The sequence below is a fragment of the Phaenicophaeus curvirostris genome, chromosome 2 (assembly GCF_032191515.1).
Source record: "Phaenicophaeus curvirostris isolate KB17595 chromosome 2, BPBGC_Pcur_1.0, whole genome shotgun sequence".
Taxonomy (NCBI): Eukaryota; Metazoa; Chordata; class Aves; order Cuculiformes; family Cuculidae; genus Phaenicophaeus; species Phaenicophaeus curvirostris.
Genome location: NC_091393.1, coordinates 102,933,176 through 103,077,354, shown reverse-complemented (window position 1 = coordinate 103,077,354; position 144,179 = coordinate 102,933,176). Strand labels below are relative to the sequence as shown.

General features: G+C 38.8%; 2 protein-coding genes across 7 annotated transcripts; one reads left to right on the top strand and one right to left on the bottom strand.

Annotated features, from left to right (window-relative positions):
• The first annotated feature begins 48,035 nt into the window (after positions 1-48,035).
• On the top strand, positions 48,036-92,608 carry VRK2 (VRK serine/threonine kinase 2). Of its 3 annotated transcripts, XM_069850210.1 has the most exons (14): positions 48,036-48,279; positions 48,394-48,534; positions 59,310-59,365; positions 59,987-60,056; positions 60,892-60,979; positions 61,118-61,226; positions 62,650-62,742; positions 71,261-71,393; positions 81,392-81,512; positions 83,910-83,965; positions 85,748-85,929; positions 89,930-90,103; positions 90,404-90,568; positions 92,058-92,608. In XM_069850210.1, exons 2-14 carry the CDS (start codon positions 48,399-48,401, stop codon positions 92,298-92,300), a joined length of 1,626 nt encoding a protein of 541 aa, XP_069706311.1. In that variant the 5' UTR covers positions 48,036-48,279; positions 48,394-48,398; the 3' UTR covers positions 92,301-92,608. The 3 variants fall into 3 exon arrangements, with proteins under 3 accessions (XP_069706311.1, XP_069706312.1, XP_069706310.1); XM_069850211.1 differs by lacking the exons at positions 48,036-48,279; positions 48,394-48,534 and adding an exon at positions 48,321-48,393; XM_069850209.1 differs by lacking the exon at positions 48,036-48,279 and having other exon boundaries at positions 48,358-48,534.
• FANCL (FA complementation group L) lies at positions 92,191-122,241 on the bottom strand. Of its 4 annotated transcripts, none has more exons than XM_069850212.1 (14): positions 122,119-122,241; positions 118,266-118,324; positions 117,244-117,304; positions 116,646-116,702; positions 114,810-114,907; positions 109,902-109,998; positions 104,962-105,030; positions 97,642-97,792; positions 95,813-95,896; positions 95,162-95,207; positions 94,991-95,072; positions 93,269-93,385; positions 92,869-92,940; positions 92,191-92,396 (listed from the first exon to the last, which is right to left on the bottom strand). In XM_069850212.1, the coding sequence occupies exons 1-14, from the start codon at positions 122,209-122,211 to the stop codon at positions 92,361-92,363; spliced, it is 1,122 nt and encodes a 373-aa protein (XP_069706313.1). In that variant the 5' UTR covers positions 122,212-122,241; the 3' UTR covers positions 92,191-92,360. The 4 variants fall into 4 exon arrangements, with proteins under 4 accessions (XP_069706313.1, XP_069706315.1, XP_069706316.1 ...); XM_069850214.1 differs by having other exon boundaries at positions 117,244-117,299; positions 122,119-122,206; XM_069850215.1 differs by having other exon boundaries at positions 117,244-117,299; positions 118,266-118,319; positions 122,119-122,192.
• Between the last annotated feature and the right edge of the window lie 21,938 nt (positions 122,242-144,179).

Sequence of the window (144,179 nt, the reverse complement as noted above, 5' to 3'; positions counted from 1 at the left end):
TCAGACCTTCAGCAAGGTCAGTGCCCTACTGCACTCATATAGTATCTGGGATATAATGGACACACATGTCATATCATTATGCACTTAAAAGTGTATTATACTTTTGCAGGTGTTCCTACGGGTCCAAGGAGTCCAAAGACAATCTGAAATAGACCAATGTAAATAGACACCTAGCCTCATTCCTCACCTTTAAAACATCCTTTTGTATACAGGTTTTTTAGTGGAGTGGCTCTATTTTACCTCATTGGAATTATTCTTGATTTACATCAGGTCAGAATTAGTCCTCACAACTGGAGAAATCTATTTTACCAGGATGGTGATGGAGGCATTGATCCTAAACAGACAAAATTACCTTCTCCTTCAATTACTTTGGGCTTCACTAATTAAAATAATTTTGCTAATGAAAGCTGCAAAAATATTCACACACTTCTCATGCAGTCAGTCTGACCTTCTGCTGATGTTTCTGATGACGGCAAATACTTTACTCACCAGAAAATATACAAGCTGTAGAGACTCTTCTCCAATGTAAGAAACCAGAAAACCTGAAAATAATTGTTCATTAGATACCTCAGTATCAGTGGCAAATAATGGGTTCTCTGCCTACAAGCCTGATGACATAAAGGTGCTAACACTTCTTCTGATATCATGGCTTCATTATTTCATATCGACCTATTGACCAAGTCCATTTGTATGATTTACAAACTACACCTGCGGATCCTCTGGAAATACCAGTTATTTCGGTTCAAATAGTGTTCCTAGGGACAAAACTATTGACTCAGGCAGTCAAAACTTAGGCAGAATTTCTTTTGAAACTGAGTATTGAGTGAAGACTATAAGAGCCGGGCCAAATAATTTTTGAGAGATACTTTAATATAAGTATCTGCAAAGTACGGCCAAATGCCAGAATAAGATGCCTGTCACATGCTTATTAGCTTGTACAGTGGTAAAATGTAGGAGTTTTCATGCATGGTTAAGAGTCACTTTTGTTAAGATTTTTTATCAGCTCTAGCACAGATTGCTATGATGTTCTATACAAAAGGAAACATTTTATTTGGGTGGACTTGGGTCTACAGATGCCCTGCTAATGAGCAAGAGAAGCAAGCATACTGATTGTTACTAAATTCTCATATTATCCATTTCAAACTCCGTTTTGCACAGGTATTTAATTCCAAGTTCTAAAATTACTGTCATACTAAAGAAATTGTGTTAATTACCAGCTTCTTCGAATGGTGGGACTCGATGATCCGGTGGGTCTCTTCCAACCTGGTTATTCTATGATTCTATGATTCTTCTGATACACAGTTCCCATCTTGACTTTTTCAGTGTTTTGACACGTTGAGATACCATTTTTAATTGTGGTACAGTCTGAGGTCCACAGCTTATCCTTAGAGGTCTCCCAAGACAAATCCAACTAAACACTAGCTTAGCCACGCACATGGTAGTTGTTCCTAGAAGTAAAAGTAAGAAAGTAGATCATGGAGGGGAATGAAGGTGAGGAAGTCTTTGCCAAAACAGAAAAATGCTCATCCCCATAACATTGAATGTTGTTTCCTGTGTTACAAGGTTACACATATAGAAAGTGTTGCAAAAATACAGATGGAGTTAAGGAAAGGATTGCACCAGGGATCAGAATTTACTCCAAAATAGCCTATCAGCTGCCTGCAGCTTTAGTTATGTTTCACATTAATCTATATGTTCCAAACCTTTAGGATGACACAGCACCACTTACCTTGCAATCAGGAATAAGGATCATAGCCCTAAAAAGTGCCAGGATTTATTAAAGAATGTATATAATTGTTCCTTCTCATTTCACCACAGTGAAGAAAAAGAATTTAAAAAATATTTATATATGACTGGGCAGGCCATGGGACTGGTGTGCTTAGTATCTAGTAATGTTATTGACAAAGGTTGTTACCAATTGCTGCAGGAAAACAAGCAGTCAAACATCGCCCATAATGAGCATGCATGGTTACTCCCTAGCTGACATCACCTAATGTCTGGCATACGCTCTGAAGCAGGGTGGTTTGCTTCCTTACAAAAATTTTTCCTCCTTTCTTTAAATATTTGCCAGTAAAAATCTGCATAGTCTTGTTATATTTATATAAATGTCACTCCACAGGCCTCACTGATACCTCCTGGCAATTAATTATTTATTCTAAGAGTGGACTGTATACTCATTTTTAATGTACAACCTTTCAAATTCACTGTAAGTTCATTTGCTTATATTATAAACACTGCATGGTTGAAAATCAGAAGGGAGGAATCTCAGAAACCCAGGTCCTAATAGATGCGTAATAAACTAGACATCCCTTAACAAGCATTTGGTTCCATACAGCGGTGTGTGTATTTCTTCCTTATCTATTATTCGTATGGCTGCAGCATGCACAGAACCATGCCACTGTGAATCAGGACTACATTATTCTAGATTGTCATTGATTGTCACCATCCTAAAGAACTTACACATAGTAAAGAACAACATAAAATACAGAAGGCTTGCAGAGAGCACCCAGATCTTCTGCCATTTACAGTTCCCGAATTCCAATGTCCTTATGCTCCCATTGCTGTGTGAATTTACATTTATAGTCTCACATCCCATAATTGAGTAGCAGAACTGGCTTGTTGCAGTATGGCAGCACATGGCAGCATGGCAGTATGGAAAGAGCAGTAATTCAGCTCATTCTGGTGTATAAGGGAGCCTGAAGGCAGTGCAATGCAGGATCAGCAGCTACCAAGGCTCCTTTGGTTCTTCCACCTTTCACAGAAGCCCACTGAAAGCACAAAGGCTGCTCCACCTGCCAGGCTGAGATTCCCATATGAATATAGCTCTGTTGCTTTTTGCAGCTTGAAGAGCTGCATCTCCCATTTTCCACAGGCAGGGCTCTCATCCACTTGCAGTTAGGTGTGGGTGCTGAGAAGAAAAAAGAGGGTTGTGTTTGTGATACCTTTTCATGTTTCATATTAGCAACTCATATGATTTGCTACCTTCCTCAAACCAGTCTTGCATAACTTTACGGTTTTCTGGCTTCCTGGCATTTACACAGGATTGTGCAAGGCTACATCCTTCCTAAGCAAAGACTTAATCTGTTTTCAGTCAGTTAGGTATTTTTCTCGCAGCAGATATAAGGCCACACAGTCAAATAATGAACTTGTCTTTCATTTAGATATAGTTTATTAATGACAAAAACGCTAATCCATTAATCAATTTAAAACAAGTTGGTAAATGAAAAAAATTCTCAGTCTCCTTTAGTAACAGGATCACATGCATCTTAAAAGGGGGCCATTATCTCCATGGGTTTCTCAGCTGAAGTTAAAAATCTAAAAATGATTTTCATTCATTTCTCATTAATATGCAAAATTATTCAAATTAGATAGTAATTAACCATCTACTCAGTATAAAACCTTTTCATGATAATTTATGATAAACTCAGTAGCAGCTTTGATTGAGATTGATTTTTGGTGTTGAGAAGCTATCATGAATACAAAAAAGCACCTGAAAAAATATTTTTAAACACCTAACTTACTGCTCAGCTAATTATACGGTAACCGTGTTCACAGATTATTTCAAAGGGAGGCCTATAGGCAAGATACTAATGCTGAATGAAACAGGCAAAACATCCTTTTGAGTTTGTCCTACATTTCATCTTAAAGCTCAGCTTTCTTCACATCTCCCAGCCTAATTCATTTAGACTGTTAAATGTTTAGCGCTGTTTAATTCAGCAAATGGATACATTGGAACTGGGGCTTTGCTTGATAAGGCTTACAGGATTGCTTTCAAGATAAAACTGTTTTGAAAAATCAAAATACATTCAAGACGAACTGGTTTTTTACAATGCAGTGTTCCTGGGAATATCACTATGATTTGTAAACAGACTCCAGATCTATTTTTGCAGATGGCAAACAGAGCTCAGCAGGTTATGGGGTTAATATCATGGGCATATTGCACTATGGAGAATACGGTTTTGTTCTTAGTAGCAAAGATGAGCTTCAGGACTGGGAGACATCATAGCTTTAAACACTAGGGATTGCTGTTCAAAAATGTTACTCTCTTGAGGTGGGAAAACCAGAGGGAAAGAAGCATTGACCTTGTGCTGCTGCAGTAGCACTGAGGGGAGAAAAAACCCCATTCAATACCTATTGCTGCTAGTGGGAATTGCTGTGAGCACCCATGCCAAAGAGGCAGGACTGTGGAGGAAAGAAAAAACTGATATTCTTAAAGGCTTTTCCTCTGAACTTGGTAACAGAACTAATGCAACCAACAACTGACAATCTCATGATAAATAAGATACATACTGCACATTCTGGGGATGTTGTGGTTTAAATAATTACCAACAGTAACAGGAGAAAAAGGAACCTTAAACCCAAACTTCTTGAACTGAGTCATCGGTGGGAAGGAGAGAAGAGGAGGAGGGGAAAGGAACAGAATTGGGTTATGACCTCTGTGTCTATCCCTAAGGTTTAACTCCAGCTCAGACCCAGAGCTGAAAGACCTCCTCTCCAGGGTGAAATCAAGACTATGCATAAGATGCATGACACTACAGGTAAATCTTGTTCAGTCCTTAAATGACAACTCCAAGTTCAGTAAACATGTGTATGTCTAATAAACATGTGACCAGCTGCAAAAGCATAGAGTATGGTAGTTTTGAACAAATCTCCATTCCTTTAAGCACAAGGGCATTGGCGTTCATATACATTAGCTCTTGGCTGAGTTTTATTTACTGCCCCACTGCAACCTGCAAAATCCTTTTCCTCATCAGCATGCTATATAAACGTCCTGGTTAGTAAATAATCCCCAACTGTACTCCTTGGCCACTTTTCAATTTTACATTAAAACATATTTGCCATCTATTGACCTAATACCTACACAAGCCAAAGCCTGTTGAATCTGACTGCATTGTTCCTCATTATTTAGCCTGCCTCCAATTGCTTCCAGATGGTACCACGTTACAATGACTTCATTCATTACTCCCTAGAAGGCCCAGAGGGTGGCAATGGACAACCTTCCCAAGAGCCTTCCTCCTTTCTGCAGGCACAGAAGTGGCCACATTCATCCTGATTGCATTTCTCCACAGTCATGACATGAGAATGTTTTTAAAGGGTAATAAAAACCTCTGTCAAGAAGTTACTGATGATACCCAAGTTAGCATTTCTCCTTCCAGGGACATGGTGACAACCATCTTGGACATGGTACAATACTTGCAGGATATTGAAACTGAAATTCCTGCTCAGGTGACATGTCACATCTGGCCCTCAAAAAGAAAGGCTGTTTGGGGGAAGAAAACATCATCTCTCAGCTGACACATTTGACTACTGGATCAAAAACAGGGGAGTGACACAGGGGCAGATGATAGAGAAGAATTTCAGAGGGACTAATGAACTTAATAGTGTTTTCTGAGACAGCAGAGACTAAAAGGAACAAGAAATTTGTTCTGAACTTCCACATCCATTACCTTTCAATTATCTATTTTTCCTGCTTTTTGAGATTGAAATAAATTGAAGGTACCCATGCCTTTGACAAAAGCAGAAATAATAACAATCCTCTAAGTACTTAAAACCTTTTCTTTTATTCCTTCCATTGGAATATCTCAGAGGAGTTCTTAAGTACAAACTCCTCCAGCAGTGAAGTACTATTCTACTGTTTTTACTGGTGGGTAAACTGCAGCAAAGGACAGGTTTGGTTACATGTCCAATAGGTCACATCGAAAGTTTTTGTCAGAAGTAGAAATGATTATTTAACATTAACCTGATGCCCTTAGCATTAGTCACTGGATTTTCTTGATGGGTTGGGAGAATAGATGCCAATGAGGAGTTTGGCTGAGTGAGTCCAGAATTACACAAGCTCTGATAAGCGCACGCTGTTCAGGCAGCTGATAGGTTACGGTGAACCACAAGAGCAAATAACATCACACTTAAACGTGGTGCACTTTTTAATCTGACAGACAAAAGCTTAACAATGTCCAATGGCTGGCAGTCGACTCCTGAAGAAGTCCAACTGGAAATCAAGTGGCATCTCTCTGACCACTTTACACCACTTGAACGAGAACAAAGCAGCTGGAAAGCTACCTAAGCCAGCAAGTTAAAGCCATCACAGCTCTTTTGTTGCAAAAAGAATCCAGCTCAGAAAGGTTTTGCCTCCTCGGGAGTGCTGGAGCAACCCTTTTCAACAAAATGCTACACAGATTCTGGTGCTAAGTTTGCAACTTCAAAGAGGATTCAAAAGGAGGTGGGATAATGTCTGGCCCAGCTGTAAAGTCGGACAGCAGGGAGACCACAGTAGCTATACTGGGCAAAATTCCCCTTGAGTCATCCTATTTACTCATCTTTAGTGGAGTGAAATTGTAGCTTTGCCCTTGAGTTGGTTTTTTTTTTTCTTTTAATTTCTTTTGGCTGCTTGTGGAAATGTGAAACAGTTAACAACCTTGCTTCAATAAAATATAATTCTGAGGGAGGAAAAATTGGGGACCTAAAGAACCTGGCTTTTTTCCCCCTTTCTTATTATAAAGTCATTTTTCAAATCACCTTTCTGACACATCTGTCCATATTGATTAGCTGCTTTTAGAATGACATTGTCTGACCTGTCTAAATACATCAATTGCTCTCCTGCTGATGTTTAATTCCCAGGCTACTTTAGCTTCTAATGGTATGGTATGAATATTATTCATAAAGTCTTTTCACTGAAAAGATCAATAATCACATACATCTTAAGTTTGCATTCTGGGTGTTGTTCAAGTAGCCCTTTAACTGGCCACACTCTTCTATTTTCCATTTATCACTGTAGACTGTAAATGTTTCATTAGTAGCATTTAGAGAGCACATACTTGATACTATATCCCCAGGAGTTTCAAGTGAGTTACTAGGAACTTGTTCAGCATTAGGATTAATGCATATTCCCAGTAGTTTTCATTGCATTTCCATTCTGTGTGCCACAAACTCTACTGTTAAACATGTTTTGTCCACTTAGAAAATGTTTGGTAGGGAAGGCATGCTTTAATTGTTCCCAAGACGTCGGGTAATGCTCTGCTGATGGGCCTAAGGTTGAACTAATAGGCAAGTAAGATGCAGTTTAGCTTCAGCAGGTTTTAAAGTACTAATGAGACACAATATACTGAAGTTAAGAACTTGTCAAGAGAGTCAGTTCATATAAAAAGTTGAAACAACCTTTACAATTTATTTTCTTTAGAAAAATATGAGCAATGGATTACCCTAATGCTGAAAGCATATATTGAAGTTAAATATTTTCTAGATTAATTGACAGGTATTTGCCTTACAAAACCTGAAGAATTCAAGCATTACCTGCATTTTACTAAAAGTATGTTACGAGAAGAATTTTTAGGAAATACTTTTCAAAACTAAATCTCCAAGTTAAGCAAAGGGCAAAATGTATCCACCTGAATACCAGTAGGTTAATATGCCTGTAAAATATAGAGTTTTCAGTTCGCAAAATGGGCAAGTTGGGTATCCTGTGTTTGAATCTGCTGTTTATGCAACCACTTGCCTATATTCAGCAGCCTTTGCAAGCTGGGAAGTTTTAGAGCCTTAAAAGTACAAATACTGACTATTTACCATTTCAACTTTACGATGTTTTCCTGGAAGCTCTTTCAGAACAAAAATGCAAGATTCTAGGTATTTTAGTAACTACAGGATTGATTGGAACTTCATTGGATCTTAACTACTGCATGCCAGACTGTTGCGTTCAGTGACATAAAATATTTCATTTTCATTTTATGACATAAAAATCTAAGTGTCCTGCTGCTGAGATGTATCAATCAAATCAGAGGTTCATATGGAATATTATCTTGATGCTGGTATGAGAGTGAAAATGATGCTTTAGTTCACAGTCAATCGGTACCAAATGTCTTTGCAGTCAATAACAGACTTCTGCATATACTTTTGCGGAGCCATTACTTCAGGGTTCATAAAGTGGAACACAGCACTTCTGACAATGCTGTGGGATTTTATTTTTTTTTTTAGAACATAAAAATGTTGCTTACATTGAAAAGGAAAAATCAAACTTGTTTTCAGAAGGATCATTTTAAGACAAGCATTTCAAACAATTAGAGTCCAAATGTTTTGTGAATAGTGATATTTCACAAATGTTTGAAAAATAGTTATAATCTGTTCAAATCCATTTTTTATACAAAGACCACTGGAGATCTGCAACAGTGGGTAGGAGCACTGTACACTACATAACAGGATTGATTTTTTTTTTTTAACATGACTACTTCTCTGGGCATGGAGCACACAATTATTGAGGATAAGTGGAATGAAGTTTTCTCTACACTTGAAAAGTTGAAATTGTTTTAATGGTGTTGGATGAACAAAAACATTTAATCAGTTGATAAGTATCTTGGCTTAAATTATGCTTACACCTTAAGCTGGCTTTTCCTTGCACAGCTAACGTGGCTCACTACACATGCTTAGCAGCTGGACTTCTAGTTGCATGCTTTACAAATGTAATGCAAACCTATACCTAGCGGACAGCATGTGGCCTAAGTACCACTTCTAGTGACTCACTGGAACTGTGGAGTATGAGTCATTTTCTTCCATGAGGGATATTCAGTGCCACATTAAATTTACTTAGTCTGGCAATCTGTTTAAATATTCAAATGAAAGTTGCTGCTATAATACAAGAAAAACAAAAGCTTTGCTTTGGTTGATTTCCTCTGTGTCTTTCTTGTAGTAAAAGAATAAGAAGATGACTGAACTGCTTAAACTTAAGAAAAAGGAAGTATGACCTGCAGGTAGAAAACAAATACGAGGAAAACAAAAAAGTCCAAAAGATGTAGTGCTCAGCCTCCAGGCTAGACTGCATGCTGATTCCCAGTGACTTGGCATGGAAATGAACTCAAACCAAAAGGTCTCAATCCATCAGCCAACCAAAATCTGACTTTTTGCATCTTTCAGTACCAGAATCCTTCAAATGCCATGCTGTAGCCTAAGTAAAAATTCGGTTTCATAGGAATGCAGGATCTTCTTGAGTTTGTGACTCTCCCAATAGAGGAGAAAAGGAATCAGCCTCAGCAGTCTGCGTTCCTGAATAAAAACAGTCTGCTTTACTCAAGGTATCAGAGCACAGTGGGACACAGGTAGCCTTTTGTACCTGGAAGCCAAAGAAAGCATTTCTGCATATGCTTCCCCTGGCACACTGTCATTCTTTTCTCTCCCTGCATTCACCTAGGCCATGTAATAGTGGCTAAGTTTTCATGAACCAGACAGGTGAGATTGATCTGCAGCAAGGGATCATGGATAAAACCTAATAAGTGAAAATCTCCACAATTTTGGTGCTATGAAGTGCTTCTTTGTTTTACTTAACAAGTTCCCCTTCTCTAAGGGAGACTTGAATTAGAAATCTGAAAAGGTGCATATGAACTTCTAGGATTGGATGCTGAATGTGATTCTTAAGACAACAACATTTGGTCTTTTACATGTGTCATCAACACATCAAACATTTCCCTCTCACACACAGATACACCTTGTTACTTTGCTTTTGCTGACCCTTCACCATATGACTTCCTTTGCAGCTTCTCACACTCATAAGTCAGTTTGAAAGTGCTGCTCCACTGAGCTTAACCCTGACCTGAAGGACAAAAAATCACTACACTGCAAGGAATACTGCAGCATTTGTGGTGGTTAACACTTATTCCTTACTGTTAACGTTGTTTTTTCTGTCCACTACCTAATGAGTTTTTTCTAGACACAATTTGAATTAACAGAGAAGAAAAATAAAAGAAGGGAATTGTTCTGAAGCCTTGTTGCAATATAATTTATGATGCTTCCTTAGAAAATGACTGTGTAGGACTTCATTTAATACTATTGTAGAGATTTTCACAGTAATATCCTTTTTCTTCCAAGTAAGGTAAATAATATTGACAATATTGCCAAGTAATTACATCAGCAAAGCAAATGTATGGCATTGCACCCCTACAATTCCTCTTCTGGCTGCCCAGCACGCAGCTCAGCAAGCAAGGATACAGGCCACTGGCAGTAGAAGAAATGGTTTTATTTATTAATCATGAAGCTCCAGGTTACAGAAATGCCACTCAGACTTGCTATGCTTCCCATATAAATAATTGATCATTTTATAGCTCAGCATGGTTATTACAAGAGCATGTAATGCACAAGGAATCAGGCATTTGTTGATACTTAGTGCAGTATGTAGGTAATCCAGCAGAAGCCAGAGAAAGTTTATTCATGTGGTTCCTTCCTTCACCCATCATTTGATAAGACCATAGGCAGAATGCATTTGTGTGAGCTGCTACTTCAAACAAAAAACACCTCACTTTTCGTGAGATCATCTTGCTCGGTCACTTGCCAGCAGATTTCTTGGAAATCTCTGGAAGACTGAGTGTCTCTTCAAATGGTAAGCACTTTGTCTCATCATCTGGAGATTAATCAGGCACATTTGCAAATCTTAGCCTCCCAGGTTCTATGCAATGTCACTTGGTCAATTCAGCCCATGAACTTCCAGCACAGTCCATACTTTTCACTGAGGGTTCTAGGAGTCAGGGAAACCAGCAGAAGCACAAATAGTAGAGACACTGCCATAATCCTTCCTGCCATGGATGGCTCTGCTGCTGTGAATATGCCTGACAGCCTTAGCCTGATTATATTTAATGTAAGAATAATGTTCCTCAGCATAAGACACACCTGGATCTCTTTTTCAATATGCTCCACCTCAACCAGGAATATGTCTGTCAAACATGCAAACAATCCTCTTTGCATACCTATTAAATATCGATGCATGACCCAGAAGCAACAAAAAAGAATGACCACAAGCTGACCTCCACATGCTAAGGAGAGCTTCAGAGGCTACAAGCATCATCAGCGAAATAGCCATCTTCCCTGACAACAGTAAATTTTACTGTTGCAACTCCTGTGGTGGATTTCACTCCTAATGTTGTTTCATGTCCTGTTGTATCATAGCACATCCAGTCCAAGAGGTAAGACAAGTTCCCAAAGCTGATGAAAAGGAGCTGACAAAAACACTTATGAGCTTACATTTTCTCCTAAATTGGTTCCTATGATTTAGTGACACATAGAGTAACAATAAAAACAAACTCTGGAAGCAAGTAAAAAAAGCCATTTCCTGCATATGTTTGTGCTTCAGAGAAAGGCTTGGCAAGTCCAAATTTCACGTCCTTACAAGTAGATGAACATGAAATCCTTTTTTCTTACACATAAGTACTGACTCAGGATTTTTTCAGTTGTGAATCTAAGTGCTCTCAATTTTCTAACATAAATTGCATGGTAATTTACTCTGGTAAAAAAATGGTAAGAATTTTTTATCCTTTAGTCTGGTAAAAATGTTACTGTCCCAGCGGATGAACTTTTTTTTTTCTTTTCTCTCCTACATTTGAAAATTACCCACTTGATAGCATGGAATTTTGCATCCCCTACCAGACACACCTGTATAGTAAATGAAACAGCAAGTTTTATCTCCCTAACTGCTGTACTGCGGTGTTTCAAGCCTCCTTTGGAAGGACAATCACAAAGAACTAGAATATAAATCCTTTCTAATGTCCACTTAATCCTTGGTCCATCTGCTATCACCATTAAAGAGTGTCAATTAGTGTCAGTTGTAATGGTGGTTTCTGTACTATGAACATTCTTCAACTGGGAATTGGACTAGAGGACCATCATCTCATTTCACACTGAAAACCAAAACAGTCATCGCACAGTAATAACTTTTGGTCACTGCTAACCCAGACCTCATCAAACCAGTGACCTTGAAATGAAAAGGTCTGCATCCCACTCCCTTTCCTTCCATTTCTCAAGCAGAATGGCAATGGCAGGAGTTCTTAGGATTGGAAGGAATCCAAATGTAATGGATATATCATTGAACCATGAGCCCTAAACTGGAAGACAGTAAGAACTATTCCCTATCACTCGTCTAAGCAAAGATTAAAAACCCAAACACCCCACTTTCTAACAAAGCAAGGATTCCATTTTCAGCAACAGGCTACGAGCTGTGCAATACCAATGAAACCCATAATGGCTGACTCCAGGACTTCTTTCACCACCAGCTGATAACTATCCAAAATTTTCCTATTGCAACCATCTTTGCTATAGTCTGGTTTCTATGCAGAACATTGCATGTTTTGGACTCAGTCCACTGTAACTGACTACTTGAATTACCAGGTTCTAATTTATTTGAGTTATCAGTTCAGATTAATTGAAGAGGTTTGTTACTGAACCAGTGCTGTTCTGTTACCCCTGTACAACTTCAGCCAAATAGTAAGATTGTTTAGAATAAAGGAGATAAAGATTTAGTTCACTGTGTTTTATTTTTTACTCTTTTTATGGGCTGTTTTTGGGCACAGCAGTTGTTGCCTTTTCACTTTCAGAAAATCAAGACCCAGAATTTAATGTAAGATCTGTGCGTATATATATACATACATGTATATATGTGCTATAAAAATTACAGTTCAAAAATCTACATATGCTGTCAGTTTTAAACAAATTAATCTAAGGATCTGGAAATACTCAATATGTGAACATTCTACTTTTAGGTCCATGATATTTAAAATTACTAAGGCTGGATTTTGCATCGCATATGAGACTTTTTTCTGTTAAAAAAATAACTGAAAATCTGTTTTCTTATGCCCAAGTAGTCCTTTATGAGACATGTAAGGAAATGCAGTGTGGACTGTCATGAACAGAGCAATAATCATAAAATTAGAAACAAAAGAATCAGGCAGAACAAAGCTTTTTTTTTCTTTTTTAAAGATTCTAAATCACACACAAAACATTTGTTCTGCTCCAGCTCTTTGTGAACTAATTGGCTCTCCTGAAGGGACAGGTAATTGTACTTGACTACACAAGCTGTCCTGAAGCTCCCTTGGAAAGCTCCAGTAAGCTTCCAGTGTTAGCAGCCATCAAGGATTTCACAGGTCAGGCATCGGATCGATACAGCTAAAAGCAGCAGGGACTGTAATGTCGACAGCAGGTTTCAGAAAACACTGCAAGTGCCAGTTTGTTCCCCTTCATGCAGAAGCTCAAGACAGCTTAATTAACCCTTGGAAAATACAATTTATCCAGAGGCTCTGTGGGTCTGTACTAGGCCTTATTGGTGAACTGATTGCAGAGATACTGTTGCTGGCAGCTCTGAATTCCCATTTCCCCCTTTAATGCTCTTCCAGTTAGGATGCAAACAAAACATGATTTTAGGTGGATATGTCTGCCTTGTCCTGAAGAGCATGCTACAGGAGGCCACAAAGGCAGCTGTTTCGTTAGAATTCACTTGTGATTTCAGCAGGAGCCTGGCCCAGCAGGTGCATTGATCACTCACATCTTGGGTTGTATGTGTGTGTCTGAGTGTGTGTGAGAGAGAGAGAAAAAGAGAGAGGGGGAAAAAGTCATCTCCCACAGGTCTAAATGCTTCTTTGCCCTCTTGTAAAGATGTTCCCTTGTTAGTTGTCTATTTTTACTGTCTTTTAATACCACATGGTCATGAAAAGTACAGACAAGGTAATTTTCCACATCCCAAAACACCCACATTTTAGAAGACAAAGAATTTGCCAGAGGTGACAGACCAGGAAGAAGCTAAGTTGTCTGATGTGATATTCAAATTTGCATCTCCAATGTCAGGCCAACAGGCTGAAGCACTTTCCTTCCTCATCAATTTTCAAGCTAAGGAAATCTTCTAAGAAGACATACATAAAGCTAAGAAAGAAAAAAAAATAACCGTGTTACTGATAGTTAGAAATTTTAACATACAAAATCTCCCTGTGAATTCTTCTTTCCCCTCATTTGTTACCATTTCTTATGGTAAAGGACAATGTGAATTAGTAGGATGAAAAAGAAAAAAAGTCAGTCTAGAAAGAGATTTTGTATGTGTGTGGGCACATATCATATACAGTCACACATATATGTGAAGACTTGCGGCATTGTCTATGCGACTTTGAATCCAATTTTTCATCCTCAATAACCATTATAGGCATAGGAATTTATGAAGAAAACCAAACATGCTGAACAATAAGCAACCAGGATCCTAGAAAAGCAAAACCAGATTATATCCATGATTCTTGTATTAGCACACTCACAAAAAACCCGTACATAAAAAGCACTTGATGGAATTATTTAATATGTCTATGTCACAGTCCCCTTATCCAAATAACTAGATATCAGTTTTTCACAATAGCTTTTAGGAGACAGTCTGCCCATGGTAGTGAAAGATGCTGCTTGAAGGTCTGCAAGCAAAGGGTAATGGTAGATACTTGACACGTTTCATCCTGGAATATTGCTATCTACTGAGGAGCCAGAAGGTTCAGAGATAGGCCCGTGTTTGTTTGACATTTGTATTAATGACAAGCAATCAAAATTAAAACAGTGCTTGAACAACAAATGCAGAAGTGAGAAAGGGTTGGACCATGCCCACCATAGGTGTACAAATACATAAGATACATTGCCAATGAAGAGCCTGGACTTACTCACATAAAGGCAAGTTTCACATGAGCAAAGCCATCTTAAATACAAGTACATTGTACGCTCCATGAGGAGAGTTTTTTTCAGATGAATTGGCAACAAAACAGACATAAGTAAATGATAGAAAAGAAGTTTTATGGCTGCTTACACCATCTGTAAGTCTGTCTCCGGAATTTGATAAAACAGTAGGATGTTTTGAAGTCTTCACTTACAGTCTGGACTACAACCAGAACATGCTTGAAAAGACTATGGCATCCAGTTGGTTATCCAAGATTTGTAAGATCAAGAAGGATAAAAGAAGCATTGCTAAACATGTTATCCTAGTTCTTTGTAAAGCTTGAAGCTAGACTGAAGAATGTTCAAGATATAAGACAGTGTTAAAGGCAAGATTTATGATTAATGCTAGAGTATCAGTTAAACAAATGATCATTTTTTTTATTGCAGAATACGTGTGCATGCCCATGGAAAGAGTGAGATACTTGGATATGAAAGAAAATAAAAGAAAAGAAAAGGAAGGAGACAGAGATGGAGGGAAGGGAAGGGAAGGGAAGGGAAGGGAAGGGAAGGGAAGGGAAGGGAAGGGAAGGGAAGGGAAGGGAAGGGAAGGGAAGGGAAGGGAAGGGAAGGGAAGGGAAGGGAAGGGAAGGGAAGGGAAGGGAAGGGAAGGGAAGGGAAGGGAAGGGAAGGGAAGGGAAGGGAAGGGAAGGGAAGGGAAGGGAAGGGAAGGGAAGGGAAGGGAAGGGAAGGGAAGGGAAGGGAAGGGAAGGGAAGGGAAGGGAAGGGAAGGGAAGGGAAGGGAAGGGAAGGGAAGGGAAGGGAAGGGAAGGGAAGGGAAGGGAAGGGAAGGGAAGGGAAGGGAAGGGAAGGGAAGGGAAGGGAAGGGAAGGGAAGGGAAGGGAAGGGAAGGGAAGGGAAGGGAAGGGAAGGGAAGGGGCTGAATTCTCTTTCCACCTCTACCCCCAATCTCTTTGCTCTTTCTTTTTTTCCCTTGTCACTATATCGTGTTATTTTTATCTACACTTTTGTTTTGTTTTACTGTTTGGGGGTATTGGGTTGTTTTTGTTTCTTTTTTTTTTTTCCCCAATGTTTACCACTGTAAGGACCTAACCTTTACTGGAACTGCTTGGTGCTACCACAACACAGAGCAACATCTGACCAGCTGGTGTGTGTGTGAGAGAGCAATCACAAAATTTGTTGTTAATGCCACAATATGCTCGTGTGCTTTAACAAATTGAGTATTGCAACATGTCACATCCTAGAGTTGCTGAGACACATGCTAGTGACTATGCTGGTTAGACTACCTGCCTCCATCTTCCACTGCTTTCGACTGACTTTAAAAAAAATAAAAAAAATTAAAGAAAAAGGTGTGAGCATTTTCTTCCAGAAATACAAATGGAATCTGAGGACACACAATAAAGTGCATTTTAGCATTTCAAAAGTTCCAAAATATAGCAGGTAAAGATGCTCAAGGAGAGCTCTACTCTAAGCTCTGTTATTCATCAGAATCTAAAAGCAAAATCTAGGTCTGTCATAGCTCAAAAATTCCATTTTAATATCAACAAAAAGCTGTTACATTCCCTCAATACAGTTTAAAAACTAAACCCTTCTGTTAATTATGAGGCAGTGCAGGCTCCCCAAGGTTGAGTACCTATTTCTGTTTAAAGTTTGACACTTTAAGTGCTCTAAAATCCAGGTACTTATTCAAATTGCCTTGAAATTTGGTGTGCCTCATAGGGATCCAAAGTAAGTTTAGAGTCATAAGCGTAGGGTCATGTTTGTCTGTGCTTTTAAAGATACAGCCTGAAAAACCAGCTTTTCTTAAGTGATAAAATTCTGATAAACTGTTTTTTTTCTATTCTGCATATCCTTAGTGGATCAAACCATAGCTTTCCACAGTGCTCCAAATGTTCTTAACATCCAATACTTGTCACCCTGAATAGATGCCTACATTCTTGATCCTCAGAGACTAGAGAACATACTAGGATTCTGAAATCAAGAATGGCTTCCATCTAACTGACCAACTGTTAAATAAGCTGTGTGGTACCAGAGGATGTATAATATTAACGTGCCTACTTTATACCTAGTGGCAGTTTACATTTGAAGCCCAAAAGCAATTCTGAATACCAGCTGAATGAGTATTATTAGCAATGTGAAAACCTTTGACAAAGACTATTTTTGACTTAAGGTAAATAAATAACAATATTTTTGAAAAAGAAAGCAAGTTATATGTATGAAACCTTGCTTGGAGAAAAGAGGAACTAACAAACAATAAAGAGATCAAAGAAAGAAGAGCATTTTAAGGGCAGTGGGAAGTGACACAGGTAGGTCAAAAGACTTTGAGCAGAATTTGGAGATCAAGGAGGAAAGGGGGGAGCTATTCTCACCCTCTTTTTAACCCTCTTAAGTGTGTTTCAGGAGTTTGATGCTCATCTGCTTTAGTGTCTGGTCCGGGGGAAACCCTGTTTCTCTGGGAAGACAGTATGGGTGTCCAAAAGCATGTCCTGTCCACACTCAAGCAATACAATTTAAAATCAGTGAAAACCAGGACATTCAAAATAAGATGTTTACCACCTTTTTGTAGGGGTGGGGTGATGGAATGGGCCAGCCTTCACAGCTGACTTGAACAAAGGCACAGGGAACAAGGCCACTGAGGCTTGCTAATGAGAAGTCATCAGGAAACAAAAAAAGGAATTTTATGACCTTATTTCTAAAGGGAAATTGGCTTAATGAGACAAGAGAAAGGGACTAGAAATGGTGACTAGGGGGGCTCTATGTTTATAAGAAAATTAGATAAGACAGATTTACTAATTTTGTAATACATATTTAAAATTCTTGTAGTCATCCGATAATAAAAAAAAGTCCAAATGTTCGGCAATGTGTCATATTTGTGATTTCTCTGTTAGTAAGCAGGAATTTCTGATCACATAAAGCATCTGCTTGCTGATGGCGTTGTGAGGAAAATATGGCATGAGTTGATGACCATACGCTTAGTTATTTCCCTGCCACAATTTGTTGAGAGGGCTGTCTCAGCTCAGGGCATGTGCAGTCAGACTTATCAGAAGAAAGTAATGTTAAGATTCAGCGCCATTAAAGCTCAAAATGTCTTAAACTCATACATGCTCTTACGTATATAGAGATGCAGGCTTCATTTATACCCCAGCCTGATCTGTTTGCCTTTTAGGAGAGCTTTGATATTGACAGTTTGAGAGTCATATACAGTCCAGTACCACTGGGTCCTCCTTTTCCATATGATCTCCTTTTCCAGGGAGGCGGTTGAGTCACCTTCCCTGGAGGAGTTTAAGGCACGGGTGGACGAGGTGCTGAGGGACATGGTTTAGTGTTTGATAGGAACGGTTGGACTCGATGATCCGGTGGGTCTCTTCCAACCTGGTTATTCTGTGATTCTGTGAACAAGCTTTTCAAAGTTCCTGGGGGTAATACTACCACAAAAAAAACCAAAACACAAATGCAGAGTTTGTAGAATCTTGTATATGTTGAACTGGATATCTGTGCCTGGACAGGCGCACACTCTCCTGGGTGGAAAACTGGTTGGATGGCCGAGCCCAGAGAGTGGTGGTAAATGGTGCGAAATCCAGCTGGAGGCCAGTGACGAGTGGGGTTCCCCAGGGCTCGGTGCTGGGTCCAGCCCTGTTCAATGTCTTTATCAATAACCTGGATGAAGGCATTGAGTGCACCCTTAGCAAGTTTGCAGACGACATTAAGCTGGGTGGAAGCGTCGATCTGCTGGAGGGTAGGGAGGCTCTGCAAAGGGATCTGAACAGGCTGGACTGCTGGGCAGAGTCCAATGGCATGAGGTTTAACAAGGCCAAATGCCGGGTCCTGCAGTTGGGGCACAACAACCCTATACAGTGCTACAGACTAGGAGAAGTCTGTCTAGAAAGCTGCCTGGAGGAGAGGGACCTGGGGGTGTTGGTTGACAGCCGACTGAACACGAGCCAGCAGTGTGCCCAGAAGGCCAATGGCATCTTGGCTTGTATCAGAAACGGTGTGACCAGCAGGTCCAGGGAGGTTATCCTCCCTCTGTACTCGGCACTGGTGAGACCGCTCCTCGAATACTGTGTTCTGGGCCCCTCACCACAAGAAGGATGTTGAGGCTCTGGAGCGAGTCCAGAGAAGAGCAACAAAGCTGGTGAAGGGGCTGGAGAGCAGGCCTTATGAGGAACGGCTGAGAGAGCTGGGGTTGTTTAGCCTGGAGAAGAGGAGGCTGAGGGGAGAACTCATTGCTCTCTACAACTACCTGAAAGGCGGTTGTAGAGAGGAGGGTGCTGGCCTCTTCTCCCAAGTGACAGGGGACAGGACAAGAGGGAATGGCCTCAAGCTCTGCCGGGGAGATTTAGGCTGGACATTAGGAAAAAGATTTTCACGGAAAAGGTCATTGGGCACTGGAACAGGTTGCCCAGGGAGGTGGTTGAGTCACCTTCCCTGGAGGTGTTTAACGCACGGGTGGACGAGGTGCTGAGGAGCATGGTTTAGTGTTTGATAGGAATGGTTGGACTCGATGATCCGGTGGGTCTCTTCCAACCTGGTTATGCTATGATTAATGATTCTATGATTCTATGTTCTACTGTTATGTATTAATTAGTAAAATGTTTTGAATAGTAATTCTCTTAATATTACAGGTAGTTTAAAAACTTCCCCAAACTGCTATTGTAGTCAGGCTGAATTATCTTAGAAGTTCGAACTGAAAAGAGTACTTAAAGAGAAAATACTCCAGTAGGAAATTTCCAAGAGGAAATTTGGCTAGCACTAAAAACGGGTAATTTAATTTTGTGTTTGTACAAAATTTAGTCTAAGAAACTCTAGAGAGTGATATAACTTTTTCCAAGTATGACTTTTTCTGTCATTGTTTTCCAGTGAAAACAATGCCATCTCGTGCCACAATTTTCCAAATCAGTATGTAACCTTTTTGATTTGACCTAATTAAATATTAATATTTCATTAATCGATTTCATTCGATGGAATAGGTAAAAATAATGCAAAATACAAGTTTATCAAGCCATATATTCATTACTTTTAAGTTTCATTTTTAAGTTCAGCAACTTAACTCTTCTGACTTTTCATCACTGTCAACCATATAAGGCCAAATGATTCTGGAAAGCCAAAAGGCATCAGGTAAGTCTCACAAAAACTATGCTGTGAAGGAGGGATAGAACTACCTCAACAAGAGATAGGAAGAGCCTTTTGTAAGGAAAGGGTGCATTCCAAGAAACTTTAAGTCTCCTGTGAGAATGCTACAGCAGAACTTGCTTGTTTGTCTGTTGCCAAAACACGTACACCTCCTGGCACCATATCTAACAGTGTCAGATTCACAAAGGTGAGAGATTAGGGTTTCCTGGTGGCAGCCAGCCAGGACATGGAACCTTTTCAGCCAAGATGTAAGCCTTGAGAAGTAAAAGAGGAAATAGAGTTACAGAATATCAAAGTTGCTTAAAAATAGCCCAGTCGCTTGCCTCCCTTCAAAATGTTCACGGTGTTTCCCAAAACACGTATTGCCTCCTTGTGATCACATTACAAGGAAGTTGCTTGCTGTTCGGTTTTTTTTAGAGAGTTTCATTGTAGTTTGACTTAGCTATGCCTGCTACAGCATTCAGGCATTTGAGTCAGCAGGTAAGTATTAATGCTATCCATTACACACAAGAAGGATGCTTACAGAAGCCAGGGAAACTGCGCTGGAGAAGCCTGTCTTGCAAATATGAGCACAAATCATGTCCCTGTACTAGCAGACAGCTGGAATTGCACAATTCCAGAGTATATCGAAGAGCATGCTGGGGTCAGAACTGCTGCTCCAGGTTGGTGCAGAGTGAGTGAGAAGTGGAAGAAGGTGGCAGACAGAAGGTACTTGCACTACTGGGTGAGCAGCATGCTGCCTATCACAAAGGAAATCTTTGCTTCTTACAATTAAACACAATGAATAGACTTGTGAACCAACAGCTGTATTTTCTCCAAGCCCTAACAGATCATGATCAAATCAGATTAAACAAGATGGTCAAAAGACTGGGGAAAAATTGGTACATTAAGTATAATCGGAACAGATGACCAAAGCCATGGAAACTGACAGCCATTGCTGTACCTCACAATGGGGAAACATAGAAGACTGGCACAGAATCTGGACAGCACAATCATCCTACTGCTCCTATTGATGTCAGAATGATGGAGAAGAAAACTTTGCTGCTTTGGAAAGGAACAACTACTTTTTGCAACAGTTTAAGATGCCTGGCCTAAACATTCCAGAACTAACTTGCTTTTAAAATTTAGCCAAGATATACCAATGTCCAGCTACATTCCTGAAAATGAATTGGTTAGTGAATTTACAGATAGAAGAGAGATTTTTCCATAAGAAATAACGTAAAAGAAGAGGGATGGATTTATGCAGGGACTTTAATTCACACCATTTAAATGTGCAGCGTTAGTATGGTGAAGTAGAAGACCTTTCCAGTTATCCTAGCAACACTGCTCATAAAACCAAGGTTTAACTGCTGAAAATGCAGAAACAGCATGTTACTGCATAGCCACACCAGTGATAGTCCATGCATTTCTATCAGCATTGATGTGATACGTAAATATTACTTAACTATTAACAATCATAGAATCATAGAATAACCAGGTTGGAAGAGACCCACCGGATCATCGAGTCCAGCCATTCCTATCAAAACAATGCTGAAGAATATTGTATGTCTTACTTTAACACAAAGAAGTTCTTTTCAGGCATCCCTTCAGTGCAACTGGGTTACTCAGAGCAGTCTGTAAGAAGGGTAAAAAGGAGGGAAGAATTACGATAGTGGGATAATGGTGAACCCCTAACATGGCAGCTAGAGAAGTCACAGATACCAACACATGACTGTATAGACACAACGGCTCACAAAATCAGAAGTCTGTGCTAACCACAGAAACTTGTCCCTCTAGCTATCTACCTGCAGTCCCAGTTTTGTCTTTAGAGGTGGTGCGGCTCCATTCTCTGAGATTCTTAAGTGCCACCCGTCTGAAAACATTCCTGGTAAACAAGCGTATGTGAGAGGGTTTTTGCCTTAATAGAAAGAACATAATGACCACATGGTTAGAAGGGGATAGGCTTCAATTTCTTTGTCAGCATGAGGACTGTGCACGGTACAGTACAGAATAAAGCTTCTGAAAACTTTGGGAGAAATTTCTTAGTGTAAGCTATTAACTCCGTAATTTTCTACATGTGCTGGGCAAGTATCCTGTGCTATTACATGAACTATAAAGCAACTCTCAACAACTGTTTAGACAGAAACATGTTTTAAATCCTGAAAACCTGGAATCACTTTATTTAGTCAGCAGTGGGGCAAAAAAAAGATTTAGAAATAACTTCCTGGTGAGTCTGGAAATACAGCTGTAGTTCATCATATAATGGAACAAACATGGTATAGTTCAAATGCAGGAACTGGTTACATAGATGATGTTTTCATTATAGGTACAAATTAGGAAGCTTCTTTGGGAAGGGTGGCCTATTCTGAAGATCACTGTCAGGTCAGATTTATTCCAAACCAGCTTCTTTTTACAGAACGAGGAACTAACATACTTCTCATGCTCAGCTTTTGTTCAGATGAGTTTTTATTTGTGTTTTGATTTTTAATTTCAGAGATGCTCCATGCTTCGGCATACTCATTGCTGTCTTAACAACATTTAAACCCTTCATGCTGCAGCATAATATCTGGCAAGAGCTGACACTTGTCACTGCTGTCGCTCCATTTCTGCTGCTGATGTGAAGCTCCTAAGCCAAAGCTGCATGCACTGAGCCCTATTTCCCCTGCAGCTCTGCTTCAGCAATGGGAGACTAAACTTTGCATTTCTGAGCAAAGAAGAAGCAGCAAAGCTGTCCCTCATCCTTCTCACCCCAGTTGGATCTCACATCACAATAAAGCAGCATTAGGACTGCACAGAAGAACTAATGCTCAGCATGAGAAAGATCTGAGAAGTTTTCTGTGAAGAAGTGAGAGGGAAAGGAGTGTGGAGTGGTCCAGAAAAGAAGAACTAAGGGGTAAGGTGGAGATTTTGCAAGAAGAAGGGAGTGCAATGGGAAGGGGAAAGCAAGGGAAAAAAGCAAAGGGATTAATAGGAAGATCAGGGTGTAAATGCTAGCAGAAAGACACATAAGGAAGGAAAGGTCTTGCAGCTATACACCTATGTATATACATACTCATCTATCCTGTTTGATAATAATTTCCTGTGGGACCTTACGAGGCACGTTTTTTTCATGTGCATACGTAAAACAAAGATAGAGACACTTCCTCCTCAAAGAAAGTGGCAGCAATTTCAGGTGCTTGGAAAGAAATACTACTGCTTATATAGGCTATATCTATACCAGAACAAATACTAATGTTCTTGAGTTACAGCTGGGTAGTGAAAGTAAGCAATGCAAAAGCTTAAATAGTTTATTGTGACAAGCCAGGCTGAGGAAAAATACACAAAATCCTATCTTTTCTTCTCTGAGCAGTCAGCCAAAAACTGAAGAGTTTTAGAGTTTATTCTAGTTAGAAGGCAGAACTGGCACCAGAGCTGTGTATCCCCTCCAAGCAATTCTGTTCATCTGTGAAGATCATATGAAGCTCCATTTCCCTGAAGACAGCAGGACTCCAAAAAGAAGCAATTTTTTTTGCTCAAATTCCAGGACTCCTTCCCAGTCAGTGTCTAGCCTGTAGCTCTCCTCACAGGGATTTTTCTGCCACAAACACTTAGCTTTGTTTTTCTTCTCTCTCCTAGACTCAGAAACACAGAGGCACACATTCAATAAATTCCACTGGTTAAGGTGGGAGATGTATCAGTCCCTAGAAATGCATCTTAGTGCTATTTGACCTCACCTCTGTTTACTTTTGACAGACTGAGATATGGTGTGCCAGATTTGGATCCAAACTTAAAAAAAAGTAAGAAAAAAATATCCCCTTCTAAAGTCTTGGAGGTAGGACAATTCCTAGATTTACCACCGGTAGCTGTTTGTTCATGGTATTAGCCTCTCTCTTAAAAAGGAACAAATTATGTAATATTAATTTTGTATCTAATTTTTATATTTTATTGCACTGAGGATCTCTTTTATTCTTTCACTGTTGTCCTCTGATACTTGAGGTATCTCATAAAGGCCTAGCTTTCATGGGGTATTGAGAGTCAATAAAAATTTAAGCTCTTATTCTACAAGATTGTAAACCTTGCTGTTAAAAAGTTGCAAAACATGAAAACATAGAAACCGAGGACATAAATAAAAAACTGACAAACATTTACTTAATCACTTCAAGTCAACCCTAAAACTTCTCAGAGGCAGATATATAACTTCTGAATGCTTGAGACTGACAATTCTGCAGATATAAAAAATGAATTTTCAAGTTACAGAGAATTTACATGACAGATGAGAGACTTAAAGCGACTTCTAAGCAGAAGCAAATCCACATATATAGGAGCTGTGTCTATGACTGTCAAAAAGCATAAATAATTTTTAACTCTACCTAGCTGAAACAGAAATGTCATCACTTTACCATAAGTCTGTGATATAGGTAATAAGCCTTATGACACAGTACTTACAGAAGATTTTCTTTAGATTAGAAAATATAAGAAGATACTTGAATATAGCCAGAAGCTGCAGATACTTTGAGCCCACACTTCTGTCAGAACTGGGATTAGAATTTGAAAATTCTAGTTTTCAAACCTGCAGTTGTAGGTGACTGCCTATCATGCAAAATATTAGCAAGTACTAAAGGGTAAATCATTGTTTCTGGAAAGTAAAGAAAAAGGCAAACCGTAAACCAACAACATCAAAAATGCAAATAAAAGTTTTCACAAACAATCTTCCAAATAAAAGTAAAGAAGATGCTCTAAGCACTTGCAGAAATTTGGAAATTCTATAGATTTCTGAATAGGAAGATATTTACATTTTTATTAGATCACAAATATCTTCTTAACTTTTTAGGTCAAATTAAGAGGGTTAATAATAAGTTCTTCTATCTCAGCACTAAGAGAAAGATTCTGCCAAGTACTTTCAATGAAATCAGTCAAATCAATGGCTCACTCTGCAGATGCAGACTCCGCTGGTTTGGGGTTTACAATTCTGTGTAGGAATGAATAGCAGAAATATGGCCTGCAATCACCTGCTATAACCAGCTGAAAAAAGAAATTTGGATGTGATATTTAGTTGCTATCAGACAACAGAACTACCGTCATCACAGCAGTTTCCAAGAATGAAAGTCCTGCAGTCTTACAGATTCTCAAAGAAAAACTGAATCAGACTGAAAATATACCTACCCCAGGGAAGACAAACCTGTTCAAAAAAATTGTGTCAGGCACTCAGATAAGGTTGCTTCTGAACTCATCTGAAGAGCCAAATGCTATAAGGAGAAAAGATATAGACCATATTTTGTGATGTTTATGTACAACAATAAAGGTCTTGTTGACAGAGTTGCTTGGAAGAATCTCCTGAAAGACTAGGATGTCAAATCAACAAAAATTAACTTTGGAGGCCATATTTATAGGAGATGACTGGAGAACAGAGCAGAGACTGGAAAGTACAAGGCAATCTGAGTTTGGCAATGCAATCCATTAGGAAAACATGCCAGAGCATAAGGAGCAAATGTTCCCCACAATGTGTTTGAATGCTAAAGACAACCATACATACTTTAAGCAACATGGCTTCCAAGAAGACTTCTCAAGTTCTGAATATGATGGGTTTTGCATAAAAGCTTATGAAAGCTTTCCAAATATTTACCTTGATATCTGAAGAATTCTAAACCTTTGTAAAATGAAGACGTGTAACAAACTAGACTGGTTTCTTATTACTTTGTCTCAATCAGGTTCACAAAGAACTCGGTCCATATATTAGCATGATAGAAAAAGTATCTTTGGGAAAGTTACCCTATTCACTATAATGATGAGTCACCAACACAACTAATTTAATCTTTCCTTACTGTGCTGACCTCCAAGCAATAACAGATTGAAGTCCATCTGACCTATTAAAAAATGCCACCTTCAAACCTGTTTTCCATTCTCATACAGAGACAATAACATGATGAGGAAAGAGGAAGTAGAGGCGACCAAATATTCTTCTCTAAGCTTTGTTTCCATGGAACATGAAATGTTTTCCATTGACTTTACTGAGCTGGGACTTTACTTCAAGTAGGTGGGGAGAAGTAAAAAGGAAGAGAAAATAACACAGTAGTTAAGCCTGTATTATAACTTGTGGTTACACAATTTGAAAAGATTCAAAGGAACTAAAGTAAGTAATTTATCTAATAGATATAATTCTAAGACTTTTCAGACTTTTGAAAACCTTCTGCAAGTAGAAGTCATGCAAAAGACAGTTACCTTCCCTTTATTCAATAAACTAAGTTTTCATACCACTAGATCAAACCTTTACAAAATTCAAATTATTCTAGATATCCTGTTCTATATGCACAATTTACTCAGTGGATTTGGTGAGAATTATGGAAAAATAACAAATCATTAATAATAATATTCCTTAAATGACAATTTTAACAAGAGTTAAAAACCAGAGGAGGAAGCAAAGTACTTGAAAGAATTTTCACTTGATTGAAAAAAAAATAGATAAAATCTATCAAATGGAACTGTATCTAACTGTGACAAGCTATTTTTGTAGTGGGTTAGAATATTATATCAGTAGCACACAAGATACACTTTCATTAATTAAAAATATAAAATTATATCATACAAATACATTTTAAACACATTCTTTGTATTCTGGAAGCTGTCTGGTATGTCACTGCCTTCTACCTTCCTGGACGTCCAACAGTACTGTAGTCTACTTAAAAAACACTAAGCAAATGCACTTTACTACAGGCTTACTAATTTGCTGCTTTCCTTGGAAGTCAATTGTTTAACTAAAAAAAAATAATAAAAGAAAAAAAAAACCACAAAAAACCCAAAATCACACAGATACAGATGTTATCTAAAAAAAAAAAATCCAAATTCTTACGAATGCTTGTTACACACCTTGGACAGGTACCAACAAAACAGATGCAAGTTTCATGAAAATCAAATACTGACAAAGATGAGTTAGTTTGCTTCCTTTCATTACCTCACACTTCTGCCAAGCATCCTTTAAATTATGTAATTGGACTAATAGTCTGTTGTATCTCACTGAAGCAGAGATCCAAGATGTGTTTGTGTTCCATTTAAACACTAGGAGCAATTTCAGTGCTGTGATCTCATGAGTGAAAGCATGCGTTTGTATGCTACTTTCAACTATTTCCCATTTCAAAGCAGTAAAAGTTTTTTAGCAGGGCCCTGCTCTTCCTCCCTGCTGCCTCTTATGACAGACCATAGTCCCAAGCTTGGTACAGACAAGGGGCTGGCACTTGTAAGTTAGTAGTTTGATGCAAAATCTACAAAGCTTATTTTATTTCAAAATTGCAAAATCCTTAGATGACCTCATATGTGAGCATCAAATGTCACCAGGGACAGTCCATAACACACAAACTCACAGCACATTATAAGATTAAAGCTTTTTAAAAAAAAATGAAAGCACATTGCATGCCTTAACAGAAAGTGGCAAAACAGAATAATAACTGACTGAACTCCTGGACTTCTCAACACTGTCAACATTTCTGTTTCATCTGCTTGTGTTTCATGACTCATTCAAATGTCAGCATGGAAATCACACTTATAAACACAACCTTCTAAGTATTTATAGCTTTTACTGTGAATTTTGAACAAGCTTTTTGATATTTTCATCTTATAACCAATTAATGAAAAACCACTCTGAGCAATAAAGAGAAAATAATGTTATATTCTGACAGATGTTTTGCATGTGTGCTGCATTTATGACAATGTTTTCACTATAAAGCTGGAAAGAGAAGCTGCAAATAATATTTTGTTTATCCACCACACCTTAAAAATACATCTTGTGAATCCCTAAAGGAAAATCAATGAAAAATCATACCAGATATTCAAATAAAGTTCCTTGAAATTACAGAAGTCTCCAACATTCTTGCCCAAAAGAATAAAAGGCTAGGTTCTTTCCTTACTCTCTTTTACTACTCTTTTTACAATCTCCTTAAACCTGGAATGTAAAATATCTATTACCTTGTTTCCACTTACTACACTTGGATGTCCTTTGCCTTCTGTTCTCTGAATTTCACTGAAAGAATCAGAACCTGAATGACTATTGCTCAAATCATTCTGCAGAGGCTGAGCCTGTGTTTTTATCGGTGATTATTGTTTGCAATAGTCTCATAAAACTGTTTTGTCCTCAGCTACAGAGTTCAACACAGAGACGTTTTTTATACTTTCTCTGTTTAGAAGTGAACCCTTTGCCTAATTCACAAATTTCCTCCTTCTTCACTTAAATATTTTTTAAAAGCTATATTATCCCACCATTTTACTGTTACGAAAAAATCTCTCCTTGCTAGAACAACAAAAATTTCAAAATCAAGTTACCCTTGAACTTTGCCAAAGAGCCTTGTACAAAACAGCTCAGACTAGCTGATGAAAAGGACATAAATCTTTTAGCACTTAAACACTTGTGTACATTCTGCCTTTTCTAACCGAAAACTGGAATGACTTTTTCATCATCCTGCCTTACACAGTTGCATTACAGAGACACTCAGCATCAGCAACACTGTGTCATCTAGGGCAGCGTGGCACTGAGAAGGATAGAGCTCAACTGAAGAAGCAAATTCCTCTGATGGCTACAGGGTAGTCCCTTGTGAAGCTCATCAGGAATCACAAGTACAGCTGCATAAATGCACCCTTCACCAAACAGTCAGTTGCTATTGACAGAAACTGCTCACTAAATGAGATGAGCGAAAACAAGGGAGTAGGAGGGTTTACACAAGGCAAGGTAACTTTTTTTCCTCTGGACTGTCATTGAGTTTTTGCTCACTATTACTATGACCCTCTAGAGAGGCCATTCTCAAAACAGATCAAAACAATCTGTGCTATTACCAAGCACGCACTCCTATGTAATCAGGAAGCCTGCATAAGAACACTGATAAAGTTAAAGCCTTGTTTTAGAGAAATACAAAAGTATCGCGGTATCAAGGACAAGAAATAAAGAGTAGTGCCCAGAAAGTGTGTTTTCACCAAAAAGTAAGCCTGTAATAGTACAGAAGAACTGGGAACAAGAAATATCTCCCAAGAACTAGAAATGAACCTCACTCCTTTTCGCATTTAGATATTAAAAGAAAAGCGAAAACCCCAAAAAATTAAAAGTCACAGTGAAACTACTGCAGAGTCAAGAAACAAAGCACATAAGAGCTAGAGAGAATGACAAGATCACTGATAGCTTGAGGGAAACTTTGAGAACTTAGGAACAGAAAGAAAGCATTGTGAAAATTAAGCCACTATAATTCATCTAATTGTAGGGAACGAGTGCCGTCTGCACAGCAGTAAAACAGTCTGAACTAATTTTTATTTGGATTACAAAATTATGTTAAACTACTGAGCACAATTGCTACAAGACCAGAAACAATGCATATATCTGATTAACAACATGCTATGGGTAAAATTATGAGCCACTGGATGACAGTATCTTTGTTCAAGTTGGGAGCAGAAGCAACTATACAGAGGTGGGAGACAGAGCTTCCTTTTAATGAAATAGGAGTGACAACCTGGGATGCAAACGTCCAGTGGGTACACTGTTGCCTGACAGTGCATACAGCTGAAAGGCCTAGAAATTTCAGAGATTCCAAGGCTGTGACTGCCACTGTAATCCCCCTCTTCAAATAATCACAAGCTATAAAATTTCACCCTGTAATTTCTACACATAGCCTAGTTAATAGGGCCAAATCTGTGGCTTATTATAGACTGTAAGCAAGAAATTAATTTCACAAGACATCTGCAAATCTCTCTTCTCTTCCATATTTTATATTTCACAGAATCAATACTTAAGGGAAATAAAAATTGTTTCTAGACATTTTGAAGTAACCCAGGTTTTGGAAAGCTGAGGTATGATTTTGCTTCCTCCCTCAATCTTATGACTTGATCATTAACTTAATCTCATAACTGTTGGCTGGGAGCTTCTGGCTTTGCACCATCAAGCCTTTTTAAAAAAGGCTTATCCAGTCAGAAAAATCATCTATTTGTCAATATGCATTGTGTATAGCCATATATCTGAGAACATCTATACCTGATGATTGGCCATTCTTCCCTCCTGTAAGAAGGAGGAGAGCCTCTGGCCAGGTACGTATTATATGGTTGATGGCATGGGAAGCCATTCCTCACACAGTACACTTTAAAATCTGTAGATCCAGAGTTTGTGAAGGAGCACTGCAGAGGTTTTGAGGCCCACATTGGTGTTGGATTAAAATTGATAGCAAGGATTCCCTGGAGGGCATCACCTTTTTGTTGTGGTGCTCCTTATACATATGTTCTTACCATAGTGCACAGTACATATAGCTTTTGTATTATGTTAGTACACAGCAGCCTCTTTTTCTGTATGAGTAACAATTACCTTGGCTGCATTATTGCTTTTTCACACTCCTTGTGAATTGACTTACAAAGAGCTTCCTTATAGATTTTCTGCCACTTATTAGAATAGGGAACGTAACTCCGTTTTCTTTAAGCATATTGTCTCTCTCGTTTACATTCATGTGCCCTTCACTCCTTAAGAGCAGGGTCAGTTCTTTAACAAAAAAACCCTCCTGTATTGTATTTCTCAATCTGAATAGGATGTTGTCTATCTGGTGATACTGTTGCTGGTTTACACAGGGCTCTAATGCTTGTAACAGTTTCATAGGAATGTAAATTCAATTCAGTATAACTTCATAAAGCTCTGTTGCATACCTTTGTTCTATAGCTAAAGCTACTACTTTCTCCGCACAAAGTCTCATGCCCCCTTCCTCCAGAAACTTAGCCATGTGCCTACCAAAAGCTCTCACCAAAATACCTAGGATGTCACTTAGTTTCCAGTACCCTTTCCCTAAGCATTGACTCCATCAGGTGCTGAACTGAGCCACACTGATGGAAAGGATACATCAGAGATTTACTTACTGTGTGCACACACAGGCAGTGGTGCAACTGGGAAGAACGAAAAGTGTGGGGATTTTTCCCCTGCTCCAGCTCCATAGAGACAGGAAAAGAGCTGCATATGAGGGTCTTTTTACCCAGGTAACAAGGGATAGGACAAGGGGAAACAGCCTCAAGCTGCACTACGGGAGGTTTAGATTGGATATTAGGAAAAATTTCTTCACTGAAATGGTTACCAAGCACTGGGACAGGCTGCCCAGGGAAGTGGTAGAGTTACCATCCCTGGAGATATTTAAAAGACATGTGGATGTGGTGCTTAGGGACACGGTTTAGTGGTGGACTTTGTGCCAGATTTACAGCTGGACTCCATGGTCTTTTCAACCTAAATGATTCTATTCTACATGAACAAGGGAATGGACTGGGACAGATGACTAGAGCTTAATGACCTTTTGATTAATTTGTTGCTGACATTCAGTCAGAGGAAGCAGCAGAACAGAGAAGAGAGCTACATGCAAAGGGAAGAACATCCCTGGAGATTGTCTAGGGTTTGCTGTGTATATAAACAAAGTTAGTACATGCTTTCCATGGTTATGCTAAACAGCTGTTTCATTATTTATGTAAAAAGTAGTAGCATATAAAGACTAGGATTCTTGGAAGGAAATCTTTTTTCTCTTCCTAAAGACATGCCTCTAGATTCCTGCAAGTGATATTTACTTCCTTAAGGGATTTCGTCAAATGCCTTCCAATGACAATTTACTTTCCATAAAGCCTCAATATGACAAACCACTCATATATGGTAGATTACTGTAGTCATACAATGACAGTGTCAGGGATAGACACTTACACAAGGTGATAAGGCAGTTTTATCTTATACAAGCAGAAAAATTGTAGTCATCTCAGCTGAATTTCTAGTTATTTCAGTTACAGTGCTTTATTTTGGAGTTGCTTTTATCCTCTTGGTGTAATTTTCTAAGTAGGTCTTGACACAATTTGCAAACAGTACACTCAGCACAGCAAAGCTGGCGCAGCATTGGTAGTGCTGCTGGAAAATTTCCTTCATAAATGCAGAACTCAAAGATGGTCTAAACAACTGCTTCCCAAACCTGCCTGCCCCAAATTTCAGTAGCAACCTCCTGCTTACATAAGCCACTCCACCCACAGGCCAATCCAAAACATTGGCTGCAAGGTATACAACACAAATCCTTGAACACCTGCTCTCCATCTTGTGCCTCCATCGAAGGGAGATTCTTGTAATCTATGTACTAGCAATGACGACATGCCAGTCTTTGATTTATGCATAATGTTGTAAAAACTAAAATAAGCTCTGGTTTGCTCCTTTTCTGCCAATTTTGTCTCCATTCTCATCTAACCTTCTAATCTTTGGGAAAGTTTCTGCTACTTAGAATCTAACTGAGCAGAATTCTCCCTGAATACTTGATTGTCCAAGTCTCCCTGGACCTCTGTAGTCTCACACATGCAAAAACTCTGCTGTTTCAGCACTGCAGAAGGCATGGGATGCCTCAAAGAATTATCCAGAGTTCCAGAATTGTGGCCAGAGAGCATGAGAATGGCCCCTACATGACTTCTTACGGCAAAATGAAACTGACCCTGCAACATGTGGCAGTGTCTAAGGAAACACTCACCTCGGCTTCCTACTACTCAGTGATTCCATGCCAAGGTTGTTTCAGAACTAATAACTACTTTGCCTTTCTACATGAGCCAAATTTGTAAGCACAAAAAAACCAAAACCCAAACCTGTCATATGAGGAGACCCTTGCATTTGCTGCCTCTAGCATAATATTCTGTAATCCATTCATTAGCTACTGCCAGGTCATTGTCTCTCCAACAAAATTATAACTTCTAATGTCTTGAGCCCATTTTCCCCAATGATCCTGAAATGCAGACATTAGAGAATAAGGTTAAACCGTATTTTTGAGGCTATGTGTATCTCAACATTAAGAGCTATGGACCACTACTGAAATCCAAATGATATTCCAATTAATTAAATCATAAAATACTTCAAACTGATGTATAGAAGATTTATAATAATACATGCACTCCTAAGTTACCACATTATAGACCTGAATGAGTATTTGTGCATATTGTTCTTAAAGGTAGCCAGTAAAAGCCTGTTGATTCTGGTCAGATGAAATGCTGAATGTGTTCCATGGACAAAACTGTTTGGGAACAGGGAAATTTACCCCATGTATTCTTACTGTTCACATGCAACACAGATGAATCCAAGTCACAAATCTACACAATTTCTACAAGGTGTTGTACAAAAAGAGGAACAGAAAGATAGCTTCTACTACCACAAAACACTTTTACCTTGTGATCATAAGATACGCTTCAGAGAGTAGCCACTTCTACCATGTTTGCTATGGGAAAGCCACAGTCCTACTGAAGGCCTGCGGATGCGACTAATACACATCTGTTATTACTGCAGATGAAAGCAATCGGAAAAAATGTAAATTGTAGTAAAACTGCCAAAAATTCAATAACTAACTTTTACAGCTTTCAAATAACAGGAAAGCTCTGGCCCTGAGCAATTTAACTTCAAAGATGGATATAACTTCAGAAATGGTCCTGCTTTTTGTTCTGGCATTGGACCAGATGACCTCAAGAGTTACTTTTTGGCCTAAATTATATGATTTTGTGAAATTATAGTTACCAAAGTGAAATATAAACAGTCTTGAACTTTCATGCAATATTAATTTACACCTTAAAACTGTAACTTCTGCATATGGTACAATAAATTCCATGAGCAAAAAAACCCCTTTATTAGATTTGATGCATCTCAAGAGTTTATGTATCATCTAAGGAATCAAATCACCAATAAAGATATTAACATAGTGCATTACACCAAAATGCACAAAGTGAAATCAGAAATTTATTACAGAAGCTTTCTATAACCAAAGACCTTTTATCACCATGTGCCCCTTGCAGACTCTCCTGTTAAATGATGATGGTTTAATAGTAACGCTTGAGAGCTGGAGCTATTCTTGCTTCACCTTTTCTTCTAAACTATGAATGCATCTCCACCAGTGCTTTAGTTCCGATCAGGGTTATATTTTCAAAGCAAAGCTCCTGATTGTCTCCCCTTTTCATGCCTTGATTTGCGTTACAGAACAGTCGTAGAGTATGAGAACTGACTCCTTTTGGAGTGATCAAAGCTCTGCAAATACATCTAGAAAGCTATTTCTCAGTGAGTTCTAGGATACTGATGTTGTTAAGCTGAGGTGCCTTTTTCAGCTTTGCACATCAAGCATTACTAAAAACTAATCCTGTGATATACCTAAAGGTTAAATAAATATGAACCATGCATTACTGTTGATGGGAAGAGATGCTGAATGTAATGGCCTAACCACCTAACAACACAGCACTGGCAGAACAACGAATAGAAAGCCAGCAGCATCCTGAGTTTCTGCTCCTCTCCCTTCTTAGGCATCAAGGTGGAATTGAAACATCAGTAAATAAGAACTATATTGCAAGCTATTGCTTAGTGGACCAAAAGTCCTTTTAATGCCATAGCATGGAAGGAGCACTTTATGACTTTCATACAACCTTTGACACCCTATTTGCAACTTTGAGAGATGACTGCTGTAATTTGTCCTAATGCTCACCCTCTGGCTTGCTCACAAATTCACAACTTCACTGCTGTGTCTATATAACACCTTAAATATTGGCAATATAGTCTCCATTCAGCAGTTAAAGCAAGTATGGAGTGTACTGTAGTAAAACAAACAGCTGTACCCTACACAGAATAGTTCAACCCTCCAAATGAAATACCGAAATGAATCTCTACAGTGCATCTAGCTTTATTGCACAGAGAGATGAGTCCATGAAGACTATATACACAGAAGCATTATTTTTTGATGGAAGTATAGTACTTAGCTTTTAGAAAAGCAGTACTGACTGGTTTTCCTCTGCTCCACTCTCAAGTACCATGTACCCAGCTGTCCCTTTTACACAGCTTTATGTATCATTCTATGTATTATTTATAATTGGAAAAGGCAGAGCCACACAAGAGTCAGAACTCATTTACATATCAGTTGTGCAGTAAGCTATTGATGCTTTTGTGTCAAAGGTATTTCTGTTTATTCAGCAGACTACAAAAGTAAATTAAAAAAAATCAAATACTAAGTTTCAGTTAAGAGACCATTATGATTTTTCCTCCAAAATATATTATAGTTATATATTGATTTAATGGCCTGTCACTTTTAAAGTGACTGCTTTTAACACAGTTGCACATAGTTGCCTTTATTATTTCAAAAGCACTTTCAAGTGTAGAATTATGGAATTAGTGTACTTACATTAAAGAAAAATAAGGCAGAATGCCCATCATCTTAACTTCATGTTCCTTTAATAGACATTCATTCTTTATCTTTTTCTTTTTCTTTTCAAACGTAAAAAACCTTGAAAGACTTAAACCAAGTTTGGTTTAATAAGAGAAAATAAGAGGACTGCCACACAGAAAATGACTAAATTATGCTCAGTTTAGGGGTTCCACTTTACTCTTTCGCCTCAGGCTTTTGGGACATTAAGGCCATGTTATAAATCCTGGTCAGTGCTTTTTTATAAAGAGCAGAAATGAGAGTTTATTAGCATCACAGTGGTTGCCTCAATAATGACAACAGTTGCTCATTACTGCTCATTAGATTCATATTAGATTCATTTGCAATAGCAATACATCTTCTATTCATACTCGATTGCAAAACAACAGATATGATTTGACACCTGCTGTAGTACAGAATTCATTAGCAAGTAATAATACAAATAGGAATTCAATGGATGGACTTAGTCTTCTGTCTCTGATGGGTCTGAAATTTGTCATTTAATGTAGAATTTATATGGGACAAATACCACAGCAGGCAATCAGCTTCTTGAAATCACACGTGCTCCAATAAAACATCACACACAGAACCAGATCTGCGAAGAGTAAACAGACATACAAACAAGCAAATTAATAGTACCATATGCAGTATATTACATATGCAGTAATATACATGAGCTGTTTCTATTGATATCCCTAATATATAGATTAATGTAGTTACTAATTTTTCAAATCACAGACATATGCAAAAACGTAGCCTTTCGTCAAACCACTAAGTCAACAGGTGAACAGGTCTGATTTTCCCTTGAAAACTTCATGGAGAAACTGAGCCCAGGATGTAACCAAAATACTACTTAAATGCCATTGCCTTACTTTACTCATACTGTGCGTAACTATTATTGTATTGCTATACTTTGGGGGCACCAAACTAATAATGGTTCTTAAACAGGCTGAACTCTCTCCTTAAAAATCCCATGGGGAAAAAAAACCCACCAAAATTATCTCAAAACTTGGCAGTCCTTGCCTTTTATCCTGTGCAAGGGATGCAGGTATACCCAAGTTGACACAGTTTCTCACAGCATTCTGCTTCAGAAACTGTCAGCCTCTGGCCTGGAGAGGCAAACGCTCTCCTGGGTGGAAAACTGGCTGGATGGCCGGGCCCAGAGATTGGTGGTAAATGGTGTGAAATCCAGCTGGAGGCCAGTGACAAGTGGGGTTCCCCAGGGCTCAGTGCTGGGTCCAGCCCTGTTCAATGTCTTCATCAATGACCTGGATGAAGGCATTGAGTGCACCCTTAGCAAGTTTGCAGATGACATTAAGCTGGGTGGAAGCGTCGATCTGCTGGAGGGTAGGGAGGCTCTGCAAAGGGATCTGAACAGGCTGGACCGCTGGGCAGAGTCCAATGGCATGAGGTTTAACAAGGCCAAGTGTCGGGTCTGCACTTGGGGCACAACAACCCTATACAGTGCTACAGACTACGAGAAGTCTGGCTAGAAAGCTGCCTGGAGGAGAGGGACCTGGGGGTGTTGGTTGACAGCGACTGAACATGAGCCAGCAGTGTGCCCAGGTAGCTAAGAAGGCCAATGGCATCTTGGCTTGTATCAGAAATGGCGTGACCAGCAGGTCCAGGGAGGTTATTGTCCCTCTGTACTCGGCACTGGTGAGACCTCTCCTTGAATACTGTGTTCAGATCTGGGCCCCTCACCACAGGAAGGATGTTGAGGCTCTGGAGTGAGTCCAGAGAAGAGCAACAAAGCTGGTGAAGGGGCTGGAGAGCAGGCCTTATGAGGAGCAGCTGAGAGAGCTGGGGTTGTTTAGCCTGGAGAAGAGGAGGCTGAGGGGTGACCTCATTGCTCTCTACAACTACCTGAAAGGAGGTTGTAGAGAGGAGGGTGCTGGCCTCTTCTCCCAAGTGACAGGGGACAGGACAAGAGGGAATGGCCTCAAGCTCCACCAGGGGAGGTTTAGGCTGGACATTAGGAAAAAATTTTTCACAGAAAGGGTCATTGGGCACTGGAACAGGCTACCCAGGGAGGTGGTTGAGTCACCTTCCCTGGAGGTGTTTAAAGGATGGGTGGACGAGGTGCTGAGGAGCATGGTTTAGTTTTTGATAGGAATGGTTGGACTCGATGATCCGGTGGGTCTCTTCCAACCTGGTTATTCTATGATTCTAAGTGCTACAGCTCTTCGCATCAAGAGAAGTAGAGAAAAAGTATAGGTTGATTCTAAAATCTAGCCCTGCATATGCCAAAATAATTCGCAGTATATTACCCTTAGCCTCACTATTAACTTTCATGGTATTTCTGATGCTGTTTCTCAAGGTACAAAGCAAATAACTCCTTTCGGTCCACTGCCCAGCTGCTAATTAATCTATCAAGTTATTTATTCCCTACAAATTAATGTTTATGCAAAGGAGTTTCAGTGTGTTGCTACCCCTCAAAACACCTAACATCTGAAAAACTACGGTTTTGCTTACTCTCCCTCTGGAAAGCAATTTCTTCACAATTTCTTCTCAAATCTATTTCTTACAAGAATCTGTTTCAAGCACAGAAGTTCCTCAATTCATGGTCATAATCTAACTCGGTTTTCCACAGCAGAACTGAATATGATCATTGCTCTCTACCAGCACTGTTTTAGAGAGAACATGATTTAACACTTAAGGAATATACAGGACAGTAAAAATGAATTCTCAGTTAAAGACTACCGAATATGTATTCTGAATTTCATAATAAAAATACTTGATCTGATGCAACCTAGTCTCAGTCCTGACTTTTCTTCAGACTTCTTAAGTGACATTACCAGCCCGTGGTCATTCTATGATTCTCATTTTCCTTCAAATCAGCAGGCTCAAAAAGTATAGCCTTAAACTGGGTATTATTAAATTGTTCTGTTTGTCTTATACAAGTATCTCAGTGCCTCACAACTTCATATTCACAGCATTTGTTGTTGATGCTCATGAAAGCAGTAACACCAAGCTGAACAGGTCCAGAGGTAGATCCACAGGAAACTAGCAACCTCTTTGTCATTCACAAATTCCCCTTTCAATTTATTACTCTTTGCCCATTTCTCCACTTGTTTTACACTTCTTGCATTTACTCAACACATTCTGCAGCTTAATTAATAATTTCCCACGTGATTCTGTATTAAATGCCTTGCTGAAGCCCAAATCAATTGGTTCTATCACACTCGTCTGGCAAATCAGTTATCCTAGCAAAGACAGATTCCGAGTTAGCCTGGCACAATGCAAAGAAATACTGCATTTTATTCCAGCTTCCATTTATGATCATGGGCTGTTATTACTCTTTCTTTCAAAATTAGTTCTAAAGCTGCAAACTGTTGAAATCAGGCAACCAGTTTTTCACTTGCTCAAATCACTTTCTTTTCTTAATTGTAAGTATTTTCTGTAGGGTAATACGCCATACTAGACACATTTATTTTCCCTGCAGTCTGTAAACTATGGAATGGAAGTTGCCATTTTCCCTCTTCTATCATGTGACACAAAACATTCAAAACATGTATTAAACAGAAAGACCATTCATAAAACAGCATTTATAAAAGGCAGGCAAATATTCCTCCTCTAAGCGAACACTGTTTTCTCTGTACCTCTAGAAACTATCTGTATTATTTGAAATTTATTTTAATGTATGAGCTCTTACCCCTGCTCTTTATCCTTCTCTCTAAATTGACGAGATATGGATTTGACGCGTGGACAGTACAGTGGATAAGAAACTGGTTGGATGGTCATATTCAAAGAGTAGCGGTCAATGGCTTGAAGTCCAGATCACAGAATCACAGAATCACAGAATAACCAGGTTGGAAGAGACCCACCGGATCACCGAGTCCAACCGTTCCTACCAAACACTAAACCATATCCCTCAGCACCTCGTCCACCCGTGCCTTAAACACCTCCAGGGAAGGTGACTCAACCACCTCCCTGGGCAGCCTGTTCCAGTGCCCAATGACCCTTTCTGTAAAGAATTTTTTCCTAATGTCCAGCCTAAACCTCCCCTGGCGGAGCTTGAGGCCATTCCCTCTTGTCCTGTCCCCTGTCACTTGGGAGAAGAGGCCAGCACCCTCCTCTCTACAACCTCCTTTCAGGTAGTTGTAGAGAGCAATGAGGTCACCCCTCAGCCTCCTCTTCTCCAGGCTAAACAACCCCAGCTCTCTCAGCCGCTCCTCATAAGGCCTGTTCTCCAGCCCTTTCACCAGCTTTGTTGCTCTTCTCTGCACTCTCTCCAGAGCCTCAACATCCTTCTTGTGGTGAGGGGCCCAGAACTGAACACAGTATTCGAGGAGCGGTCTCACCAGTGCCGAGTACAGAGGGAGGATAACCTCCCTGGACCTGCTGGTCACGCCGTTTCTGATACAAGCCAAGATGCCATTGGCCTTCTTGGCCACCTGGGCACACTGCTGGCTCATATTCAGTCGGCTGTCAACCAACACACCCAGGTCCCTCTCCTCCAGGCAGCTTTCTAGACAGACTTCTCCCAGTCTGTAGCACTGCATAGGGTTGTTGTGCCCCAAGTGCAGGACCCGGCATTTGGCCTTGTTAAACCTCATGCCATTGGACTCTGCCCAGCGGTCCAGCCTGTTCAGATCCCTTTGCAGAGCCTCCCGACCCTCCAGCAGATCGACACTTCCACCCAGCTTAGTGTCGTCCGCAAACTTGCTAAGGGTGCATTCGATGCCTTCATCCAGGTCATTGATGAAGACATTGAACAGGGCTGGACCCAGCACTGAGCCCTGGGGAACCCCACTTGTCACTGGCCTCCAGCTGGATTTCACACCATTTCCCACCACTCTCTGGGCCCGGCCATCCAACCAGTTTTCCACCCAGGAGAGTGTGCGCCTGTCCAGGCCAGAGGCTGAAATGGAGATCCATGACAAGTGGTGTCCCTCAGGAGTCCGTACTGGGATCAGTGCTGTTTAATATCTTCATCAATGATATTGACAGCGAGATTCAGAGCACCCTCAGCAAGTTTGCAGATGACACCAAGCTGAGTGGTGCAGTTGCCACACCAGAAGGATAGGATGTCATCCAGAGGGACCTGGACAGGCTGGAGAAGTGGGCCTGTGAGAACCTCATGAGGTTCAACAAGGTCAAGTGCAAGGCAATCCCCATTTTCAGAACACAGTGGGGGATGATGTGAGGGAGAGCTGCCCTGCAGAGGAGGACTTGGGGGTGCTGGTCAATGAGAAGCTTGACAAGAGCCGGCAATGTGCACTCACAGCCCGGAAGGCCAACCATATCCTGGGCTGCATCAAAAGAAGCGTAGCCAGCAGGGCGAGGGAGGTGATTCTGCCTCTCTATTCCTCTCTTGTGAGACCTCATCTGGAGTACAGTTTGGGAATCCTCAGCATAAGAAAGATACGGAGCTGTTGGAACGGGTCCAGAGGAGGGCTACAAAGATGACCCAAGAGCTGGAGCACATTCCGTATGAGGACAGGCTGAGAGTTGGTCTTGTTCAGCCTGGAGAAGAGAAGGCTCTGTGGAGATCTTATAGCGACCTTCCAGTACCTGAAAGGGGCCTACAAGAAAGCTAGAGAGGGACTATTTATAAAGGCTTGTGGTGATAGGATGAGGGGGAATGGGTATAAACTGGAGAAGGGCAGATTTAGACTAGACGTTAAGAAGAATTTCTTCACCATGAGAGTGGTGAGACACTGGAACAGGTTGCCAAGGGAAGCTGGGGATGCCCCATCCCTGAAGGTGTTCAAGGCCAGGTTGGATGCGGCTTTGGGTCATCTGATCTAGTGAGATGTCCCAGCCCATGGAAGGGAGTTGGAACTAGATGATCTTTAAGGTCCCTTCCAACCCTAACTATTCTATGATCCTGTGATTCTATGATTCTATGATATACAGAGCAGACTTCATAGAAAAGTCATACACAATTAGTTCATGAGGAACAATTAAAAAACAACAGATCTAACAGCAGTTCTAAGCCTGGATTTTCAAGAGCCACTATAAATGCAAAACAAGGGGAAAAAAAGTCTCACAGGCAGGGCAAAGCCTCACTTGAATAAGCTAACTGCTTTTAAAAATCAGCTGTTCAGGAAATTACTGGTATGATTTTTGTGATTATTGCAGAAATCACAGCCACAGATTCTGAATTTACCAAGCAAGGCCATCCAATTAACCCATCAGTCTCCTTTCACAACTATAGCTCTGCTCATGGAACTGACTGCATTGCAATGGGTAGTGGAGCACTTTCAAATGAGGACAGTGACTTGCTTTCCTGGGCATGCTGGAAAACAGACACATTGCTATCTTATTAGATGCACTATACAACCTATTTGCCACTTCACCTCTGTTTTTAATTAAAAAAACAAACCAAAACAAAACAACCCCAAAATACCCAAAGCCCAACAACAAATTGAAAACAGCCTGAACAGTCATTAAAATAAACAGCTTCCTGATTTCTCCTGGGAAAGGAGGCATCGGCACCCTGCCTCTTTCCTTCTGGATGGGATCTGAGAAATAACAATGCAAATATATTAACATTGTGTGGCCAGGACTATTTTCTATTAATATGCCACTAATACAATAGACCTTTGCACTACATTTAAAGATCATGAAGATCAATATTTATTCTAAGGTCAAGAGAAAAAATCAATCTTGCAGTAAAATAAGTCATATTTAATATATCCTACCAGGATAATTAAGTTTGTACATAAAAAAATAGCATGGATATGTGAATAATGAATGCTATGACAGATGAGTTTCCTTACTCAGATAAGTTCATGTGAATAGTTTCAGAAGTGGAGAGTCTTAAATGAGTATATGAACCTTCTCCCTGAGTACTTTGCCAAATTTCTCTTTGTTTTTTGCTACATTTTCACATGCACTGCTGTATAGAGAAAAAAAAAAGTCACTGATTCCTATATATCAAGAACACTGGTACACTACTAATAATATACCTGTAATTCTTTCACTTCCATCCCTAGATATCCTTTGAAAAGACAGTGTCTCAGTAATAAACACTGGAAGCTTCGCAACCTTTCTCCCGCTTTCTGGACCAGCTTATCTTTACTTTTATGCCCAAGATAAAATACACGAGAATATCAGTAGAGGCAAACTACTAATTTCCTTTCTAAAGCTGTAATAACTTTAACTTTACGCAAATTTTGTGCGTCCATTGGTTTGGAGGGGAGCAGAAGCCTGAATAAAATAAGCCCGAAATAGTGACAGAAAGAAGAACATATGTTCATCAGTTCAAATACAACACAGGCCCCACAATAAGGTAGGGCTAATGTTCACCATCAGAAAATAGCCATAGCGATGATGCATAGACAGTAACTCTCGCCTAAGTATCTCAGTGCCTTAAAATAAGCCGCCTGGACTGCTTCAGATGGATAAAATGAAACAGAGATGAAATTATTCGTATAAGGTCAGTCAGTAGTAAAGCCAGGATTAGGATTCCTAGAATCACTCCCACAAGGAATATCATTCCTGATACCCTTCTCTGCTCTAGCCACAAGACATTCTGCTCTCCCTGCAAATACAATCCATTCCCACAACAACAATAAACTTAAATTGTCTCTTTGCAAGTTTCTGGAAGTAAATAAACATGGAAAAGATAACACTTTTTCTTCAGTGCTCATAAATAATTGCCTTTCAAAGGTATGAGCAATAAAACCTCTGACATACAAGAGAGAAGGAACACATCCAGGGTCTGAGTAACTTTTCAGTTATAGTGATAGGAACTGGGAGTAACCTCTCATCCCAACAGCCACTAAAATAATGCAAGAGCAGAAACAGCGTTGGGGAAAAGAATCCTGACCCTGACTGTACAGACAGAACCTGTAGCTCATTCAAAACACAGACATCACTACTTCCCTGGTTCAGGGCTTTTGTTGCCAGAAGGTGTGACCACATGATATTAATCTCCTTTTTCGGTTAGTTCTGGGTGTAGAACTTGTTACATATTTCCATGGCATCAGTAGCAAGGTGAGTGTTAAATTAGGACTGGGTAGGCAACTTACAGAGGCTAAAGCAGTCCCTCTAGAAGCACAAGAGTCATTTGTTCATTCAGGCTACTTGGCATGAAAGTGAATGTCAGCTATTCCACTGCTCCTGTACTTAATTAGAGCTTTTCAGCTAATTTGTTTGAAGTATTATATTTGAGATGAAAATTGCAAGATCACCATCTTTTTGTATTTTCGTCAGACAGGACTAATTTCTTGTCTGCCTCTTAAAAGTCTGTTTTCTTCTGCTCTGTTTAACACGTAAAAGCCTTTAATACTTTGAACTTATTGTGAGATACAAAATACAAGAACTGTCTACACAGAAAGCCTTAATCAGTCAGAAAGTAGGTAAATTATGTCTTCATGCCATCCATATTGAGTGTCCATTACTCCTGGACATAGCACATTAACTGACTCATTAGCTATTTCAAACCATATGGACTTAGGTTTGGGAGGGTTGCTCTGATAATATCCTGAGGTGAGCTTCCTAATTATTGTAATTATGTGATCTCAATCATGGGGCCAGTCACACAAAATAGAGTCAAGAGTCTTTAAAATGGGTGTCAATGCACCTAGACAATGACTGAGTTGGGCAACATGCCCCCTGGATGTTGGAGATCCCTTGATACTGCAAAAAGTAATTACTTTAAACATTCTAAGAAACCTGCAGCGAGCACAGCAACAACTGAATAAGCAAGCAAGCACATGGGACTCAAGCACAAACACAAATAGATTTCTCGGCAGAAAGTGGGAAGCAGTTTGAAACTTGATGCCTCATCATCAATGGTCTTAATACAGAGATGTTACATCTCTAGTGTAAATTTAGTCACGATATTTTAAGCAGCAAGGAGATCTGGAGTGGAGGGGAGGACTTAAATGTGGAAGTGTTAAAATGTCAGTGTTAAATACCACAAAAGCATTACAATGCAACAGCGAGAGAAGCTAAATGTTGCTTACGTACAGTAGCAAATATAGGGGCTTTGTGTATGCAATACTGCAAAATTTCATGTAAATGACTGAAATCTTTTACATTTTACAGGCTTACTTGCAACTTTCAAAGTGAATCTTGGGCACCTACAAATCCAAAAGGCCAGATATTAAGTGGCACCAGACACTTCAATACATAGCTAGATAGCAGAACTATACATTCAAACTTTATTTGGGTATCTAATGTTGATCCACAATGCAAAATAATCTATGCCGATATCTTCACCCCAAAGCTAGATCACTGTACTTGCCTTGCAGAAGAGGTAGTCCAGGATATTAGCAACAAGCACAGAATAACGTAAAAAGTATAGCACCGCTATTTTCTTTATCAGTAAGGTAACAGTGACCCATACTGATTCCACAGAGAAGCCTGTAAGATTTCCTCACCTATCACATACCAATATTGTGCGTATCAAATAAAATCAATGAATAAAACCCTACAGATAGCAGGATACAAAGTAAACATCCAATCAGAGCCATTTTCCACCACTTCTCCTATATAATTCTGAATAACCAGAAAATGCCCTCCTGAGCTGCAGAAGGGATAGATTCTTCATTGGAAGGGCCTGTGACCCTCAGCTGGTTGCAACTATGTGGCATTAGTAAGTAAAATAACAGTGATTTGGTAGCATTTTCAGTTGTATATTAAGCACAATTTGTATATTTTTACTCCTATGAGCATATGCACCTTTCTCTTGTAAGCATGCTCGAATTTGGCAGCAATATTGGTTATATTACTTTGAAGGCAACTAGCACCCATCACAATTAGGCTTTCCTGAAAAAAAGCCCCAAACAACAAAAAAACCCCAAAACACCTTTTTTGGCCATTCATTTTCCTCATTCACAAAATGCTAATTCGGAGCAACTGCGAAGAGGCAATGGAGGCTTTAACCTGACCAAATGAAGCTCATGTTTCTTGGGTGAACTCTTAATTGGCTAACAAAAAAAAGCCCCGTCTCCAGTTCAGCCACATAGGAAAAGAGGTTTTCTTAGTCCCACCCACAAAACACAGAATGAGCTATTTATAGGGCAAAATGTCTTTGTACCAAGTTCTAATATGATTAGACCTTATTCTTTGATCTTTGTTGATTATTTTATAAAGATACATGTGGTTGGGTTTTTTTTTCTTATCTAGACCTGAATTGTATGGGAAGTTTGCTAGTGACATTTGTATGCATTTTGGGGGCTTATTTGTTATGGTTGTTTATTAATAACCACCTGGATTTAAGTGACAAACAAACTAATTTTTCAGAAGTAGTCTGATATGGACAGGAAACTTCTTGTAGTAAGTTTTTTTGTTGTTAATTGTTTGGTTTGGGTCTGCTTTTGTCTGGGTGTTATTAATCTGCTTTTCTCTGGATTTGTCTTTGAGGGATTTTCAGCTATTGTAATGAATGATAAAAGCTTTAAAATCTTTGATCTTAAGTTTACTTTCTCTCTAAAAAATACCTAAACCTAGGTAAATACTTCTGCCTGAATTGTAGAGTATATACCTCAATGCTTTCAATGTAGCTGGGTTCAGCTCCAGGAAATCCATCGGTTTCACAGCTTCTGAAGGGAATTTGTCAGTGAAGTTAGACATAGTTTGCTTTTTTTTTTTTTTTCAGGCATCTCCTCTGTGAAACTAAGAGACTTGATATCTTCTGCAGAAATTCCTTTAACAAAAAGGTCTGAAGAGATTTCCTTGCTGGGACTCTCTGTGAGAGAAAAGTATCTAGTCTCTTCTGGAGAAATATCTTTAATGGAATTGTGAAAAGACTTTTTTTCTGAAGTGTCTCCTGTGAAATACAGCAGTTTTCCTTCTTCAGTAGTTGCTCCCTTAACAGAAATATCTGAGGATAGGGCAGCACACATTGCTGCTCCTCCTCCTGTATCAGCACTGTGTCCTGCTTGTGGTATAAGAGCCAGGGCAGCTCTTCCTTCTTCACTGGTGCCTCCTGTATTGCCTCCCCAGGAGATGCTGGAACGTCACTCTCTAAGTCCAGCTTTTGCTGTACAGGTCCAGGCACTTTTTTCATGTCTGTATTTAGCTGCAGACACCTCGTCGTCTTTAAGAGGTTCACTCTTGGCTCCCTTCACCACAACAGAAGTTTGGCCTTCAAACTTCTTGGCAGCAGCATCTGTTTGTTTTTCAAATAGATCTGAATCTATTGTTTCTAGTTTTCCCTCCAATGGAGACACGTGGAAAGGTGTGCGTCCTGCACTAGTCGGGGCAGGTGGGATGGGAGAGGCCATTTTGACTATACTGCTGTCAGGACTCATGCATCACTCTTCAGCCTCTGCAGCCTGGGGAAATGGTCTTCAATGGGGAAACCAATGGGAAACCACCATGCCTACTAAACCATGTCCTGAAGGGCCATGTCTACACAATATTTGAACACTTCCAGGGAAGGAGACTCCACCACTTCCCTGGGCAGCCCATGCCAATGCTTCACCTCTCCTTCAGTAAAGAATTTTTTTTTCCTAATATCCAGTTTAAATCTCTCCTGGTGCAGTTTGAGGCCAGGTGAGAGGCTGTGCCAAAGGCTTTAGTGAAGATTGAGGTAGATGACATCCACGGCCTTTCCCTCATCCAGTAGGTAGGTCCCTTGATCATGGAAGATCAGGTTGATGAAACAGGACTTGCTCTTCATGAACCTGAAGTGCCTGGGCCTGCTCCTCTGGCTGACATGCACTTTCCAAGTAAGTGTATTCAAGATGAACTGCTCCATAATCTTTCCTGGTACTAAGGTCAGGTTGAGAGGATAATGGCAGACCAGAAGTTTGCATCATTTCTATGGGAACACTAATCAACACATTATCAGGATATCCTTGATGAGCAAATGTGGGGGCGTTGTATTGCCCTCTGAGTTTCTTGGGCATTTCAATATTTGGCTGGCGATCAGGCACTAGCAGTGATCATAGTGTCAGTACTCTTTAATGTCTTCATAAATGACCTGGATGCAGGACTTGAAGGTTTACTAAGTTTGCAGATGAAACTCTCGAGGGCAGAGAGGCCCTGCAGAGGGATCTGGACAAAACAGATCATCCAGTTCCAACCCCTTGCCATGGGCAGGGACAGCTCCCACTAGATCAGGTTGCTCAAAGCTTCATCCAACCTGGCCTTGAACACTTCCAGGGATGGGGCTTCCATGGCTTCCCTGGACAACCTGTACCGGTGCTGCACTACCCTCACCGTGAAGAATTTCTTCCTAATGTCTAATCTAAATCTTCCCCCTTCCATTTTAAAGCTATTCCCCCTTGTCCTATTGTTACATGCCCTTGTAAAACTTGCCCATTTCCCCCTGAAGCTGCACCAGGGAACAGCACTGTGTGTGCAGGCTGAGGGGAGGTGGGAAACCCAGCACAAGATTGATACAAGAATCATAGAGTCATAGAATCGCCAGGTTGGAAAAGACCCATTGGATCATCGAGTCCATCCATTCCTACCAAATACTAAACCATGCTCCTCAGCACCTCGTCCACCCGTGCCTTAAACACCTCCAGGGAAGGTGAATCAACCACCTCCCTGGGCAGCCTGTTCCAGTGCCCAATGACCTTTTCCGTAAAACATTTTTTTCTGATGTCTGGCCTGAACCTCCCTTGGCAGATCTTGAGGCCATTCCCCCTTCCCCTGTCCTCTGTCACTTGGGAGAAGAGGCCAGCTCCCTCCTCTCTACAACCTCCTTTTAGGTAGTTATAGAGAGCAATAACGTTTCCCCTCAGCCTCCTCTTCTCAAAGCTAACAACCCCAGCTCCCTCAGCCGCTCATCGTAAAACTTTCAAGCAGTTTTTTCCAGACACTGTTCATTCTTTGAAGATGGTAATGCCTTGTGTTCAGTATGATCTGTGCTGAACAGATGTATCTTCTTCTGTAATCACCTCTGTTTGGAGTTTCTCCCTATCTTAAAGCCAAGGTCAAGCAGAGAGCTGGAGCCAAAGCTCTAATTCAGCAAGAGTTTTGACTGGTGTGAAGTTCATAATAACATTAAAATTAGTCCTTGGAAAGTAACAGGATATGCATAAGATTCCCAGGAGAATTTATACACATACATGTAAGTGGGAAATATTCTGTCCCCAACTCTTGTATCGCTGCACGCCATCGATGGCGATCGCTCCCTCGTGTTGCCCAGGCCCGATAAAGGATTCTTGCTTTCTGAGACTCCAAAACGAGTCTTGAGAGAGAGTTTATTTGCGGGCATTTTCCGTATCCCCCACCTCCTCCCTCCCCGCCGCGCTCCGCCCCGCTCGAGCGGGGCTGGGCAGCTGACGGAGGGCGGGAAACAGCGCGCGACATCGCCCCTTCCCCCCGCCCCAGCCCCGACCCGGGGCGGCTGAGGGAGGGCGGGAAACAGCGCGAGACATCGCCCCCCCACCCGGGGCGGGAAACAACGGGAGACATCGCTCCCCCGCCGACCCGGGGCGGCTGAGGGAGGGCGGGAAGCGGCGGTGACTGCGTCCCGGCCGGGGCCGTCCCGGTCTCTCCCCTGTGTCCCCGCCTCGGGCTTTTCCCCGCGGGAAGACGCCGCCCCGCCGTTTCCTTCTTCTCCCGCTGAGGGCGGGCGCTCCCGGCCTGCGGGAAGTTTTCTTTTTGGGAAGCTGGGCGCTCCCGGCCTGCGAGAAGTTTTCCTTTTGGGAAGCTGGTGGAGGTGGGTCCCCGTCCCGCCGGCCTGTGCCGCCCCGCTGCCTTGGCTGAGGTCGTGGGGAGGCAGCCATCCGTTTGACAAAAAGTCAACTTCTTTCATTTCTTTCCCCCTCTGAAGGTGCGATGCCGCCCAAGGGTCGAGGCAGAGGCAAGCTGCCGGTTCCTCTCCCGAAGGACATGATCCTGAAAGACACAGAAGGAAAAGTCTGGAGGCTGGGCAGGCAGATCGGCCAGGGAGGGTTTGGCCTGATCTATTTAGGTAAAATAGGAGTGGCGATTACAAGGGTCAATTTCTTTGTAACTCTCTGACTTGAGTGAGACTGACTGAGTTTGAAAAGTTACTATTGTTTACATGCTGGTGGTCCAGCCCAGTTTGCTGGCTTCTGGTACATCTTTCTATGGAAAGGCGAGGTGCTGTTGCTGTGGGACTACTGAAGAGCACTACTAGGCAATGCTCTTCAAGGCAATGGTGATGTTTTTGTGAGCTGCTGCTTTGGCTTAACCCAGTCTTGTGCGCTGGAGTGCTCTGGGTTTCCAGTTACTGGAAGTGTTATCTTCTGGTTAAGACTAGTTTCAGTTTTCATCCAAGAATTGTAACAGTAAAGATGGTTAGTAGGGTGTTGTGTATGAATTAAAGTCTTTAACCAGAGGTGGAAGTGCTGTTCTTTATTTGCTTGAGTCCAGATATGTTTCTGTATTTTATTCTGAAAAAGCTGCATTTCACTCAGTCTGATTTATAAAGAATTAATTATTCTAAAAGGCAGTTGGTAAAGCATTCCGGGTCACTGAAGAGGTTATAGTGTATGTTACTACTGCTGGTCTCTATGAAAGAGAAATCCTGTTTTCAATACAATATTATGAGCTATTTATTTGTTTTTCGATGACAAATGTATATATACAAGCAAACTAGTCCACAGGGACTGTTCGGGACTAAAGTGAGCTTGTATTGAAGCAACAGTAAAGAATTATCTAGAATAAGTTTAGTGAATAGTCTCTGGAGCCAAAAGTTAGAGGTATGTTAACTCTGTACTTGGAGTATTAATCCTTAAAACTTGATAAGTAAGTCTGCTATCCATAAATCTACTTATTTTTATGCATAAATTAGCTATAACTTAATTTTTTAAACTTTTTCTCATTTGCATTTTTCTGCCATGGAAAGTACAGTTTTGATTGTTTCCCATGCTTTTCTTTTGGTTGATCTCTTAATGATGTTTCCTTCACATGGAGAGATTTGTCAGAAAATTATCTGTTAATACACTGTTATTCACCATGAGCTTTCCACTTTGTGAGATTTACAGATTTTTATAGTGAGACAGATTTTGATTAGAACAAGCATTGTGTGTCACACACCTCAATTCTTTTATCTTTAGTAACTTCTTTCAAATATGCAGAGCTGTGCTAAATTCAGTGTGGTTTCATGGAAGTGAAGGAGTTGTCCATCGGTGTCAAATTGTAGCATCAAGCACCTACTGTAGAGAGAAAGAGTGTTCATTTTCTGTAGAAGGGTTAGCGTGTGTGCTCTTTTCATATTTGCAGACGTTTATGTAGCACATGCCACTGGTCTCTTGGTGACAGATTTACCGTGATCTTTGTTAACATCTGTCTGACTGTCTTGTGCTTAGCTGGTTTCAGCTGTTCAGGAACATTTTATATTGCATTGAAGTGTTTTTGCTCTCATTTTTCCCTCATGTTCATTATGGTTAATCACAAAGAACTGAATGGCAACTGAAGATTTGTATTTTATTTCATGGTGTGATAGCCCCATATGTGGTCAGATGTTGCTTCTCTAAAGAGATTGCCCAGTTCTACTGTTCTTCCAATTATTAATCTGTGCCTGTAAACTACAGAGGGTAGACAATTTTGCTTGTGTGTCTGGACTTAAATTGCATCTAGGCTTCAGGTTTGAGTGGAGAAACTTACCAGGGAAGGCAGAAGGCATAAGCTGGCACTTTGTTCCACTGAATGCCTGTGTAAATGAAGTGAAAAGATTTCAGTAACAATCTAAATGCTACTGCTTTTCCACAAAGTAAGCAGTCACTGAAAAACCTGGAGAAAATAAGTCTGTGTATATGTTTGCAAGTTAATTGGTTAAATGGAAGTGAATGAGTAAATGGTAATAGTTGGAAGCTACAGCCCTACATACACCCTGTATACGATAGCTTGTTTTTCTTTGGGCTAGATTTGGCATGGTCTGCTGCACTGAATTTTCTCGCCAAGTTCGTGGTTTGAGGCTGTCTGAAGGAACTGTTTTGAATCCTTATGTTGCTCTTAGTAGTTGAGGTTCATCTGGTGGGCTCCTATAGTGCAGTTTCTGGTTTGGTTTCCTTTGGAACTGATACATTTCATACATACTTAACCGCTCTATAAACTGACCCAATGGGTTTGGTTAGAGTTTCAACTAACTGCAGTTAGCAGGGATGCTTTCAGAATATTTACATTCTTTTTTCCTTTTGATATATCTGATAGCTTGTTATGACCTTCTTTGAAATATCAGTTGATTATGATTGTGAGATGCAGTGCACAGAGCATATATGAGATGTTACCATTAGAAAATACACCTTAGCCTGAGCTGAGAAGTAAAGTTCAGGTGTCTCTGGATATTGCTATTCAAGGATAAAGGAAAGGAAGATGGAAACTTGCTGAAGGCTCCCATGGGGAGAAGAGACTGAGGGAACTGCTGATGCAGCGCAGAAAGCAAGGTTCTAGTGAATGTAGTTCTCCAAGTTTAAGACAAAAAAGATGTTGTATTCCTGAATCAGTCGGAATATAGCTCTGTCATTTTATGTTGCAGTCAAGTCACACTGGACCTTGTGGGTGTTATAGCATGGGGAGTTCAGTCAGTTTCATGCAGATTTGATTAGTTTTCTGCCTGATCACACAGGCCGCTGAGGCGATTTCATACAGTTTGGTGTTTGTTGCAGTTTGGCTCCCACTGAACTGAGGTGGAAAGCAGTCAGTGTATTAGTTGAGAATGCAAATACAGTTTGGGACCCTTGGTATTACTATTCCATGGTTTTTTGTAAGTGACAGCATGGCTGAAGAAATACTGCTGCCAGTTTTAAAATGATATTTGTTTTCATTTAATCTTTTCAGAATGACCAGTGAATTTGAACATGTAGCACTGAACTGAAGGCTTTAGTTCCCCTTGTAGGTCATTGTACAATTAAAAGAGGAAACGGGCAAGATTTGTTCCCAAGTATTGACACTGACTGAAGCTATCTTGTTTAGTCCACCTCGTTATCTCTAATACATGTTTATATTGTTTAAAGTATACCGTTTAGTGGCTTTTTGGGCTCTTGATCCTATACAAGAGTTTAGTTGTTGTTGGGAGTCAAGGGGAGTGAAATAGAAGATGAACCTTTGAGAGTAAGATACGGATGCTTGGTGCTGAGAGGCACTCTCTTTCTCTGTGCTGTTCAAACTAGTTTTGAGTGCATATACAGCAAGATATGAGAGGAACATTAAACTTTCAGTGAGAGGCTAACCCAGAAACTGCTGTAGAGAGATGGACAAGACAGGAGAGTGGAGACAGATTCGACTGCCTGCCAGATATGCACATCACAGCCCTTTTATAAAAGTAAAGGTTAACTTGGCTGGTTGTATCTTTTAATAAGTATTTTTACAGTAGCGGTGTAAAGATTTTGATGTGCGTTGTTATAGCTTAATTTCCCATTAAGGGTACTTCATACTCCATTAATCTATAACAATGTTCTTTAGAAATTTTATGGTATCTCTGCAAAATATATTTACAAGGAATGCATTCCGTGGTAAGTCCTCTTCACTAAATCAAAGTTGCTGAAAACCATTTACTGACCCTGAGCATTAAGATGCAAATTATCTCGTCAGATGCAGGGCCTCTAAACTTATAATTATGTACCTGAAAGTTATCACTATCTACAAGTTCTGTCCTGCCTCAGAAACATTTTTCCCTGTTTTCTAATTATTCTTTCCCTTTCCTGTCCATGCTGTCTGCTCAGGGGCATGGTTTAGTAGTGGCAGATAGGAATGGTTGGACTTAATGATCCAAGAGGTCTTTTCCAGCTTGGTGATTGTATAATTCTATCTTATCTGTTTCTTTGTTGACTTGTTACTTCCTTTGAATTCCTTTTGCATTTGTATCTTGACCAGAGCAAATCCAGCAGCTGAAGGCTTACATATACTGATTCCTCTCAGTACTCCTGAAGAGGAGAGCTGCTGCTGCTGCCAGAAGAGAAACTGTCTAGAGGTGTTCTCTCAAGCATTGCTTTGTCGGAGCAAGAGCAATATAGCTCATAAGCTGGAATTAACTATGCGATTGTATGTTAGAAGTTTTATTTTATTTTTGTTACTGGTGCTGATTTGCTGTCAAGTGCTTCAGACGGAACTGTTATCCCTTTAATAAGAGGGAGCAGAACTGAGACCAACTGAGAAAGAAGGTGACATGTTGGTGATCTCATGGGTAGTTTGTAGCCCTGTGGAGAACAGTAGCACTGCATTGGAAAATTAAGCAAGATTTGAGGAGGTTGCTACTGTGAGCCTTACATTGTCTCATTTATCTTCTTGATCACAGCCGCTAATTAATGCCAGTCTTTATATAAATCATTATCTAGTCCTACTGCAAGCACTCTATTAATGCACAATTTGGACTGAAAATTTAAATGCACAAAGGTCACACAATCTTTTGTTAAGATTCCACTGTCACAGTGAAATCTGTACACAGAACTATCTTCGTGGAAGCTTCTTTCTCATGGAAACTGGTGGCTCTGAAAAAAATTTTTAAACACACACACACATGTTTGTTAGGTGGTGTCTTTTACAACAGAACTTATTAAATTGTAAATGTGTTTTAATTGTGTTATGTCTGGATATTGTAATGGAACTTTGTAAACATTAGGTGAAAACTCAGAGTTTTGAAACCATTTTTGGTAGCTGGCTTTGCTGCAGATGTTCAAGTGTTACTGTTTGGCTGCTATTTTTGCATGTGTTGTTGCAATATGGGAAGCTCAGGAAAGTACATATTGATAAAGCTGTAATCGGTGATAATTCTGTCCTGCTTGGAGATCTGTCACCAGTATAGCTAGCAGCACACTATCCTTTTTTTTCCTTTTTTATCCTCATTTTCCAAGAAGAGAAAAAGAATATTTGCTTGAGCAGCAAACAGTGATTAAATAGGTGAATACTGTCTTCTAATACAAGGAGAACAGGGAGCTCTGCTTCTAGTGAGGATAGAGAAGAGGTGTGGTTGTGGCCTTTTCTGCTTTTAAACTTGGACCACAGTACGCTGATACACTGAGGTCTGGTATTCTGGGAATCAGGCTGAGGTGTGAAAGAAAGGTTGTTTCTATTTCAGAAAGATTAATTTCCATGGATAATTTGTATTCCTGTGAGCAGGGATGTATATGTGTCAAGGAAGAGAAGTGTTGATGGAAGCACATTCTGTCATTGTCATAGTGTTCATTCCGTGGTTTGTGTTAGGAAGCCAGCTTTAGCAATTGGTTGTAAAGAAACAAAGTACTTCAACAGTTGCTTAAATTAACTTCACTGAAAATATTTACTATAGTACAGTGAACAAATTAAAAATGCAGTAAGAATTATACCAAAAGATACACGTTCAGCATGATTTTTATAAACTCAGTGGAAAGAATATTAATAGCAAACCTCTGTAATTAATAGCTGTAGTAGGTAACTGTCTGGTTAGGGGTGGGTTTTTCTTAACCTTCAGATGTTAAAATGCATTTCCGCAAAGGTCTCATTGTACCTGCAGGTGTGAACCTTTGTGTGGAAATAAATGTGTTGGCAGATGAACACCACTTCAAGAAAGAGTCTTAAGAGTCTTTTTATCTAGTCACTAATATTAAACTTTAAAATATAGATATAGCAAGCAGAATACCTAATTTTTCACCCTGTTTATGAGCAAAATATATCATAAATTGAGCCTGGTTTTGCTATTTGGTGGTTACTTAGGGCTGACTGCATGGTACAGGATCAGCCTCCACTATCTATTAAAAGAGGAAATATTCCTTACCTCAATTAGTTCTGATTCCTCTTGAATCTTCCCCCTTTCTTCTATTTTTTTTTGGCTAGAAATCTTAACTTTCAAAGCATAATACATTTTTACACTGTAGTCTAAAACCTGTTACAAAGTTTGCAGAGATCATTACTATTACACTTTAGTGTTCTGCCACATAATGTGTTGGGCTTCTTTATCCCACGTGTATGGGACCTGTGATTTGGAAGCTGTCGTGTTCTTCGTTAGTCCACCTAGCAAGACTTCTGGTCGGGACTGAGACTCTGGCATATATAGTAAAACTAGGGAGTCAAGAGAGCAGGTTTAATTTACACACGCTGGCACACGCACACACCCACACACCCACACATACCCCCCCACTGGGGAATGTATTTCTGAATAGTGTTACATAGTAACAGGAACAGCTTTGGATGAAAGATAGGGCACCTGTTGCCTTATGGAGGGCATTCCCTTCAGCCCTCTTTGGCACCTATACCCCACTGAACCTGGCATAGTGTTTTCTGAGTGGGCACCATGTCAGAGTAGCAGATGGGCTGGAGCAGAATCTTGCCAGGAAACAGTTTGTGCATCAAGTTTTAAATATTAGAGGCCTGGACCCCCAACTGAGAGTGCTGTAAGAGCAGACCATGCATAGCTTTTCTGCCTGGGGTTAAGGAATGTGTCAGGCCTATTCCAGCTTAGAGTAATTAAGTTTGAAAGTCAAACAGTGGCTTGCATTGCTGCAGAATACAAAACTTTGGCTCTAGCAAATCAAGATTAAGATTTCATAGAGATATGAGTAAGAAATATAGTGAAATTTCCTACTAGAACTATATGCTCTTAACTTGGAGGCATTTGCAGTTATCTGCAGAACAGTTTAACAGTTGAGCACCATTTTCTACCCAAACCAGTTTAGTCATGTCTTGTGAAAGATGGCTTCACAAGCACAGCAGAAAGCTATGTTTATGTAAGTTGTATAATAAAACTCTGCATTCATAAAGCTACCTAGAAGAATCTTTAAAAAAAACCCCAATTTATAAACACTGCTCAGAAAAGACTATGTTCAGGAAAGGTGTTGCATCTTTAAAGTAACAATATGAGCAGAGAAGCCGGTGTTCCTTAGGCTACCTTACTAAGGGATGGAAACATCCTTCAAGCACTGAATGTTTCAGTTCTTGGGAAATGTTGGAAGTTGTGAAGGTGGGGAGAGAAAGAAATGTGCTTTGTTCGCCTTTAAATATTTGCCTTAGAATGCTCCATATGTAGGAAATACATGAAGTTGCATGTTAAATAGCAGATGCTAATTTTAATAATTTGTGTACGTTTAGTTTTTAGTAACTCTATTCCTGTAACTTGGCTTGATTTTTTTATTAGATCCTGAGAACAACACTCCCGCCTGTTAGTTAGCTATTGAATTTTACAGCTCTTGGCTTGACTTAAATGGGGCCAGAATTTTTCCAGCTTTTTTTATAGGTAGCCTGTAATTTTGAAGTGTGGTACTTTTTAGGTTAGTTTTTATTTCCACAAAAAACTAAACTGAAAATATCACTCTTCAGGATTAGTTAACCAATGAAACAAAGCAAAATTAAAATACAAGCAACCCCAAAACGTCTGAAAATAATTGTATTCATGTTTCCCAAGCAAATATATCCTGAAAATATCCAGCAGTGGCAAAGATACCAGCTGTGGACAGGAGCAGGGATGTATTTTCAAAGTACCAAATCAATGCTGTTTTCTTTTCCACTGTGTAAACTTTGTCAACACAACTGGTTCTGTGAAAGCCATTGAAAATATTTCCCCAGATTGCAAATGTGACTGCTACAAATTAAGTGCTAAAACTACAACAAGCACGTTTGAACTGGCAAATAGAATTGGCATGTTTTTTTGTTAGACTGCATGCAGTTGTGCTGTGTGGTTGCAGGAAAACACAGTCCATCCAGAAACACTCTTTTGTTACCATGTTATATTAACATTTAGAAAGCTACATTAATTAAGGTTGTGGCACTCAGCAACAAAACGGATGAAATTCACAATTGAAGTGGATGATAAGACCATAACTGCTGTGCCTGGATGAAACTAGGGAATTCAGGATATGGGTTAATTTAAAGTAAGTTATTTGCCATGTTGCGTGGGCACAGCAGTTGGAAATTGTGGCGAAGAATGTGAATCTTACTGCACTGCTTTATTTCAGAGTGTATTTTAAATTTGTACGCTTTTCACTGACATGGTAGCTGTGATTGTTGGATGAAGGGGAGGAACTGAAAACAGAGCTGTGCCCTTTGCCCTTTGCAAATGTTTTGTGAGACTCCCTTGGCATGAGATGGAAACAGCCGCAGTCCCTTACATAGCTTCATCTTGCACCAGTGTTCCAAGTTAACAATTATGCAGACAACGGTTTTGATTTTGTGCATACATCAACGCCCCTCCCCCCAATGTAAGGAGTTATTGTGCATCTCTAATTGATAAAAGCAACATAAACTGTAAACTGGGAACTCTCACGCTTGTTATGCCATTTGAAGATATCCTTTGCAAACATAATCTCACCATATAGTGCTCCTGGTACTCTATATGTGTACTTACATGCCATCAGAGACCTCCTGCCTATCAGCATTGCTCTCCTGCAGGGTCTCTGCTTACTGTCCTGCAGTCTAGCATTTAACTGATTGTAATATTATAAATAGCCATGTGCTACCACACAGAACGAGGCTAGCACATGGCTAATTACGAGTATACAGTAATTAACTATGAGCTAAACTCGCAGGAGAGTATGTGGTGGTGGTCTATGAGGTATGTAATCAGACTGTTTGTTAAACCTTGGGAGCCTTTCCAGTCTGTTAAGTAACTATACATAGTAATGAGACAATTTTTAAAAAACCATTTATGTATATTTATGGACAAAAAATAGTCTGTCTTATTTCTAAGCTGCTGTTAAAATATTGCTGCTGATATATGAATGGTTAATAAAAAAGGTGTAACAAAAGGTGCATATGCAACTGGCTTATCTGTATGTATGCGATTATTATCTAAGCATTATCTGTATAAGAAGTTTAGAGTATTATTCATTGTGAATGTTCTGCCTTGTTTCATGTATTTGCAGGAAAAACAATAATATCATTTCTCCTTTTGTAGATTTGAATGTCATATAACTAATTTTGTGGAGCATCTGTTCCTATATCTTGTTGAGCTTTGTCTGGCTTTTCTCCCTTTTCACTCTGTAATGATTTGAAGTTAGATTTGATTTTATTTTTCTTCAGATGTTCTTTTAGCAGGACTCCAAAAAGAATCCACACTGGCTTAGTGTAAGAACCATGGAGGTTAGGCCCCTTTGCTGGGCTACCTTCCATTAATCGCTCTTCTTCATTACCCTGACAGCTGCTACTGCCTGTTCCAGAGTACCATGAATGAGGCCTCTCTTTATAAAATGTCAAGGTGTCTACAGGGAAGTTAGATCAGACTCTCAAACACATTTAAATTTGATACTTCTCTATACCTATCAGACCTCTGTTAAGTAACTTGGTATTAAAATACATTTTCTTATACAAAGGTTCTTTTCTGATCTGTGTCAGTAAGGGAGCACATCTGCTTGTGTTTGGCTGTTGTGATGATGCTGAATACAATGAAAACACATGGATTGTGTTCCTTTAAACTAATGTCTTCAGCTTTTAACACATAGTTTACATGTAGCAGAGAAAGATACAGACTTAAGCACCTCTGCCTTAATTCGCAGTTCAGTACAAGAATATGGCAAGAACAAAGTTTACCAAAATATCCTTCCTTGCTTGTATGATAGTTTTAAATTGTATTCTGAATGTGACTGCTACTTGTCTGTGTCTATGGCCAGCTCACACCTTCTAGAGCTACCGTTTAAGTGTATGTTCATTTTATTTTAATGTGTTATTAACACAGAAGCATTCACATGGGGAAGTGTCAAGCTGAAGGCAGTGGGTACCCTGTGGGAGTTTGGGGTGTGTATGCTGCTGATTTCAACCCAGATGCTGAATAGAATTGAAGGAAGATGGCAGCTGAGGGAGTCTGTTCATGGTAAAAATATTTTTATGCCCTGAACATCAAGAAAAATAAGCTTGGATGGTTTGATTAGATCTAAGTTTACTTTATTTTTATTATATGGATAAAAGTAGTCTGTTTTTGTGTGTGCTGATAGTTGAAGTGTTTCACACCTGGATTGTTGTTGGTATTTGATCATTATAAGAAGTTTGAAAGGGACATTTATTTCCTAGGAACTGTATTCGTTTTAGGTTTTTCAGTGATGATTCTAAAAGTTGATTTATTCTCATTAAATTTTAATCCCAGTGTAGCTCCATAGAGCTTCAGTAGTATCAGAGGGAACTGATAGTTCTCTCAGGGTCAGAAGAAAATAGGATTGCATTGTCTGTGCAGAGAGGTTCTGTCTCCTGGGCTGTAATTGGCACATGTGGTCAATTATTGTTTTGAAATCTCTACTTGCACTAAGAGGCACAATCCCTCATCTCCCCTTTAGGCAGGTAGTGGCTGTGCTATCCCTAACTTAGGCCAGTTTCTAAATAGTGTCAGAATAGAAATCAAGGTTCTAGGGCAAAATTAATTTGGAACAGAGGAAAGCAGACAATCCTGTCTAGAGGCATAATGTAGGTCATAACTTTTAAGTGGTGTCTTTGTCACGACAGTGAATTGACAGCAACCAATTACAGAGGTTATCCAATTGACTGTAATGACTTAAACATAGTCTGTTACAATGGAATACCTCATTGTGGTGCAAGCGTGCAACAGAGACATCTTGCTTACTCCTTGATTAGTGTTGAGGGAGAGAGTTCTGAAAATGTGTGTTAAAATCACTTCTGTACTTGTTGATTAAAACTTGGTGTGTTGTTTTCATTTTGTTTATCCTTGAACTTGGCAAAACTTTAAACTTTAATAGAAGGAATTCAGACAAAATATTGGATATCTTTGTCCTGTGTTTTGTTGGTCACTTTATGAAATGTTAGCTTGATCTTTGTTTGCAATTATATTTTGTTGCATACAGCTTGATACCAATCTCTCTCATTTTACAGCTTCTCCTCAAACTCATGTTCCTGTAGAAGATGATGCAGTGCATGTAATTAAAGTGGTAATGTGGAGATCTCATTTCTAAATTGTTAACTTGTATGCAGGTCTTTCTCATAATTATTTATCCTTATTTTCAGCATTTGGTCTGTTTTGCATGCTTGTAGCTTTTGTTTTATTCCCTACTTTTTATGTCTTTACATACTTTCACTGTTTGGGGATGTATTTAGCATTTCCCTGACACGCAGTGTTTTCTTGACTTTCCTTTTCTTGATTACTTCCCTGAACAGTTTGGTCAGAAAAATCAGACTCTACACATAAACACACCTGATCCACAATGTTTCTGGAAATTGTGTCTTAAATAATTCCTGAAAGAATCTGTGCTGTGTATCAAAATGTGTTGCCAAACAACTTTTATTTTTAGCTACATACTAACATTTCATTTGGGATAGCATGTTATATGAGAGGTAGGGGGAAAAACTGGGGGGTTCATCCTCTTTGGGCAGCCTGATCTAGTGGGATGTGTTCCTGCCCATCGCAGGGCTGTGTTGGAACTAGATGATCTTTAAGGTCCCTTCCAACCCAAACTATTCTATGAGTCTTTGAATTTCTCATGCACTTTTCTTTAGAAACAGTTGTCTTTCTAATTCATTTTATGGTACTAAGTTTATTTATTTCTCAATAGGAATATCTTGAAAATGGCCCCTTATTTTCTGAACTGAAATTTTACCAGAGGGCTGCAAAACAAGAGCATAGTAAGTAATACATCGGTTCTGTGTCAGGTAGATTTAAGGACAAGTTTGGGTTTAACTACTTCTGATAAGAACTGTTGCTTTAGAGCTTGATAGCCAACTCATTTCATGCACACTGAACTAATCTGAGTTTGTGCTATGATAATACTAGGTTGCTACAGGTTTATTTTCTTCGTTGTCATCCTTGCCTTTTCTGATCAGAAGTGAGAATGGAAGTGTGCCAAATTTATTATGTGCACACCTCAGGGTGCACATCAATGAATGGACTCCAGCAGGAGGCCAGCCTTAGAACTAAGGTAGTACATGGACTAATTAGTGACTGTATTTCTGCTGGTTACTATTTCTATGTACAGAGCTGGAAGTATGTGTAATCATCATAGGATTTGGTAGTAATCACGGCACTTGATTCTGCAGACACTTAAGCACAAATGTGATTTATTCATGGGAACTGTTCTAAAGACTTTAGATTATTTAGATTGCTGGTACACATAAACGCTTTTGATAGCTTGATACATTCAGTATTGAATAAAGTAGAGCTTCTACAAGATTTTTTTTTCCTGTGGCTATTGATAATTACTTATCTGCCTTCTCACGGAAGAAGAAAGCACATTGCTAGGACAAAAACCTGCTACTTGTTTTGGAGAATGTAGAGAACTTCACAGTACAGTTATGATGTGAATTGTTTGCTTCACAAACTGCCAAGTAGGACTTATTTGTTTCATTTTTTCATTCGAAATCATTACTTGATAGCCAAAACAAAAACAAAAGAACATCCACAAGAAACCTGAAATTCTCCGGCTACCTTTAATGCAATGTTATCTTTTTATTATTATTACAGTAAGAAAATGGATGGATCTGAAAAAAATAAGATGTTTAGGAATTCCAGTGTTTTGGGGATCAGGCTTGGCTGAGTACAAGGGAAAAAGGTAATTAGATTAATTGTGATTAAGCTTCACATTGTCTGAAGATCCATTTTCAACGAAATGGAGATCTGTCCTCTCAATCTGACTTAAACTTGCAGTTTTGTGTTAAAGGATTCCTCTGTTTTATGTATTTCCTGGTAGCTATAGATTCATGGTCATGGAGAGGCTGGGGGAAGACCTTCAAAGAATCTTTGAAGATTGTGGAAGCAGATTTAAGAAGGAGACTGTTCTGCAACTTGGGGCACGAATGGTATGTATACAGAGGGAGGAAATTGCTATGTCTTGAACATGCTGAATTCAACTATAAAATTACCTTTCTAATATAGTTCTTTTAGGTAGCTGTTGAGTTTAGTATTAAACATAAGAAAATTCACAGCACTTATACATCTTTCATCTTTTTTAAAAATAAAATTAGTATAAAGTCAAAAACCAAGACCCCCTGAAAAGTGGAAGTTGATGGGCTGAAACCAGAACTTTTCCTAATCAGTTAAAACATAAAACGTACACTTCAAGATGTGTGTCTAGACTGAGACATGTAAGCCTGTTCTCATATGCTTTAGCATGTATTGATTTTTTTTTTCCCCCCTAGTGTCTGAAGGGTATTGTATTACATCCGTATTTGTCAAAGTTCACAATTGCATGCCGGAATGCAAAATTTTCATTGTGTTTGCTGAACACACTGATTGTACAGGCCAGGATTAGGCTAGTCTGCAAATAGCAGTTTTGTTTTCACGTATGTATAGACTGGCACATACTAACAGAAGATTGTATACGTGCTCCTTTGCAATACCATTTGTGTTGTCAAAGACTGCTATTACTGAACAGAGGTGCACAGCAAATGGGGTAGAGGTGATGATCACCAGTTGCAGGGAGAGGAGGTATGAGTATAAAGGAAAGTGTCTTAGCACTGGAACCTGCTTCCCAGAGGCTGTGAAATGTCCATCCTTGGGGACTTGAAACTTTACTGTCCAGTCTCTTGTACATCCTGATCTAATTTACCTTAGTCCTGCTTGGAGCAGGGTATTTAGCTTGGACACCTCCAAAGTTTCCTTTTAACTTAAATAATAACAACTATTACTTTAAAAAAAGTTAAATGCTTATGTAGTTACATAATTGACAAATTTGTAAAACTTTTTGTACTCTCCAAAAACCAGGATTAAATTGTTCTTTGTACAAGTTGTTAAGTGCAAGCATGCTTTTTAATAACAATGAGAGCTATCATACCTCCTCAGTAAGGAGCTGAAGAAGGAGGATGATGCAGGGGGATGGTGACATGAAATGCAGCTCATATAGTAACTGGCAGGATCAGATATACTGTAAACCTACAGGACTGATTGAATATGTTCTTTTTAAGAGCTTGGTGTTTCCTCCGCTGTTCTTGAAGTACTAGTTTAATTCTTGCTTTGTGACCTTAGAAGCTGATACTTCTAAGTGGTTACACAGTGGTTACCTTGTGGGAAAGTATGGCTCTTTATGATTTGCCATCAGCTATGTGCCTGGTGGGAACAGATCCTGTGGCCAGAGTGGGGAGTCCTTGTCTTCTAACTCAAAACTAATTTGCCAGCTGAGTCTGTGCAGCCCTTGATTTCACTGTAGGAGTGAGAAATATTTGGTTAGTACATTTAGGGGCAGAGTGGACAAGATGATGTTTTCTGTTCTGAATCCTTTCTTAGTTGGATACTTTGGAATATATACATGAAAATGAGTACGTTCATGGTGACATTAAGGCAGCAAATCTACTTTTGGGCTACACCAATCCACACGAGGTAAGGATGTTAATTTATCTACACTGTCACTATTGTGTTTATAACTGTTTAATAGTTTTATATATATTCTTTATTAACAATTCACATATTAAAATAAATGTGTGCATGAACACTCACATCCTGTCATGACAAATCTGGGGGTTGTTCAGTGGAGCTTAAGGTCTGAGAGAGAAGGAGGACAAAACTCTGCTTTGTTCTTTTTGTGCTCTGCTGATTAGGGTAATGGTTATGGGTGGGTAAACTGATCAAGAGGGTAAGTTAGATGGCCTAGTGTATTAATAGAGTCTAAGGATGTGGCCTATTGTATTTTCATTCTTGGGAAGCTCTGGCTTGCTAATATTGTCATGAATTGTGTTTCCATGCCACTAAATCATATGTCCTGCTCATTGTGGTGGATGTAACAGGTAAGAAGCGTTAAGGTTGGAGCTCTCTAACGCTCTAAAGTCTAAGGCTAGCCTTGAAATTGAAGCATTTTGGTGAAACAAATCTTTTGATCCTGTCATACACCTCTTAAAATATCTTTTTTTCTGAAGTTAATAGAATCTAAGTATGCTTTTTCTTGGAAAAAATCATTTAGGGAAAAATGACATCTCTAACTTTACTTAAATATAATTAGCAATACTTCTTTTCTTTCATTTTTTTGTTTTTCTGCTGCAGTGGTGGAGCAACAGATCTTGCAAAACAGGTCACTGCTGTTGAAGGCTGCACCATTGAACTGTATCTGCTTTTTTGCAAGTTTCAAGTTAAATGGTTGAATCAAATTTAACTTTTCACCTTTCTAAAACACATAGCTTAAAAACTATCATGGCAGCTATGTTTTTAGACAGTGGTAGCAGCAAGTACCTAATCTCATTTTATGGTGCTTACCAGCCTGCTGAATCCAAAGAAGGAGGCTATTTAGAGGCAAAACGATCTCCTACCCGGACCCATTAACATAACTCAAATGAATTTTTTTGGTTTGGCTATTGTGTATTTTTATGACAGCAAGATATGCTGCTGTTTTTCACATTAAAACCATTTTGGAAGTGTCCATTTACAGTAATCATAAAATTTTAAGACATGTAGCTGACTTCAGTCAGCTGCCTTTGAATTAGCCAGATTGTGGGGTGATTTTATGATTTGTTTCTCGTGTTGTATGCATGAAGATTGTGCTAAACTAGTATTTTGTTTTCATGAGCAGTAAATTCATTGACAGATTAAAAATAAGGTACTTGTGAATTACTGAACAGTGGTTTTAGGTGGAAAGTTATATTTATTAAATAAAAGAAATTGATAGATATTCCAATTTAAGTAGCTACTAGCTTAACACATAGAACTGTGTGTTACTGCTGAGAGATTTTGCATAGAATTTTGTTTCAATAACATTTTTCCATTTAAATTATTTTATAAAACATTTTTTAAAATTCACATTCTAATTCTGAAGAGCTAACATGAGAGAATTACTAGTATTTGCTTGCATTTGTAAGTGTGAATTCATTTCATTCCTATATGTTTAAGAAAATGTAGAGCTGTTCAGATATTATTCAGATAAACTTCTCAGTCATGGTCCCAGAAATTCTGCAAGTGCCCACAGGGTGGCCGATTTCACTGAAGCCGTGGTAACCATACCATGCCAGTTTACAGCCATGTAGACAGTGTTGATTACCTTAAGATACATTTAGAAATAATGTGTACCGTATTTAGTTTACGCAGCAGGGCAGATAGCTTAACAGGACTGTTCCTGGTCAAATAAAAATTTATACTCCGGACTCAGCTTGTACAATATCTTGAAACTCATATACTCTGTTGCTCGTGGGACATGAAAAGAAGGCATAATCTCACCAACACCACAGCTAAAACACTTGACAGATCTACATATGCCACTAATCATACATCCTTCCTCTGGAGCTGTTGACTCTGATGTGCTGTCTGCCCACATACTTCAATAAATGTTCTTTACCTGGGTTAGGAGCAGTACTAGACGATATTCTCAGACAGATTCAGGTATACAGAACTGTACATGTGTACAGATGACTTTGAAATTGTCATGTCTGGGCTATTTGCATGTGCCATTAATTTGCATGTAGTTTTGCCATGAATGCTGCCTCTTCCTGTTCCCAATGTGTTCAGTTCCCCTGTAAGCCTTTGTGATATTGCAGAAGCCTTCTCTATTAATTGAGCTGTCTTTATAACATGCTGGTGAGCTGAATATATTATGTATTTACCAGAACAGTTTTTGAGAAGCTCTGTGGAGCATTACCACTGACTGAATATGGCAACAATATGGAATATCCTGTCCTGTGTCCTCTAAGCTGTTGTTGGAGATGCTGTATTTTAATTTGGCAATCTTGTACTAACCTTAGGCAATTCAGATAAAACATCAAGCACTGTTATTGGCACCAAATACCTGTGAAGTGTTGTCCAACCTTCTCCCCATGCTAAAATGGTGGATAGATAGATTGCTTTGATATTGGGTTTTTTAAAACAATGGAACTGGGAGGTAAAGTGATCAACCTAATATTAATAGAGAGTGAGAGCATCTAGCCAGTGGCAAACTCAAACTTGAAAATACAAAATAAGAGACCTGTTGCTCCAGTGGGAGTTGGCATAAAAATGCTGTCTGACCTAAGTTTCTGTGGTGAGTTTTTATTAAGAATTCTATGCTGGTGAGCTATTGCTCTTTAGGGTCTAGGACTTCAAAGAGAAAATGAATTGGAATTGTACATTAATTCTAGAAATTAGTTTTTAAAACAAACCAATATCTAATATCTCAAAAGTAAATATGCATATTGAAAATATATTTCCATTTCTATTCATAAAAGCATATATATCTTTATACTCAACTTTGTGTTGGCCCTTTAGTGGCTATTCATGTGTACTGTTACATATGAGTTTGGCACTGATTTCCTGCAGTTCTGAAAAAGATATTTTTTCTATGTTAGACTTTCTGTTGCTATGCTCTTTTCTGTAAATTCACCTGGTAAATTTACACCACAGCCAATAGAGAACCTGTGAAGTCTGTATTGCTATCCCCTACCTTCTGTGGCAAGGCAGAGAAACAAATAAAGTAAAGGTCCTGTCACTTTGTGACCTCCAAATGATGTTTAGAAATGGTTAGAAGATCAGAATCAACTGACCTCAAAGAGCAGCTTGCTGCAGATCTATTCAGTAGAAGGGAACAAGGCCATTCAGTGAGTTACAGGTCAAAAGATCAATTCTCTAGTCAATATGTTTCTGAACATGGACCCAGCACAATGACTGACAGAACAGGAGTGATGTACTGAGGGAAGTGCACAGCCCGTGAATTTCGGAGGGGCCTGAAAGAAAGCTTGAAGTGATCAGACCTATGACTTAGAGTACAAGTTAACTATTGTCTCGGTATTGAGTTAAGGTAAAGGTGATTTGGTGCATAGTAGTAACTATTTGTATGATAAAGCAGAATAAGCATTATTGATATAGACTAAAAGAGAAATTCAAATCCATTAGACTCATTTAAACTATGGTACTATTGAAAGGGATAAGCAGTCACCAGACAAGAGCTTAAAAATGGATTTTTTAACAAATTAAACAGGGTTTGGAAGAATGCCTCTTCAAAACAATTACCTTGTCGTCTTTTCTTGTTTCTCTCCAAAGGAATATATGGGCAGACATGCTGCCATGTTGCAAATTCAAGATTGTACCCGAAGTTGTCTATTTTTGATTTTTGAAGCTGTAAATTTTATTGATTTTGTATCTCAGTTCTGATTTTGATTTTAAGCATTTGTTAGGTAAGACTGAATAAAACTCTCAAACTTGAATATCATAGATAGCCCTAGCAGAAAAGGCAAAAAGAAGAATTCAATGATGTTTCATACTGTTAACTCTTAGGACCAGCTTTCAGTGGACCAGCATAGAAGGCACAGTGGTCACACGTTGGTCACATGGGAAAAATATGCATGAAAACAACTCCAACTTTAAGCCATTTTTAATTGTGAGATGAATCATTGTGATTCCTGCTCTTTAGTCCAGTGTGGCAGGTTTGCTAATGTGCAGATTAATTGAAAAAATTAATATATTTTCTGTTCTCGTTCATGTATTTTTAGAAGGAATACAGCATGCAGAGATACCATACAGAAACAGTTGAGTTTTAACTAGTGGTTGCTGGCTACACCCCTGATTTGAGATGTAGCTTTGCAATCAAATGGCCTTAATTTTCTTTTATCAGTCCCATTGCTGTGTTTGGATAGAACTGCTCACAGTGATTTAATTTCTTTTTGTAATAATGGCCCAAATGTCTTGGAGCACAGTTGATTTCAGTGTCTGTACTTGCCACTGGCAAGTCAGAGAAGATTTCTTTCCCTTTTTCCTTTGTTTAACCTGCTTTCCTCCTTCCTTTCTTTCTGTTTTGTGTAAGATTCTAATTCTGTCCCGATCACTATACTTCAGGCTTTGTGTCCCAAGATGGACTTGTCCAGCTTTAGCCTTTTTGTAGTGTCCAGATGAAGTGACAGCTCTATGGCCATTAGCAACCAATCTGCCTCTTATTAGTAGGCATCTACTTAATTATTTACGTCACAATACATAAAGCTAGTATTGGAACCATTGAAAAGAAAATGTATGAAGAAAATCACTGTATTGTTATTGTTTCAGCAATAAATCTCCTGCTATGTGTACTTCAAAATAAAGAGAATATCATGAGAATCCACAGTGCCAGGCTTGTGACTTCCTAGGTTAGTGTAGTTATGTATCATAACATGTGCAAGTTGTAAGAGTTTTATATATTTAGCACTTCAGATATAAAGCACTGTTAAGGGAGTCATGCACAGGAAGGACGAGAGGACTGCTGAATCTACAGCTGGTTGCTTGAGCACATAAATAATTATTTGTGGCTCTGTGGCTGTTTGCTTGAATAATATAGGCACAGTCATGTTTGCATGAAATTAAGTGCAAAGACTTCAGAAATCTGGCTCCTAATCCATAACAAAATCTATTAATAACAGACCGTGCTAAGCACTGCTGAGTCTAGTGCAGACTGGGATGTGTTTAAAAAAAAAAAAAAAAGAAGAGAAACTTTGAGCAAAACCATGAGTTAAAATAAGCAAGTGTGGGGGAAGGGATGTACCCTTGTCACACAGCTAAACCCAGCTATTCTAGGCTTATGTTGCTGTTTCACCTTCATCATCCATGTTACCATTTCTTGTTTCAAGTGTCTTGTTTATCTTCCTCTGCATATGCTTTGTTCTCTTTTGTTCTTATTTGTTTTGTTGTTCCTAAAAAAAAAAGCAGGCGGATAAAATTATTTATGATATTGAAACACATAGTAACACTGGCTTAATTTTTCTCAATATTCTTTAATATTTGCCATCTTATCCTCCTCCTTATACCCTAAAAAAAACCTGCAGCAACCTAGAAATGACCCCTACCCGCCATGTTCTTCCCAAATCTGGAAAGGCATGTTGTGTTAAATGTTATCAAAAAGTGACAACTAGCTGTAAAGAACTACATATCTTTGTAATGAAGAAAGGGTTATAATGACAATTGATGAAATGAAATTAATTATAATTTAAAATAATGCAGTCATTATGATAATGGTTGTGGCAAGGTTATAACAGTCACTTGCTGGTTTTGTAGAAGCTGAAGGAGATTGTTTTTGTTGGTGACGAAGAGGCTTTGCCTTAAGCTGCCATTGGTTGCATGCTGGTGGAAAAAATCTGGTGGGAAAGTTGTGGAAGTGATAAATGGCTTGGCCAGAAGAAAGCTGAACAACTTCCATGAGCAGCTTCTTGAGCAAACTGTTGTGCAATCACAGATGTTGTTGTAATTGCATTTGAGTGGCCTTAAGAAGTGCTTGTTTCTTGGTTTCCAGGTCTTGCCACCATCAGCCGAGGCAGGATAGCCTGAAGCTACTTCTCACTTTTAGAGTTTTTTTTTTCAGTATAAATTTAAAACTACTCTGCTGATACTACTACTGAAGGTGTTTTAAGCAAATCTGTTGTTTAAAAATGGATGAAGGGTACATAGTTACTGTGATTTATCTGTAGGATAACTGGTAACTGTTTTACCTAGTTCAGATTTGACTAGCGAACATTTGGACTACTTTCTAGATGCCCTGTTGTTTAGGTAGTTTGAAAGATGAGGTTGGGCTCCTTTGTGGGAATGTTTATCATGTTAGCTAGCATTCCCAGCCCAGACAGAACGAGAGCTAACAGTTAAAATCTCATTTTAATATAAGGCATAGCCTGGATTTTTAAAGGTTGAAATCCACTCTATATTTTATCTTTTTGTACCTGATCAACTACACATGTCAGAAATCTATAATCAAGCAAAATACAAAATGTACCACTTGGCCTGGGAAGAATACACTTTCTAGCCTTCTCTCTCCTTCCCATCTCACAAAGGATGCAGAAGACTTGCAGACTTGATATGAGGGTAGTTTAAATTACTTTTCTCGCACTGACTGTGTGCTCAATTAGTACAGGTACCAGAGCATCAGGAATATGCTGGAGAACGGTTGCAGGAGAAAATCAAATCCGTCAACCCAACAAAGTTTATGCTTCGTCCTAGTTTTTCTAACTGTGCCTATGGTCTTTAATCTTGTATCACAGATTGTATAGTCTGTCAGGTGAAAAACATCATCAGTAATCTTAAAAGCCATCACCCTGCAGGAAGTTAGTGCTGCATCCCAGCTTACACGCTCCAAATAAGCATAGATCCTGGAGCAGAAACAGTAAAACCAAGAGACCAGGCATCTCAGGATTTGAAGCTGCCTGGAGCACAAATAGGAATCAGTAGTTCAACAGAATGTGCTACAAAATAATGCATTAAGTTTTCTTGAGGGTTTTTTGTTTGTTTGTTTTTCCTCTACCAGGAGTGACATAATCAAATTACAAGTAAGTGCCAGAAAAGTTTATTTTAGACTTCTAGGTATAACCTATTTTTTAGCTAAAGAGGAAACAAAGCTAAGGTTTGAATAAGAAAAAGTTTTTCTTTATTATATAGTATAATTTAATTGAAATGATCTCTCTATGCCTTCAGATGCCTTTTGACCCAGAGATCAGTTCTATTGGCAATATGATAGCAGTCTGTAGCATTTTAATTTTTTTTAAGTGAAAGTACTATACTTGGATATTTATAAAAAAAGCAATTACCTAATGTGAGAACTGGTCAATGGAAGGAGCAAAGGCCAGGTGGGAGTACAAAAATGACAGCGCGAGAAAATAACCTGTGGGGTATTGTGGGGTGGACAGATTGTGATTAAATTCCAGCTGCTTTCAACAAGTTACTGCTTGTCAGCTGCGCTGCAGTAATTGACTATGTGCATGTATTAAGTCCACCCCTGTTGGAGGGTAAAACATGTTAATCTGGACTTTATAGAGTAGACTTGTGCCTTTAATAAGAATTATGTGAATGGCAGAATTGACATGGATGCAGTACTGCATGCTATGCCTATAGAGAAATAGAAGCATGAGAGCCAGATGGCATGTTCAGGTTTGTCTTGACAGGCAGCAGAAGAACAGAAAATGAAATTCAGCTCTCCTGAGCTGTTCTGTTTTCAGCTTCAAGTACCATAAAAGCAAGCAAGACAAAGTTTAAAGTCAGTTAATACTTTTATAGTTAAGTGATAATAATATGCAAATGCATCTCCTAGATACGGCTTTTGGAGCTTCCTCTCTCTGGTTATTTAGGTAGATGTAGTGAAGCATCTTAGGAAAAAAAAAAAATCACCTGTGCCAGGATGGAAAGGTAAATGTGGCAAAATGCATGAGCTTGCTTTAGTAACACAGGGCGGGTCCAACTATTTTAATCTTACACTGATTTAGCTCCATGGGTTTGCATCAGAGTAACTTAGAGTGAAGTCTGGCTCTGTGTCTTTCTAAAATTTAGTACAAACTCAGAAGTGATTTACTAGATTGCTTTCTGGATTGAGGAGGGGCAATTTGTTTTACTTTGTTTTATCTTTATATTTAAGTAGTTGTTGCCAGTACAATGTTATCAACAGTGACATTCCATAAGATGAGACTACAGTTGGCTAATGTCCTGCAGCACTGTGATCACGGTCCCTGTTAGCAGAGGAGCCCAGCGTCCTGTCCAGCTAGGGGAACCTGCTGCCTCTTGCTTCCTCTGGCTTTTAAGTTGCACTGCTATTATAAAATTGTACACTCTCAGCTGATGGAAGTTCTGAACAGGAGTGTGTATGTGCCTGTTTAAGTGAGGAGGGGAAGAGGTCCCATAAGCAACGTGAGGATACATAAAAAGGCATATTGCAGTTTATGATGTCGAGATGCCCACCTGGAGAGGAGAGAGCTTAGGAACAAAATAAAAGGACTGAAATTCTGCTCGACACTGAAATAAGATAAGCGTACAGTACTGGAAGGATTTAAATGGGGAGGGCAGCTGTTATAGCCCCCAGTTGTACATATTTTATCCTGAGGCGCCATTTGGTTTAATAAAATTTAGATCTAAGGCTGTTCTTAACCTATCAGTTTCTTAAGACTTAATTATAAAGGTTATACTTTCAAAGGACAAAAGCATTATTCATTTGTCTGTTCATGTCTTCCAGGTTTATCTTGCAGATTATGGACTTTGCTACAGATATTGTCCCAATGGGAACCACAAACAGTATCAGGAAAATCCTAGGAAGGGCCATAATGGGACAATAGAGTTTACCAGCATAGATGCCCATAAGGGAGTAGGTAGGTTTCTTTTTTTTTTGTTTCAGAGGGGTGATTACAGAATGAGTAATCATGCTGTGTGAGCTGATGTATACAATAGAAACAGTCTTGGGGATTACTCAGGGTTGATCAGACCCTCACGTGGTGACCTCTTCTTGTACCTGGGAACACTTCTCCAGGGCATAAGGGGGAAGGGGGGCAGCACAATTAAAACTGAAAGGCTGCTGCATGCATGGTACTGCAAGGTGGACTAAGACACCTAAGAAGAGCTTGCCATTAAAATTAATAGGTTCATGTTGGGAGTACTGGTTTGTATTTGCTATACTCTGTAGACAGGCAGAGGCAATATTTGCTAATGTTGCACTGTCAAGGAAAACTGTTTCCAGTCTGCACTGTCCTTTAGGGAGAGCCGTGTCTGAGTGTCACCATCTGTGTTATGAGAGGATATTTCAAGATGACATTCCTTCTGCAAGGAGAAAAACCTTTTTTGAAGCCATAAAGCGTTAACTTTTTGAAATCTTTTTCCAGTAGCCTTTCATATATCTTACTTATTTAAACTCACTTTGATGGTATTGGAAACACATTTGCAGGTAAATTACATACATAGTCCTTTTATTGGATATTGATTGTACTGCCTTGCATTCCAAGGCAGACTTAATTCAACAATTCCCTAATTAGTTAAAGTCATAACCTATGTCTTGTATTCATTTACCATTAATTAAACCTTAGCTGTTTATTACTCTGCAGTCCAAATCCGATAGCAGACCCATAGAGCCATGGAAAAGGGAATGGGAGGTCAATATCGAAAATATATGGTGCAAAGTCCCACTGATGGCTGCATTGTTCACAATCAATATGGTCAATGCAACACAACTTTCTTAGTTGCTATGTCAGCAAGACAAAAAGTCAATTCTAATGTTATGCTAGTGAAAAAAATGGTGATTATTGAAAAACTTTGACTCTTGCTACGAAACAGTGTTTTTGTTAACTTTTCTTTCCTCTATCTCCCCCAACCCCTTTTACCTCCAAGATCTTCTAAAACAAAAGGAATGGTTTTCTGCTGCCAGCTTTGCTAGGATCATCGTCTTGCAAGCGATAACTGTAGGAATTTGTGCTTGTTAATAGCTGCTGAACTGTTACCTTAAACTAATACTTTCTAACGAGTTTTAGTTGGCACAAACAACTGTATATTATTGCTTTTTCTATTAAAAGGACCATTGACCATGTAATGTAGAGGGTCTTGATAATTTGCCGGCGCTGTTAAAACCTGCAGTCGTTTAGCTCTGGTCATTAGGAAAAATGAAATAAGACTGTCAAGTATTTGCTGCTAAGATAATTACACAATTTAACCTGCTAAAAAATATTTTGTGGTGTAGAGGGCATCTGTTTCAGACTCTTCTAGCCCTTCCAAGCATACAGTGCATTTTCTGGAGATGTAGCTTTGGCTGTTTTCCTGATGGTGTGAGTGACATGGCTGTGTGCTAATATTTGATGTGGATACTATTTGAAGAATAGGTGGAAGCTGGAGTATTTAGGATTTGGCAGTTGGGTAGTTATAGCAGCTAGTCTGTCTGTTGATGGGTGTGTGATTACAAGAGAGATAATTCCTTTTATTTGAAAGAGTAAGGAAATTTTACAGACTTGAGTGGCAAAGGTTGTACATGTGCAGGGGTGAGTTAAGCTGTTGTCTTTTGCAATCTGTGGGTCAGATTACCCCCTCAAGAACCTAAAGCCGTGATGGAATTGGTGAAAAGTGGAGGACTCCAGAATACAAAATATTCAGAAAGATAGCTTGAGGGAGTATACCCCTGTCTTACACTTGACATTTTTTTGGTTGCTAATAGCTGCAAACAAAATCTGCAAATTTTTATGATGCTTCTGCCAGAAGAGCCTGCAGAATGAGATGTTGATATCTAGTGTATTGCAGAGAATCCAGACTATCCGCATTGAATGCATCAGCTTTGACCTTGTAACAGCCTGAATCCATTAAGGTCAAATTACCAGAGTTTCTTACTTGCAGTAGGTCTCTCAGCATCCCAGGAAAAATACACATCTGCACCGACAGGTCTAGGTGGCAAAACATGGTGGCTGGTTTCCCTTGTCTCTTCTCTTGTTGTGAGGTTTAGAGTTGTGGTAGATGTTTCCAGCAGCTGGGGCGAAAGGCTTCTTTGCTCAGGTTCTATGTGGAGTACATCAGGTGTAGAGGTTATGCAGTCCACTGAGATCCAGAAAATTTCTTACTACTGGTCACTGCATGGTGACACTTCTGTGTAGTAGAGTTAGTCCATGTTCTTCTGATGGCCTCTAGTAAGGGCCGAGTTGGATGTGCTGTTCCTGTGGCAGCTGATGGCCAGTTGCTGCTTTGGTGTACGCTTATGGTGCTAGTGGCTTTGACTTTGTGCTGGAGCCAAAAAGGAATTCCCCTGAGCTGGGAAAGGCTGCCCTGCTTCATATTTTGGCTCTTCCTGCTGGTTTTGTCTTTAGTTTTGCACAGCTCTGCCCAGTGGATGTGGGTCCCAGAGCTGCAGCACTTCCAGAGTTATTGGGTATTTCCAGGTATTCATTGCAGCCCTAGTTACATCCCCTTATTTGTGTCTAGAACTCACTTTGAACCAAGTCAGGGCCCAGGCTGGGCTTTGCCACAGGATCTGTTGCACACCATCAGCATTCCCCTGTTTTGTAGCTGGATCTCACTGCAACCAATATGTGGGTGTTTTTAAATTTAAAATGCTTTTATTTTGATGCAAATTTCATATGGTACAGCTGCATTGTTTGTTTTAGTGTAGTATTTGACTGTATTCATTGTAATCATTTTTAAAGACCATACTGTATAAACAGTATTACCTTTTTGTTTGTTGATTGATAATTAAAGAGAATTATATCTGCACCCAGTGTACATGTAAAAAATTGTTACATAGTTAGTGTTAAAAAGTAATATTTGGATCAATGCCTCCTATGGATTTTTGTACATTTTCTACTCACTGAGGCATGCAGTCAATACCTAATTTCTCTGGAGATATACTGCGCTTAACATATTGAGCTTTTTTTAAATACTCCAGTCCTGGGCATTGAGGAAGTAAGACCAGTTTTAATTTTCTATCATTGATGATCATAAGAATATGAAGTGTCTATGTTGAATTCCCTCCAGCTTATATTTGTGTTTGCCGTAGTTTTCAAGGTAACTACTCTATTCCTTTTGACAGTGTTTCACAATGTCCAGTAGCAGTTTTGCCATCTCTCACATTGGGCAGAGGGCCTACCAAAATCTTGGCAGAACTTGGATCTACATCTGAAATGGTAAAAGCTGCTTAAGACAGTAGTGGTGACTTTTGGTAAGCTTAAGGATAAGTAGAGTCTCTGATGAAGTTAGTCTCAATTAGGCCCACTGGTTATCACTTTTTTGTAACTCGTAAATATGCTTTGTCTGAGCTGGTTTCATTGAGCAAAGGTGTATTTATTTTTATCTCCTGTGTTGGGGAAGGCAGTTGCAGCTATATTTGATGCCATATTTTAGCCAGTTCTTTGTGCCACTCACATTGGGTTCTTGCAACATAAGGTCCATCCAAAATGCTCTTATGCTGGTTTTGGATAGGGCAATACAGGCATTGGGCTGATTGTAGGGAAAGCTTTCCAGTTCTTGTTCTTATTTTTCCCACTAGTCTGACAAAACTGTTGCTGTTTGATATTAAAAACATAGCTCAATGCTTGTCCATTTTTCCTCTTCCTTTACATGCATGGATTGACGAGAATATATGCAGGGTTCATTTTGTGCAAGAATATAGACATCTATTCCTGGAAACATATTCTTTCTGAGCCCACATGGCTTCCAGAGAACAGAGGTCTAAATGGCTCTGGATCAAGAGGTTTATTTGGTGTCTGTTCATGTATAGTTAGGAGTCAGAGGGAGCCTGCTGGATTTTTTGTCAGTCAAATGGATTATTGATTTGCTGCAGTTTGGTATGTGTTTCCCAAAGACTGCGTATAGGAAAAAATATAAATCCTAACAATATAACCAATCTGAAAAATGGGTGGAACTCTGCAGTGTGAAATAAATAAAAAGGTGTTTTGGTCTCCAAGTGTTGGATTAGAAATGCGTGCCCAGCAGAAGAGGGAGCAGGAGGTCATTGTAAGCAAAGGAAGAGTCAGGCTTTAGCAAGGAGAAGATTGAATAGGTGCCTATAACCATCTCTATAAGCTTATTCTCTCCTGCCAAGAATGTCCAGAAGCAGCAAAACCAAGGTGATGAGCATCACAACTTTCTAGCGTAACTGATGTGTGTGGCTGGGGAGTGGCTGTTTAATTTTGGCTCTCATTCTTTACACCAGGTATTCAGAAAGTTAGTGAGTCTCACAGCTGCTTGTCAGCCCTTTACCTTTGTGATTTTTTTCTGCCACACAGATGTGAAAGAAGAGTAAAACTTCCTGTCCCCACTCTTCTGCCACTCCTGTACTCCTTACTGCAACTCTAGAACCTTTCACTTCTGACCAGGTACCTGCACCTCTTGCAGCCACCATTTATCTCCCAGATCTCGTGGTGAAGTTACCTTGCATGTTCCAGCCTTCCCACTACATAAACTTCTCCCCATCAAATCAGAACCTTTCAGCACATCCCATTCCACCAGCCTTGATTCACTCTGTGTCCATGTTTAGAAGAGAATCCTGCTGCTGGTTACACTATTCTATTTTGGATGCAGCACAGCAAGTGTGATAATGAAGAGGCTCTGCAGTTAGATCCTGCCAGACCGTGGACAAGTGTAACTCTTGTTTGGAGGTTGTGCACATGTCTACACATCAGGCTGTTGTGATTGTCCAGGACAGCTCTACTATTTTGAAGGGGTTCGAGGATCACAGTTTGGGAACTTCTGGCCTGCAAGACCTGCTGGAGCACAGTGTGCTCACAAGCTTGGCCACAGCAGTACAGCAGCAGTAGGATTGCTGCTTTTGTGGGTATATGAAACGAGTTGTCCAACTATTGTGGTGGGACTGCATCCCATGGCTGATGGGATAGTGCTGATGTGTGGGTTCATTGCCAGTGTTTACGCTGCCTTTGTGAGCTGATATTGTCAGTGTGGCACCGCTTTGACCACCCAAGGCAAGGTCAGTGCTGGGGAGTCACAGTTGATTCCTCTCTGTGAACCACTGTGGGAACTCCTGCTAGCTGCGCAGTCTGTGCTGTGCTGATCAGCTGTATGGCCAGTTGAGTGTATAGCTGTAGGATCCATGTTTAGGAAAGAGACCATAGCTGGCACAGGAAAAGTTGCCATGTCCCAGATGAGTTCTCTGGAAGAGTTGTGGTCCTGTTGTGGTGGCTGTTGTCAGTGAGCCACGCTAACACTGCAGAACAGAGGGGGAGTAGAGCTTGTTCCTGGCCTCTGCTGGTGGTTCCCCCGACTGAGGCTGGATAACTCCAAGTAGTAAAATTTATTGACCTTTTAAAATACAACTATATTTATCCAATCTTTTCCCTGTAGCTGCCCTTTCTATTCGGTTCATCACTATGCTGATGCAGTGGACTCCTCAGACTGACCAGTACCTTGGGGAAGCAATGCTTCATTATTAGCTTTTTTGGTCTTTTCCTTTCTCCTGCCTCTAATATAGGCACCAATTTTTGACAAGTCTTGTATTTTTCTGTTCTTTTTATTCGTCTCAACCTTGACTTAAAATTTGTTATTACTTTTAGTTCATTTATTAAAACATTGTTATGATACATTTTTAGCATAATGATGTTTCTCCATACATACATTTCCTGCTCCATACACTTCTTTCCTTTACGGGCTTTTGGATTAATGGATATGGTCTGAGTTATATTTGTTTGTGAATTAACAGGGATTTGTATGCTGTAATGCCAGTGAGAAGTAGAGGTTCTGCTGCATGTAGATGCAATGTGAGCAACTAAAATGATCCTTTTTGTGAAAACCTTGCAATCAAAAAAACCCCAAAACCTAATGGTGAAATTATAATATAACAGTGCTAATTAAAAATAACAGAATAATATTTCACCTGTCACTTGTTAGCTTCCTAGCTCTTACAAAAGTCTTGAGAAAGTTAGCTTAATAAGGGCTGTAGTGGAAAACTCCCGTTTGTATGTAAGTTTCAGATGATTTCTAGGGAGCAGTGTAGTTTTGAAAGCATATTGTGGCTGATGTGATACCATTTACGATCTATTTTGGAATAGTAATCTAAATATAAATTAGGGTTTAGATAACTGCCAAATCCAGCATACAGTGATACATAATGTATTTTCTTCTGGAGGTGAATTGCTTCAGGTATGTTATTCTGAGTTATCATTGAACCCTGTGCCTGTATGTAGAGTATATGTTTGTGGTATATATAAAACTTGTTATGGCCTGACTCCGATTTCATTGACATGGTTGTTAATTCATTAACTTCAGTGGAGTTGTTCCTGATTTGTCTTGGTAGGAGTAAGGACAGAACAAGGCCTTAAATCTTTAAATTAAAAAATTAGTCTATAAAAATATTGTGAAATAAAATATCACCAACATGTTCCCATTAAACATTATTTCATATGAGACTAAAATAATAAAAATCCTGGTTAACTGAAAAGCAGAAATCAAATACCTATTAAGAAAGGAAGGAAAAAAACCCAACAAGTTTTAGTCTACAGAGAAGTAAGAGAATTTGATTTAAATAAGTACTATTTTGAATATATGCTCTTATAACAGCGACAAGCTATCAGGCAGAAACGATGTTTGCCTGACTGTCACATTTAAAATCATAGACTAGTTAGGGCTGGAAAGGACCTTAAAGATCATCTAGTTCCAACCCCCTGCCATGGGCAGGAACATCCCACTAGATCAGGTTACCCAAGGCCGCATCCAACCTGGCCTTGAACACCTCCAGGGATGGGGCAGCCACAACTTCCCTTGGCAACCTGTTCCAGTGTCTCACCACTCTCACGGTGAAGGAATTCTTGCTAATGTTTAGTCTAAATCTGCCCTTCTCCGGTTTATACCTATTCCCCCTTGTCCTATCACCACAAGCCTCTATGAATAGTCCCTCTCCAGCTTCCTTGTAGGCCTCTTTGGGGTACTGGAAGGTTGCCATAAGATCTCCTAGGAGCCTTCCCTTCTCCTGGCTGAACAAGCCCAACTCTCTCAGCCTGTCCTCGTATGGAAGGTGCTCCAGCCCTCTGATAATCCTTGTAGCCCTCCTCTGGAGCTGTTCCAACAGCTCCATATCCTTCTTACATTGAGGATTCCAGAATTGAACACAGTACTCCAGATGAGGTCTCACAAGAGAGGAATAGAGGGGCAGAATCAACTCCCTCGCCCTGCTGGCCACGCTTCTTTTGATGCAGCACAGGATACGATTGGCCTTCTGGGCTGCTAGTACACATTGCTGGCTCATGTCGAGCTTCTCGTAGACCAGCACTCACAAGTCCTTCTCTGCAGGACAGCTCTCAATCACGTCACCTACCATCATGTACTGAAAACACATCATGTACTGCCCCGACTCAGGTGCAAGACCTTGCAACTGGCCCTGTTAAAATGAAGTCAGATTGAATTAGCTCAGTTGATATTTATCAAGAATTCTTATAATCTCCAATTGCATTAGCAGATTTATTGTTTCAAGTAAACATGTAGTTGAAATTTATGTAGTAGTGCTTTATTTGGGTTTAAAAATCTAATTTATCCATTGTTCAGAGATAATATTAATTCATTAAAGGTTGATTAGTTGGATACTTTCTTATAAGAATCTAAATTATTTTAAAATTTGAGGAAGTTAGCGTCTCTAGTACTGAGCTGACGAAGGAACAGAGAGAAAGAGTAAGCTAGCACAGTCAGATAATCAAACACTGACATTTTCATGTGGTTCTATGAAAACACATGTAAATGTCTCTATGTAGTAACACTTGCAATGACCTGGGGCATATGGGAGCTTACCATCTCTCTATAAAGCATTTCTCCTTTTATTTTTTAGTGATGTATGGCTTAGTTACAAGTACTTTTTTTCCTCCCTTACCTGACTCCTGTGGCTTTAGGGAAGTATTAGTAAAGTCTTACATGCACATATCTCCCCACGTATCATGTGTGATGGCTTTGCCCTGGTGTTAGTCAGGAAATGGGTGGAAGAGCTGCATGCAAGTGAGAAGGCAATTAGTCATGACCAAATTTTTAACTGTGAAGTAAACTTTACTCTCTGGGGACTGTTTTTTAAAAAATGAGTTATCTTAGGTTTGCTTCTGAAATCTAATTCACTTTTTATTTACAGATCTGTATCAATTAGTCCTTCAGTGGAAAGAAGTGATCTATTGTCATTTTGACAGTTTTTCTCAGAAGGCCACTTTCTGTAACCCATCTTAAACTAACAGGTGCCAAAAAAGCCTTGTGTGAAAGTTAGAGGATCTGCAATCAAAAATTCTGGTTTATATGGTTATAATATAGAATTGGCATAATGGAAAAAGGAGTTGTGAACACATGTGTATGAATGGAATTGTTCCATGATTAACAGGAGATTTATGGCTGAAGAAATCACTACAGAACAGCAAGTGGTAGAGAACGTGTTTTTATTTTACTCTGAGAGCCAAGTCTTGTATTAGGACGTTGCTGAATCTGGTGCAGAAAATAAACGATACCCAAGGGATAGTGTAGCATTGTGTTAGATTGAAGGGCCTTTAATAATCCCGTAGTCTAATAGCAGTTAAGATAGAGAATGCATGAGACTAATCTGCTTTTACAATAATGTGTGTACGGTAGCAAGGAACAGTTATGATGTGTTGGCACTGTAGCTTTTAGCAGATGACTTTTTAAATTAAAAGATAAGTTTGCTGAGTGACTTTCTGGAATTTATTTAATGAAAGCCCATAAAATCGATATCTGTTTACAGCTGGATTAACAGCACTATGCTCAACTACTAGTCTTTATACTAGACAAAGTACTGAACAAATCCAAAATCTTTCATTTCTGGAAAGTTCAAATGCATTTTGGAAAAGCATAAATTTAACTCCTACATCTGTCTGTCTTTAATCACAATTAAGTTTCTGGTTTTGCAGATTCCATGTGGTCTTAAAGTACAAAGCATAGGCTGCCAGTCTAATGTGTACAAAGAATATTGCAGCAGTTCTGCATGTGCAGTTTTTTCAAGTTTGATTTCCTCTGAATAGCAGGAAGTGATAGCAATTCTATTACTATTGCACTTTTTTCCCCCCGTTTTTCTTGGAAAAAGTGGTCCATAGATTAACTTCAGTTACCTGTTTTTTCTGCATAGATGGTGTTTGGGGATGTGGTTAATTTTTGATTGAATTGTATCTCCTGTATCTGTGTTCTATAGTTAATATGTCTGGTTTGAGCATGAAGAGTGAGAGTAAGTTGTTCCTGAAATAACTTCCTTTTTGGCAGCAGTCCTGGGAAGTCTACACAGGGCGTGCTAAACAGCAACTGTATTTTAGCTTGTGCTACAACTCTCTAAACAAACAGTTCATGGTACCTGTAAGCAGACAACTTCTCTGTGTAAGTGTACACTAGATGGCAGTTTTGTCATGCCTTCCAAGTTCAAATAGCTCTGTAGGAGAACAGGAAAGGCCATCAGTGTTTAGTCTGCGCTCACAGGGTCCCTGCATGACCAATGTGGACCCCATGGACTTCCTGGAACATGTGTTAGCAATTTAGCAGCAGACATTTATTTCTTTGTTTTACTGCTTGGCTCTTTGAGAAAGTGTTGGTACTCAGTTATGGGCTGTCTGGATCATGTCAGAGGCCATGGGGATCAAGTCCATGTGACAGGCCAGACTGAGGAAGGATGAAGTTGGAGGAGGTGAGGAAACTGACCCTTAGTTCAACAGTAACAAGTCACTGCCTGTCTGTGGACCGTGGCCAAATGCCGGGATGTTTTAGCTCTATTACAGCTGAATAAACAAAACACTTTGCCCATTTGGCTTTTTCATATTTCATCAGCACTAGTTCAATCAAAGTATTTCTGTTTCCTAAGAAGAGGTTCTTACTCTTAATCTCTTTTTTTTTTTTTTTTTAATTTTCCCCCTTCTTCTTCCCCATATTTTAGCCCCATCCAGACGAGGCGACCTTGAAATCCTTGGCTACTGCATGCTGCAGTGGTTATGTGGGAAGCTACCCTGGGAACAGAACCAGAAGGACCCTGTAGCTGTCCAAACGGCAAAAACAAAGTAAGAATAAAACAACACACACATATACATGTGCACACCCCCCTAGAACCTTGCAGCATCCTCATGACTTAACAAAACAGGTCTGAAAAGATAGCTCTACATCCTGTAGAATAGCAGCTTATGAGAAACCTAAAACAATTTTCCTTAATTGAGAGATGTTAGTAGCATTTAAAAATGAACTCTTGTGCATGTATACCCTCTTCCACACATTCATGTACATAGTGCTGTAGAGATACGATAAATTCAAATGCACAGCACACTGTCATTTTGTCTGCTGTGTATTTTGTTAACATGCTCTTTTAAAGAAAAGATAGGTGAATTAGTGCAGGCCTTATTGCCCATACAGAAGGTTGTTGTGTTTCCATAAACTTTATGGGTGCTTTGTAGAGCCTATAGTACAAACATCTCTTGGAAGTTTTCCACATATGCATTCAATTTATTTTACTTGGGTTTTTTACTATTTTTCAGATGTATGCAGGTTTTTAGTCTTATATAAGCCTACTGCCGTTACAAACAATTAAATACCAAAATACTAAGGAGCTTGATTAAAATCTTTCCTTTTTCCCAGCATGACTCATTTAGAGTTTACTAAAGCAACAGAGTGTATTAGTGTTTTCTTTCGCTGCTTTCACAGTTGGGACTTGAGAGAGTTAATTGCATGTGGTACAGTTTAGCCTGTAGAAGGCTATACAGAAGTGTACCCATTAAGTGTAACATGCCAATTGGAGAAGGCAGCAAACTTTTAAGTAGGGCAAGTCACAACAAAGGTACACAATAGGGATAGCTGATCCACAGAAATCAATCTGCAAATTCAGTGTGGCATCGGCTCTCAACAGAGAAAAAAGTTAGCCTGCAGACTGTGGATAATACAGATTGCATCTGTAAATGTTGACATCGTATGTTATGTTTAATATTTCTCCTTTAGAAGTTCTGATCATTACACAGCCCCCTGCAAGGTAACACTTATACAATTCAATGTTAAATCAATTTAATCAATCAACCTGCTTCACTATTTCTTCCCTTACCGTTAACCCTTAGATTGCTAGGAATTTTCAGGATAACAAGCAAACAGACGCTTAGAAGAAGCACACAGAAAATGATACAGATTCCATTGATAATAAATATCCGCTTAGTCTATTGAATTACATTCCTGGTATAAAGTAACTTGCCCAGGTCATCCCTTTTAATTTGTCTTAATTTTCAGTGCCTATACTGTTTAGAAAGACCATAATTAGATATCTGGATATATGTATGTATTCAGTTGCTTATAAGTTAGTAAGTACATTACCAGCACAGTCGAATCTCTCCTGAGTGTGCCAGTCCTTTGCTGTGGGGTCTAAGTGATGGTGAGGAAGAAGGATCTGGGGCTGGGCCTGTGCCTCTGGGCTGATGTATTTCAATTTAGAAATGTTCATGCCATGCTATAATTAGAAGACAGGCTCTGTTTGAATTAGAATGTAAGCTAAATTATAGGAAAATATTTATGTTTCAGTGTTTCATCTCCCCAAAATTAAAGCCCATATTTCTGATACTAAACAACAGATTACTGAGTCAAAGCTTATTAGCCTATGTACTTTGACTTTATCCACTTGAGAACATATCCTTTTACAGACTGGTGGACCTTTATGGCTCTTTTAAATGAATAAAGAAACAAAAAGGGGTCCCTTAACAGTATTAACAGATAGACAGAATTAACAGATTTAACTTACTGAGGGCAAGGGAGCTTATGCAGCTGCAGGTTCCTACAGGTGCTAGGAGATCATCATGGTTCATGCATTTACAAAGATGAGAGCTACTGTTTTAAGGTATGATTGAATCTGAGCTTCATAGTCCTTTGCTGTTTCTGGATGGATGGAAAGTACATCTGTGGCCCTGTCCTTCAGTTTATGAAGTGCGTGGGACTTAACGTTGTTTAACCTCCCTCTCCCATTTTGTCCCTGCTGTGCCTGCTTGTAATTTTGATACTTGTCACCCAGCTGCCTGTGAGCGACATGGCATAAAGAACCTAATGCTAAGTAACTAATAGGCAGACCAGAACTGCTTCTTAAATTCTGAAATACAAATATTAATTATTAAGCTGAACTCAAACCGGGACATTTTATCTCGAAGGATTTCTTTTTCTTTCTAGAAAGCTTAAAACAGCTGCAAAAAAAAAAAACTTAATGTTAAAATGCATTCTTATCTGTAAGCCTGATCTTGCTGAAATCGGTAGTCTCCAAAGAGTTAAAAACATAGCTAGTAAGAGGAGATATTGCTTTAAAAGCAGTACTGTGAATCATTAGCTGTACCGGAGGTCCATTCCCTTTGGAACTGAGACTTGCCTTCTTCCTAAATCCCAAATGAAGAATCACCTGCTCCAAAACCACATTAAATTGTTTCACTTTCATGTTGTTTCAGACTTATGGATGAGCTCCCAGATTCAGTGATGGAATGGGATTCTTCTGGAAGCAGCTGTAAGTGTGCTTGCACTATGCACCATTTAGCTCTTTATCCTGTTAAAAAGTATACCTAAATGTCGAACTCTGTTTGGGGGAAGCAGAAGATAAGTAAAAGTAGCACGAATTTAACAAAGACTTCAATTTAAAATCTTAAAAATGTATTACTGGGTTTTGTACGTCAGAGGTAGCTGTCTTCACCAGGCCAGAGTCCATGTGGTATTACTGGGCTCTGGTCTTAGGGCAAAACCATGGCATGCCAGTGGAAGTCACCCTTGAATCATCCCCTTGAAATCACAGCTGCATGAACTCCTTTTGTATGTACCTATCCAACGGAAGAATTCAGCCTGCGATATCTGTATTTAGCTGATAACACAGTAGCTATATAATACTCGTTGTTATAGATTATATGTCACACTCATTAATTCAGGGTGCAATTTAATTGAACCAATCTTTTTTACTTCAGTGGAACTGAATCAGGCCCTTCATGTACAAGCCTATTATATTTTAAGCATTCTTGGCTCAAAGGCTTGTTTACAGCAAGAGGAGAAGTTAAGTCTCTGGATGGAGACTTATGGAATGCCGGTCACTCTGCAGTAAATGACTCCGTGCTTACTGATGCAGGATATGTAATGCTTTTAGAGCAGGAACGCTTTTTATGCTGCTTTTCTGTGTTATCCCATAAACACAGACTAAGGACATGATACAGACATTGAGGGCTAAGTTTTCAACCTTGGTGTGTGGTAGTACAAAAATCTTGATCGGTCTCATCCTTGATGTATCCTATAGAGGGACATAAGGGATCCCAGCAATTTGTAATCCAAGGTGTTAGGAATTAGCGACTCTTTTAGAAAAAGGAGTAGCTGTTAATATGGAAATAGTAAGCAACTGTCTACAAAAGGTATATGGCTTAGTATTCTGTTTGAAAAAGCACATGAATGGACGGTTTGTCTTGTCATCTATTTCTTCCTTCACTGAAATACAAAAGTAACCAGGGAAAATGCCAGACTTCTTTCAAAGGTTAGTATCTATTTTTTATTTATTCACTTATTTTCATCATGTTTCTGTGCTGGAAGTTTTACACAAAATACATTCCTGATGTGTATACATATTTAATAAATCTTTACTTTGGGAGTTTTACCAGATGCTAATATCTAGTGTAGTACTTCAGTTTTAGGATACACTAGGGTCTTCAACTGAAAGAAAAGTTTAATCCCCCCTATATGTTTTTCCTAATGCCATTGTTTCATTCAGTGGTTTCCCTGCTACTAGAACTATTTGATAATGATAGCAAAACAGTGCTGCTGTTAAGACTGTTTTAGGATGTAATCTCAAAAGCAATATTTGTCCAAGTGTTAGAAGTAAAAAAAAAAAAAGCTTTTTCTAAAGCATTCGAAGGATAATAGCCATGCAGATTGAGGCAGCGTTGTTGAGAGTAGTTAATATTTAAAGGGCTATTATGATCTATGAAATATAAAATACTTTTATTTTGCGCAGAACTATCAATATTTGTCAATAAAGTGTTGTGATTAGTTTTTATACTTGGGTAGCTTTCAGTACTACACGAATTAGTGCATGTGCATAACAAGACACAGTACTTAATGGTGAGCTTTATTCAAGTCTGTCTTTTCTTGTTTCAAAACGACAAGATATTGTCAGTTCTGTGTTCTAAGCGTGTCTTCAGTTGAAATTGTGTCATCTTGTCTGGCAGTGCAGAGTTGGCATACATTTTGGAATAAAATTCTTTGTGAAGTTTTAGGTTTACACCAAGTGAAACTTGCATTAAAATATTCTCCGCAGGTGAAATATCCAAATTTTTGGCATGTGTTTATGGCTTAGCTTATGATGAGAAGCCGAAGTATCAAGTGCTCAAGAAAATCCTGCTGGATGGACTAGGGTCCAGTGGAACTCGCTACGATGGCCCTCTGGAATTTTCCACTGCAGCATGCGCACAAAATAACCGTACTGACAAAGTGTCAAAAGTAAGAAAGTTCTGGGATTATTTCTGACATGTCCTGCTTGATTGTTGCCTTTTCTTTTGTAGAAATGAGACTGACACAGCAGTTCTTTCACCTTAAATATAACATGTTTGTTAATTCCTGTTTCCCCTGGCTTTGCTAAAAAGCGGGATGTCATCCCTTAAGGAGGAAGAACTGTCATGAGTCCTTTTGACCTGCAGCCTCTCACTTCAAAGCAGGAGGTCTGTGGAGAATGATTTACTTTCAGGATAATGGGGAAGTCAAGGACTTTGTTCACTAACATCTTGAAGACAAGCCTGAATGCCAGGTTTTTCCTTCGTTCCAGATTAAAAGCAAAGTTACCTCTATTAGTGTAAGCATTTAATTCATTTGCTTACTTTCAAACTGTTCTTTGTCATTTGCCTTTATACTCCTGTAGCCACTAATGTGGAGGAGGTATTATTCTGGGATTTAACTCTGTTATTGGTATGCAGCACTGTGGGATGCACTAACACAGAATTTTAGAGCTGACGAATGTCACGTTATGTTTTCCTTTTTTACTATTAAGTCTGAAACTATACCACTAATAAAACTATGTTTTAATAAGTGGAGATGGAGGTAATTAGCAATCTTACTGGGCTTACTGTGAAACGTCAGTCCCATCATACCTCTGCCTCCAAACTCCCCATATGCAAAAGCCCTGTTTCTGTCTCCAGTGTCTGTGCAATAAGGCAGGGTCAGGGTACCGTTCATTTTTAATATTTTTGGTGAACTTTGGACCATCACAAGTGTACATGAGCCAAGAATGCAGGATGCAAACTAATGTGACTGATAGGCTGCTAGATGAATGGTGATTCAAGTATCGGTGCACAGATGGTTCTGATTTGCTGAGTTTTGTAGCTGCTGCAACTGAAGACATAAAATATCCTTCTAGTCATAAATTAGCTCTTTGGAAGCAAACCTTGGCACCACAGCTTTACAACCTTCAATTAGTAGGGAAAGAAGTATTTGAATGACTGTGGTATTGACATCTGTAGGCCTGCATAGTAATCATTCCTAATAGAAGAGAATATCTGTTTGAGGGGGTTTTGCATGGCTAATTAACCACCAGTGAGAATATGTAATTTTTTCATGATCTCCTGATTGTCACCTTTCTCTCATGATACAATTACATTTTATTGTAGCAAGTGCCTCACAAACCAATTGTCAGCACTATTTACGTGTTATGGAAGGCAGAACAAAAGTTCACGTTTAATAAAAAGGCACCAAGTTTTGATCTTGGTAATTACAGATACTTTAGTGATTTCATTGACTTTTCTGGTTTTAGCACTTTTTATTTTCTTTAAACAAAACCAGAAGTTGTTTCAGTGACAGTATTTGACTTCCTGTGATGGTGACCATCTCTTCCTCACTGATTTCAGAAGTTTTTTTTTAAAGTTTGTACCGTTTTCTGAACTTTATTAAAAAAACAGGTAGCTGTTAATTGATCTCCAGCTGATCTGGCTGGATCTCTGCTTCACAAGCGTCTTTGATTTCTTAGAGTCAGATATTGAATAGGAAATCTGTTTTCTCCTTATTGCCTGGCCTAAGACTTTGTGCTACGCTGGCATAAAAGATGATCCTGAACTTCCTGGCTGTAAAAGCTGCTGTAGCATTTGCTATTTGCAAGTTCACAACCCCAGTGAAAAATCCGTGAATGAGGAGTGTCAGTTATCACCACTCTTGTGCTGTAGGACTAAGCAGAATTGGTTTTGATGGCCAAGAACAAGATCAGAGAGCAAGTGTGTCTGCATATTACTAAATCCTGGCACCTGCCATCACTTTTTCAGGGAAATGTTTAACATTCAGTGTCTTGCTTCTTGGAACAGTAAGAACTCTAGCGCTGCTCCAGGGATCACCTGTGCTTTGCTGAAGTGTGTTCCTTCAGCCAGTTCTGCTGCTTACATACGCAAGTTTCCTGTTAAATTCTCTGCAAAACAGCGGCAGAAAGGAAATTTCCAGGGCTATTCAAAGGACTTAAGGAGTACTTGAATACAAGCAAAGAATGCAGATAACCAAACTTTCTCTAAATCTATTGCTATTTTCAGAAAATCCAGGTTTTTGATCTGTGGTTTTTGGCTGTGGACAATATTCAAGGCCTGGTGCACTTTGGTGCTGCAGTCCTGACAGTGTGTTTCATGACAGGCAGGGGCTTCCCACTGCATCTCCTCATGGCACTGTCTGTACAGTTACCCTAGGTCTGTTTCTTTTCATCTTGGCCCTCTGCATTCCCTTTCCACCTTTCCTTTTATTCACCAAACACGTCTCCCTTTAAAGAGGCAACCTAAGAATAGTAGGAGCCACTACAAACAATCCACTGTCTCCTCACCCCTCGCTTATGAGCAAACCTGACTCCAGGTGACCTGCCTGACTCCACTTGTACCAGTTTGGTACACAGGAAAAAAGTGATCTTGGGCTCATTCCCTTCTGAAGACCAGTAAACACCCCTAAGTATCAACAAGGGGATCCTATAACACTAGCCCCTTGAAGATGACATGGAAATTCTTACAGATGAATTTTAAGATGCAGCTCGCTGTGTAGGATACGAATCTAGTCTTGACATGACAAAAAACCGTAACAGTGGCTATGTTGTAGTGCTCCATTTTAGTTGTACACCAAACATAGGTGATTGATACTGTATTAATTGCATTAATTCTCAGATTTGTTTGCCACAGTTTTTGGCTTATATTATTTTCTGCTTTTTCACCTACAGTGGAAGTGTTAGCAGTAGGGCCAAACAGAGTATGGCATAGGCAGCCAACTGTGAGCTAGACTGTGTAGATTTCATATTGAAAAATAATTACATCAATACTAATTTGTAATTTTTATTAGTATGGAATATGGTCATTTTTTAGGCATAAAATAAATATTTTCACAAGTGCTGTAGGTCCTGTTTTGAACGTGATGTAGTTATTTAGGTAGCCGTGTACACACTGTGTAGGCACCAGGGCTGGTTGTCGACAAGACTGGCAGTTCTTGCAGGGTGAGCTATGGTGCCACAATGCAGAGGGAACAGCTTGGGCCCCTCCGTTCAGATACCTCTGTGGCACCGAGTCTCACCTGTCTAGCTCCATCTCCCAGAGCTATCTACAAGCTGCTTGAAGCCAGCCTGAGCTGGTATTCGGAATAGATACACCTTCATCTTTCTCAACAGTTATTTTCATGGAATAGGACTATGGATTATATTCTTAAAAGGTGTTTTGCATTAAACAATATATGAAGTGCTTACTGGCACTTTCAACGGTATTTAGTTTGCACAATTGCTATCTCACGTAGGTATTTAATTTGCAGTGTAAAAGAGCAGCCCATTATTTCTTTTTTAGCTGCTTTGTTCAGATACAGCTGCTACATAGAGGACCATATGCAAACAGTACAGTTGCAGGGTTATCAGTGTGCCAGAAGTACCGAAGGCATGTGGCATACAGCCTGTGTTTTGGCTACGTTTGCCTTCCAGGTTCCAAAAGCCAAAACCAGACATCATTTGATACTTAGTGCTCAGAGCAGAACAGCAGAGCACTTACTTGCATTAACTCATGCAACTATTCACTGTGCGCTCCTCATTTTCATTTTAGAAGACTAAAAGAATGTGAGACTTAACTCTTTAATTAGATTACCTGAGTCAGAAGACTTAGTGATTATCTTGGAGAGTTTTGCATTCGATTCCAGTGAGAGAAAGTGCATTCAGCCCTGCTTGTTAATGAAACAAACAGTGACTGAGTGGCATCGTTCCCAATAAAGGTTATTGGTGAATATTTTGAAATGTACGGTTCAAGTTTATTTTACAGTGTTCTTTCCAAATAGAGCATAGCTGTATTTGGTGCTGTTTGAAGATGATGTTTATTGATAATTAAAATCCTGAAAACTCTTCTTTTGAGAAGATGAAAGCTTACTCTCATTCTGTGTTGTTGGTACTGAAGATATTTCAAAGAGAAAAACGTCCTACTTACTTTTTTTACTATACAAAATTGTTCACTGTAAATCACAGGTTCGCTCACCAAAGCCTGTGCCAAGACCCGTTCAGCAGAAGCAAAAAAAGATGGAAGGTGAAGAACGCATCTATCAAAACAAAACCTTTACTGGGGTAACAGGCAAACAACTCAAAGATGAAGAAAAGCCGAGTCACTTAAGCAGGGCACTTCACCAAACAGAGCCTCAGCAGGTAAGGATTTGGGCACTACAGTAACGCATCCCCTGGGAGTTTGTTTGCTCTGTTAGGAAAAGTGCTTGGAAAAAGCCAGGAACATCATCATAACCTCCAGAAATGGGCATATGCTTACTGGCTTGTATTATTCCAAATGTAAAGCTCAGAGCTTCTTGTAAGCACGGGGATTAAATGCAAACAGGGCACTATCCTTACCTGCCTCAAACCTGCCAGGTCTAAGTATCTGAACAGCACTTGTGATAATTTTCAGTGTTACTGAATTCTTTTCAGCATATAGAATTGCTTCTATATCAACAGGTTCCCGTACCAAAACCTGCACAACAGAAGCAAAGCAAGGTAAAAGAGGAAGACTGTAACTGTCTGAGCAGGCCCCCTGCTCGGGTAACACACCGGCAATTCCAGGCTGAAGAGAAGACCGTCAAGTTTCACACTGTGACTCAGGAGCCTGACCACCCACAAAAGGTGAGGGTTTTGGTGTTACCTTAGAGCAGTCATGGCGCCCTGTGGAAGAGCTATCAGCTTTTCTAAAACTTAAGAGTTTAAAAAAAAGCCACCAACAAACCAGAGCCCGAAGTAAACCTATGCAAGTGAGATGTTTGCCACCAGCCCTGCAAGTTTGTATGCAGCTGCTTGGTCTGTTAGCAAACTACAACTCCATTTTTTATACAGTTTGTTAGTAAAGCAGAGCACAGAGTGCAGATAAGTGTCAAGAAATTAGTCTGTCACTCTAGCTTAGATGGGATGGCCACCCTGGTGCCATTAACAGGTGATGGTCTAAACACAGAACTTGGAGGGAAATTTCTCTTTCTCCCTGCTTTATCTTTTTGGGAAATACATTCAGAAAAACATCACATAGCTGGCCCAGTGAAAGGACAAGGGGGTCTGCTCAGTAAGATGCTGCTAGAAAGCAGTTCCAGTTTAGGTATAAATTAAATGAGAAACATTTATCCGCTGAAAGGGGAACACTTGTCCTACTTGCCTCAATCGAGGAGGGTAGGATGCTTGTGAGAGACTGGACAGGCGATAAACTGCGAAAGAGAACAGGGAAGACTGAAGTAAAAACAACAAAAAGCAGATAAGAAAAAAAATCTATGAGCTACCTTTATGGTGGATATCATGGTACTGTTCTATCAGACTGGGCCCATATTTAACCAAAGAAAAAGAAACAGATGTCTGTCACTAATTTTAAAGAGGAATAAAGACAGGAAATTTCTTCTATTAGGGAAATACAGTTTAAGTTATGAATCTTCATCAAGAAAACTATAGTGCTAGGGTTGAAATAAGTGGGATATATTGCTAAAAAGTAACATATGAGTGGGATCATGGAAAGGAAACCAAAGGTGGAAGTTTTGTAAGGGACCATGGAAAATATGGTCAAATCTTAGATATGTGAGAAGCAGAATTGTAGTGTTTGGGGATTCCTTTCAGAGATGAAGACCAAAAAGGGGAGCTGAGGAAGACAGTGCTTCTGGAGATTTAAAAACCCCCAACCACCCCCCCATCCAACTCAAAGAAACCCCACACTACTCACGTTTATGCTATCTATGATAAACCAGGAGAACTTCAGCTTTACAGAACTTACACAAATTAAAACAGCAAATCAAACTTCAGAGTAACATCCAGGGTTTCCAATCTAAAACTTTATTAGCAGGAACACATAAAGACAACTTACTATATTACGTTTTTTGGAAACAAGTGAGAGATGTAGAAGAGTTCCAGCTGTTGACTTCAGTAAAGCATGTATCTTTGGAAGGTGTTTAATCATACCTAATGTTATACCCTTAATATACAATGTACTTAAGCCTGCAAATTCCAGAGTTAAGACTTTGTAAGGATTGTCTTGCTTTCTCTAGGATAACTTAAAATACCTAAATACCATCTTTGCTTTTCCAATTCACATCTCACTTATTCAGTATTAAGTTTATTATCTCTGTATTTTTCACCCCTGCAGAAAGACACTGCAAGAGCATCAATGTCATTCAACCCCCAAGCAATGTTCTCAGAATCCAAAAAGAAACACAATCAACTCTTAACTACAGATGATCCAGTATTATTGCAAAAAACTGGTTCTCACACCACTCGTCCTTCTCTATCTGTTCTATTCAGACTTGCATTTACCAACCAAACATACCCCTACAGTATAGCCATACTTGTTCTTCTGGTACTGATACTGCTTTCCTTGTGTTTTCTCTGATGTCGTAGTTCTAGTGCATTCACCGTTAATGCAGCCTTGTTCCCGTCACACAGTTTTTTCTCAGAGTTTCTTCAATGACGTTTTCAGCGTCAGTGGCTTGGAAAAGAGTTTTTTAAATAGTTCTGTCAATACTTATGCTTTCAAGTCAAGTTCTCTTAAACTTTCCAAATCTGTGCTCAATAGTTATGCATGTAGTGAACTATCTGTACAAGGTTGTGTCATGTTACGAATGTCTGGATTCTACTTTTGGGGTTTTTTTTTAAAACTGGACCTTTGTTACAGCAACATTAAAAATTCATTAAATACAATGGGGCGTGATGTTTACTTGTTCTAACTCTGGGATGTTGATAGTGGGTGTGTGGCCATCTTTATTCTGTTACAGAAAGCCTTTAGTTAAATGCTGATGTATTAAATGCAAGGGAATTTAAAGTTTTCCTCTCCTTATTGCAAAAAAGGAAGATAATAGCCACAAATTCATTTTCCAACAAACTTTGTTATGTTTTTTGCCCTTATCTAACCTACTACACGCTATTTAGTTCAATCACTCATTTTCATTACACCTCCTTACCTTATTACAATATGGACATGCACCAAAGATGACATTAAAACTCTGTCTGCTAGAAGGAAGACATTGTAGCCACTGCAACACAAGTAAGTGGATTAATATGCACGTTTCTTTCATATCAAATTTAGGAACAATCTCTTACCAGTTTTTTTTCCAAGCAGAGTTCACTTGATAAACATCTGGCATGTTGTACATCAAGTCAGTCTGTATTAATCACACAGTAAGGCAGGTGCCCTTCCATGGGGAGGTTATTTAGGAATTGTGGGTGAGAAGACAAGAGGAAGCACAGTGACTGTTGTAGCACTACTCAAAGGACTTAGCTTCAGCTGAAATTTAAGTGGGCAATGCTTATTTACTAGAATCTGTGAGTTAATGAGCAAGTTAGTTCCACTCGTTGCTTTACCTCATACAAGCAAGCCTGATGAAAAGGTTGTCCACATCGGGGTTCATCACACACTTGGTCTGGAGTGCTGCCATTGAGGCGATAGGCATAGCAGATCCCACAGTCCTTAGCAAAATCCTTCAGACACAACATGTTTTAGCTTACAGTACAACGGCAAGGAAGAATCACACAGAATCACAGAATCACAGAATAACCAGGTTGGAAGAGACCCACCGGATCACCGAGTCCAACCGTTCCTACCAAACACTAAACCATATCCCTCAGCACATCGTCCACCCGTGCCTTAAACACCTCCAGGGAAGGTGACTCAACCACCTCCCTGGGCAGCCTGTTCCAGTGCCCAATGACCCTTTCTGTAAAGAATTTTTTCCTAACGTCTAGCCTAAACCTCCCCTGGCGGAGCTTGAGGCCATTCCCTCTTGTCCTGTCCCCTGTCACTTGGGAGAAGAGGCCAGCATCCTCCTCTCTACAACCTCCTTTCAGGTAGTTGTAGAGAGCAATGAGGTCACCCCTCAGCCTCCTCTTCTCCAGGCTAAACAACCCCAGCTCTCTCAGCCGCTCCTCATAAGGCCTGTTCTCCAGCCCTTTCACCAGCTTTGTTGCTCTTCTCTGCACTCTCTCCAGAGCCTCAACATCCTTCTTGTGGTGAGGGGCCCAGATCTGAACACAGTATTTGAGGAGGGGTCTCACCAGTGCCGAGTACAGAGGGAGGATAACCTCCCTGGACCTGCTGGTCACGCCGTTTCTGATACAAGCCAAGATGCCATTGGCCTTCTTGGCCACCTGGGCACACTGCTGGCTCATGTTCAGTCGGCTGTCAACCAACACCCCCAGGTCCCTCTCCTCCAGGCAGCTTTCTAGACAGACTTCTCCCAGTCTGTAGCACTGCATAGGGTTGTTGTGCCCCAAGTGCAGGACCCGGCATTTGGCCTTGTTAAACCTCATGCCATTGGACTCTACAGCAGGGCCGGTAACACAGAAAACATGGTCACCAATTAAGTCTTCGCTTTTGCATTCTTTGTTACTTCGCGTTACTAAATACTTCTGCCTTCACTATACGTGTTTACACCATGGTGCTATAAAGAGTGAGATTAGCTGCCAGATGAACAAGACATTGCTAGGTTATTCTTTATCCTCTCTCTGAATTACATCTAGTTTGACAAGCATTTTCATGCTCACAGGCCCCACTGTTTCTTTATTAAACACAATGATTTGTCATTACGTTTGAACATCAGACACAAGACCTCGCAGTCAGATATTAATTTAAAAATTTCACAAGTGAGAGTGAAGCCAGTAATCCAGCACTACAGCATTGTCAAAAATTAATTCCAAGTTTGTTTGAAATGTACCAGTATTTGGATGGCCTCTTGTCCCCCCTAAGCAGCTCTACCTAATTAGAACTTAGAGTCATCAACATCCATAACAGAATGTTTGGATTTCCCACATCTCATTAGCTACTCTGGAACTTCCTTTTTCCCTTTTAATCGTGAAACCTGTTATTAATTGTCTTACTGCTATGAAGGCCACAGGAAAGAGTGCACCTTTAATCAAAGGTTAACAAGTGCTGACAATTGTTGCTTGAAGTTCAGAAGTCCTTATGACAATATATTAATCCAATTACCTCTCCGCTATGTCTCTTATTTTTGCTGGCAGTTATGAAGTGACCATTTAAATTTTCCTTATTGAGAAATAACAACTGATCATTAACAAAAAGCAACTTACACTTTTTTCTAACACAGCACGAGGTGGAAAATCAATTTCTAAGAGGTCTTTCAAGTTTTGTAGTAAACTGATCTCTGGATCCCTGCAGGTGGGAGAGAGGGAGAAAAATGTCAACACCAGGAATGGAAAATACCATTTCAGTTTCAAGCCTGTATTATTCAAGATGCTTACCATAAATGCATGTTGTTGTTCAGCTTAATTCTCAATGGGTTAACCACTGCAAACAATGTACATAAGTAATTACATCATATTTAGGATCCCCTTTGCTCCCTGACCCCATCTGACCTCTCATATTTCAGCCCTGAAGGGGAAGGCAGGGGTTGGGGTTTTAAATTTAAGACACCTAAGTGAAATGACTGCTCTTATTTTTCGACATTTGGACGTCATTACACTAACATTTAATCTCACTGTTGAAGATACCATCTTGTTCACCTTAAAAAGATGCTAAAAAGCTGTGTGACATGGAGTTAAATATTTTCAAACACCATCAGTACGTAAATTTTTATTATTTTATAGAAAATGATACTAAATCAGAAACACTATTGGACAATCATCTGTAGGGCAGGGGGTTCTCTCTAAACCCTGCTCTAGGAAAACAGTGGGAAAAAAGTGTCACTCAGAGCAAACCAGCAAGCTACGGATTTAGGCTGTTAAAACCCCAGCATCTACTATGCAAAACTCTCCCGCACAAGCATTCAGCTTAATTCCTGGTTCTGCTTAAGTAAAGTTTACCCCAGGAGTCTGACAGAGCTCACACTGGTTTCTGCTCACCAGAGACCAGAGTCTAGGAGAGAAACAAACGGTGTATGTCTGCTGCCCTACCGTGATCTGCTCCAAGAAAATAACACTCAGGGAGCATGTTCGGATGCCGAGGATCTACCTCAATGTTGACAGAGACATTGTTCCCTAGAATGAGAATGCAAATTAGTCATAGGGGAAGCTTTTCTTTGCAGTCAAGTATGTGAAAACAGAAACCTGTTTTTGATAGCAGTTCAACGGGGTTTTTTTTGAAAACCTGGTTAATTCAGGCTGGCTTTTCTTATGATAAATAATTTTAAAAGTTGGTATCCAAATCAGTTGTACAAAACATCAGCATATGCTAAATATTTATATTTCAATAGACTGTAATTAACAATAGTAATTAATACCTGCTGGGCTTGTATGTCTCAGACTAGTCTTGACCTTAACACTTATTTCTGAGGAATCAAACTAACATAATATGACATAAGCCATTAGAAATCTTAGTGAAATTTTAAAGGTAGTGGAGATATAATTGTTATTAATCACTCCTCATCATTTACAATTAAAAAAAACACCAAACAATAAAGACAACATTAAACAGTGAAATCAACAGTCAGTCCCGTCTCTCACATACACGCGGATATGACAGCAATGGCCTGTTTTTGAAATGGCAACAATTTTTCCTTTAGGAGATACCCCATCATCCTTTGAAGTTCTGCTGTTCCTAAGGCATAAGCAGCTCAAAATGGATTCAGGTTAAAAATCTCACAGCAAGTCCTCTTCTAAATAAAAACAGATGAAACCCAACATTTTCATAATTAAGAGGAACATTAGGCTTCCCCTCATTGAAGAAATGGGAATGAATGAAATCAAAGTTTAGTTGTAACTGAAGATTGTCTGTGACTGACAAAGGGCTCAAAGCCTTGCACTGCCCTCCACTGATGTAACGTGAGGAACTTTTTAAGGCTTTTCTTTCCTTTTCACTGGTCTGTGTCAAAGCACGGCAGAACCAAGATAAAGCCACCCTGACTGCACGCAGCACACACACAAAGCCACTGGTTTCCAACCCATGTCATTTTAGCCGCCGCTGAACTTTTTCCGTGCCTCACTCCGCTCCCAGTGAAGGAGCAGCCTCAGAACCCACCAGCTCCTTTCCTTCTTCCATCCACTGCGTGTTCTCAGATTTCTAACACGTGCTACTGACATTTGGGATTTAAGCTGAAAATCTGAACTCTTCCTTCAAAGCCAACATTTCCCCCTGTATCTCCAACCTCTGACAGGGGCAAGTTCCTCCTTTGCAGTTACAAGACTCCTTATCCTATATATATAGACCTTAAAATGCCAGACATCAGCATACAAATTAAGGTACTTTTTCGATGGTTAACACTGTAAGCCTCTCATTTCCTCTCCTCTTCTTTCTTTGTACTTTCCACTTGCCTCTTTTAACCCCTTTTCTCCTTTTTGACTGCGCTCTAATATTACTTTCATTTTTCTGGGACCGGATCAACCTTAAAGTAAGCCTGTTAAAAAATCTGGAATTTGTGAATCAGGCAAGGGTTTCACACCTAAGGTGATTTTTTTCCAATACTGATTCTTCTCAGGTTATCATGCAAGTCTTCGGTTTTTAACAGTTGCGTTCACAACTTACAAATACACAATATTTTGCTACAGGAACTTTCATTTTGTATAACCCCATAAAGTTGCAGTTAATTTCCTAAACAGGTTCACTGTTAACATGGAGGGATATTTTTTTCTTCACACACAAAATGAGGGTTATGTCTTGCTGGTTTCAAGCGCTGCCTTTCATTTTCCAAACTCAAACAAGCACCATGTGATTACATCAACACAGCGAAAAAGCACTCAGAGTTTTACTTCGCAGACCTGCTGTATTCCTTCAAATCTTTTTTTACCTATTGCAATTCTTCTTGTTGTAGCACTCCGTGTGGGATTTTCTGGCTCAAGCACCCATGTCTTCCCATCAATTTCATCCATGGCATCCCAGAATTCTTTCAGTGATTCTAATGCTGCCAGGAACTGATTATAAATGTCTGTTAAGGAGTTCTAAGAAAAGAAGAAATTTAAACAAATTTACATTATGTAACCTATGGTCATGCAGAATATTTAAAAATCAAACGGTAGGTAATTCAAGTATTAAAATCCAGTGTGCAGCCAGTTATATCACGGTAGCATAAACTCTTGAACCTTACAGTTTTAATTAATTTAATTTTTTAATTCAATAGCTGTATCCTGAGTACACCATAGGTTCTATAATCCTGGTAGTCCTAACATGTTCTGATATACCTGGATTCAGTAAGTGTTTTACACTCCTTTTCAGAAAGCTCTTCTGAACAGTGATCACAAGTATTAATTTGCATTGTAACTTGTAACAAGCCAATTTTAGAGTAAAAATCATCATTATCTACTATTAAACTTTTACCATTCGGATAGTTTGTCTCTACTTTGACTGGACAATATGGCAGTGGTACCAAATACACAGAAATACATAACTTAAATAGCCTATTTATTTTTTAAAGGCTCAAAAATACATCCTAACAATATCATAATTATCTCAAATTTAAGCAGTATAAAACAGGCACTTAACATTAGATTTCAAGCCATGTAAGTATGGTAAGAGAAGGAGAAACCACCTAATAATCAGAGGATTACACTCAAGGGATTTCAATATTTGAGAGTGGATTAGATGGAATCAGAAAAATCTTTCATTATACAGGACAATATACAGAACTGCAATGAAAAAGAAGTCTTTTTAAAATCATCACTGAGCACAAAAGTAACTATTTCTGCAGGGAAAGACCTCTCAGTGCAGAAAACACTCAATAGTCAAGTTCATCTTTCCAAATGCGGATGCCCGGAGGGTACAAAACATGAATTTAGGGAACCAAAAGGGGTGAAGAATGCATGAGGAGGAAAGAGAGGAGTTCTGTTTGGGGTAATATACTATGCGAGTTCTGAGCCTGATGCTGTGCAGAATCAGTGGAGTATCTGGGAAGCGTGATGAACAGGCCAGTAGGAGAACAAGGAGCCATCAGAACATGGCTTCAGGGGAAGAGAAGAAGCTACAACATGAAGGTGCCAAAAAACCAAAAGCAGCAGAGAAAGGAGATCAAGGGGCTGGGGGAAGTGTTTTGGAAACAAAACGTTCCCGGATGTCTTGTTTTCTCAAGAAAGTAGCAGGAAACTCAAGAGTAGAAAAAGAAGAATCATTTTTGAAAAAGCCCAAAAAGATAACAAAAAGATTTCATATATCTTTTGGCCTGGGAATAGGTTCTTGCAATCAAAGAGAAAAAGCAAAGCAAATGATGAGATTTTAAAGAGGTGTTTTTCTATAATTAACAAAACATACATGGGATGGTTTCCTTTACTCTACAGTAATTATGTTCTTCCTTTACTGGACAAAAAGAAGCAAATTATATGAACGTTGTCAGATGAAGAAATATGACTTCTACTTGTAATAAGTTTTTATACTTTAGGCATACTTATTTTAGAAAGAAACAGTGTAGCTCAGAAATAAAATGCTACATTTTTCCTGCTGTTATTAAATTATATTAAAGTAGGAAAGCACTTAAGCAGAAAAGTGTGAATACTGCCAATCTCAAAATGTAACGCTTATTATCTTTAAAAGCATTTTGTTACTTTTATAATACCTGAAGTGATATAATAGTGTCAGTCACTTAACCACATCTTAGAGTATAATATCTTCATCTTAAGTACTATTATTTCCAGTATTTTAATAATTTTCACACAGTCCTGAAATGTGATCTTTTGTGCTCTGATGACACTTAAATTAATAGCATAATTTTCTGGTACTTGCAACAGTTGCTTTCCATTTTGATTTTTTACATTTTTCTGTATCACATACAGATAAATCCTCTAATAATCATTTTTATCTTTATCTTCTGGGAATTCAAAGGGTTTCACTAGAAAAACGAAACATCAAGGGATTATAACCCACAGATAAGTTTTAAAATCCAATTAATTTTAATACTAATTGTAATTTTTCAATGATGTTCCTTAAAAAGGTAGTTAAATCCTTTTTCTAAATGCACTGTTCATTTGATCTTATTTGCATGCTTCATTGATGTTGCCAGCTGTCTCCTGCCGTACACATAGATGCATCCATAGCTATTTAAATATATCACATGCTTGTCATGCAGACTATAAAAAAACTGTGACATTCCTTTTTATTTATTAACCAACTGATTTTTGATCATTGCCGAACACTTCTAGCAATGGCTGCTATCATACTTTTTTTTGTCTACACTACACCATGTTAGTCGTTAACAATGTCAAACAACACAAACTCTTTGTTTCCTGGTAACCCTTGTACAAACGCATTCGAATTTGTAAGCAATATATACAATATTTTTTGGAAAATAAGACATTCCTAACGCAGGAGATCATCATTGGCTGCCCTGACTCTAAAAACCACTGGCAAAGCCAAACTGGTTATTCCATCCTCTTTATCTGTTAGGTTTCCTCTCATGAATAAAACATCCATTCCAACACCAAAAAGCACGGTGGCTGTTCAATCTTTCTCAACAACTTAAAACAAAGTGAAGACGTTTTTACTGTGTAACATAAACCTTGCATGTTATTCCTAACTACTTAGGACACTGACACCAGCTGCCCATATAAACAGTGAACAGCTCGCAGTATGTAGGAAATACCAGCACTAGACAGTCACAAAATGTTAACGCGGTTTTCTGCGCAGGTGGGTATCCCTGTCTTTTCTGACTCAATCACGTACTGCTTTTTACAGCACTGAGATCCCAAGAAAGTCTTACAGTCCCAGGACACCTCATTACTTTGAAGTGGGCACCTGGTACATTTTTGACAGAGACTGCATGATTTAATGATCCCATTCCCTTCAGCTCTCTATAATGACCAGCACAGACTGAGCAGCCCAAGATCATGATTGAGGTTATCATCAAAATGCATTTTCAGATTAGATGGCCTCATTATGAGTTTTCATGTAGAAAAATAAGAGACAGGGAAAATGTTAGTTTGGAATACCCAGCTTGAGATCCCTTCATCTGGCTTTAAGGGGACTCTTCTTATTAGAACATCACCCCCACTGACCACAATCATCACTTTAAACACTCAACACTTCTCTAGATTTTTCAAATTTCAAGTTGTGAGTGTAGAAAAGAAAGAATACAGTTAGTGATAACTCGTGAAAAGGCATCGTAAGTGACTCTCAGTACCAACAGTTTTCCCTCTCAAAGCATACATTCAGCCTCCAAGTCCTAGGCTTGATGAGGCAAAAATAAGATCTATACTGATACAAGCTATACCAGCACAGCCCTTTAAGTCTGAACAGCAACTTAATGTTAATTTGGAGGGCCATTTAACATATCAACTCCAATCATTCCCCAGCAGTTTTAGAAAACTTTGTCCCAGGCGTCACTTCTGTCCTATCAGACTTTACATATCCTCCACAAATTTCAACAATCAGTAGGAGGCAAAGCACTTCCTCTGGTCAGTGAAAATCAGATACTCTGGACACATCTGTTTTGGGGAGGGAACATAGCTTCTCCTCTACCAGAGGAGTCTCATGCAGCTTTGCAACATTCCTGTTTCCATTTCTATCCTGTGCACTCTCATCTCCATCTCACCGCTGGCAAATATCTCATGCCAATTCTTTCCTTTTTCACTTAATTCCAATTCAAAGCCTTTCCCAAGTTTGCCCTTATTGCCCATCCACCGTTTCCTTCAATTAAAGGAATAAGAAAGAATGGGAAAAAGTCTACTCTACTCTTGGTTCTTATTTCTAGAGCCAAAGAGGCTGGGAAGAGCAAAGAAAAAGCTTTGAGTCTGTGCCTGCCAGAAAAAACATGAAGTCTTTCAGTAACTTTTAAGAAGTGCTATTTGCCCATGTGGCTATTCTGCCAAACTTCCAACACCTGCTACAAATCCTGGATGAATTAAGTATTAATCAAATGGTAGCAAGAACGTTCTAATCAAGGAAAAGGCAGCACAATTTACGATTTTTTTTTAAAAAAGGTAAAAATGTGATTTTTATTCTGAGATTTTTTGCTAAAATACTTCCTAAATAATAAATAAAACAACTGCAAAGCCTCCTAATGGAAAAGATAAAGTAGCCTAAACTATAGGTGCTTTTACCTGCTTGTCCTTTATATTCATAGATAGAATACAATTTAATAAAGTGAACAGCTGTTAGATGGAAAAGGGACTACTTGTATCACCTAAGTAATTAATGATTCTTTAGATCTGTTTGGGAACTCTTTATTTCTCATGAACAGCAGTTCAACAATTTTCCCCCTACTTAGCACAAATCAAACTGAGACCCTGCACTCTAAAATCTTTATAAAGTGCCTTGTCAAACATCTCAATTTTTTGTATTTATAGATGCATATAAAGCTGGTGTCTGTGAAGCTCCTTTGCTAGAAAAAAGCACAATTATGATGCATTTTATTGTGTTTTCGTAATAATAACTGAATAATCTCATTCATACCACTACACCTTCTGAATCTTGTATTACCGTTTCATTGCTGGCTGGCTGCATGACCTCATTAGTCATTAATTTCCACTCTCATGACCTTCATGTAGCCAACCAGGTGGTCAGTGGTCAGTATAGTAACAACACTGAACTGAGGGCAGCAGAATACTGATGCACTCAAACTGCAGCAGCACACTTGCAGGGTATGCTAAAATGTGGCGACAGCACATTTATCTAGTTATTTAGAAAAAGAATTTAACTGAAATAAGTAGATGTTCTTGCACTTGTCATTGAGAAGCACTCTGCGTTTATTTGGCACTTATAACAGTAGCAGCAGCAGCATTGCCCTTGGTGCTGATTTCTTACTACTCTAAAATGTCTCCTCTGAGCCAGAATACACTGGCTGTTGCTGATCATGCTGTGAGACACCTGCACTGGCTACTAGGCTTGTCATGACGCACAAAACCCTACCATCTTCAGCTTGACATTGTGCAAGTTATAATTATTCATCCAAATGAATATGTCAGAGCAGCAGCAGCAGACCTCTCATCAGAGCAAAAGAAAAATACATCAAAACATTATCAACCCAGCAGGAAGACAGGGACCATAAGGAAAATTACCCATTTTTAATATGGATGCCATAAAGCCATGTCTATTATTATACGGAGGGGAAAAAAAAAGAGGAAACAAAACAACCACCCAACAACCCCTCAAGTTTATAGTCCACGAGCACTGAAAAGAACCTCAAATAGGCAACAGCACACGTGGGGGGGAAGGGGAGTGTGTGTGTGTATGTGTGTGAAATCAATTACCTGAAATCTATTTGTATTTTCTTTCACAGGAGTTTATAATCTAATAGTGCTATTGTATTATGTTAGCTAAGCCCTATCAATTTTTACATTAAAGGTGACCAAAAAGATTAAATTTTAAAGTTACAAAAACTTCATATCACTGTACAAGAAAATAGGTGTAACATGTTCTTTATTCCTTTTTGGAAGCAGAATTTTCAGCCAGTTGACTATCTGCTAAATTCTGCTGTTTGATATTTCAGCATTATCTAAGCTTAACCCTTATTTTACCACAGAACAAAGACTGCTCATGCAACAATTTCCACACATTTTGAAAATAAATACAACTTAGACAATTACCAAAGACATTTTTTTCTGGTAGTCAGTTCCTGTTACCTACACAGATAAGATATATTCTCAAAAAAGACCGTACAACTGAAACATTTCCATCAGTGTAATGCACGGGTTGCTGGTATTTGGTTCAGTAATGAAGCAGGCTAGCTGCAGCTAGAAATAGCATCTCACGATCTCAAAACAGCATCTTCAGTTACATACATACACCTATTGTTCATGTTTTCAAATATTCCACAGCTAATTCTAACTGTAAATAGATTTTAAGATCTCAGGCTCTAGAAAGTCACATTTTTAACACTACTGTTTTACTTGCTTGCAGTGTCAATGTATTCACTTGCATCTTTAGCTTGTCAAAGAAGGCTGCTTCGTATCATGTTTTTCAAGAACATTTTATTAAAACCTATGTCCAGTCAGTAGGCTTAAAATTACTAACAGCAAACACAGATAAGCAATGACTGTCAAGAATATTTGAAGCGCTGTTAATTTGAGGCAATATATATTGAAAGGCTGTAAAATGAACAAAATACTATTAATAATGTGGATAAAGTTTGATGTTAGAAGCAATACTTGAAATCCTGCCTGTAGCATACGGAATCCAGCATAATTTTAAGGAAAAAACAGTATCTGTTCCAATTGTTCAAAATCCTATCAGAACATCAAAAACTAAAAAAAAAAAAATTGGTTTCAAATGTAATTTATTTGCAATGGTCCATTCTAGTAGTTATTTCCTCAAGCTCTCACACTGGACAACCTGAGGTGACACACAAATCCTTGAGCTTTGCGGTCAAAAATTATACGCCTTCTTAAAAATCATTCTGATGCAACATTTCAGCCACACACCCCATGTGAATTTAGGACCATAAAGACAGGATTTATTGATGAGCAGAAATCCTCACTAGAGTTAAAATTATGAAATGCTATCATTTATGTAAAAGCTATTTTCCTGAATTAAATGAAATTAAACATCAACTACTTTTTACAGATAATTCAAATTAACTTAGATATAAGTGGTCACATTTAAAACCATTTAATCAAGTACACATGGTCTATTAAGGAAAAAAGATACATGAAATAAAGCAAGAGACTAAAAAATTACAATGGCTCTTCTTTCCTCGTATTAACAATATCAGTTAAAATATTAAATCAGCATTCTATGAAGGACTTTCCAGTTGTTCTTTTGATTGTAACTGAGGAAGTTTTGTTACAGAAGCTATATAGAATAACAAACTGAGGGATTGCCTTTTTTTCATGTCTCTCAACTTCATAGCGTGCTTCTTTTCTGTAAGGCAATCGTTTCTCATGCATATTATTTTCCCAATATCCTAAAGATAGTTCTGCTGTATGAACAGCTTGAAAAAAAACAGCCAGTATGAGTGCAAAGTGTAAAACACATAAGATATGTCGATATAGCAAGGAAAATATTTAAAACATTATTATAAAGGATACAGAGGTTCAGTATTACTACATTTACACAAAGATGTACAAAGTAAAATGTATATAGGCAAAAAGCTGAAGTTAAAAATTAAGTCCAACCCCTCATTATCACCTACATATTATACATGTATCTCACCTACTAAAAAAAAAAGACGCACGGTGCAGCAGTTTACCTGTGGCATCCACGAAACAGCAAACTGAACAGGAAAATCCACAAGGCAGTCCGGAGGTTCAGTTGGGTACTGAGGGAGAGAAAGAAAAGCGTTTCTTTTTTGTTATTGTGAGTTCAGGTTGTTTTTTTTAAAGTGTTTTAAAATCAGACTGATACTCAGCTGCCAAATTTGATAACAAAATACGAGCACTTCAAGCATGTTCAGAACTTGGCTCTCAGACTAAACAGTATGTGAGGCATTTCAGAAATAATTATGAATGTTAATTATAATTTAAAGGAAGAAATCTACATGTAAACACCTTTTATAGATAAGTTTTTAGTAAAAGGAGGAAATTCGGTTTACTCTGTTCAGTGTTCACAAAGACACATTACAAAGAACTTAAGACAAAAAAGACAAAATGTTTTAAGGCATCTCCTCAATTACCTGTACTGGATAGGAAACTATAAAAAAACTCCAACCCTGACATGAGTCAGGAAGTAATTTTCATTTAAACTAGATTATTTGTTCTGATTGACAACAGTTTTTATTTTGAAACTGAAAGTAATCAGAGTAAGTACATAACCATTTAGAAAGACATGAATGAATATATGCCCAAAATTAAAACAACTCGCTGTCTCCTGCCCCAAATTAAAAGATATCAATGAATAATAAGAAAAAATAAGCTGTATTAAGAAAACTGAAGCTGTAAGAATCTGGTAACTCGAAAAATAACATTGGACTATTCATTACAGTAGTATATCTATTGGTTTTCGGCATCCTCTATGAAATCTGTGGGAAAAAAATGGTATTTCCTGAAAAATAAAGTAGCAAAGGAAAGAAATATCTAAGTACAAATAAACTGTGTCCTTTCTAAGAGCATCTATCCAAAATTTTACTACCTGCTAAGTTGCATCTTGGTTCCACACAACCTTTCAGATTCTACCAATAACATACACAGCAGTTTTACAGAAATTGCATTAGCATTGCATCAAGTGCCAAGACAAGAAAATGTTACAGACAACCTCATCGGAGGAGACATACAAAAAAAGTCCCAGTATCCTCACAGAATTAAAGAGTTAAGACAAAGAGGCACTCCTTCCCACTACCATTCCCTATCCAAAGAAAATCTCTAGACAGACATTGTTCTTATTTACCAGACATCTGGCAATCAATTTATTAGAATTTTTAAAACATGTCTTTATTTTATGTAAAATGTCATTCCAGGCTAATTAGTTTCATATTGTTTTCAATGGCAAAGAGCAAAAAAGAGACCTCGCTTCCCTGCAGCATCCATTCTTCACCGCTTTGATTTTAATAATGATCTAGTGAATTTATGGACTTTAAAGAAATGTGTATAAACTTGCTTTTTAATTCACCTCCACTGTTAGGCATCCACTTTCTGAAGATAACCCTTATAGATTGAATATCCTGCACTTTACCATCTTTTCAAAATTGGCTGCAGATAAATAACAGCGATAGAGCAAGAGAAGCAAAACAACTTGGACAAGAGGCGGTTACAGCTTAGAAGTGTATATTCACAAAAGCTGTTAATGTTTCTTTTACTTTAGTGTTACTGTTCTTGTACTGTAGGCACTGTAGTGGTAGAGGGTTTGTACTGTATTATTTTTCATGAAATACTTCCATGCTTGCATAGTAATAAACTTGTTTTCAATATATAAAAAGTATGCCTAGAACAAGAATTTTCCCATAGGATCGGTTTTAGGACTACCTCATTTAAATCCCAGCAGCACTAGCCAATTATGTGTTTAATTTCTTGGTAAGTAAATTCATTTTATGCTGTCTTTTGTAGGGTGCCTTTGAAGAAGTGCATGGAAGCAGATTCTACTGCCTTTATATTACTTTAAAAAAAACCCAAACCCACACCCCCAAAAAACAGCAATTTTTCTTTGCATTTTTAGTCAAATTTTCTTTAAGAACATAATATTGTACTGTGTACCAGATAATTGCCAAGAACTAAGCAATGATGATTTTGCACAGATGTATAATGCTTTTAGACCTTGTGGAGTGAAATCCTATATAAAATAAGGTGAGCCATACCCCAGGAGATATACCACAGCACATCAATGATTTATGTTATTACACTTCCTTTCAACTCTATATAATCATCCTACTATTCTTTAGAACAATTTAAGCAATTATTAAACAGAATGTTTACGTCGTAGTTTTGAGCAAGCCTCTAACTTCATCCAGGAAAAGTATTTTCATAACCCTTGCCAAATAATTCTGATAATTACCAGAGGATCTTGCTTACTACACAACATGCAAATTCGTGTAGTGGCCTATTTGGATTCTCGGGATCTGAAATGGCAAGCATCCAACACACCTCTCATGTAATACAAAATGAAATCAGATAAATAAAACCCAGTCTACTTGGTGTTATACTCACAAAGGTGCACACTTTTTCAGAAAACTTCTCTTGTTATTTAAATTGTGACTGGATACACATTTCTGCATTGGGGATTTTCAACCAAACAAATCTGAAAACTATTTCATGAAACAATCAGAGCATTAAACAATACACCCTGTTAAGAGGTTTAAGACTAATCACTTACCAAACTCAAAGTTGTATAGCACATGACCTGGTTAACATCCAACTATGCTATGACCATTCTCAGTTGTTCCAGGTTTAAATTCACAGAATCACTAGGTTGGAAAAGACCCACAGGATCATTGAGTCCAACCACTCCTATCAAAACACAAGTTTCAGTAACAGTCTTGGGACCATTCCTTTCTGTTGTCATTTGTGTTGGGCCCTTGCTTGTAGGGAGAACAATGAATACAGAACTGAAGTCCATGTTACACGTGCAGTCTGGACCTAGAGGTGCAGAGTGCTGACACTCAACAAATGCAGTTAATAGAGAATAGGTGTTTTGAAAGAACAGTTCCTAACACAAAGCATATTAAGACAAAGATAACAGGCAGAAGCATTTAACAATGTGTTAAGGAAAAGTCCTCAAAACACGTCCATTAAGAATGATAGCAAATGTATACTTGGGGGATTATCCAAGTACACATAGCTTTATGAAAAGAATTTACTAAATCACTAAAGAATTTCTTCCTGAACACATTGTGGGCAGGCTCATAAACTCATTTCACTGTATGGCATCCATGAGGAAAAGGCTGAGCGAACCAATCTGTTAGAACATAGCCAAGGGCCGGTAATATATACAGTAGGGAGGAGAGGTTTAAACTTGCAGACTAACTTTCACCAGCATAACAAAAATAAGCATACTTCCATTAAAGCAGGTTATAAAAAGAAATCCCTTCAGAAAAACACATAAATTAAGTCTTTTCAAATGTGTTGGGTATGTATACCAAGGAAAATCAAATCCCTATGTCATCAAAACCACATTTCACGTATAAATTCCCTCTTGTGGCAAGTTTAAATGCCAGACATGGTTTCAAAAGGACGAGCGATTGATCCTTTATCATAACAATCACTTTTTAAAAAAAAAAAAAAAAAAGATTGATGATTACTTTTTACAATACACAAGATGGATAATCCAGTCTCTTTATTACACTGTACCCTTCATTTTTAGAGGGTGCTTTCTTCTGCTACTGGGAGTCTCACCTTCAGGCATTTTATTACTATGAACAAAACAGAAAGCCTTTAAAACAGAACTGTAATTTTTGTTTCCCTTACAGGACACTTTCCAATTCAGTGGTACACGAAGGCTAGACAGAACTGGGCAACGCACAAGTATGCTAGTGTTTGACTGCAGCAGCTGCTTGGTAAAAATGGTATTGCACTGTAATTTTTTTCCTGCACTTTTGTATTTCCTAATAGTTAAAGCACTTTACTTCAGCCATCATAAAAATTAACAAAAACTTAGGTGCAACAGACTGCACTTAATTTCTAGTGTTGTAATCAGTATGGGATAGCAGCTCTCTTATAAGCAGTAACAACAGAATCTAGCTACTCTCCTTAGACATTAAACAGACCAAAATTGTACTTCTCAATATACTTTTTTCACCGATGCACTTAATGGATTGATTAGCAAATTAATTATGCGTTTGTTACTCTGTGCATGCAGAATATTCCTTTTTTCAAATTCACTTTAGCAACCTCAATTCCCAAAAATTACTTTTTCCAGAGGCTTCTTTTTCTCATCTAAGGCAAAATGAACTTGTCTCACGTAAAACTCAAAATCTCCTGGTATTTAAAGGAACACAGCATGTCTGTGAAGGCAGAATTTAATCTTGCAATACCATGCCCAGTTCTCATCCCTTCAGGATTACTGTTGCAGATAATAGACCAGGGATAGTTCCAAACAATGTTTAAACACTTTTGGACTCCCTTTTTCTAAATAAAACAGCTATTACCATGCAATTGTCACCATGCAGCCTGGATATTCACAGTTTCCAGGAAAAGTTGTATACTTTGAAATGAGAAATTCTGTGAAGAAACATTGGAATTTGAATTCAGTTCTAAATACTAAGAAGAATCAGAAATTTTCTGCTTCTGCACACCCCATGGATTTGCTTTGCAAGAACTGTCAAAAGTGATTTTTTAAATAATAAGGAACACACTTTTGTAGTTATCTTTTCATAGATCTTTATATCTACTGCTTTAATGGCAACACTTCCTAAAGAAGCAACTTGACACCCTCTAATTCTTGTTACACGCATAGTCTCTGGATGTAGTGATAGCCTCTGGATGGAGTGATCATGAAAGAAAGTCTCACAAATGGTGTACAATCCAAAATGTTTTTCGTGCGATGCATACTTTCATATGAAAAGATTTTTACAGATAATGATAATGCAATATCAACTTTATTTAAAGTCTGAAAACTGTCCTTTATATAAAATAATTTCTTCCCCCCCATTATCTTGCAGAACACACATACAAACAAACCAAGTCTCAAAAATCCTTATGAATTCACAAAAATCCACTTATTTCAAGGAAGCTTGAAAATATATTTCCTCCCACATAAATTCACCTTTGCATTTAACTTCAGAGTGATGAGATGCTGTCGACCACTAGAGTCTTCAGCTTTTAGCTTGATTGTGGCAAGACCAGTATCCACATATGTGACCCTGAAAGAAAAAAGGAAACCCTTAACAGCATTGCAAGAGGTATAGTTTGAAGTGTCTGCAGTGCTCTTATTAGTCTGTTACAAATATTAATCAGAGGAGGTCCTATATGCCAACTACTTCTGTCGTTCTAGATTTACTGCTGTTAATACACCACTCTATTGCTTAATGCAGTCATATATCTTTGGGTTATTTACAATGTGTGTCAAGGCTCACGCTGTGGTCAGTGAGCACTGTGTTTCAGTTTTCCATCACTGGAACCTTTGACACACACAGCATGTTCCTGTCAGCCTCTACTTATGTACACATTAAGCTTCCTGTCAAATCTTTGATCCATTTCTGCAGTTTCTTACTGTATGAGACTTTTATGCTCTTGATTTGCTTTTCTTGCCAATGAAGTTCTCTTTTATTATCAATACTATTATTGTGGAAAATTCAGTGGATATTGGTTCATATTCTGAAATTGATTTTCTGCAGAAAACAGCATCCAAACAGGTACAAAATGAGTTATTTATGATGATTTCCCTTTGTTTCATGACAGTTTTACACAGTATACATGCACCGAGCAACTACCTAGTACATACTAAATGTAAATAAGTTTTAAAACTTCTGACAATCACTGACTCTTTGCTTCAGATGTCATTGATTTGTGCTTCCCACAACAATGAAGGTGAATACAATTGTAAAACACACTGTTGTCTCAAAATATGTTCTGCTGAGTCCTTTCAGTAACTGCCAGAAAGGTTCCAAATTATCTATGTATTTACTAGCAAACTGGGCTTGTGGATATTCTGACATTTTTACTATGGCATTCTTGTGTAAAGATGAAAGTCAGTCCAAGATTATTGTACAACTTATCACCTAAACTGATGGAAAGGCCTATCAGTGTTCAATTACAAAAAAAAAAAAGCGCATCTCCTAGCTGACCTAGAGTAACTTTTATTTTAAAAAGACATCATGTACAGGCCCAGTCATTTGAATCAGCATGCTGGGAAAAATAGTTTGCTTTGAAATGAAACTGGCAACGGAGTTGCAGAAGCCTGTACAAGAAAAAGTAGGCATATACCAAAGAGTGTGCAAGTTCCTAGGAAGGAAGTGAAAAGACAAAGACATAAAAATTAACTGAGATAGGCTAAATATGAGGGAACTGGAAAATACAGATGGAAAAAGCAGTACTGTCACTAAGTAGGGAAGGAGATATATTATTTCATGTTTAATGCTGATTAACTTCAATGCAATATTAAACACTCCTACAGATTCCTGGGAGTATTTTGACACTCCTTTTCTTCACAACAGTTGAAAGAAATACAAGTCTTAATGAAAGTTTAATTCAACTGCAGTCAATTAAACTTGATTTATTGAGAAAGAATTAGAGCATTCTTCCTCTACCTGGAAAAAAATAATTACTCCCACTTTATTCCAATGTTGTCTCAAAATTGTATCACAGAGTTTTATAAAGATCATAAACTACCCGTATCCCACCCCTCCATCTACTGTTGCCTGGTATGTGGGAAAATCCTAGACCAGCAGGTAAGGCACAAAACTGTTGCTGCAATAAAATAAAATCCAGAGCAGTGTCCAAAACAAAGCACAACTGGTGCCTGCATCAATGCAGTATGAGGTTATATAGGAAGAGAGAATGGAAAAATTAAAGGGATGCTGTCAAGATGTTTAGGTCTTAAAATTATATGTTTTGACAGTCTTCTTGTTTGGACCACTTCACTCCTGACATGTCAGAAAGGTATGGATTATTTTAGTTTAAAATCAAACATTTTTGCAGTTCCTCACTCTATACTGGATGGGAGGGAACAAGATTAAAAAGTTATTTATATTTCTTAGATAGCAATGTCTCAAATTTTATTTTGAGATCCTTAAGGGTTCAGCACTTTTACAAGTAGAACAATCTGACAGCCACTAAAATAAACATATATAGAGGTGTGCACCTATTTATAGATTTAAACATAAATATATGCACACTATTATATTAAAAATATAGTGAAAACACGATTATGGTTCAATCATATTTGTAAAGAACGTTCACATTCAGTTTTATTGACAGTATAAATTAGACAAACTTCCAAAAAAAATTAAGCACTTGGTACAAGTACTTAGAGTCCCAATAATGGCTACTTTTTTCATTACGTAGAGGGATACATCACAAAATGATTTTCAAGTTCTGTCCATTATTCAATTTTTAAGATTTTTAGTTTTATTATTCACATTTAAAGTACCTTTTAAAACCAGCTTAAAAAGTGATTTCCACTGAGTGTAGAGATAACAGAAAAAAAAACCAAACTGTAAAATACGTATATCACCACCACTATGAAGCACAACTACAATCCAGAGCAATCTGGCAATTCTTAGGACTTTTATTTAATTTTGACTTCAACAACTAGTCAGTAGTACAAGAGAACTATCCAAGCTAAGCAGGACAACACCTTCTAAAGTATTCTTCACTACAAACCATGTGCTTAGAGTTTTTCTGGTAAAACATTGTCTTCCCTTTCAAAACTTTCACAAACAGGATCATCGAGGAATAAATAAACTACTCAGACAAGGGGCATACAGGGTTGAAGAACACTCACAATGAAAATTCATAGCTAGCCTTGCTTCCCCTCAACAGAACATAAAAACAATAAACTGCCCCTGTGGAACAAAGACGCATTCAATTTTCCATTTAGGAAAGAAAGAAATTCAATAACTTTGTGGCTATCCGTTCCGTAACATCATAATATGACATGAAAGGATCAGTTCTGTAGGAATGGAGAAAGTTGCTCAATGCTTTAAAAAGTCGTATGAACTTCTTCATATGATTGTAAAATCAAATAAGGAATTGTTTACATAGGTGATATTTCAGTTATATAAACCTTCAGTCCCTGCAGGCTCCACCATTTTATCATACATAAGAAAAAAATGGACTGACCATAAAGATGGAAAGCCTCAGTTAAATCCCTGACATACTGTAATTCAGCATGACACACAAACGATTGAGAGCACATGACAAGGCAGGATTCACTTGGAAATGGACAAAGCAAGAGGAGAAGATACCTTCTATAAGAAAAACTTGCCAATGCATTGCGATTTTAGACGAATGGGATCCTGACTCACACAATGGACTTAAGAGATATCAGCAACCTTTATTAATTCATATGAAGGTGATAAGAGTCTTCAAATGTTTTATAGTCAATAATTTAACTTCAAGACATCATCATGGCATTAACCAGTAAGATTATAGGATAGATAGTATTAGGAGAGCCTCTTCTGTAGCTTATTATTACTACATGTGTACTCTCTCCCACCTCAGCTGATTAGGTCTGTGCTGGTACTTTTATGTGTTCTTAAAACGAAGGAAGTATCCTCTTTTGAACTCCTTGGCTGCTAGGACAGCACTTGGTGTTGGGAATCTCACAGAATTTTATAACCTGAACTGCAACTTTTGTGCACAAGTATTTGAATAACAAAGCACATTCACTCTACCCCACACCTAAATTAGGTCAAAGAATCAAGTTTTCTGTATCACAGAGAAAGCGATTATATCTAACCATAGCAGCCTGCCCATGTGCAATCTTCATTACCATCTGTACTTGCAGTGGTTTAGGAGAAAAGAAGTGTAAGATCGTTGCAGATCATGTCTCTTCAATTTGTTTCTGAGAAACTTCACATATTCCTTAGATGAAAGCCATCAGAACACACAAAATTTGTGCTGTACTTGAGAGAATCTTACCTCACTTCAGAGGTAAAAGACTATAGCTTACTGCTTTGATTTTCTTTCAAACAAAACATCATACAGTTTTTGGGTGCAGTCAGCTTCTAGCACAACCCAAAATTCACTAGGAGAAACTAAAGTTTAGGGACTGCAACAAGTCAGTTATTCTCTAAGAAAAGTCTGGATAAACAAAGCTGGAGGCTCCTCAAGGAGTGAGCAGTAACTGACCCTTACTTAACGCAGGCTTAGGTTTGTGCTGGAAGACCATACCAGGATGTTTTTAACTAACATGCAAATACACATTACCTGCAACTCAAAATCAGTCTAGGTTAGAGCCTTCCTGGTAGTTCATTATACTGTTAAAAGCACACTAAAATCAGAGGCACAACCTAGTAATGTACTTCAAATCACCCTTCTAGGTTATTTTCCTTCCGACTCAATCAGGTATTATCCTCTAGGTACAGCCTAGCCCTTTGATTAATGATTGGCCTCCCCGACCAAAAATAACCAATCAAATAGACTTCGTCTGTAATTAAGTCAATATTTACTGAATTACATGATTCAACTGGACAAAAGCACAACATAAGTTAGGTGTCTACGTGAAGGCTATCTCTGCCTAGAAACTAGGTCAAATTCTGCCCTAGAAGCACGGCCTCTGATAAAACACTGATGTGCTATTTAATAATAAACCACTGGATGTTTTGAATCTACAGCAAGTCAGAAGAAATACCAGTTCTGAGATAAGCTACTAACCTGTATTTTGAAAGCGTATTTTTAGTGTATTTAGTTCTAAACTACATATCCAGTCATATAACTATAGTACATTTTATATCTAACTTTAAAGTATATTTTTTGTATTTCAGTGCCTGTTTTGCTGCATGGCTTTTTGGAAGGTTGTTCGGTTTTTTTTCATTTTGGGAAAGCAGGCATGATTTAAAATTTATGTCCCATGTGTTTAGGAAATTCTAACTAATATCCAGATTCTTTAAAGCAAAACCAGTTTCTGAACAGAGGAAGTTAACAGAACGAGTACATTTGACATGTTCAACTCACAAACAAAAGAACAGATATTGTAAACAATGTCTGTTAAGAAAGAAAATAAACTTACTTATTCCAACCCAGTATTTCTAAATCTCTGACAAGACAGGAGTAGTATTCTGGCGGCCGTGGTATATGCAGGTCTGGTGTATTCTTTAAAGCAATTTCCTGTTTAAAAGAACATTAAAAACATCATTAAGACAGATTTCAATATTTTTGCATCTATTTAGTCATGTGATTTTTGCAATTCATTCAAAAATATTAAGCTTATGTAAAATTAACTGTACACTGCATTTGTTTTGTTATAGCCTCCAGCTAAAACAGACAAAGAAGCTGTTTGGTAAATTACTTCAGATACTGGTAATGAAAACATCTGCAATTTAAAAAAAACACACCACAGATGTTGACAACAGTCTTCAGATGCAAATATCAAATGTGCCTCTTTTTCAGCTAATAAATTTGAAGTCAAGCATCTTGACTGAAAGAACATTTCAAAAGAAGGTTCTATTAAGCCCACAGCTGTCTCCTGGGCTCCATAGGCCAAAAAGACATCACATATATCAAATTCCCCCATATTATTTTAAAGTAGATATATACAACTTTATACAGCAATCAAACAAACAAAGAAAATAATATAACACCCCCCTACTTTCTCAGCTTTTAATATAAGAATCCCTGAGAGTAAGTTTTGGTACAGATACTCATGGAATAAGTTGTAAGGCCTCAAAAAGAAATTTTAATCAAAAAGCTAATGCCAGGTTACAGAGAAAAAACAAACAGTATGTTCCACATTTGTGTTGTGCTACTTGTTCTTTAAAAGTGTACTTAAGTTAGAATTATGCTTACAAGACAAATAAATAAATGAAAAAATTAGAATAAAAGTATTAATAGTTTAAAATAAATTTAAATAAAAGAAATAATAAATAGAATTAATAGTAAAATCAGTACAACTGCTTCTTCCCAGTCCTCCCACAATGTCTTTTGTTGTTTTCTCTGTCTGCACTGGGGATCACTATTTTACTATTCCGAATGAATTATACTTTCATTGCATTCTCATTTTCTGAGTGCCTGTGTATCCAGGCAAACTGATTGGAATAACTATTATGAAATATTCCAAAATAGCCACATGCAGACATTCTTATTCAAAGCACCTTTGTCTGGTTCACATAATCCAGATTGGTAGGGACTGAACCAATGCTGAGGAAAGGCATTCCGGTGCAGAGCAGCAGTGTAATACTAGGAGGGTGTCTCTGTTGGTACTTTGAAGAATATTTACTGTGTTTCATTTCTAAGTTAAGTAGGCTGCATATAAGTATTCTTTGCCAGGAATACTCATAGAATGTTTCACTAAGAGACAAGAAATTGCCAGTTTTGTGTTGTTAAAGACTTTGCTAGTCTTCAATTCCAGATTACAAACCTTTTATATAAATGAATAAAGAGCATCTCTGAATTATCAACAAAGCTTTCTGTATTTATTGGTCAACTTGCCACACAGGTAGAAGCACGTTCAGCAATCTACTGACTGGATTTGTATAATTATCAGCCTTCTCTACCATATAGACAACACTAGGTATTCCAAGAAAATCATTGTAAAGAGGATGGCTCTATATTGAAATCCCTTGCTAAGATTTAAAAAAAAATATATCAGGCACCAACATCTGCAGATTACGATTTGCATTCCAATTTCCAAAGAGTAGAGTCACTTAATATTTTAAAGGATATTTATAAAAATATTACATAAACAGCATACATAAAGTCACCTCTTCTTAACAACAACAACAAAAAAAAATCCAAAAAAACCCCACCAACATAAATCCATCTACCTAATAATAAACTGCAACAAACTGAAAGTGAAAAATCAAAGCTAGAACATCCCTTCTCCTACACACGTATTCTGTCAACTTACCAAAATAGTTTTCAGCTCCACCATAAAACTGACAAGATCTGGACAGCTGTGCAACCTCTGGAGAGAACACAGTTATCAGTTCTTTTCCCTCAACTCAAAACTTTTAGTGGTAAACAATTTCAGTCTAGCTATCTCTTTTTCTAGTACTATGAAACCAGCTAACATAGAAAACCCAACCATATACCACATTTAAATACTTCAATTAAAGAACAAACGTGAGTACAGTGAACTTTACTGAAAATTAACCACCACCTAGATCTATCAGTAATTAACGCGAATTCTCTCCCTTGCATTATGAACAGTTTGTAAAAAATACAAGAAAAAAAATCTGTTTGTAATTGAGAGATTAAAGAAAAATTCCAGTAAAATGTCAGCAGCCATTTACTAAAAATCACTGTCTTCAAAAAATAATGCTTGAATAAAAATATTCCCTAAATTCTATCCATCTCTCTTTAAATTGTCTTTCAAATCCTCAAGCATTTCAAATAGCTGTACAATGAAAGGAGTTGTTTAACGCCTTTAGAATAGATGTGTAAGTATAAGCTTTCCAGAAGTGTTATAAGCATACACTTTACAAATTATTTTAATACTTGCATACCTGCTTTAAAATATGCTGGTATCGATGCAGTATCTTCTTGAGGTGCCAGCTACACTCTACCCTACACAAACAGTATTTTGTATAAATTTTAAATTCACAACACATGATTTTTAGAAGACCAGAAAGTCTGCTACTCAACAACATAAATTTTTCTTCAAAAAAAAAAAGGAAGCAAACAACTCAGAATTTCTTTAAGCTTTCATATTCAACGTTATTTAAAACTTTAAAATGTCACTATACCAAACCCCATTAAAAATTAAATATTTAATTACAAAAGTCTCTGTCCTTTGCTGAGAACAACAGCATAATTCTTGCAAGCTAATATGACTTCATAATATATACACCAATATTAAAAACGGTATCCTGAAAATGCCAAAGTTACCTATAATGCAGTTTAAAGTATCCACCCTAGAATGTAATAAAGCTATCTAATGCCACATGTGTTCACAGTCCAGAGCAGGCTGGCCTAAGCCATGTTAAAGACTAATCCCTGCATATGTGCATACAGATGCTACACACCCACGTGACTACGATTAAAAATGCATAGTAATAAGTACAGAGCTTTTAAAGAAAATATGGGCAACAGAAAAGTAAACCTATTAACAGAAAAGAGAATTATGGTCACCATAGGTTTTTTTAACTTCAAGTATATAATTGCTTCAATTTTCAACTTTGCACTGAATTTTCTGTTTCCCAAATGGTGGCATATAAATAACATGATATAAATGAAACAGTTGGGGTTTTTTTTCCCCAAGTATATTGATCTATATATAAATACAACCAATTAATTACAACAGATTTCAAACTTAATGAACAACAAAATATTTTTATACAGGCAATGTTCACTGTCAGTGTTTATTAACACCAATGCTGAACAATTTTGTTACAAATTCAAACCAGTAGGAATTAATTACCAACACCGATACTGGAAAAAAAAATTCACGCACGTATCCATCATTGCTTTTATCAAAATAAACTTTTGTTACATACATTTACAGATTACTTTAAGCAAACTATCTTACCGTGCATTTTTCAGCTGAAAATCCACTGGCAACAGTATCCTGATATGGAAGTCTCTACCCTTGAAAATAATCATTTAGTTAATAGGAAGGTCAGCAAAGAAAAATAGTTAAGACACTTACAGGAAGTATTCCCCATAAGATCAGCTACTAAGAAAGAAATTTTCTTATGTGGCTTTCAGGAATATTATCCAGAATATCTTTATTTAGGAAGAAAAGCAGCCTGAGTGACAGGTAGAAACAATGCTGATTTTAATTCTAAAGTTGAAATACTCTTGAGCTCTAACTCACAATATTTAGTAAAAACTCTTTAGTCCATCACATTTCACAAAGCAACATAACACCTTTTACAAGAAAAATAAACAGTATCCAAATCTGGACAAAGCCAAGAAATAAAATTTAATCTAAGCCATGCTGCAGTACATGAAAGACTATCTTCAACTAAAGTAAAAGTCAAAACATATCATAAAAGTACTACACTAAAAAGGAACTTGGGCACTGATCCACAACGCATTTCAGCAAGGTTTTAGAAACTGCATAAAAATAAACAAAGAAACAGATCCAAGTACATGAATGTAACTTTTTTTTTTCCTGTTAGCTCAATCCCATTAATGGGGATAGAGAGAGCGTAGTTCCTAAATGCCACTACTTTTCTTTTCAGTAATTTTCCTTATTTGTGATCCTCCTTCTACTTTCCTGTGGGATGACCAAGATAAAACTGAAATAAAGGTTTACAAGTAGGCTTAACTCCCCCCTGAAGTGAAAAGGGCAGGTAACTCATCTCAAAACTTTTATTCTAGACTGTTCCAGCTCAGCATTCCTTGAATTACATCCACAAATTCTGAGATATCTTCAGCAGGAAGTTAAGAACAAAAATATATTTCCATCTGTGATTAGATGACCAATACAGTGGATGCTTTATCTTCATTTCAGAAAGGCTTTTAATGCTGCTTCCCATAACATCCTTATAGACAAGCCAAGGAAGAATAAACTAGATAAGCTGATGGTGAGGTGCACCAAAAACTTGCAGAACTGCTGGGCTCAAAGGGCTGTGGATCAGCAGGATGAAATCCAGCCCGAAGCCGCTCACTAATGGCACACATCAGGGGTCAGTCCTGGGGCCAACGCTATTTCAACTTCAGTAGTGACCTGGATGATGGGACAGGATGCAGCCTCACTCAGCAACTTGCCAGAGGACACAAAACTGGGAGGATTGTTTAACAGACCCTGTGATTGTGCTACCATTCAGAGAGACCTCAGCAGGGTGAAGAAATGGGCTGACAGGAACTTCTTGAACTTCAGAAAGGCAAGTAAGTTCAAAGGCCTGCACTGGGAGAGGATTCACCCCCTGCAGCAGCACACACCGGTGGCTTACCAGCTAGAATGTGACTGTAAAAAAGAACCCAGTGGTCGTTGTGGACATGAAGTTCACCCTGAGCCAGCAAAGCTCGCCTGCAGCAAAGAAGGCCAACAACCTTCCACACTGCATTAGGGTGAGCATTTCCAGCAGGTTGAGGGAGGTGATCCTTCCCCTCTGGTCAGCACCAGTGTGGCACACCTGGAGTGCTGGGTCTCCAGTAAAAGAAAGGCATGGACATACTGGTGCTAGTCCAGTGAAGAGCTATGAGGGTGATCAAGAACTTGAAGCATCCATCTATCATATGAGGAGAGACTGAGGGAGCTGGGACAGGCTAAGGAGAAAAGAAGGATTAGAGGGAATCTTGCCAGCACGTACAAATAGATGATGAAGGAGGACTAAAGAAGGTGTAGTCAGATTCTGAGTGATGGACACTTACAGGCTGAGAGGCAATGGTACAAGCTGAAATAGAGGGAGTTTCACCTAAATGCAATGAAAAACAAGCCTGAAGAGTGTGGATGGTCAAACACTAACAGGCTGCCCAAGAGCCTGCATAGACACATAGGTATTCAAAACCCAACTTGAAACAGTCCTGAGCAACCTGTTACAGCTGACCCTGCTAGAGGACCTCCACAGGTCCCTTCCAACCTCAGTGTTTCTTAACAAGACGTGTTTCAGAGATGAACATAGCTCACTGTCATATGACTTGCTTTCAAACTCCTCCAAAACTAATGTTAGTGTACGTTTAAAATAAGCACATAACCTCAGACCTTGCTACATTACAGCCTTAGTCCTAATCCAAAAAGAATCACAGACATTCACTTCTTAACCTTTGCATAAACTCCAGGATGCATTCTAAAGCACTGGGCATTTCAAAAGTTCCAGCTGTTAGATTAATACAAATATAAACATAGTCTTGCAAATGTCTTGTGAAAGTTGAATGAGTCACCAAAAAACTTCCTGAATTTTGACTGCAAAATTATATTTCTGAAAATGCAAGTGCGACACAGCCTACGCCTCTTAACTTTTGTATAGAAAGAAAATCTCATGCTATTTCTAACACCCATTGAGAGCTGTTTCTGTGGTCTATGTATTCACATGTGTGATATTCCAATGAACCATCACTGCACAGGGCCTCTGATGGCAAAGTTGACTTAAAAGCATCCCTCTCGACCTGTCTTAGCTCTTCACCAACTCCAGTGCGTGCGTGCCGTTCTTCTCCCTGCACTTCAATTCACCAGATCCCCAAACTGATGACGCAACTACTTAAACTGAAACATGACAAGTAAAACACGCACAGTCAGTAGTCAGTCATTTGCTTCCACCTTTACCCTAGGCCAAGAGTTCAGGCACAGTAAATCACAGAATGATTTGGGTTGGAAGAGACCTTAAAGATCACTCAGTTCCCACCCCCTGCCATGGGTAGAGACAACTACCACTGGATCAGGTTGCCAGAGGCTCATCCAACCTGGCCTTGAACACCTTCAAGGATGGGGCAGCCACAACTTCTCTGGGCAACCTGTGCCAGTGCCTCACCAACCTGACAGGAAAACATTTCTTCTTAATATCTCATCCAAACATATCTTCTTCCAGCTTAAAACCATTCCCCCTCATCCTGTCCCTGCACTCCCTGATAAAAAGCCCCTCCTCAGCTTTCCTGTAGCCCCCTTTAAGTACTAGAAGGTTGCTATAAGGTCTCCCCAGAGCCTTCTCCAGGCTGAACAAGCCCAACTCTCCAAGCGGGTCCACATATGGGAGGTGCTCCAGTCCTCTGTTCATGTTCATGGCCCTCCTGCGCCCCCCCAAATACTTGCCAGCACAACAAACCCAACCCACAAAACCACCAGAGAGACCAGGACGCCCAAAGAAGCATGGTTATGCGCGCACAAAGAGGACGAAGACGTGGGATAGTAACATGGGGGCAGGGAGACCCTGCACGCTGAGGCACCCTGTACACATCCCACCACGCCACATGCCCACACCCACACCACCCATCCAACGTAACCCACATACACATACACTCAACCCCCAACTCCTTCAACCCCCAACCCACACCCCTCACCCCATACCTCCAACCCCCAAACACACACCCTCTCCAGATCCACACGTAACCCCAAATACACACTCCCCCAGACCCAGCCCCCACACTCGCCCCGCCCCAGACCCACCCCCCACACTCGCCGCCCCTAGACCCACACCCCAAACTCGTCCCACCCACACCCCACACTCGCCCCCCACACCCACACCCCCATACTCGCCCCCCCCAGACTCATACCCATCCCCCCATCCCTTCACACCCCCAGACACACACTCACGCCTCCCGAGACTCACCCCCCCCACTCGCTCGTCTTACTCGCCTCCCACTTACTCCCCCTCGCCTTCCCCCTTCACGAGCCCCGGCGCGCGCCCTCCCTCACGCAGACCCGGTCCCGCCGCTGACCGCGACCGCGGGAAGAGCCGGACCCGGCAAAACCGCCGGCGGCAGCGGCCAAGCGGTACCTGCGCAGTGACGAAGCCCTCGTAGGCCGTCCCGTGCCGGTCCTGAGGCAGCAGCAGCGGGCACTGACGGAGCAAAGCCCCAGCTCCCGCCATGCCGCCGCCGCCGCAATCGGCTCCTTTCACGTTCGAATCAGACGCGCCGGCGGCCGAGGCCCCGCCCCCGCCGGCACGCGGCGCGCGCGCACAGGGCGGGAAGGAAGCGGAGGGGCGGCGCGCGCGTCCGCCGCTCGCGCCTCGAGGTGGCGGGGTGGGGGGCGGTGCCAGAGACCCTGGGGGTGGCGGGGCGGCTGCTTGAAGCGGGAACCGTGGCCGGAGCAATAAGTGAAAGCGAAAACACCCCCTGCCCCGTCAGTCAGTTAGTTGCTTCCACGTCTACCCTCGGCCGGGAGCTCAGGCACAGGGAATCACAGAATGGCTTGGGTTGGAAGAGACTTCGAAGCCCGTCCAGCTTCAACCCCCCTGCCAGGGCCACCTCTGAAGAACGAGATTTTTTGGTTTATGTTGCTGACCTATTATATATTTGAGTATTATGTATAGCTTTTGTGATTTTAGAACTAAAGTATAGGATTAGCTTGAATAAGAACTTTTAGCTGGCCTGTGCCTGGGTGTTTACGCTTGCATAAGGAATTCTAACAAGGCTGCAGTTAGAAACAATGCAACTGTAACCAATTAAGCCAGATAACAAAGACTAGTGCAATGATAAGAGAAAGAAGAACTGTCTAGGACCAGATGCGACCTTGAAGAGGTGCCCAGGGAGACTAAGAGCATGCGCAAGAAGGAGAGTTGGAAAGTTCAACTGTGAGGAAGATCTACAGCCTTCATCCAGAGACCCCTGAAGAAGACCCCCCCAGGGCAGAGCACCTGCACCAAGAGGAAGAAACTTATGTAAATAAATTCCAGGAACTGATTATAACAGACACACCTGTTCCATGAAAAGTGGTGAATATGTATGTTTCGCCTTTGGAAATTGTGCTGGAAGTCACACGTGCATTAGGCAGAGCGGTCCCATGAATGACCGCCGTCACATTGAAAGATACCTTTCTTAATAATGAAATTGGCATTGATTATTGAATCTGGCTTTTCATGGCATCACCTCCCGCTGAATCAGGTTGCCTAAAGGCTCATCCAGCCTCGCCTCGAACACCTCCAGGGATGGGGCTTCCGTGGCTTCTCTTGGCAACCTGTGCCAGTGTCTCACCACCCTCATTGTGAAGAACTTCTTCCTAAAGTCTAGTCTAAATCTTCCCCCCTTCAATTTAAAGGCATTAAAACTGCCTTAGGCGGGAGGTCCTGTGAGGACTCCTGCAGCCAGGAGCAGCTTCTGAAATCCCACATGGGTTCCCGGGAGCCAGGCAAGTGGATCAGCCCTGGGTTTTCTTCACAGTCTTCCTGAGGAAACCATGTGCCCTGCACTAAGGAAACCTGTGGAGTGAGGCTCTTAATAACACAGTCAGCTGCACCAAGCAGAGTGCAGGGCCACCCAAGGTGAGGCGAAGGGTTAATTCTAGCTCTATTCATGGATTTCTTTTCTAGGAATTACAGAATCAGTAAGGTTGGAAAAGAGCTCTGAAGTCATCCAGTCAAACTGTCAGCTCAACACCACCACTAAACCATGTCTTCAAGTACCACTGACACAGGCGTTTTGAGCCCCTCCAGGCATGGGGATGTGCCACAACACATTTAAGGTGTTAAAAGCTCTTCTGCCCTCTCAGGCAGGGGTCAGGGAAAAGAAAACCAACAACCTTCCTTCCTTGTCCAGATGGGCTGCCACTGATACAAGAAGTAGTTACTATTACAAAAAGTGGAATAAAGCTAAAGTAGAGTGAATTTTCTTCTAAGTAATTGTATTTTTTGAAGGTTAGACAGAATGTCCCTCTGATATCATGTTTTCTTTCAAGCAGTGTTTTCCAGACAATGTTCATTCTTTGAATGTGATAACGCCTTGTGTTCAATATGATCTGTGCTGAACAGATGTATGTTCTATCATCACCTCTGTTTGCAGTCTTTTCCTATCTCAAATGCAAAGTCAAACAGAGAGCTAGAGCCAACTCCAAATTAGCAAGAATTTTGACTGTTGTGAAGTTCACAGTAACATTAAAATTAGCCATTGGAAAGTAGTAGGGTATGAGTAAGATTTCTGGGGAAATTTATACATGTGCATGTAAGTGGGAAATAACATTCTGTAACCAGCTTTTGTCTCTTCCACACAACTGGTGGAGATCAGTCCCTCATGTCGCTCAGGCCTGATAAAGGATGCTTGCTTTCTGAAACTCCAAAACGAGTCTTAGAGAGTTCATTTGCCAGCATTTTCAGTATCACCACTATGCCTGACTGTCACTGTGTTTGGGAAAGCATCAGAAAAGAAACTTAAGCAAAACTTGGTGTTTTATTATGTAAGTTTCAGAAAGCCCAAAGACCTTGCATATATCTGAGGATGAGCATCATGCAAAACACAGCAAGAGGCAGTTTCTGCCTAAATAGACGTGTTTGAGAAAGAAAAACAGCTTTATGGAGGGTAAGCAACTTCGTCTCTTAAGAGATGTGTGGCAGAACTAGCAACTGACTCTTGAGAACTCCCTCATGGCTGCTCCCCTTGGGAATAAATGCAAATACAATCTGATGGCATGCAATAAATATATTACTGAAATTTGTAGAAGGGCACCTATTTATAGGCCAGCTGATAAGGCTTCCAACACTGGATATAACTAAAGTGGCTAAACCTTGTCAACTCCTCCAGTTACACATCTCTTGTAATAGAGGAGGCTGTTTCTCCCAACACATGTTGAGTCGCTCATATCTTTGAAACAGTACTTCTCACCGTGGAAATGAATACAGACAGCTCAGCCAAATGCACAAAAGGTAGTATTAGCAGGAGCTCAGTTTTTCCAGGCCAGGGAACTGGGAAGTGGCTGCAAGTATTTTCTGGCAGTCAGAGAACCGCTGTCTCTGCTGGCAGCAGCTCAGTACCTGTGGGACAAGAGAAGAATTGAAAGGCAAGCAAGGAAAACAAAAAAAAATGTTTATACCCTTTGCAGTTTTATGATGTTTTAGTGGCTATTAGGAGTATACTACTATTAGAAATATTCCTACTACACCAGGCAATGAATGTGAAGCCTTGTTTGCTCGTTTGAGTTAGTTAGTACCTTCTTTTGTGTTCTTTTTGGATGCTGCCAAAGTTCCTCTGTCCTGTATCCAAATTCTGCCAGTGATTTGTCCAGCATCAGGCATACAATGATACAAGCTACAATACAATACAATGATACAAGAGTTAATAGAGAGGTGAAAGATTCCCAAAATTTGCCATTTAAATTCATCACAGTAAGATTTTCAGGAATATATGCTAATAAAAATGTATCCTCAGTGCTAGCTAACATGGTTTTTTATACCTTGCAAGTGTCACTGCCGATTTCCAGACTTTCAACAGATTATTAGCGTACCCGAGAAAGACATGTTCTAGCAGTTCAGTTCTTTGCAAGAATGTTGTTCTAGTTACCCTTTTTTGCATCAGAGAACTTTGGACAATGCAAGACAGTTACCAATTCAAGAAGGGTTTTCTGGATATATGTACAAACAGGTTTTAACCAGCATTTTGTTTAACTTCTTTGCCTATAGTTTGTTCCCCTAAAGCTGTTCATGTGCATTTCATTACCCAGCGTGGTTCACCTTTGAGTAGTTAATCCAATGCTTCATACTAAATTGCATCCTTCATATTACCTACTAATTTCATTTTGATCAAAACCTTTCCTCTCTTGAGCTGTTTTCTCTCAATATGTATTACACTAGAAGTTACCTTATTTAATTGTGAAGTGTCTCTGTACCAAGTACAGAGGTTATTTCTTAACAGCATCAAATGCAAAACTGAAGACAGGTTTTTTTTCTTCTTGTTTTGGCTATGTTTATCTTAGTCTCTGACATTAAACAAAATGTCAAGTCACTTTAGCCAAGTGCAATTATGGAGCAATGTATCTAGGCAAAAATACTGTAATATCAGAACCGTAAAATATTTTAGTACTGGGGCCCAGAGAACATTAATCATTATCTTACACTGTATACACTGCACATTTTAAACTTTGTATAAAAATGTAATTACTTGAAACATTGTGTTATTTTGACCTGGCACACAGACTTCAGCATTTTTAAAATAGGCGAATAACGAAAAGAAGAAAGAGGTTTGACAGGTATATGGTTCTTAAGGCAAAGGAGTCTTGATTTGATCTTTCAGCCACAGGCCACCTTTACTTATTTAATTACAATCATTGTCTGCCAGAAGAATCATAATGGAGGCTGTTATTAATTATTTCTCCAGTCAAATATAACATTCAGCCTGTTAAGTAATCAAAAAAATCATGACTTGAGTGACAAAACAAACAGTATGCAGACCAAACACTTGGAAGTGACAGTTTCTGAATACCTAATAGGCTACATTTTGTTAGTAAAATTATCCTGCAAGCGGGCAGGCACAGAAGTACATTCACAGAAGACGGAATTCACATGCAACCACTCAGTAACCTAAAAAAAAAAAATCATTGAAATAATATAGATTTCTCGATAGAGCTTGATTTTTTAATTTATTTCATTATCTTATGAAAGGCAAGAAAATAGCAGTGCATTGTTCTCCAACATTAGTGTCTCCAACATAAAACAATCAATTTAAAGACATGCAAAATTGCTAATGCTGTTACTGCTGTCCTTCATCATAACTCAGTGTCATTTGACCTTTTCTATGTGTATCCCCACCTTTTTCCTCAAATCCCCTGAGTGACAGAATTTCATCCTAATCCCATTTCCATTTAGATGTTACAGAAAAACATCGTAGACCTTAGAGAGAATAAGCAATCATAATGGAAAGATAATAATATGTTTATGAAATCTGGATTTTATAATAGCAAATTGAAAAATTACTATAGTATTTCAGGCCGCTGAAGGGCAATTTTACTAAGAGTGCAAAGCCATCGATCAAGTGTTTTTAAACTTTCATTGTTTAGACTAATTTTTAATACTGAACATTTCTATTTCAGACAGCACCTTTATTTTGAGGTGATTCCTCATCTACCTAGTGACCACACAATTTGGTGTTAAAAGCAGTAGTCATTTGTAAGAAAAAGCCACACTAGAAAAGTATTTAGTTTACTTTAGCTGGCTTTTAAGCCGACCTAAATCTCACAACAGCTTCACAAGACTCTACAAAATGTACTGTGGACTACAGTTTAAGAATTCCAGTCCTAATGAATTCTTAAAAATAAAAACATATGAAAGGACTCATAATTAAACGTAGCAAAAAAATACTTTGAATAATATGCAGTCGTACCTTTTTTTTTTTTATAAACTAAAGATAAATTAGCTTGCTTATGTCTAAAAGCTACATCAAACTGTACACACTGAAAACCAGTGAAACTCAACAGAGATCCTAGACAAAAGAATAATGCTTAAACCTTGTCTCAGCTAGTTAAGGAGTCTCCCTCTCAAGCTTCAGTTTTCTACTCTTTGAAAGCACAGCTCAGATATACTAACAGCCACTGGAACTAGATGGAGTTTTCTATGACTAAACCAGCAGGCCATAGTTGTCATTTGAAAGAACTTTTATTGTACTACTGCTCCCGCTAAATGGCTGACTGTTGTGAAGGACAGACGTGCTTTTCTCTTCACCCTGTTGCTGGCCCTGCAGCCACTTCTTCTCACTTATGCCAACTCTGGTTCCTGATTGTCCCCTTGCACACTGCCCCAGTTTGCTCACTGACCAAAAACTAACTGCTTTTTTTATGGATTAGTTTTAGGCTGGCCTGGCTTGCTGAAGCTGTGACATAAGCCATAGAGCTTACATGAAGAAAGTATCAGGAGGGCTCATCCACAAGCCAAACCACCCCTTCTGGAAACAGTGAGATCTTAGATCAGATGCTGGAATAGCATGCAGGTGAGAAACCACAAGGCTTCCCATTTTACCACAATCCTCTCAGTCCTCAGCCTGTTATTGGCACAGTTTTTATGTATACTCCTTTTGTTTTACCCAAGATGTTTTTGCTACAAAGTACTGTTAGTGATTTGCATAGTGTTATCTTACATCGTACTTCTATTTCTGGCTATTTTAAAACCATTTTGCGTCATTAACAGTTCACAAACTCAGATGGAGACTTGAACATCTCTATTATAATACCTCAATACAAAGCATAATACCTCAATACAAAGCAGTGCAACTGTTAAAAAAAAGTAAAGCAGCAGATGCATGTGTTCTGATGATTTTGCATACAATTGTTCTTCTGTGTTTTAGAACTTCAATTTTAGAAAACATATGCTGGTACCAAAACCCAGAGCACTGATAGATCTCTATAAAATGATTAAGCACTGCATTTTTAAAAATGTCTTAGGTCTAGAAGGCTCTCAAAGCTCATGTTCATCTTTGTACATATAGGCAAGATCTTGGCACTTTTTTTGGCAGATGACCCGTGAAATGACTGCTGTATGAACATTAATGCATTCACATAAATTAACTTCTGCACATAAAAAACAGAGGCTTTAAGCCTAATTACATCTTCCTGAATTGTACAAATACTCCCTTTGCAGTCAGTGGCAACTCAAGAAGACAAGGCCAATCCATATGTTATATTGATTCTAAAGGCACAAGTGTATGCGGTTAATCCCTCTCAAGCCTTGCAGAGCACAAACTCCTGGAGATCTTCCAAGCAGCCAGATGAAAGCTGCCTTTTGGAACCAGAGAAGAGATTCCAAAAGATGCTCGGCTAAGATCTGGCCTTGCTTTTACCAGTGTAAAATGAGACTATTTCAGTGGAGATGTGTATATGTATGCCAATATAAAACTGATCATTATCTTGCAGGACAGAATATAATGCTACCATTCTCTTTACCATTAATGCCTAAGAAAATCCAAATGAAGATAAAAGACAAATGAAAATATTCTTTTGTTCCAGCTAGAAGTTTTATAACCCCCCAAAATGTTTGTCAGACACTTCATTATAGCTTTGAGGGTCTTCTGTGCTGTTAATGAGTTTTACCTGGAGATAATTCAGATACCAGAGTGATGAATGACAGTATAATTCTTCCTAGGTACGCTGAAAACTATTAGAACTTGCAAATGCACCTATGGCCTGTGTTTGCATGTGTGTGAGATCTCCTGTACACATGTGACTTGTAACATTCATGACGGTTGTTGCAGATGTTAAGGTTGAAGGCTTAGCACCTTTAGATGTGTTCACACTGAATTTTTGTCCTTCAGCCAGGCACTGAACTCTAGTATTTTGAAACTATGGTGTTTCACTTGGATGTTGGCACTGTCTTTTTGTGGGATTTTCTAAATACTGTAGGAATGAAAACTACCATATCTTAAGCATAGCTCAGAATCTACAGTCTGACTCCCAGGATCCAGTTCAGAATCCTCAGATTTCACAGTGCGACTGGATCATACAAGTAGCACTAAGGTTGAAATGGACTAGGTTACTAATTATATGTTGTACTTGTATGCTGTAAAAGTATATTGTGACTGGCTAAGTTCCAATCTTAGTACCCATTGTAAGTCAATATTGTCTAGCAAAATAAAGTAAAATGCCTGAGGGAAGTCATTAAGACAGAGCTGTATCACCAAGAGCATCATTTCCCCAAGCTTTTCAAGCTTTCCTCACCCCCAGTTTAGAAAACTTACATAACAAAAAAAAAGTTTGAAGAAAAGCTAATTATGTTCTTTTATATAAACTTTGTAATGTAAACATATAAAACAAAGGCTTTAAGTTTGTGTGTGTTACAGCATATTCACAAATTGTTGGGAAGTGTAAAGTGTACTTACAGAAAACACTGATTTTTAGAACACCAAGGTCAGCAAGGAGAGTCATTGCTGCCGGTTGCACTAAGAATGTTTTCTGTTAACTTTTGAACCATTTGAAATAGTTGCCTCAAAACTCCCAGAAAAACAGCCATTATTCATGAATAGCAGTCTATAAATTGGGGCAAAGCCATCTTTGTCTTAGAGACAAAGAAGTTAAATACTTGCTGTGCTGCTTTAAAGTTGTGTGATCAGTGGCTTAAAAATTCATTTGTATCTTTATATGCACCTTATGAAGAAAGCTGGTGTCTGTCTAGATTTGTTTTCAAGCCAGAAGATGCAACTCTACTGATTTTATGCTAAGCAAAAAGTTTACATTGTAGTGCTTTATTAAATTTAACTTTATAATAATTTTAAGTAAATGCAGAAGAGGAGCACAGACTATAAAAGTAGACAATACCATGCAGAAATTAGAAAGAAAAAAGAAAAATACATAATGTATGATGTAAAAAGAAACAGATAACGAAAATTAAAAGGATTTTACTAGAGAAAAACAATTTCATTTTATTGTAAAGCTCTAAATGAATAAAATAAAGTCTTTGAATGAGAAGATGATTAAAAAGACAAAATCATTAGCTAAAGATATTTACAAGTTTAGACTTTCATTCTGATTGTAATTTTAATTAGCTGGACACTGGGGGGGATGAAAATGAAAGCCTACATCATCTACTTACTCTTTAAATTGCATTCCACCTTAATTTTCTGCTCTTCAGTTCTTAATTTTCTCTATTTTTGTTCTAAGTAATCCGGTTATCAGAATAAAGTGATTTTCTCTCAGCCAGGTTTAACATTCAGTACTTGAGTCTGTGAACCAAAAGTTCACCCCACTGCTTCAATTTTTAGTCTTTCAATAGCAGAAACTCTCCAGGAAACTTTTCCAGTCTTTTGTCTGTACAGCAGGGTGCTTTATGTACACATGACAGTTATGTAGCTAATAACAAAGGATTCTATTTTAAAAATAATTACGTTCCATTTACACAGTTTCCCATGGAATTTACTCATAAAATGCAGGATGCACCAAAAGATTAAATGCCATTTTTCTGTTCATTAAAGCCATTTTTCTAAATGTAACTGAGTTATTTGCCTTTTTGTCTTGAAAGAACCACATGCCCAAGAAGTGGTTAGAGTCAGTTTATTCTTAAACAAAAGAACCTAATTATATTTCGACTGTGTCTGCAGCATACAGTTAACTTGCTGATTTGCATGGCAGTGCCAGGCCGTGGACAGACACTTCTTTCACAAATTGCTGTACTGGTTGAAGATGCTGAAGACCCTGTTGACCTGACTGCTCCTTCTGTGCCAAAAAGTGCTTCTTCAGCTTATCGGTCCGAGTGAGGGAACGCAGTCAATCCTCCTGCTTCTAGCAAAGCCATCCATGTTGATTTAAATATTTAATCGATAGCTGCTGCAGGTGTGTAAGCACAAAAGTCCAGTCACTGTGTGAGCATCCTCACTGTTTCTTCCTTCCCCTGAACATGACCTGTTGTCAAGTAATGGGATTCTTCTGCAAGTTGACATGTAAGACACCTTGTTGGCCCATGAAGGTGAGCTGTGGAAAGGGCATAAAGGGACTATCAACACAGCAGGGCTTTCATCTGCACTGAAAATTGAAGATGCTATATAAAAGGGAGCAAGCCTGTATTTCACCCCTTAACCTAGCCAGGTTAGCTGGTTTGGGCTAAAAGTATCTACACGGCAATTGATGTTTTCTCTTAAAGGTCAGCAGAGGACTTAATGTTATCTCAGTAAGTCCTTGATCCTCTCCAAATAGTTTCTTTTAGGAACAATCCAGTCCTAAGAGATATGTTATATACCATTCTTATATTACATAATTAATTTCAGCTAACTGAAAACCAGTAAGTGTAGTTTGATCTTGACAAGATCATTTTATCTCATTGTTTAAAAAGCAATTCAGTCACAGGCCTTCTTGCCCTCTCTTCCCACTTCAGGAAAGAATGCAGATGGGATTCACTCAGGGTCTTTTTGTAAGACATTTTCTACTGAGTATATAAACAATCTTTAGCAAAGCCTACAGATAGCTTTCTGTACCTGGGAGTTGTTCTCTTTTTAGTGTTATTTTAGCTCAGATCAGCAATGTGCTTTTGAAGCAAGTCTCTGATTGTCCCAATGTTCTGTGCTTCGATTCACATCATCATGTGGTATTGAATCACATGAACTGAATTCCTTTTGGATTAAACTGAAGTGGAAAATACTGTAATGCATCTAATGCATTCCAGCTGCAAATGGACATTCAGTCAATTAAACCCAACTATGCCTTTTTTAAAAGTTGTTTGTTTTTTTTTTTAAAAACGTGTGACAGGGACATCAGACCCTCATCACCACCTATTTTGTTTTAAGTGAACACTCCTGCTCAACTGCCAATGCAGGTGCAAGTTTAAGGATAATCTACTTCAAATTCAGCACCTCCCTATTTCTGGTTTTACTTGTCACTTTTGTAGAATTAGATGTTCATCGTGTAGTCACCTCCTCCCAGCTAATTCTAATAGGTTCAGAACTCTGCCAAAATACAGTTGTCAGTTCCCTGGGCAGAACAGCCAATTGAAAATGTTATATTTAAAGGTCCAATTACAGGACCAATTTCTGATCTTGGTTGAGCCAATATAAATCTGATGTATTTCATTGACTTTAACCTGACTGCAGTAGCTTTATTCCAGGTTTGCTCATATGTAATGAAAATGAGTTCCAGCATGGCTCTGATGATTACTTTTTTTTAAGAGTTAACTAGCAATGTATGCAATACAGAGTGCTTCCACCTTTGAAACAAGGCTTCATAATTATCACTTGTCAGTCAAAAGCATATATTCAGTCCAGTGGTGCTTCAAGGACTGAAGTGCTTTAAAGATTTTCCTTAAGAAAGCTAGAGCTGGACATATCAAGGCATGAAGACTTTAGAAACGCTGCCTGAAAATAAGGACTAGTCACCTCGTGTAACGTATACATACATAATACAAAAAAGATTTTGTTTATTCAAAGTAGCTCATGAAGATAACTTTCGTTCTGTTTGCATTCTGGAGGAGTATCAAGACTTTTATGGGCTTCAGTTTACCAGGTTTGGGAGAGTTCTGCAGGGAGGAGGTACACTATGCAGAATCTGCAACAGCTACATTTCTGCAAACTGATTACTTTTCAATATTAAGATAGAGAATAGAGACATTGGCCTGGTGTTTCTGTGCTTCCATCCCATTCTTTAGGGTGTGTGCTGACTTTAGCACTGTCAAGCAATATTTGTATAGCAAGAACCCAATCCTTCCAAAACCAATTCAAAGCATTAAACATTGGGGTTTTGCTCTGTATTAATCCCCATAGGAGCCTGTCTATCTGTAACAACTGATGCCGTTTCATGAGCCAAATCTCTGGATACAAAATGTAGATAATTTTTTTTTTTCAGTACATTCCCTTGTTCCTACAGATGTATGGTAGTTTTCTGGTTGTGTCATTAAATATGTAATAGAAATTTGTATGCAAATTATTTTTTTTTAAACACAGGAAGAAAATACTCTCATTTTTGTGTGCTCTGTAGACTCTGGTTTAAAAACCACATAAGTAGGCACATATGATTTACATAGTCCACATAGCTATTGAATAAGCAAGCATCAGTACTGCATAGTCACTTTTCAAACAAGAACTTAAAGTATGTTTTCAAGTTTTAGGTAAACTCTCCTATCAGATATTTAGCTTCTACAACTTCTTTCCTCTTGATTTTTCAAGTTATTTATCTTTCTAGAATTTCCTTAAGGGTGGCAGACACCTTAAAGGTTGTTGTGTGCTTAGGTTGGTTTTGGTTTTCTTTCTTTGGTGTTTTCTTTTTCTTTGTTTGTTTTTTAAACTTATGCAGTTCAGTTACATCAGATATTGTAAATAATTCAATGCTAGTTCTGTTTTGTTTTTGTTTTCTATTCTTATTGGTACTTTTTAGAGAGTACAGGGAGTAGTTTGAATTTCCCTGTTTCCCAGTACTTTAAAGACTAGCAGAAATCTGTCAAAGGAAAAATGTGGCAGTGGAACTCTACTTTGGCCTTTCACAATTAGCCTAGTCCCCTGGTTTCTGTGATAACTTTTGTGAATCGCTAGAGAAGAAGGGAACAGATACTCTCACAGGTAACTTGCTTATGTTAAATCATCCAGTTGAAATAAGTATAACTATTCAACCCCATATTCAGGAAAGAAGAATCATTCAGAAAAATATGTAAGTAAACTTTTAAGATAAATATGTATTTCAGAGCTGTCCAGATCAGGTATGGTTTGAAGTAGGTGCTGTCCTCTGGGAAGTTTTGATCTGAAATTCCCTGAAATTCATAGATATCCCACTTTACTTTATGGAGTTTTACTTTTTTCAAATTAAAAAGAAAGAAGTGAAGTAAGTAAATCAATGCTCTACTCAGTCGATCTGTTGAAAAATTGCTGCAGATGGTTATTTTCAGAGTTAACGACTAAATTACATTGGAACAGAGGGCTAACTGTAGGCAGCAAGTGCTAGATCCAATAAAGCATTTGGGAACACAGGGTTAAAACAGAATTCAGGGATCTAAACTGAAACTACACTGCAGACCACACATTAGATATATAATAAATAAATATGTCTCAATTAAAGCTAAAAGTGAAAATCTTGATGCCAATAAAATTTTCTTACCTGGAAATCAGATTTTTGCATAACGTAATCTGACACAGCTCTATCAACTTCTGAGTTTATGCTGGCCCTGAGTTTAAGTCTCTATGTTTGAATGCTTGAACTTAGTTTCAGGTGCAGTACTTACAGAAAGAAAGCATATGCAGAGACACAACTTTAAAAATAAATAACAAAACTGAAACAGGTTTAGAGAATTATCCATCAAATTACATTTTTAAGAGTGGCTATTAAAATGTTGATGAAGGAATGTAAGATGATGAGTCAGGGACACTAAAAGACCAAATGCATGGGTTCTACAAGATATTACACTAAGTACTAAGAATTTCACTTTATAACCCAGTGTGATTAAATAGCATACTGCTGAAAATGCAGATGTTATACTACTATAGTAAAAAAAAAATGCTTTTTAAAGATGTTTCTAATTAAATCATCAAAGATCACAAAGAAAATAGGAAGAGGCTTTACTAAGAGTGCAGTCATAGACAGACCAGGATTTAAGGCTGATCTTTGAAGTTTCTGTCTTCAAACTACACGGCCTTGAAGCCACTGAAAGTTTGAAAGGTTTTTCTGGTGAAACTGGGTAATGTTATGGTTATGTTATGCTACTCAGTAATATGTGTGATCTGCTTGTAAGGAAGGATTATTTTTAAGGGAAATTTGGTTTTAGATTGACCTTGGTTTCATATTTCTATGGCAGCTAAAGAGAAGGCGTCATTCACAGCAGTGAAGATTTCTGCCAGCTATGTAACATTCAAATTTCAGTTAAGGATGTTTTAAAATGGCAGTGATAGTGATTGATAGAAAAAATAACATAATTCACCTTTCTTTCAAAACAGAGGAGTTAGTATAAAATAAGGCTTCAGCAAGGACTTATGAAAAACAAGGATTTATGAAAACAGTAGTTTGTATATGGGATTTTTAAATAATCCTTATTTCTTAGACATGAGACAAGAAGCTGTTTCTGACCTAAAACAAGTGTGATCATTCTGTTACGTTTTATAGGGTTTGAAGTACATACCAGTAACTATTAAAACAGTCCGTAACACAGTTGAGATTGTGGACCTACCTCGCTTGTTCTCAAAATATTCCAATACTTGACGAATAATGTCTCCTGTATGCCAAAGGCTTTTCTCTGCCATCCAACCTCCTGTCATTATGTATTGTTTGAAGGAAGTATTTAACCGTAAGAAGTTATGGATGAATATGTTCAACTATTGGAACAAGCCCATGAATCCACGCCAGACCCCCTTGTTCTGGGATATTCCATTCATATACTTAACTCCATTTTTACAGGGCCAAGTCTGGCTCTTTGTCACTATTTTCTTCTACAAAACCAAATTCTTCTAGGCTGAACAGTAAGTGTGTTTCTGTTTAGTCTAATATTCTTTCTCCTTTATATAGAAATTAAGCATTCTGACTTGCAAGCTGATCTTCGCTTCCCAGCAGGTCAGTAGTAATTACTTGATTCCATGCTGCCCCCATCCTTCAACATCTGAGTCAAGATACTCCTGCAAATCAGGTGCTGATGGTATTGTGAAACACATTCATTCTTGCAAACTGCTTCTGGAAAGAGGTGAAGGAGCAAATTCTTTATGGAGTAAGACTTGCCAGGCTCCTTGGCTGACATCCCAAACTAAAAGCTCTCTTGCATTTTGAAGTCTAGATGTGACCTCTTCACCTACTTTTCTGGGGAACTAGTTTAGGTTGATCACTTTATTCATGTCTTTCTTATCTCCAAAGTTCTCATAACTTTTCTTTTTTGTTGTTTTAGTACAGTGACCACACTATTAACCCAGTCAATAGTGCCTGAATTAACTCCAAATGATTGAGCCATCTGGTGAAGTTCAGTTTGTATTCCGTCTCTGAGAGTTAATTGGGTTTTATGTGGCACATCTACTTCAGAAAGCACATTGGGGCCTATTGTGTTGTGATATATTATAGACTAAATGCATCCAAATCCATTAAAAACTTCATCAGATTCATTAATTGTAGTTTGCATTTCAGCAGACAAATTTGTTTGGTTGTATGCATTTGCAGTTGGCTGTTATATCTAAGCATGTTTCCTCTTCCAGTGCTTATAACTTTATCCAGTGACATCTCCTCTGTAGAAAGTGCAGTCTGGTTTCATCTCCTGAACATTTTAATTGCACACTAATCAATCATACTTAGTACGTTGGTATTTAGGCATTGGGTGGCTGCTTTTATGCATACGTTTACCACTATTACTTTTCACACAACTTGCAAATCCGCTGCATGTTACTTTTACTTCTATCATCACAGACTATTATTTATTGAAAGGGTCTGGTTTTGAATGTTTGTATAGAAACAGAATAATTAACTTTCTTTCTTTGTGACGATCTAAACTTTGCTCTCTGCGTGTATGTCCAGGATGTAATTTGGTTTTGGAAATATTAAATTTTTGCTGGACATAAACCAATTTTGCATAATGGATGCTCTATGGTATGCCTGGTGTCTAGACAAAGTTGTGAATCTTAGAGATGTGACTCTAGATACCATGACTATTTGTAAAAGTCCTAGCAGCTTAGAGCAGCGTAACATTGTGGCTGTCAGCAGAGCCTTGGAAGCACAAGTTCTGTGTTCTCTATACTAACAGTAAAACAAGAAAAACTTTTTTACATAGAGCAATGACTTTAGCGATAATGTTAGGATCATCAGAGGCTGATACCTTATTTATAATCATTTAGAGGTTGCAAGTATTATGGCAGTCTTTCCTCATATCTCTTCATCCTGGTTTGATTACATTTCTTTTCTTTGGAATGTTATTTTTTAATTGTTTAGCTTTGAACTTCATCTTTATTTAGAGAAATGGATTTTTTTTTTACTCAAGTATAGATTTCAGTCATTTTTCCAAAACTTGCTATTTCATTTAGAAACATTTTTGTTGTCAATGTAAATATTCACTGGTTTTGTAACATCCAAATTACTTGATGCAACAATCCTATAAAATGATAACTATTTATAGCAAGATACTTACCCTCCAAACGATTACGTGGAAACTGAAATTTTACAAGATTATTTACTTTATACATAGCTAACCTATATTTATTTAAAATGCTATTGGAATACTTTTTTCTCTAGAAAAAGAAGGGAAAAATTAAGCCAAAAATTCAGTGATCTTTCTTAAAAACCTCTAGACTTTTTGGTAAGGAGGGAATGACATTTTTATAGGAAAATAAATACATCTGAAAATGGTATCATCTTCTTCACAGTACTTATAAGCTTCAATTATGCCCCTCTGACTTGAATTGTCTTCTACATGACCATGAGTAGACTGTTCACATCTAAAACATTTTGCACTGCCATGTGCATGTTCAAAGTACTACTTAGTGGTCTTTGCATGCTGCTTCTTTAAAAAGGAAATGCTTCTGTACCAGTAACTTTTTGGGGTAGATCAATGTTTATTTGACTTTTAAAAAATGTGTTCAGCAATTTCCAGCTATTTCTGGTTGCAAAGAAATATACAATAGGCCTTGAAACCCTGTGGGCCTATGACATGCAACAGTGTGCAAGATTTCTGTCCCTTCTGTCTTATTTTTTACAGTTCTTCTTCCAGGAAATTTTGAGAGTGCTTCAAGTGCTTCTGGGGTTGCAAAATTCCTTCCAGCATGAGGAACAGTGGTAAGCTGATGTGCTCTACTTTTGTTGAGATCACATTTATTTCTGACACTATTTAAGTAGAACAAGTGGTGGTTAAAAATTCTCCCTAAAACTAATTTCCACTCCCATTCAGTTGCAGAGATTAAGGTTATGACAGGCTATGCTCCTCTTGTATCTCAGTGTGCTCTGACTGTAAGGGATCCTCAACAAAATTCTGGAGTTAATACACCCCAAGAAGGCATTTCTTCCATGACATTATGGGGCTTTCCCTTTATAAAGACAAACCAAAACAGAAATCCCAATCATTTAAACAGAAATTCAATGGAAAAATTAAATGTGTTCAACATATGGCATCCTAGAATACCTGATAATTTAAATCTACGGTAAATGTTGAGAACATTTTTACTGTCCTCCCTACATTACCTCACTTGGATCATTTGTCTTTCACAGGACTAGTAAACCTTAATTTGCTTTAGCAGCTTTGAATGGATTTTTATTGTTTCTTACCACAGCCTTTCAACTCTGGTAATTTGAAAACTAAATATGAACTGCAAAACTCAATCAGTCCTGTAGTATTCTTTTAATATCAATTTTTATATAATTAGCCCCCAAACTGTGTTCAATTACTGACAATTATTCTCATGCACTTTGAGGGACAACACTAATTTCACACTTAGCAGCATTTTAAAAGGAAGGTGATTCACACACTACAGAAAAAAAAGTTCCTCTCTCAAGAGCTATACAGCATTGTTGAAGAACTTATGAAAAAAATGGGATTCCACTGTGATACAATACCAGAATTCAGATTTTACAAAAACACACATTTATGTGATTTTGTGTTGCAGGTAGTTCATGTTAGTGTTCTTACAATGCTAATGAGGCCTATTATAAGCTTGTCTGCGTTCATTTTAAACCAATACAGTTATGGAAAAATCCACAGATATTGATGGGCCAGACTAAGACTAATGATTGAAGTGATATGATCAGGATCTCTTCTATCCAGATTCATTTCTCTTAAGTTGTCTTACACGTATTAGGAGCATTCCTCTTTGAACTGTTACAAGGTGCTTTCCCTCAGTTTATAAAATCATATGTTTTCTCATCTTTGGCCCTTTCTTTTTCCCTGTCCCATAAGAATAGAGGTGGAAAGGATTGGTGGTACTATGGTGTAATGACAAATATCATAACTCCCCTCTTCCTTCTTTTTCCATCTTTTTATTGTTGAGCATGACGTCATATGGTATGGGATGTCCCTTTGGTCAATTGGGATCAGCTGTCCCATCTCTGTCTCCTCCCAGCTCCTTGGCCACCTCTAGCCTACTCGCTGGTGAAGTGGCGTGAGAAGCAGAAAAGGCCTTGATGCTGTGAAAGCACTGTTCAGCTACGACAAAAAAATCCCTTTGTTATCAACACTATTTCCAGCACAAATCCGAAACATATCCCCATACTAGCCACTATGGAGAAAACTAACTCTATCCCTGCCAAAACCAGCATATTCTCTACCCCTGATAATGACATATAGCTTCTGCTCTGGTGAGGTCATTGGAACTATCAGTCACTTTGTAGGGACAAATTATTTCTGTTATATCTATTTTGCTGCTAGACTCTCTGATGGATCTTGTGACAATTGGAAATTCTATTTATTTATGTGCATATTTTTAAAAGGTTGTTAGTAGAGCCCAGAGCATTGACTGGGTACTGTTATTACAGAGTAGTAAAAAATCCAAATAAAGAAATAAATCAGATGACACCTTCCTCAAATGAGAGTTACAAAATGGAACTAACAGATATTGATAAGTAGCAGTCTTCAGAAGATCATCTAAATTATGTAGTATGTGCTATGAAGTTTAAGCAGAGGAGACAAGGAGACAGAAGAGTTATTGTCAAAACAGCACGCAGACACTTAACAACAAAAATAACAACCTTTTCATGGCAAATGACAGCCAATCTTAGCTCTAGTGTATATCTCAATGATATGAATGAAAGTTATATGATAAATAAAATAGTCTGTATTGCAACTTTGCAAACAAATTGAATGGGTGAAGAATAAAGACCAGCAACTAAATTCTTCCAAAGGACAGATACAAGGTTATTATAGTTTAAATGTAAATTTTGAGTAGAGTCCTACAAACACCGTGAAGTGGTGTTGCTGTTAAGATTTCATTCTTTATAGTGAGCTCTAATTTCAAGTGAAATGCTGATGTAAACCTCTGTAATCATGATTTTAAGGTGAGTCAAGGCCAGCCCACAGTACTAAGTGTGATAACCAGCTGCAGGGTTTTACAATATCTTTTACTGGGATGGTTCACATTTTTTTCCAGAAAGCTGAACTGTATAGTCTTTCCTTTTTTTGGCATACCAGGGCTATTATATGTCACCAGGAAAAAGTCAGAAATTTATAAAATTGTCAGCATGTCCCAATTTAGCCCCAGCCCCCACCAGCTCAGTAGCTAAAACTGGGCAGCTTTTAGTCCCAATATACCCCCCACAGGAAAGGGAAATGAGACAGAAAAAGACTTGCTGATTGGAAACTAACATAAAACCAGCTTTAATGCAACAATAATAATAATAAAAGAAAGAAAATAGTATTAGTAAGAAAAATTAAAATATATACAAGTATACAAAACCAATTCAGATTCCCCCAATGACCATAAGCCACTGCTGATGCTGTAGGGCAGGTGCAGGGAAGGCCCCCGAGTGGACTCAGTAGCAGACAGGAACTGCAGTCAGGAACATGTGGATGGGTTCAGAGAGAGACAGACAAATTAAGCCCTCCCTGAATGCCAGCCATCAAAGAAGAGGGCTGATCCTCATGATCTCTAAGCTTTTATACTGAGCATGACATGCATGGAATACTTCATTGGCCAGGCTGGGTCATGCGTCCTGTTCTCTCCTTCCAGCAGGTGCAACTCCCTTGGCCATCAACTCTAAGATGGCCTTAATTTACATAGGCATAGGTGTGAGCAGTGGCCTCTCTACACACCGCTGGCCCACTACTGCAGTGATAACTACAAGGCTGAAAAAACAGAGAAAATGTTCTAGTTTAGCCCAAATCAGATCAGAGAGTCAACTACAGATCATGCCAGTGATTACCTGGGAACCATGAGTGACAAGATGAGAATGCAATAATAGAAGGAAGACCCAAATCGTACTCAGTCAGCAGTGCTGGAAACAATACAACCTAACTTGGGAGAAAAAGGTGACCAAAATGCAATGGAGCCCCTTGAAGACATCAGTAAATGTCTTCATACGCTAAGTAGGATCTGTCTTTGGGGGAAAAAGAGGAGCTTAGCATGTATAAACCCCATCTTTGAAAGGTATATTAAAATGTAGACTAATCCAAAGCCCGCTAAAGGCAATATTTTTTTTTCTGCTGATTCGGGAGGCTTTGGAGAATGATCATGCAGGTGGCAGAAGCAGCCTCAGAAGCTTTCGCAGGCTAAGGAAGAGTATGATTTCTACAGTATTCCATGCTTTATATAGCTACAGTACTGAAAACAATCTCAATGCTGTTCATAATGCTTCTCAATCCACAACTTCGTAGTGGTAGTTATCCTCTCTAAAGTGAATAATGTCTGTGAAAATTAGGGGCAAAAAGTATTTATGACAAACACTGTAATGACTCTGACATGAGCATTTACAGTTTATAAGGTAAGTAACATGCATTTTAAAATTAAGTTGCTCTAATCTGTCTAACCGCAGTGTTTTTTGTTGTAGATCCAAACTATTGTGTGAATAATGTCTTTTAAATAAAAGTTAGCTAAACTTTTTACATATTTACACAAGAGATCTCTAAGGATATTTCTTACTGGATCACATAGCCTCAAGAAACATTATAAAGTGGAAAAACTGAAATAGCAGAAGATAAAATTTAGTAATATAAAAGGTCTGGTTAAAAGAGTCAGGGCACAGAATCTCATCATGAATACTGAAGTTGTTTTGTGAGCTCACCTGCCTTTGTTTACCTATTGCAGTGTCCTTGGTATGTATCAAACTGATATGTACACCGATACCTAAGCACAACATAGTGAGTTAATAATGGAGCTTCAGTCTTAACTGTGAATTCCCTTGCATTAGTTGGTATATTATTGTTATAGATAGGATTTTGCGGCTGAATATGTAGCAGCACATAGAATGTCAGCTGGAAATCCATTTTGTAGTTGTGGAACAATATACAGAATACAATAAACCCATTTCCACCTTTCCATTCCTTTCTTACAGTAGGAAGCCAACATTTAAAAACCCATAGCAAACAAACACCTGCTAAGCATAAATCACAAGCATGAACACAACACTGGACAAGTTCAGAGAGATACGATGGGAGAAAAATCCATGGAAAACCTTAATAGTCATTAAGAACACCTAACATTTATTTCACAAACTGACAGGTGGCCAGTGAATCGACTTCAGAACAACCATAAAGAGAGAACTGGTTATTATGCTAGTAAAACTTAAGAAACAGAGCTTTTTAATAAGCTGCACTCTGTTAGGAGTGAGGGAGCCCAAGCAGGAAAAAGCAATAATCACATCTAGCAATAACAAGAGGATCAACTAATATCCATCATAATTTCTCCCTGTTTTGCTTCTCCCTATTAGTATGACATATAGTAGAAGTAGAAGCAGCCTAACAAGATACTCAGGAAAACAGGTGCAGAAACAAAAGCGTCTTCCATTTAGAGAGTCAGCATTTTTCTTTGAAAGAAACCCCTGTGTACTATGCAGGTTGGAGCCTAGGTTGCCCATTGTTTATGCCCATTGTGTGATGTGTGCACTATTTTATCTCTTCCTGCAGAGTTTGTTTGTGACATACATTACACATGTGCCCATAAAGTCGCCCAAAAATGCATTGAAAAGGTTCAATATATGTCATGGCAAGCATATTTCTTTGTTAATTCCATAAAGACAGTCTGGAGGAGCCAAGTCTCCTACAATTTTTGTGTCCACAGTGGGGAGAAAACAGCACATTGCATGCTATCATTATCACAGAATTATAGTGTGCTATGTAATACTTTTCCTCTTGCCAGAGAATGAGAGTGGAAACGGGGTAGCACATTGCCCCATTACTAATGCTTAATGTATGACCAATCAGAAGCTGAAAATCATATGACCAGTGGCAGCTTATGCCATCCCATCCGTTAGTAAATTGGATGCAGTTTGTCAGATGGACACAATATCCCTCCACTGTAGGTGGTCTCTGTTTCATTAGGTTTCAGATTGATGGTAGTGAACAATAATCCAAAAGTGTGCAATAGGTACATCAACCTCATTTTTCATTAACAGTGCTTCCCAAACGTATTGGAAGCAGGTACAAAACATAGATTTTGTTTGGCTTACTTTGATCCATGCAGAGACTACTGGGTATCTGACTTCGCTGCTGGAGGCTTATGGTTTCGGTTAGTGGAACCTGGTACAGCAACTGGATGAGGTGTTTTTGGTATAATCTAGTCATTTACGTATGATGCAGAAATAGCAGGTGGCAAAGCTGCTAATTTATTTTTTTTTCTGAAGTAATGAGCAACCAACATTCTATTTACATACAAGGCATTGGAGTTACTACAGAACATTTCTAAATTGCATGTTAGATATGAGAGCTGTAGTGATTTTTTTTTCTGTATTTCCCAAGAGATTAAAAGAAATGTTGGTGCATTTTTGCTGCTTCTAAAAGAAACAAAAAGACTGTTAGTCTTTCCCAGGATCGCTGAAGTGACATACAAAACAGCTACGGGTGTATCTTACACATTTTTGGCTTATAGGGCTATGTTTGCTTCACAGTGAAATAAATTAAAGTAGTATATTATGTTGCTCAAATAATGGCTAATTGAAAAGGTATTTTCAAAGCAGGGGACTTCGGATCCCTGCAAATAATTTAATATTTATAATGATAGCAGAAAACTGATATTAGGCACTCTATCAGATGAGTAAGACCTGCTATCATCAGAGCTGACATGGTACCACATAATTTCACTA

Coding starts and splice junctions, on each gene's coding strand:
- FANCL (XM_069850212.1), bottom strand. CDS start 122,211: ATGGCGGGAGCTGGGGCTTTGCTCCGTCAGTGCCCGCTGCTGCTGCCT. Junction 114,908..116,645: donor TGGAGCTGAAAACTATTTTG/GTAAGTTGACAG, acceptor TCTTTTAAACAG/GAAATTGCTTTAAAGAATAC. Junction 95,208..95,812: donor TTTTCTTGGAGCAGATCACG/GTAGGGCAGCAG, acceptor CATTGTTTGCAG/TGGTTAACCCATTGAGAATT.
- VRK2 (XM_069850210.1), top strand. CDS start 48,399: ATGCCGCCCAAGGGTCGAGGCAGAGGCAAGCTGCCGGTTCCTCTCCCG. Junction 60,057..60,891: donor GGCTGCAAAACAAGAGCATA/GTAAGTAATACA, acceptor TTATTATTACAG/TAAGAAAATGGATGGATCTG. Junction 90,104..90,403: donor ACCAAACAGAGCCTCAGCAG/GTAAGGATTTGG, acceptor CTATATCAACAG/GTTCCCGTACCAAAACCTGC.